The 124,249-nt window shown below is 41.5% G+C and overlaps 2 protein-coding genes and 1 pseudogene across 2 annotated transcripts; all 3 read right to left on the bottom strand.

Moving 5' to 3' along the window:
* Positions 1–30,931: 30,931 nt before the first annotated feature.
* Positions 30,932–31,212, bottom strand: LOC135273010 (mitoregulin). The gene has a single exon (XM_064371816.1). It carries the CDS (start codon positions 31,204–31,206, stop codon positions 31,036–31,038), a length of 171 nt encoding a protein of 56 aa, XP_064227886.1. The 5' UTR covers positions 31,207–31,212; the 3' UTR covers positions 30,932–31,035.
* Positions 31,213–33,968: 2,756 nt separating this feature from the next.
* Positions 33,969–111,252, bottom strand: LOC135273007 (uncharacterized). The gene is made up of 14 exons (XM_064371812.1): positions 111,168–111,252; positions 109,745–109,871; positions 105,467–105,648; positions 104,933–105,002; positions 104,760–104,837; positions 97,399–97,541; positions 92,848–92,996; positions 77,454–77,540; positions 77,020–77,118; positions 72,772–72,886; positions 72,404–72,490; positions 70,428–70,500; positions 66,282–66,414; positions 33,969–35,008 (listed from the first exon to the last, which is right to left on the bottom strand). The coding sequence occupies exons 1-14, from the start codon at positions 111,250–111,252 to the stop codon at positions 34,991–34,993; spliced, it is 1,446 nt and encodes a 481-aa protein (XP_064227882.1). The 3' UTR covers positions 33,969–34,990.
* LOC135273005 (acyl-protein thioesterase 1-like) lies at positions 50,662–53,479 on the bottom strand (annotated as a pseudogene).
* Positions 111,253–124,249: the final 12,997 nt, after the last annotated feature.

The following is a 124,249-nucleotide window of genomic DNA, read 5'->3' as shown; positions in this document are numbered from 1 at the left end:
GGCATTAGGGGAACATAGCCACACATGGCAGGGTCCTGGGAGCTGGTCCCTTCTCTATCTCCTACCCTAGGAGCACTAAGTGGAGCCCAGGCCACCTGGACCAGAGTATCCCTACGGGATCATCACAGCCTTCACACTGATCCTGTAAGCTCAAGGCCTGCAAGCCTCAGCTCTGAGGTCAGCAAATAAATTGAGCCTGAAATTCACATGTGACATCAAGACATGCTGCACTCAGTTGTTGGGCACAGCAACAAGTGGAGGTTGAGGCGAACTGTGATTTCCTCTTTACTCTGCAGGGGGGATGCAGAAACCTCTCAAGCATAAGTGGGGGTCAAATCACATGACATGGGCCCTGGATAGTTCACAGAAGGGATAATAAGAGTCAGGCCAGCCAGTCAAGTTCAGTTGCATCAGCAAGTTATTGAAACTGTTGGAGCCTCAATTTTCCCAACTGTAAAATGGGTAAAATAATTACTTTCTCACAGAATTAATATAAGGATGAAGCAATTTTTATATATTTGTGTGTTTGTATCTTGGTGTGTGTATGTGTATGCCTACTGTGTGACAGATAGGAAAAACTCTAAATAATAACTACCACTAGTAACACTATATGCAGGCAATACTCCATTTATCAAAATGTTAGTACATTCCAAAATTTAATTTTTCAATGAGTTTTGGGAACTTCAAAAATATTGTTATGCGACAAGCAATGAACGGTCAAACATGCCTGTGTAAGTCTCATTAGCCCACTCATACCTACAGCAAGACTAGTTTAAGAAGCTCACAATAGTTAAGAACCTAAGCATCATCTGAATATCATTTCTGTAGCCGAAGTCTAAGTTCCACCTTAAGATCCCCAAACATCATTTATGGTTCCCTTGATGCTGGTCTGAATAGGATTGGGGTGGGGACGTAACATTCATGGTGCTGTCCCAGGTGGTGAAAGATGACAGGAGGGTCCCCTGGCAGTGGGAGTGTGAATGGCGAGGGAGAGCTATGAGAAGAGAAATGGTTGAAATAAAAAAGTCCGACACCCCTGCCCAGCTCGACAGCCTGCAGAACCCCCAGATACTGTTTGAATAGCTGGGCTCCAGAAAAATTCAGCCATGCATATCACTGCAGGCATCCAAAGTATGAGACCAACAAGGACGAGCCATCAGCAATCAGAGGCTCATGTTTGCAAAAACAACAGCTAAAAGTGACGGCATGAAATATATAAAATCAGGTTGATTCACCTGAATTTTTCAATTCTCTATCTCAACTAGGAGTAAGTTTTCTTTGAAACTTAAGCAAACAGAAGAGGAAGATGCCTCAGAGACAATCAAGAATTTGAAGAACAAGGAAGAAATTACTTCGGGAAAGAAAGAAAAGCAGAAACTGTAGCCAGAAGGTCAGGATGAGCAATTTACAGATTTCACATGCCGGATAACTTTACGTTTCCTGGGATTAAAACGTTCTGGCTTACAGTGAGGCTAATTATAAGATAATTTTACTGACTGAATATTTTGATAAGCTTTGGAGTACAGTTTAATTGGTGGCTTCTCCACAGTTGAAAGATAAGCCCTTGCTGGAGTAGGGAGAGGAAATGGGGTGGGAAGGACAAGAAGAAAAAAACACTCAGGAAAAGTTGCTCATGACAGCTGTGCTGGTTACAGGGGCTGCAAGATGAATCTTTCACAAAGATGAATTTCAATGAAGCGTTTTTATGAGTCTTTTTCTGACTTCTGAATAAAATATGTTTTATTGTCATTCTTAAAAGGACAGCTTGTTAAGGAAGAAGGTGCGAATCAAGGAAACTCCAGTGGACAGGAATGGCTCAAACCAAACGACAGAGCAGCCAGGGCTCCCGGCAGGCCTCTGCATGAATAGGTCCTGCAAGGGCACAGGACAACTGGGGAAGGGGAAAAACCCCCATGCTACATGGGAACCACTTCCAGGATGGATTGGAACAGGGTATTTCACAGTCATTCTGGAAACATGGCTGAAATATCACATAGAATGCACTGGGTCCAATGAGGAAGGCCTGAACAGAGGCTGGAACAGTGTAGAAAAGTTCTTGTGGGTCTTCCCTTGAAACCTCAGGTTGCAACAGACCAATGAGGCAAATGAACTGTGTAAGAAGCTTCCATATGCCTGTTCTTCCTCATTCCTACAGAGAAAGCAGGGGAGGTAGGAGAATCTCTAGGCTTTTTGTGCCATAGCAAATGCCAGGTAAAGGCAACTGTGTGATCTCCTGAGAGATGAGATGCTTTTCCTCCTCTACCTTAGGAACCTCCATCATCTGGTCAGTCCTCTCTAAGGCCCCTTGCCTGCTCTCATGTATCTGCAACTCAAAAACTCTTTAAGCCTCACCACTGCCTGTGTGTGTGCACACACATGCACACACACATGAACATTCACATATGTATGCACACATGCAGGCACATACATGTATACTCATCCACATTCAGACATGCACATGCACACAGGCAGTCTTTTAGTGCTTGTGTGCATGTGTATTCACATGTGCATATATGTATGCATATGCACACACATGCACACACACGTGCACATTCACACATGTGTGCACACATGCAGGCACATACATGTATACTCGTCCACATTCAGACATGCACATGCACACATGCAGTCTTTTAGTGCTTGTGTGCATGTGTATTCACATGTGCATATATGTATGCATATGCACACACACATGCACACACATGTGTATCACCACATATGCACACATGCACACTCATACATATGTGCTCATCCATGCGCATGGATACACTTTGGCATTCAGAGAGGCTCATGGAGCCCCTCAGACAAAAGGAGGCCTCAGACAATTGACCCTTTGTTGCTTATCTCAGCAGGGACCCAGAAGAGAGAGGGGGTAGGCCCATGGGTAGGCCCCTGACCCTGGCCCAGCCAGGCTGAGGTCCTGGGACACGGAGGTCAGTGAAATTTTGTGCTGTCCTCCCTGGGGAACGTCCCCCCAGGGCATACTGTAAGTAACGCCAGAACACACTTAACAAACTCCATTCTGAGTACTTCGCTTTAGATTTACACAATTTGTTAGTATCAAAATTAAATCACATTTTAATGGCAAGGAAAGAGTAATTCAACATTTCAAAACTTTTCCTGCTGCTTCAGCCTGAAAATGCTCCTTTTTTGGAACAGCTGACTGAGGCAGCTGTTTTGCATCAAGTCAGAGGGGTTTCCATATGACCCAGGGAGCTCAGACAACAGGCAGACCTTCCTGCATTAAAGGGTAATCTGAGAATAATTTGCCATAAAACACCCAGAAGTACACCAGCTGTAGCCAGATATGCCCTATAAAGCACCACGTAGACTTCATGGATCTTATAAAGTAATAGTAATTTTTTAAAACACATTTTTAAAACACATTGTAATTATTTTTAACAAGAAAGGAATGGTTTATTCTACCTTAGAAGGCAGCAGAGAGATTACCTTACATGTTCATGATTGCTACTAAGCACCACTTCCCAAATGCCCACTTGACCAAGGGTCCCCATGTCCCTATGTCACTGGGAAGCTGAACTTTTGCAGGTACCCTGGGCCTCTTGTTGAAGATGTGCTCTCTCACACATGGCTGCCAGGAGCAGGTGAAGAGGAGAGACCAGGAAGCACCAGCCCCAGTCTCCCAGATCCAAGTCCAAGACCAGAACTTTCTAGGCCAGGTACAGCAGCACACCCCAGGGCCCCAGTCCCATGCTGGAGGGGCCATGACCTAGGAGCCAGGTCTTTTCACAGAGGCAGCCATCAACCCACCAGCACCCTGACACCAACCACCAGCACCCTGATCCCAATTCTTCAAGGAAAGCTGGAAATTTGAGTTTTTGTTATGAAAATTTCTACATTTTAAACTAATTTGAATGTTTTTCAAATATGACTCAAGCCAAGCAAAATATGTCAACAGGATTTGGCCAGAGGCCACCCGCCTGCAACCTGCCTTGTACCCTGCCTTGCACCCTGCCTGCTGCCAACCCTCTACGTGGGTCTGCAGATCTGAATCTATATGTAGGCGACAGATCTGAATCCATGCGTAGGTGACAAATCTGGAAACAGCCTGCCTACTTCTTCCAAGGCTTCCCTCCCTTTCCCAAACTTGTGGGAAGCTTTTTCTTTATTTTTCCTTTCTTCATGTCAAAGGCCTAGAGAATTGTACGTCACAAAATAAACACTACAAGAAATTGGTATTTGTTTCTCTTCTGTATAGTTTTACTGTTCCCATCCCCTTTTCACAGAAAATATGGAAAATGGAACATGAAGGGAAGAAGAGGCATGACAAGGGCAGAATACCATGCAAATAGGACCACAGTGCACATAGAATACCACTCAAACAGGGCCACAGACCACCACTCAAACAGGGCCACAGTCTATCACTCAAACAGGGTCACAGAATGCACAGAAACCACTCAAACAGGGCCATGGCACCCACAGAATACCATTCAAACAGGGCCACAGACTACTACTCAAACAGGGCCACAGAATGCACAGAAAACATTCAAACAGGGCCATAGCACCCACAGACTACCACTGAAACAGAGCCATGGCATATATAGAATACCACTCAAACAGTGGCAAGGCACATACAGAATACCACCCAAACAGTGGCAAGGCACACACAGAATAGCATTCAAACAGGGCCAAAGTACCCACAGAATGCCACTCAAACAGGACCATAGCATGCACAGAATACCAAAAAGGGCCACAGCACCCACAGAACATCATTCAAACAGGGTCATGGCATGCGCAGAATACCACTCAAACAGGGCCATAGCACCCACGGAACGCCACTCAAACAGGGCCATGGCACCCACAGAACACCACTCAAACAGGGCCACGGCACCCACAGAATACCACTCAAACAGGGCCATGGCACCCACAGAATACCATTCAAACAGGGCCACAGACTACTACTCAAACAGGGCCACAGCACCCACAGACTGCCACACAAACAGGGCCACAGAATGCACAGAAAACATTCAAACAGGGCCACAGCACCCACAGAATGCCACTCATACAGGGCCATGACACACACAGAATACCACTCAAACAGGGCCATAGCACCCACGGAACACCACTCAAACAGGGCCATGGCACCCACAGAACACTACTCAAACAGGGCCACGGCACCCACAGAATACCACTCAAACAGGGCCACAGCACCCACAGAATATCACACAAACAGGGCCACGGCATGAAGAGAATACCACCCAAACAGGGCCACAGCACACACAAAATACCACTCAAACAGGGTGCACAAAATGCCACTCAAACAGGGCCACAGAATCCACAGAATGCCACACAAACAGGGACACAGCACCCACAGAATATCACTCAAACAGGGACACAGCACCCACAGAATACCACTCAAACCGGACCATAGCAAGCACAGAATACAACTCAAACAGAGCCATGAGATGCTGGCAGCAAGGATGTGAGGACTGGAAGAAAGTGATCCACAGGACAGATTTCTGTAACCCCTTCCCAGGTCTCCTTCTAGCACTTCTCTCTCATGATAACAAGCAAGACTAGCACACCATCTCCCACAGCCCCTCCAGGACTGGTTGTTCCCAGGCATCACCCCACATCTTACTGATTCCATGGGCCTGACTCTCAAACCCCATCATACCCACTACAGCTCACTGAGTCTCCGCCACGGATATCTTCCCAGGACTTTCTTAGGCATTTGCTATTTCTGCTGATAAGCTAATGATGCTTAGAGATTCTGGTGGAAGTAACAGTAAACTTTGTGGCCAAACCCCGGACCTTTCCAGTCTGTTTCTTCATTGTGAAATGAAGATAAAGTTACCTACTCCATAAGCTTGTTCTAGGCAGATTAACTTCGACCTCAAAAATGAGGACCAGCAGTATCAGTCTCTCCTAGGAACTTGTGAGAAATGCAAATTCTCAGGCCCAAACCCAGACTTACTGAGTCACAAACTTGGGCATTTTAACTGGTCCTATAAGAGTCAAGTTTGAGAAGCACTGAATGAGATGCTGTACGGAAAGAACTGAGCAACCTGCCGTGGTACTGACAAAGCTTTTATTAGCTGCCAGATAATGATGACACAGCCAAAAAAAAGCATAAAATGCATTTTGCATTTTATGTCCTCTCGATCATTTCAATGTTCTGTACTCAACTTCAGGCATCATCATGATCACTACGAGTTCAGTCCCACTGGCAGGTCTGGAGGAGATGAGACCTCCTGGTGCTCATGGGAGACCAGCAGAGAGGTGTCTGCACTTTGCTGAGATGCACAGTACTGTTGACAAGCAAGGACGGAGCCAGCTTCCTCAAGGCCAAGGGCGAGCCGTGGTCCCTCACCAGGCTGCAGCACCCTCACCTTTCTGTGTTCCTTTCTGTCATCCCACCAAAAGAGGAACAACACAATAAGACAGGGAAGAGGAGAAAAAGCAGCAATGTATTTTCACTATGGAGTTTACTTTATGACGTTACCCTTCCTTGATCCCTTGATATTAAATTTAAAAAAAAAAAACTAAAGAAATTAAAGAAAAAGTCACACTTCAGTTAAAAAAAGAGATAAATATAATATGTAGGCTCTTTCCAGATTTGCTGGAAACCCAGTAATTCATATCTGAAATTTTCAAAAGCTGATATAAAAGACAAGTTGTTAAATCAGTGGAAATCAATATAGAACCAGCATTGAAACTTAAACAGTGGTTGTTTAACTAACCTAAGGAAACAGGTTGTTTTTAAGTCTTTAGGTCCCAAATGACTGAAAATTTGAGACGCATTACGCTGCTATTCCTCACTGCTCCCTACAAAGAGCCTGACCCAGGCACTACTTTTTGGAATAAAAGTTACAATCCTGCTTGAAAAGCACAGAGATTGCTTAAGGACTTGCTTTGTCTCCCATATAACCAGACGTGAAAAGCTGTGAGTCCTGAGTTGCTGTCTCTGCAGCAATGGCACCTTGGGTCCCTTTTGCTGGGTGTTTTCCAGGGATGGAGTTCCATAAGCCGGGGGCTTCGGTGGTTGCAGTACCCTCTGCTCTCAACCTCCCCTCCAGAGAGGGAACTCCAACCAGGGGACAGCACATAGTAAGTTCTCGAGCCAGAACCTGGCAATGGTTATGGGCTTCAGGAACATTGGCTGTCACCTTTGTCATATTAAGTGGACATCATCTGTCACAGCGAACTGGGATTATGGCAGGACAGGGCTGCTTACTCATGTGTGTGTGTGCCCCACACCCAAGGCTGCTAACCCAACTCTGGAACCACTGAATTCACTCCAGGCAGTTCCTCTCTGGTGTTTACAGCTTGTCAATGAATACATTTTTCTTAGGCTTTAGGTTTCAAACAAAGTAATTATGCACTTTGGTTCCTTTGCTTCTCTTGATAATGAAGGGTTGGCTAATGGATACTATGAATAAGCCATACACTGTGTTTTCCTGGAAAGCTGAACTGCCTTAAAAGAAATTACCATGACAATGGCTATGGATTCTGTGCATCTATTACGTCCCAGAATACCTCACACTCTGGAACATTCAGTGGTAAATAATCACTTAAGTGATTCTTATTACTTGGAAAATATCACTGTTGATTATCAAGTCAGAGGAGATTCATCCAGAAGAGGAGGAAGAGGACAAAGAGAAGGAAAGGAACAGTGAAAGGACCAAGGGGGATAAATGTGACACCCTCAGTCATGGTCAGTAACAATAACCTTAGACCATTTCCAAGGTGGATTTGGGGACATTACATACAGGAATATGCAAGGCCATTGATGGGCTGTCAGTCACAGCAGCTCAGAGACCTCACCTCAGCTTGTTGACCACTCTCATCCCCAGGCCCTGTCACAGTCGAGAGTCAAAACCCAGGAAAGGACATTGCTTTTCAATGTATGACCCACCAAGAGTTTTAAAAATACAAAAAAACACTTTTTCTCCTTCTTGGTTTTCAGCTACCTTCTCCTCGATCTAATTCTTACCCTCCAAAATTCACAAAAAAGTTAAAAAAAAAAAAAAAAAAAAAAAGGAACCCTCCACCCAAGCATATGAGACAGTACATGAAATACAACAGCAACTGCTAAAAAGAGTGCAGGAAATCTGTTGCAGGGAAAATAAATAATTTTTAAAAATTAAGCTGCTTATGTTGAGATAATTATAGACTCACATGCAGGTCTAAGAAATCATACAGAGAAATAATACAGAAAGATCCCAGGTACCCTTTATCCAGTATCTCACAATGGTAACAGCTCACAAACTTAGCACAATATCACAACCAGGATACTCCTCTGATACAGTCAAGTCACAGAACAACTCTATTCCCACAAGCATCCCTCATGGCACCCATATGTAGCCATACCTACTTTCCTCCCTCCCCAGCCCACTTCTTGGCCCCTGGTGGCCACTAATCTGTTCTCCATTTCTATAATTTTGCCATTTCAGGAATGTTATGTATAAATATAATCACACGAGATGTAACCTTTAGGGCTGGACTTTCTTAGAAAAAATCTCTAGAGATTCATCAAGGTTACAGCGTGTTATCAATAGCTCATTCCTTCTTATTGCTGAGTAGTGTTCTGTGGTATAGATGCATCACAGTTTGTTTAACTTTTCACCTGTTGAAAGATATCTGACTTACTTCCAGTTGAGTGATTAGTCATGAATAAAGTTGGTATTAACATTCATTTACAAGTATTTGTGAAAAAAATACATTTTCCTTTCTTTGAAAAAATGCCCAGGAGTACAATTGCTCAGTTACATGGCAGTTGCATGTTTAGTTTTATAAGAAACTGCTAACTTGTTTCCGAAAGTCTTGACAATCTCACCAGAAATGTATGAGTGATGCTGTTTTTCTACATCCTCACCAGCATTTGGTGTTATCACTTTATAAATCTGAGTTATTCTGATAGGTATGTAGTGATGTCTCATTGTGGGTTTAATTTACATTTCTCTAATAGATAGTGATGTTAAATATCTTTTCATGTGCTTATTAGCCATCTGTATGACTTTTTCAGTGAAATGTCTCTTTATCTCTTTTACCCATTTTATAACTGGATTGCTCAGTTTTTACTGTTGAGTTTTGGAGCTCTTCATATATTCTACGTACTAGTCCTTTGTCAGATATGTGATTTGTAAATATTTTCTCCCAGTTTGTACTTGTCATTTCATCTTTTTTTGTTTTTTTTTTTTTGTTTTTTTGTTTTTAATTTTGAAGATACATTTATTGAACAAAAGAATAAATACATGTGGCGGAAGAGGGCAAAAAAATTATGTAAACTGTATCTGGTTTCTGATTTAAGAAAGAAAAAAAAAAAAACCTAAAATCATTCCCAAAAAGAAGTTGCCTGCCATTTCTTTAAAATTAACTAAGAAAACTCTACCATCTAAGCTATAAATCAGCTTTGTAACAAGGTATTTCACAGAGGGAAAGAGTATTTTAATGAAGTCCAGCTTACTAGTTTGTTCTTTAAGGAATCAAGCCTTGGCTGTTATATCTAAGAATTATTTGTCTAGCCTTATGCCTCAAAGACTTTCTTCTTTTGTTTGCGACAGAGTCTTGCTCTGTCACACAGAGTGAAGTGCAGTGGCATGATCATGGCTCACTGAAGACTCAAACTCCTCCCAATTAGCTGGGACTACAGGTGCCTGCCATCTCATCTGGATGATTTTATTTATTTATTTAAGTAGACAGGAGGTCTCACTATGTTGCTCAGGCTGGTTTCTTTTTTCTTTTCTAAAAGTTTTATGGTTTTAAATTTTACATTTAAGTCTGTGACGCCTTTTGGGTCATTTTTATGAAAGGTGTAAGACTTGTATAAGGCTTGTTTTTTCATGTATGGTGTTCAATTACTCCAGCACTGTTTGTGGAAAAGGCTATTTTCCTCCATTGAATCACTCTTGCACCTTTGTAAAGAATCAATTGGGCAATTGGTTTGGGTCTATTTCTGGGATGCCTGATCTGCTCCATTAATCTATTTGTAGATCTTTCTGCCAGTACCACACAGTCCTGATTTCTGTAGCTATATAAAACATCTTGAAATTGGATAGACTGATTCTACCTACTTTATTCTTCTTTTTCAGAATTGTTTATCTATTCTTTTGCCCTCCATATAAATTTTAGAATAACCCTGGATATATTTACATAAAACCTTGCTGAGATTTTGAATTGCATTAAATCTGTATATCAATTTGGGGAGAATTGACATCTTTATCAGGTGGAGTCTTCCAATGTATAAACATGGTACATGTCTCCACTTTGTTTGAATCTTCTTTGGTTTTTATCATCATCATTACATAATTTTCAGCATGCAAAATCTATACATGTTTTGCTACAGTTAATCATATGTATTTTTTAGCAATCATATTTTTTATTTGTGTTCAGTGCTAATATTTGGAAATGCAATTAATTCTTGTGCGTTTATCTACAACCTTCTGAAACTTAATTATTAGTTGTAGGAGGTGTGTGGGGGGGTGCAGTTTCCTTGGGCTTCCTATGTAAGAAATCATGTAATTTGCAAATAGGGTCAGTTTTATGTCTTTTTTCTGATCTTTATGTGTTTTATTTTCTTTCCTTGCCTTATTGTCCTGGCTAGTACTCCCAGCACTTGTTGATTAAGAATGATGACAGCAGATATCCTTACCTTGTTCCCAATTGTAGGGGGAAAGTATTCAGTATTTCATCTTTAAATATAATGTTACCTGCAGGATTTTTGTAGATGTTCTTTATGAAGTTGAGGGAATTCCCTTCTATTCCTATTTATCTGAGAGTTTAAATTATGAATTGGTGCTGAATTTTGTCAAATATTGCTAAAAACCCCTTATCTTTTTTATAGCTGTATCTTATCTTCTTCTCTATCGAGTCTTTACCAATAAAAATTTATACAAAACAAACCAAAAAACCTGAGCCTTCTACCAGGAATACAGAATACAGGCTAAGATTAAGCTTTCTATGAAATATGATCACAGCTGGTTTTTTTTTTTCTTTTTAAGTGCAGTAGATTTGTTGTGGAAAAAGACATGTATTTTTAAGCAAAGAAAGAATGAGAGGGAGGGAGGAAGAAAGGAACTGCAGATACAATGTAGATGTGTACAATAAGTGTTGAGTCAATACCTGATATTAGGTAATTACATACATAATTATGTGGAGAGCAATCTGAAAGACTGAATACCAAATTGTTATATAGGAGAAGATGAGGTGGAAAAAGACTTTCACTCATTAATATTTTATTCTCTTCTCTAATGTTTGATATAAATGCTTTAAGATAAGCTGATATTAGTGAATAATTATTTTAAAAATCTACTAAAGAAAAAATATGGGGAAAATCTTATATTGCAAAATGCTATGAACCACACTTTGACTTTTTGTGTACCTGAACACAATTCTTCTCTTAAGATGCTGTCTTTATTAGCCTGAAACACAAGTGCTTTGTCAGGGACATGTTAAAATATGTTCCATCTCCATTCATATTCACACTGAATGAAAAGAACAAACACTCAAAAGGAGGGCTCAAGGAAGCAGTGAGAGAGCAAGGAAGCAATCTCTATAAATAATTCTCTCACTCCCACTCCAAACACATGCTCACAATAGCTCCATTTCATGGTTTGGTTCTTTAGGTCAGTTTAATCTAAAGGTGGTGACTTCAGATTTGAAGGGAGAGAACTGAATTTGTCTAACGTGATGGATGTGATAGAGGCAAAAACAGATACGTACAGACACACACACACTCAGCAAGGAAAATAAAGGACACCTTCCTCCTCCTCCCCCTGCCTCAGACCAGGCTCCTGGCAGGACACGACTAGACAAGAGTCCCACAGAAGTGTGGTCACTGTGACATAGAGAAGAAACAGCCACCGTACTGGAGTAAAAGTACCCTCAATAGTTTATAGATACTGCTATGGCCTGTCACTACCTGGCACTACATTGGTGATAGTACATCCTGAGCTTTCTAAATATTTCCAGGACAATTCTCCAAGGAGCTCTCTCTTCCTTGGAGGAGAAAGAACCAACTTCCCAGTGAGTAACCCAGTCAAGTGACACAGCTAAGGGAAGATCAGTGCGCCCCATGGCTATCAGAGGCAGGAGACCAGTGCTGACTGCCACCTAGACCCAATGAACTCACCACCTGAACTTACACTGTCATGCACTGGTACTCCAAACTGGGGTGGGGATGGGGTGTGAATTGTTCAGCAGATAGAACTCACGCCTGTAATCCCGGCACTTTGAGAGGCCAAGGCAGGCGGATCACCTGAGGTCAGGAGTTCAAGACCAGTCTAACCAACATGGAGAAACCCCATCTCTACTAAAAATACAAAATTAGCTGAGCATGGTGGAGCATGCCTGTAATCCCAGCTACTTGGGACGCTGAGGCAGGAGAATCACTTGAACCCGGGAGGCAGAGATTGCAGTGAGCCGAGATAGTGCCACTGCACTCCAGCCTGGGCAACAAGAGTGAAACTCCGTCTCAAAAAAAAAAAAAAAGACAAAAATAAAACTACAAAGGACAGAAAAGAAAGTCACTAAACAAGGAAATAGAACAAGTATCAAACATACAGGAAAATACTCAACCTCAACCAAAACCCCCAAAATGGACATTTAAATAGCAAGATCGTACAAGTGGGTGATTCCCCAGATCTCCCCAGAGAAACATCCTTAATTCCAACCCCCGCCCACCATTTAACAACCGTGTGATCTTGGGCAAATGACTCAATCTCTCTGTGCTTCCGTTTCCCGGGTCTAACTTGGGTATTACAATTGCTCCTTACTCACAGGCTTATTGAGAAGGCTGATGAGATGACATACGCAAAATGCTCAGCACATGGATAGCACAATGCTCACACTCTGTGTCTCTTAGTCATTGTTGATGTTTACAGGAACTCCATCTAGAAAAAACAGCCTGGTGATCGTCAACACCAGCAAGTGAGCGGAGTGCATTCACAGACTATTGGTGGCATTACAAATCAGCACAGCTCTTTTGAAAGACGATTTGACAACATGTATGAAGGAGTCAGGACAGTACTGACACCTTTAGGTTGTACCTAATGACATAATCTAAAAGAAGGCAAAATCCAAATATGCACACTAGAACCCAGTGTATAAAAGTAAAGATTGAAATAATGTAAATATCTACTAATAACAGGAAAACAGACTGCCTGTGGTAACTCATGCCTGTAATCCCAGCACTTGGAAAGGCTGAGGCGGGCAGATTGCTTGAGCCCAGGAGTTTTGAAACCAGCGTGGACAGCATGGTAAAACACTGTCTCTTCAAAAAACACAAAAATTAGCCAGGCGCAATTGCATGTGCCTGTAGTCGAAGCTACTTGGGAGGGTAAGGCAGGAGAATAACTTGAACCTGGGAGGTGGAGGTTACAGTGAGCTGAGATCATGCCACTGCACTCCAGCCTGGGTGACAGAGCAAGACCCTGTCTCAAATAATAATAATAATAGGAGAATAATAAAGTCAATAATAAGGCTTTTAACTCAATATTTTGTTGCTATTAAAAATTGCATATTATTACCATACTCCATGAGGTCAAGGAAAACATGTACTAATTAATGAAAAGATAGGGAATCTCAGAAGAGAAATGGAAGATAAGAAATAAGCAAAAATTTTAGAATGAAAAAGTAAATATCTGAAAATAAAAGTTCACTGAATAAACATAACAGCAAAATATAAATGAAAAAGGAAAAATTCAGTGAGCTTGAAAAGGCATCAACATAAATTACGCTAAAGAGAGAAAAAGAGACTTAAAAATGAACATCAAAGGAGATATAAATGAAGAGATATTCTGTATCAATGAATTAGAGGATTCAGTGTTGTTAAGGTGTCACTTTTTGAGACCCTAACACAATCCCAATCAAGTTCCCACCAAGTTACTTTTTAGATATTGGCAAACTGATTCTAAAATTTATACAAAACAGCAAAAAATAATACTGAAGTAGAACAAAGTTGAAGAATTCACTTTAGATTATTTCAAGACTATAGTAATCAAGTCAGCAAGACATTGGAGAAAAAATAGACACCTAAGTCAATGAAACAGCAGAGAGAACTCAGAAATATCCCCACATAAATATAATCAACTCAGTTGATTATAGTTATATATATACACAGACCTTATGTCTTAAATAAAATTCATTTAAAATTGGTCAAGAACCTAAATGTAAAATGCAAACCATAAAACAAAGGATAAAACTTATATGACCTTGAGTTTGTGGTGTATTTTTAGATATGGCACCAAAAGCACAATCCATGAAAGAAAAAATAAGTCAACAAATTAGACTTTATTGAAATTAAAAACTTCTGCCCTGTGACACTGTTAAGAGCATAAAAAGCCATAGATTGGAAGAAAATCTTTGCAAAACACATACCTAACAAAGGACTGATATCCAAAACATACAAAGAACTCTTAAAACTAACAATAAGAAAACAAGCAACTCAACTAAAAACAAAATGGGCAAAAGATCTGAACAGATACTCACCAAACAAACATATTCAGAGGGCAAAGGTGCATATGAAATGATGCTCAACATCATTTGTCATCAGGGAAGTGCAAATTAAAACAACCATGCAGTGCCACTACATACTTACTCAAATGGCTAAAATCGCAAACACTGACAATACCATAACTGGCAAGGATCCAGAATGACAAGCACTCTCTCATTAATTGGTGGTGAAAATACAAAATTACACAGCCGCTGCATAAGACAGTTTGTCAGCTAAATGTAGTCTTACCTTATAATCCATCAATAGTGCGCCTGTTTACACAAATGATTTTAAAAACTTATGTTCATGAAAGACCTGCATACAAATGTGTATAGCAGCTTTATTCATAATCACAGAAAAGTGGAAGCAGCCAAGATATCCTTCCATAGATGAGTGGATAAAAAAACTGTGGTACATCTCTACAGTGGAATATTATTCAGCAATAATAAGAATGAGCTATCCAGTCATGAAAAAGCAAAGATGAATCTTAAATGCATATTGCTAAGTGAAAGAAGCCAGTCTGAAAAGGCTATGCTGTATGATTCTATTTATATGACATCCTCGAAAAGGCAAAACTATAGAGATGGTGAACAGATCAAGGGTGGCCAAAGGTGTGGGGAGGGAGAAGGACTAAATAGGTAAAGCATAGGGTATGATTTGGGGGAGGTGAAGCTACTCTGTATGATACTTTAATGGGAGATATATGAAACTACACATTTGTCAAAACCCTTAGAGCTTTACAGCACAGAGGGTAAAATCTAATGTATGCAGTTAAAAAAAATCATTTAAACATTGAGGGGCTCCCAGAATGGAATGCAGACTGTGATAAAAGAACATAACTTTACGACAAATGTATGAAACAACCTCACTGAAGGGGGTAAGAAATAAAGATGCTGAACTAAGTAACTCTGGAGCTGAATGTCGTAAGACTAAGGGCAAAGTAAACTGTACATCAGCACTGTAATCTAGATGATAAACTTGTTTGTCATGGAATATGAGTGAAAAATTCTAAAACTGGCAAACATGAATGCTGGAACTGAATAATTAAGTAAATAGATGGTAGATGGTGGGAACCATGTTTCTCACTGTTGGAGGAGACTACAGACAAGCAAGGAGAAGGGCTAGAATGCCCTACTGTAAAGGGATCAGAGTTGAGATGTGTATGAACTCATGTTTAGCTTAATAGGAATACATATTCATAGATAAGTTATATTCACAGGTTGGTTTACACACATGTATTTCCTTGGTTTATCAACTGGAAAGGCCTAGAAGTAACAACATCCCAGACACGAAGGAAACACCTAGCACCCAAATCTTGGTTTCTCAAAACATTCTTTAATAAAAGGAACCAGGGAAATGATTAATCCTAGGGCTCAGGGCAGTCAAAACACAAGATGAGCCTGGGGCGTCCTGTATACAGCCACATGTATACATGCATATACTCATAAACACACATGCACATACACATGTGCACACACACATACACACAAACACAATGACAGAAGAATGTCAAAGATAACAGAGCCAATTGAAAGATCTTCCAAAAGCCAAAGCTGAAACAATTTGAGCAACAAAAGAAAGGAGTATTAGATTATAACCCAAAGTATAAATTAAATATCCATGAGTACATACTTATATAAAGAAGTGTTTGAATAAATAAGTAAATGAGGGAGAAAAGACAAATTTCCCATGCAAAAGAATTCCAAATAATTTCTGCAGATAGTCCACCCTCGAGGAGGTGGAACATAACTCCCCACATCTTAAGTGTGGGCTGATCATATGAAAAGAGGGAAAAAGAATGACTTTAGAGTAGATAACCTTGACAAATTTTTCTTTGGACACTTTAAGTCAGCAACTACTTGACCTGGGACAGGTGAAGAGATGGACAGGGCACCTGCTCGGCCCCAAAGCTTTCAGTGATGTCCCTCTTACTTTCAAAGGTGTCAAATTCTGAGTCACACCCAGAGAAGGGCTCTCCCTCCACCCAGGTGTGAGGCAACACTGAGCTCTGCTGCATTTAGGGGTCCAGCTTTTCTTTGGAGCCCAAACAAGCCTGTTCAGGGACTGCTTCTTCAAGACTTCAAGATCTACTGATCTCCTGGCACCTTCATTATTGAATAGAAACTAGCAGGAATAGATAAGAAGGAAGAGAGAAAGTATCTTGAATGGCTCCTCAAAAGAGATCTTACCCTTGTAAATCTCTCACTTATACCCTTCAACATCCAGGAAAGAATGATATCAAACTAAGGAAGAGCAGGGTCTCCTCTGCCACGTGACCATAGTACCAGGGGCTTTGGAAGCCCAGTTTCAGTGGATTGTGCTTGAGGTCAAAGTTTGGGTAGAACTTATGAGGTATGACAGCTGTTCTCACCATAGTTTTTCATACAGATGCCTCATGTTTGCTGGGACATGAGATCGAAAGGTGGGTCATACATGTTATTCATTGGAAGGTCCAAATCACACTCTGGGTATCCAATGATAGCAGAAGGGAGGACATTTTTCCCAACCACAGTCTCCCTCCGTACACCTTCTCCCACCCTCATCTCCTGAGCTTTTTTGATTAGAGTTTTCCCAGCAGCTGTCACTTCGCTGCCACATCCTGTCCTTCTGCGACGCAATTGGTGAATTTCCAAATCTGGGCCAACCCAATCATCCTATTTACCTACCTCGGTCTTCAGGTACAAATCATATCTTCACATTGTCTGGCACTGCCATAAATACAAATTAGAACAAGGTATGCTACTCAAGACCAGGGGTACAATGGTCTTCACAAGCCTCCTTCTTCTGGCCTCTATCCTCCTCACTCTATTGCTCTTGGTGGCTGTCGAGATTGAGCCTTTTCTTCCTAAGTGTCTAGCCCCACCGCCACTCCCTCTCCTCAGACCTTGATCCTGTCTCTGCAATCCTCAGAGAACAGAAGTCATCTGCTGGGACACCCTCAAATTTCTTGCACCTACTTGAAAATTCTTCTTTATCTCCTCCTCTCTTCAGACTTTCTGTCCCTCCTGTCTGTGAGGAAAAAATACTTGCTTTGGTTTCAGAGTCATTCTCCACCTATGTTTAATATCACACCCTATGTGAGCCCCGTGATGTTCCCTTCAGTTAACTTCCTCTCCCTAGCAGCATCAGTCTCTCCCTCTCACTTCCTCTTTCCCATCTGGGCTCAGATGTGCTCCTGTTGCTACAGTGCCAGGCGCAGGCTATGGTCCCACACAGACCTGGGTTCAGATCTCACGTCTGCCTCTTACCAACTAGGGGATGTTGGGAAATAACCACACCACACAGAAGTCTATGGAGTGTCAGGCCAGTGCAAGGGACTTTACATACAATGATACCAAGCTCGCAGAATCCCGTCAGCATCCTCAGGAGACAAGGATGTTGTGTTTAGTTCAAAGAAGAGGAAGCTGGGCCCTGGAGAGGTTAAGTAATTTGTACAAGTTCACATAGCTAAGCAGGGCAGAGGTGGAGCCAGGGGAAGCTGGCCTGTATCACACTGAAGCCCACATTCTATCCTCCACTGTCTCCTAGATGTTCAGCCTCTTCTCTATAGAATATCAGTATTATTGGCTACCTTGTAAAGCTCTTATGAGAATTAAAGAAAATGATATGCACAGAGTGATTAGCATAATGTCTGGCATTCAAATGGAATGATTTCCATAGGATTACCAACCATGCATTCCATCTTGAAATTTCTTCCTCCGGGCTTCTATGAAGCTATGATATCCTAGTTTTCCTCCTGCCTCGCTGATCCACCTCTTGCATTCCCCATAATCCTCTTGGGCTCATCTTTTAAGTGTAGGCTTTGTCCAGAGTCCCTCATAGCTCCCCATTCCTGCACAATGTCACCTACTTCCCCAGCTTCAGTCAGTGCCTCCCAGAGCCACCACCCTTCCTGATACCTCGGCAAACTCACGCCTCCTTCCCTAAACCTGTTCCTCCTCTGCAGTCTCCATGTTTAACCAAGGTGCTCATGAGCCATGATAAATCACATTGCTTCCTTCCTTAGAAACCTCCAGTAGCCCCCTATTGCCAACAGAATAAACTGCAGAATCTTTAGCAAAGCAACCAAATCTCTTCATTAGCTGATCCAAACCACCTTCCCAGCTGCTTCCAACTGCGCCAATCTATTGGACCGTTGCTATCGTGCCTCTCCTCCCCAAGGTCTCTTTTCCCAGCGTAACACCCACACATACTCCAGCAATTCCTAGCCTGGCATCATGTCAAAACCCTCGACTGGGGCCAGGTGTGGTGGCTCACGCCTATAATCCCAGCACTTTGGGAGGCCAAGGCAGGTGGATCACGAGGTCAGGAGATCGAGACCAGCCTGACCAACAAGGTGAAACCTGTCTCTACTAGAAACCCGTGGTGGCATGTGCCTGTAATCCCAGCTACTCGGGAGGCTGAGGCAGGAGAACCATTAGAACCTGGGAGGTGGAGGTTGCAGTGAACTGAGACAACACCACTGCATTCCAGCCTGGGTGACAGAGCAAGATTCTGTCTGGAAAAAAAAAAAAAAAAAAAAAAAACCCTTCGACTTGGAGATCATCTCCAGACTGGCTTCATTTGCCTGGGTGTCTCTTTTAAAATGAAGCCCAAAAGCAGACAGTACTTTAGGTGCTGAATAGAACTATGCCCTCCAGTGTTCTGAAAATTATACTTCTAAGAATGCAGCCTATCCTTTTTGTGCCTGCCCAACAGGCCAATTCTAGCTTCAGCATTGTAGCTGAGTCAGCCTTGGCTGATCACGAGCTTCTGTGTGCCCCCAGGGTGCTGACATCAGCACAGAATCATTTCAGGCATATGCTCTGCTTTTCCAATAGGACTGAAAACCCCTCAAGGGAAGGAATTTCTATGTTACATCCTATAAGGCTTACATGCCTTTAGTCCAGCTGGAGTGAATAAACCAGAGGATTTGTAAGGTCATATATAAAAGTGGGGTCATGTCACATTTAACCTCAATCTCCCCCATTGCTTGCCTTTTTATAATTCCACTTTAAAATGGAGCATAGGCAAAGAGTATACTTTTTTTTTTTTGAGACGGAGTCTTGCTCTGTCACCCAGGCTGGAGTGGTGTGATCTTGGCTCACTGCAACCTCCGCCTCCCAGGTTCAAGTGATTCTCTTGCCTCAGCCTCCCGAGTAGCTGGGACTACAGGAGCGTGCCACCACACCTGGCTAATTTTTGTGTATTTTTAGTAGAGATGGGGTTTCACCATGTTGGCCAGGCTGGTCTTGAACTCCTGACCTCAGGTGATCCACCCCCCCCCACTGACCTCGATGGAATCAGTACTTTAAAAAAAAAAAAAAGTGAAGAGCATGGATTGAAACAAAGCTTGGATGAGACGTCAAATGGAAGAAAGGGAACGCGCCGCAGTGAGCCAGCCCTTTGCGCCTTACACCATGAGCTACTTATTCAAGCATGAAAACTGGGACATCATTCTCACAACACTAATTAGGCAAGGAAATGAGATATGCAAATATTTTTTAAAAAGTTGATTCTCCAATACTCTTGCCAGATAAAAGTTAATGAAGAAAACACAACCCAACAGGCTGACTCTGGAGCTGATGCCCATCACCCTAATTATCTGACCTAAGATGTCCCTGAAAGAAAAATCAAGCATGAGATGCAGGCTGCCCCATGACCCTGGAGACAGATCAAATCCTTGGAATCTCTCATGGGCCAGGTTGGCCCAAAGGTCAGAGGAAGCACAGTTGCCCAAGCAAGAAGCACAGAAGTTTCCAGAAATTGAAGGTGCTGCACTTTGAGGCTCCAACATGTCCAGCACCCCTTCTCCAGTGCAGCCTCCAAATGAAGGGTCTTTCACAAGAAGGGTTCTGTGGTACCCTCAAGTCATTCCATCATCCTTGAGTCATTCCTCAAGTCATCCTAGTGGGACACAGATGGGCACAACACTACACTGCCCACATGCAGTGATGCCTGCCTCGCCAAGCTGCCTCCCCTCATGGAGCCTCTGTTTTCTCAGCTGTGAAACTGGAATCCTGGCAGCACATGGCAGCTCCCTTCTCTCCTCCTGGACCACATTAGAACAAAGATGCTCATGATGGGCTGGGTGCAGGGCTGAATTCAGTTCACAGACAGCTACTGAGGGCCTTCTGTGTACCTCGCACTGTGTGAAGTTCCTGCCCTCTCATAGCTAAGGGAGAAGTAGGCAGACTGTAAATACTTGGGGCTGGAATAAGCCAGGCACTAAGAAAAGCCCCAAAGGCAGGAGGCTTTCCCAGGGAAGCAACATCCATGCCCAAGTAACCGGTGAGCAAGAGAGGAAGACAGGGACAGTCAAGGGCAGAGGGGCCAGTCTGTGCTGAGCCCAGAGGTGACCAGGGTGGCCCGTTTGAGGAGCTGCAACTGGGTCTGTATTGCTGGAGTATAAGATTCATTAAAATTCCCCTTAACTCAGTTCCTCTACACTTTAGGCCAGGGCTGCTCTCTGAAGCTTTAATCCTATTACATGGCTGTCTTTAGAGAACAGGAGACCATCCCCAGTCCTGTGTATCATCTACCCAGAATAGCACTCCAGTCACACTGACAATGTCATCAGACCCAGGAGACTCAGCCATGAGCAATCTGCAAGGGTGAGCCAAGGAGCAAGTAAGCACTGCAGGAAATAAAAACAAAATAGTCACTGCCCAGACACATGCCTGCCTGAACTGAAAATATGCTGGGGTGGGCAAGTCCCAAAGATCTCCATATACATATTAGAAACAGAAAATACTTGTTTTTCTTTTCCTAAAGATTCAATTCAGGATTCCAGGACCTTTAATACATTTAAATGTTACCAGATGACCCATACCCAATCTCCACAGGGCTGTGATCTGGACTGACTTATTCTTCACCAAATAAGCCTTCTTTTTACCACTATATTTATTCATCTATCTCTCTATCCATCCACCCATCCATCTATCCATCCATCCATCTATTCATTCATCCATCCACCCATCCATTCATCCATCCATTCATTTATCCATACATCTATCCATGTATCCATCATTCATCCATCTACCTATCCATTCATCCACCCATCTATCCATCCATTCATCCATCTATCCATCCATGTATCCATTTATTCATCTATCTATCCATTTATTCATCCATCTACCTACCCATCCATTCATCTACCCACTTACCTATCCATTCACCCATCTATTCATCTACCCATCCATCCCTCCATCCATCAATTAATCTATTCATCCACTCATCCATCTATACATGCATTTTCCCATCCATTCATCTACTCACCCATCATCCATCCATCCATTCACTGAATGCTTACTAAGTACCAGGCCCTGTTCTATATCCAGAGGTAACCAAGAAGACACAGGTTCTATTCTCTTGAAGTTGACATTCCCACTGACCAGCTTTGGAGGTCAAGCACCCCAGGCAAGACTTTTTTACCCTTGAGTCTGATGAGTGGCAAATAAATACAGTTCCACAGAAGCCCTTGGGTATCCCACTCAGGGTCAACCTTGCAGGCAGAGAGTATGCCTGCTCCTCAGTTTACCACCTTCTGCTCCAGCCTCTCCAAACTCAGATCAAGCCGGACCCAGAGAGAATTCCCTATGATGTAGGCAAGATTCTCCCCACTCTAAACCATGTAATAATCTAGAAAAGCCACATATCTTCACAGAAGCAGGGGACTGTGCTTCTTACTGGGGACATGGCAGCACATACATTTTAAATATGAAAAACATCCCCTCCTTCTAAGATCCCTGTATTGACGTTTTCAAGGCACCTCATTTGGATTTTGTACAAATTGAGAAATAAACTAATGAGCATCAGATAGAGGCCAAATTAATAAAATACAAATTAATAAAGGAGAATATGAAATAGATTTCATAATAATATACAAAATAATCAAGAAGCTGGAAGATATTACTACTATAATGATTGATATGGTTTGACTGTGTTTCCACCCAAATCTCATCTTGAGTTATAATAATTTCCACATGATGTGGGAGGGACCCATTGGAAGGTAATTGAATCATGAGGGCAGTTACCCTCATATTTCTGTTCTTATGATAGTGAGTGAGTTCTTACAAGATCTGATGGTTTTATAAGGGGCTTTTATCCCTTTTGCTCATCACTTCTTCTTGCTGCTGCCATGTGAAGAAGGACACGTTTGCTTCCCCTTCCACCATGATTGTAAGTCTTCTGAGGCCTCCTCAGCCCTGCAGATCTGTGAGTCAACTAAACCTTTTCTTTACAAATTATCCAGTCTCGGATATGTCTTTATTAGCAACATGAGAACAGACTAATACAGTGATGAAGGCATATGTAACGATGGCAATTAGAAATTCCAGGAGAAACAAAAAACTTTAAAAAGTTACAATAACCAAAATATCAAGCAAACAAAAACATAATATGATTCTGGGTAATCTATAAAGTACAAGAAAAGTGATTCCATTTGACCTTGATGCTAGGAATATTGTTGTTCAAATTATAAAGATATTTTGACATTAGACTTCTAGAGAAGAAATATGATCCTCATATACTACATGGTTCTACAGTGAACCACACTTCATAGCCCTGGCCTTAATAACACACAAACTTATAACAATAACACAGAAAGTTATAACCCACAAATACTCCACTAACCATCATTTTGCTTCTTTTCTTAGAGCCTGCAAGGGTTTTGCGGTGACAAATTTAAATGGCCCAGTTCACTTTTTAAAATTTATCTAAGGAATTATAAATTTTTTTTGCTTACTAAATTTCATTATGGTAGGCAGAGGTATTCAAAATCGTTCCATTAAACTAAGCTAAAAAAAATTCCACTGGACACACTTAAAAAAATGTTCATTCTAAATGACCCTTTTCCTCATAAAAAGTCATCAATGAAAAGGCTGACCAACCCATTTTCCCTCTCATTCCTGCTCCCAGTACACAGTGCTCAGAACCACAGTGACACATAGCTGTGAGGTAAAGTCAACAGTAACACTAAAAATTAAGCCAGGCCTCAGGTCACAGTGGGGAAGGAGGCCTGGATTCTTGCCCAGCCACTAACCATTTAGCATCTACCAAATCCCAGTCTGAGTGAAGTGTTTACATTTTCAACGTGGACAACAAATTTTTTAAATCTTTGGTTTGGTTTGGTTAACCAAGGCAAATACAACCATGCACAAAGGGTTCCAGGAATGCCAGTGAGCAGGGCTTATCCCAAGAACATCTGTCTTTAGGACTATAAAGCCACTCCAGCACTGGGTAAGGGCCGGACCCCAATGCTGGAATACCAGACTGTGAGGCCCAGAGCGCTCTGGGCAAACTGTTACATCTTCCTATATATCAAGTTTCTCATCTGGAAATGGGAATCAGGACAGCACTCAACTCACAAGGTTGCTCTGGTGATGAAATGGACAATCGTGCGAGGTGCTCAGAAAACTGTCCCTGAACAGGAAGCACTCGATACAAGTGAGTTTTGACTACGGCTTGAGCTGTTATTGCCTTTCTCTATGGAAATCCACTACTGGATGAAACAAAGGAATGGGGCCATGAGATGTGGAGTGAGAGAAAAGGACAAAGACCTATGGAAGCACCTGTGCTACATGGACTATCAAGTTTCATGTGGAAAAGCTCCTAAGGACAGCAGGCCAGCCATCAGTCATCCATATCTGACCTCCCAAGTGGCACAGACCATGCTTTTTCCCAGAGGCAGCCAACAGGGCTTCCAGGGAGTGAAGCCCGTGAAGCTCCTCACAGCTGCAGCCTGGGCACTGCTCTACCTGCCGCAGGTAAGCCGGCTGCTACAGCCGAGGAAAGCAAGCCTCTCTCGCAAGCAGAACCCAGGCTGGGAGCGCTAGGAAGCAGTCTACACTTGTGGCAGCATCACACTGTCCCTCACAGTGCCACCACCATAACCCAACATTTGAGGAAGCTGGGGTTTCCTACAATGCCTGTGCAGCCTCTAATGACTTACTTAAAGGGAGTTCTGTCCTTGAAATGTCACAGCCACAAGCATCTAACATTCATGGGCCACATGAAATGGGGAGAGATGCCCAAGGACTTTCCTCTCCTGTAACAGAAAAAAACTCCTTACCCCACAGACAGCTTTCTGGCTGCCCATCTGTGAATGTGACCCAGATACTCTACTCATTGGGGAAGGGCTGGATTCAGCCCCTAGGTCTTTGTGCCAGAGACCCAGAGTTCTCATTTGGAAAAACTTCTATAAAGGACATACACTGAACTCTGACCATAAAAACCCCACAACTCTCTATGGCATGTTACTCTCAGTACCCGCTGCCGCGTGTCTCCTCCTGCCATTGTAACCACAGAGGCTCCTCATTAGCATTGCAGCATTGCAGTTACCTAGATGCACCGTTGGGGGCATACACCTGCTCCAGGTCATCTCTGTCACCTCTTGGCACGATCCACAGTGCTGAGAGGAAGGCGTTCAACATGTGTTCACAGAATTGAAGCAAATTCAAAATGGAAATTCTTTCAAATATCCATTTCAGATACACATGTCCTGTGCTATGTACTATCTCTGGTTGTACTTCTCTCTAGCTCTTTGGTCTTTGAGGAAAAGGGCAGTAGATGTATCTTTTAAGGAGAAATGTTTATGGATGGAGCTGGAGGCCATTATCCTCAGCAAACTAATGTAGAAACAGAAAATCAAATACCGCATGTTAATCACCTACAGTGGGAGCTAAATAATGAGAACTTATGGACACAAAGAAGAAAACAACAGACACTGGGGTCTACCTGCGGCGGGAGGGTGGGAGGAGGAGAGGAGCAGAAAAGATAACTACTGGGTGCTGGCTTCATACCTGGGTGATGAAACAACTGTGCAACAAACCACCATAACATGTGTCAACCTACGTAACAAACCTGCTCATGTACTCCCGAACCTAAAATAAAAGTTTACAAAAAGGACAAATGTTTAAATTTCAGTTGTTAAATATGTAAACAACTGCTATAGAAAACAAACGTTATTTAATCATTCTCTACCCACCCAAAATGCTGCAAACATGTGTTTTTAGAGACGTTTATAAGTCAAAGTCTATCCTGAAGAGTGGTCCAAGATAACTCTACATCCTATTCACAATCTTAGTCTTGAGCCCAACAATCACTCAGTTCATGCATCCTTCTTCTTATGTTGACACTTTTTAAAAATCAACACTGATGCCTGATGAGAACCTAAATAAACTGATGACAATAGCAAAAACCTCCCCACTTCTTACAGACAAAAGTAAATAAACACAAAGAAAATAGAATCTGCAGGTCATTATTGGTATTTGGTGACCTCTGGTGGTCAAGTCCAGGAAGTTTCCACACGAGGAAACACTCTATTTCACAGATGGCATCTCTGAGGATCATTCAGGCTAAAGCCCTCATCCCACAGGACTTCCGCAGCAAGGAAGCAGGTTCTGCTTCCGTCCTCCTGCATCTGTGTGTGTGAGAGGATGGAAAAAAACAAAAACAAAAACAAAAAAGGATAACATCAGCCTTTAGGAGGAGCAGAACAGGAGGAGCAATGCGACCCTGCTTCTCAACACACACACAAGACGCCTGGAAAGGCATAAAACTGCAGTGGATGAGCTGCACTTTCAACTCCCCAACACCATGCTCCATCTGAGCAGATGGCTGAGGCTGGCCACATCACAAAAGTGTCAACAGAATAAGCCAGTCAGTTTTGCCTTATTAATATCAGGGAAACATATTCTGTGAACAGCACACATTTTCAGGACATGTCCTAAATAGCCTCCCCTTACATCACCCTCTGTTATGCCACACTTTCCAAGGAGGCAGAGGTCTCACTGTGCTCACATCAGAGGGTTTTCATTCCCACTAATCCCATTCAACTCAGTCCCCACACTGAGCCCCTGTGCAAGACCTTACAGAGACTCTCCTTACTCTCCCCTTTGCTGCAGAAGGAAGCGCAGGCTCTGAGGATGGTGAATGCCTCTGGCCTTTCCTTGCACATTCCTGCATGGGGAGTTTCTGTGAAGTGTGGTGTCCATCAAGTAGGTGACTGGTTTTCTCTAGGCCATTCCATAACTCCCTGATATGGTTTGGCTGTGTTTCCACTCAAATCTTATCTTGAATTATAGTTACCATAATCCCCACGTGTCATGAGAGGAACCCGGTGGAGATAACTGAATCATGGGGGCGGTTTCCCCCATCTTGTTCCTGTGATAGTGAGTGAGTCCCATGAAGTCTGATTGTTTTTGCTCAGCACTTCTTGCTGCTGCCACATGAAGAAGGATGTGTTTGCTTCCCCTTCTGCCATGACCGTAAGTTTCCTAAGGCCTCCCCAGCCATACTGAACTTTGAGTCAATTAAACATCTTCTCTTTATAAATTAACCAATCTCACGTGTCTTTATTAGCAGTGTGAGAATAGACTAACACACTCCCATTAACTACTAAATTATACATAAGCTGATCACTCTTGTGTTCAGAATCTTTTTAGTGGGATGGGTGGGATAAATGATGAAGGATGGGTGAATGACAGATGGGTGGATGATGGATGAATGGAGAGATGATGAATGATGCATGGATGATGAATGATGGATGATGAATAGATGATGAATGGATGATGGATGAGGGGATGGATGGGTGATGGGTGAATGGGGGGATAGGTGGATGGACACAGAGAGACAGGTGGATGAACAGGTGGGTAGATGGGTGGGCAATAGATAGAAGGAAGGATAGAAGTCTAAAAAGATTTCCATGACATGTAGGTCTTGCACGGAGACTAAATTAAAAAAAAAAAAAACACAATCCCTACCCACTAAAGGTTGTGTTAGTAATGATACAACATGAGATCAATCGATGACAAGAATAGATGAACACAAAGTGATTCCAGAAGAAAAATCAGAGTAGGTGACCTCCAAGCAAAAAGAAAACAGACTAAAGCCTGGTCGTATTATGGCAGTAGCTACAAATATTGAGATTATTAATGTGAGGAGGCTGAGTAACCTTCTGCTCAGGTGGAAGTGTCATGGCACCTGATTTGTGGCCATTAGGACAGATGGAATGTCATTCTCTGACACCTGCTGATCTGCCCCAGCTCCAGCCAGTAACTGAAGCCCACAGGCAGAGTGGTGGAGAGGCAGATGACCAGGAGCTGGACACCCCGGTGAGGATTATCGATACTGGGACCTCTCTGGTGCTGTATCAGAGCTTGGGTGAAGGGGCAACCCCGAGCAAGACCCCATAGCAGTGGCAGCATGCAGTGTACTGTGCCCACTCAACACAGCACGGGCCCACAGAGCCACGCCACCACTCTGTGTGCGGTGAGAAGGGCCTGTGCTGGCCACTGACCAACCCCTGCTGGCTCTCAAGGCGACCTGGATGCCCTCAGCCTCCTCTTCATTGCTGAAATCGTCCATGAACCCTTGCAGTCAGAAAGTCACAAAAAGGTTACTCAAGGACACAGTATCCCATTTCGAACCCCCATCAACAGCAGGAGAGACTTTCCCATGCCTTGCTGGGACCCGTCACTCACACCCAACAATGCACCCTGTAGGAAAAGATTGCGTGTCTATCACTGGGTCTGAGAATCCCCTGAAGCCAGTTTCTTCCCTTTGCTCTCCCTGCAGCTCCTGGGGATGGGAAGAGCTACCCCAACTCACATGTGGCACCCTGTACAACTTGGAGATGGCCGTTCAGGCTCTCGGGACTGGCTGAGTGTGTCTGCTGCCCAGCACCCACATGCCTGAAAAGACAGCCCAGAATGCTGGTTGCACTCAGCGTGCAGCCCTGCAGCTCAGCCGCTGCCTGTGACTCTGCAGCCCCAGCCCTGAGCACACTCTCAGACCACCAGGGCCACACTGCCAAGTGTAGGTGAGCATGACCCCAGTGCCTGCTTACTGTACAGTACACGAGTGAGGAAACGTGAAGCACATATTATGGGGAGCAGTGTCTGGGACAGAGAGGAAGGAAGAAAGGAGACTCCTGGTTCTGGACAGAAGAGCCACATGGAGTTAGATCAAAGAGGCAGCAACATCCTCCTTCCCACCAACATGGAACTGGCAGGGCGGCTGGGATGTGGGAGCACAAGAACCAACACGTATTGAGGGCTTCCCTCTGCTAAGAGCTACACCAGGGCAGGGGCTTTGGACATGAATCCTGATTCAGACCTCATTCACTCTTTCAACTCCTATTTGCTATATGTCGACTGTGTGCCCAGCCCTGTGTGTGAAGCTGAACACACAGCAGTGGATGAGGCTGGCAGGGCCCTGGCTGCGTGGAGCTTTTAGGCTAGTGAAGGAGACAGAACCCACCTATTACACATGAGTTGTTACACACATGAGTTGTAATAAATGCTATAAGCAGGGAGTCCAGTGCCTTGGGAACAGGTGACAGAGGAACCACATACAGACTGAGGCCTTTCCGAAGAAAGGACAGTCATTCAAGCTCTGAAATGTACATGAAAAAGGGGGCCTCCCCAGCAGGATGGCAGCACGTGTGAGCCCCCTCCCACAGTGGCACAGGGGAGAGACGGAAATGAGGCCAGAGGGACAGAGGACAACGGAGAGAGGGGGTGCAGTGAGGGTCACGAGGGATCCTGGATACAGGAACAGAACTTGGGCCTTGATCCTGGGGGCCCAGAGGGTGACAAGGGGGCTGAGATAGTAGTGCTGGTGTTTCACAACCATATCCAGGTGTTCTGTGCAGGGGTCTTAAGGAACAGAGCCCACAGCAGCAGTGTCACCTGGGAACCCAGAAATGCAGATTCTCCACCCCATCCCAGAGCTGCGGAATCGCACATCATGGGGGTGGGACCTGGCTACTGTGCAGCACCCAATTTACAAGATGAGCTTGTCTTAGCTAAAATATTTACCTCTGTGCAAAATCAACCCCAGAGAACGGGCTAGACCTCATTTACATTTCTCACTCTCTCAGGTGCCCCAGCTTCCTCCTCCTTCTGAAAAGACTTGCCAGCCTCCCGGCACAGGCTGCAGGGGTCTCCCAAGCCCCCACTCCCAGCCCTCCCAAACACATTCACTCCCTTTTCCTCCTGTTCTTGCTAATCATTTAATTTGTCCTGGCATTTCTGACACAAATTAGATGATGGTCAATATGTCAAAGCTTTAGAGAAAATCCAAAAGTTCTGAGGAATGCCATGAAAATGAAAAAAAACACGAAAAATATGACATTTGGGCAAAGTTTAAAATGACCGGGCACGCTCAGCCTTGAGTGAATGTCACTGTGGGGAGCCGCGGTGACAGTTTTCTAATACACAAGGAATGCATATAGGAGAAAGGGATCCGTTTTTCCACTCATCAGCAAGAGCAGAAGGAGAAGGACCATCTTAGGTTTCAGCCGGGAAAACACATGTCATGTGTTTGAGCCATAGGAGAGGAAGAGCTGCCAAGAGGGCCGGTGAGATCATCCTCGCCAGAGATGCTGGAGATGAGATCACAGTGGCCCGGGTCGCTGTCCGGCAGGGTGCCTGGACCACGCAGAGTCTCAACCTTGCTGGGCTCTGTGCAGGGTCTTCCCACTGCCTGACAATCCCATCTCCTAGCAAGGTCTGAATGGGCAGGGCAGGTGCTGATTCCGGGTTACTATGGTTTGTTTCAGGCACCTGAGAATTCAAAGGATGCTATGCATCTCTGTGAAACATTGCATATTCCCTTGTTACCTGGAGGCCAAGATATCAGGTATTTTTTTCATGGGAAAGCCCATGTCTTCCCTTCCTTTAGCCAACTCCTGTCTTCCCAGTAACAGCAACGGCGGCAGCAGCAGCACCAATAACAGCAACAACCATCACACGAATAACAGCCACAAGCTATGGAGCATTGCTCTGGGCCAGCACTGCACACACATTCTTCACTCATGCCTCACCACCATCCTAAGATCCATTTCACAGATGAAGAAACTGGATCTTAGGATGGTGGTGAGGCATGAGTGAAGAATGTGTGTGCAGTGCTGGCCCAGAGCAATGCTCCATAGCTTGTGGCTGTTATTCGTGTGATGGTTGTTTAAAGACAAGAAAACTGAGGTCCTGAAAACTTATGATGCACAGCTCTTCTGAAAATGCTAAGACTGGATGCAAGGTTCCTGACTTCCAGGCCACTGCTCTTTCCAGTTTACAAGGCTGCCAAAAACCTAAGAATTCAGTTTGGAGTTTACAATCGCCAAAGCGAAGATGCGCTACCAAGGATGTTACTGAAAAGAACTAGGGGTGGCAAGATCATCTCCCTGGTTCCTTCTTTTTTCTTTTGTTCTTTCCAGTATTTTCCATACTGATGTTTAACGTCAGGGTGAGCGACATAACACGTTGGTGAGACATTCTCATTAAACACCCAGTGAACTAAACTAAGACACCAATGAACAAGTTATGAGGGAAGACAAAACTTCCACCTTCTGGTGTCTGTGAGAACAAGTCATCTTCTGCGACCTGACCAGAGTTGATACTAAGGTATTTGTCCGACCCCAAAGTCTCCCTTTGCAGTGTCACTATGTGTACTGCTCACCAACACTCCGGGAAGAGCCCGCCACGGCAGGCGGGGACTGCGTGGCAAGCCTGGCTCTGGCCGCCGCCGGCTCGGAGCTCCCGCGCGGACATGGCAAGGTGGCCAAGCGAGGGATCGAATGAGGCGGAAGGCGCGGAATCTCAGGCCAGGTCCAGCTTCTTCTGCGTCGCCGCCAGCTTGTCCTGCAGCCTCCGTTTCCTCCAGTCCAAGTAGCGCCTCCGCAGTCGGTTCGCTTGCCAGCCCAGGAGTATTCCAGAGGCGAAGGCTACTAGCACTGACAACTGCAGCGTCCTTTCGGACACATCCGCCATGGCAGCCACCGGCGTTCAGCGCGGTCTACGGCGCGGCGGCGGGGTCAAAAGGCGCCGCGCGTTCAAGGGCGGGGCGCGGAGCGAAAATGAGGCCAAGGTGGTGGGGCATTCCCAGCGCAGCCAGCGAGACGTTGGTTCTCCCGAAACTCGTTAATGGTCCCGTCTGTCTCGCCTTCAACTGAAGACTTTCTCAGACCATGGATGACCCCACCTTCCCCTCTCCTGAGCCCCCCAACATTTCTCGTTGATGCCTTACATCTTTAGCTAACACTGGGGGCGTGTCTTGCTGACCCAACTCTAAGCTCTTCACCGCTTTGTATTTTCTTTCAGCAATAGAATGCGAGCCATTTGTCTAACTTTAAATTTTCTGGTAACCTGTTTTTTTAAAAAATAAAAACAAAAGCATGAAATTGTTTTTAATAATATATTTACTTATCCCAATATATACAGGATGTTATTTCCACATGTAACTCTTTTTTAAATTATTAAGGAGAAGCTTTTTTTTTTTCATGCCAAGTCTTTGAAATCTGGTGTATATTTTACAGTTAACAGCAAGCACATCTCAATTTGAACAAATTTTCAATGGAGATACTTGTCAGTGTCTAGATTTCATAAAATGTACAGCTGAAAAAGTAGATTCATATACAAGCTGTTCTAAACACACAAATAATTTTCCAATAACCGAATGGAGTACCAGTTTTTAGATTAAATTTAAATTCATTAAAATTTTTTAAAAATTAAAAACTCAGTTCTTCAGACACACTAGCCATGCCTGGGACCAGTGGTTACCTTATTGGACAGCACAGGTCTAGGCACCATGCCATCCCGGAACTAACATAGGGTCAAAATTGTTGGGATAGGAAACAAACAAACACACTTCTAATGATGAAAGTAATTTTGACACCCCACCCCCCGACCATGACTTCCACCTCCTGGTGTTCAGGCCTTTGAGTAATCCCCTCCCCTTGAGGGTGAGTGGGACCTGTGACTTGCTTCTAACTAATATAATAAAGCAAAAGTGATGATGATGTCACTCCTGTGATTACTATGTATATTAATCTGTTCTCACATTGCTAATAAAGACAAACCCGAGACTGGGTAATTTACAAAGAAAGGAAGTTTAGTTGACTCACAGTTCCATGTAACTAGGGAGGCCTCACAATCATGGCAGAAATCAAAGGAGGAGCAAAGGCACATCTCACATGGTAGCAGGCAAGAGAGCCTGTGTAGGGAAACTCCCCTTTAATAGACCATCAGATCTCGTGAGACATATTCACTATCGCAAGAACAACATGGGAAAGACCCACATTCATGATTCAATTACCTCCCTCTGGGTCCCTTCCATGACGTGGGAATTTTGGGAGCTACAATTCAAGATTTGGGTGGGGACACAGCCAAACCATATCACTGTGTATATAAAATTTCTTAGCAAGTTAAAGACTCTCCTGTAGCTTGATGAAGTGGACATGCTGGAGAAGCTCACAGAACAAAGAACTGCAGTGGCCTCTAGGAAAGACCTCCAGCCAACAACCAGCAAAAATCTGAAACCCTTAGTCCCAAAACCACAAGGAAATGAACTCTGCCCACAATCTGAATGAGCTTGGAAGCATATTATTTCCCATTTGAGCCTCCAGATGAAAACACAGCCTTGCTCCTTGATTGCAGTCTTGTGAGATTATAACAGAGGACCCAACTTAATTGTGCTTGGATTCCTGACCCATGGAAAATATGAGATAATAAATGTGTATTGTTTTAAGTGGCTACGATTATGGTGATCTGTTGCACGGTAAAAGATATGGTAAAAAACTGACATTTTTCCCACTTTAACTCTCAATACAGACCACCTCTGGTCACCAAACAATACATTCAATACTCTGACACCAGAATTAGGATCAGGGAGACCTTTTTCCTATACACCAATCAATTCTGCAGCAGACAATAGCTGGGTGTCCTCTAATTCAATTAAATTTTGACACTTACTTACCTAGATATAGAATCAGGTCCCACAGGTTTAGGGCTCAGTCCCACAAGACTTCCTCCTACTTCCAGTGTCAATCACAAATAGGTTGTCACCCATACTTCTGAAGAACCGGTTACAAATCAGGAATTCCCACAAACCCCTCCTTAGCTTTGATTAATTTTCTAGAGAGGCTCACAGAACTCAGAGAAATGCTTTACTTACTTTTACCTACTTATTATAAAGGATATTGTAAGGTTTATTGCCAAGTTAAATGAGGAAACGGAGACCAGAGTAAGGAAATTAAAAGCCAATTTATTCAGCTCCTGGGCGAGGTTCTATGGTCCTGGAAAGAGGCCAAAGAAGTCGCGCTTCTCTTCTTGGGGCATGGGGTTTTATAGGGAGTGGAGGTAGTTGATCAGCTGCGGGGGAAACAAAGCAGAGGTATTCTCATTGGTTATGAAGGGACTGGGCACGGACAAGGCGAGCTGCCATTGGCAGCCAAGCTGGGCTACTGGCAAGTGGGCCGGTTGAGGACGTATGGGGCAAGCTGCCATAGGGCAGGTCTTTGGCGGGATTTTTCAAAATTTCGGTGGGGCCGAGTGCATAGTTTGCTGATGAGTACGGCACTGAGATTGGAATCCGGAAGTGGGTGTGGGGAGCCTGCGTGGAGAGGCCAGATGCTGAGTAATGCACTCAGAATGGTGACGTAGTTTTCAGGCGTGGAGAGGTGTGCCCATTTGGCTCCCAGCGAGGCAACCTGCCTTACAGATATTACAAAGGATATATAGTTAAACAGCCAGGCGGAAGAGATGGATAATGTAAGGCATATAGAAAAGGGCATGGAACTTTCATATGCAGTTCAGGACCACCACCCTCCAGGAACTTCCACATGTTTAGCTATCCAGAAGCTCATTCAAACCCAATCCTTTTGGGTTTTTAAGGAATCTTCATTACATAGGCATGGCTGATTACATCATTGGCCATTGGTGATCAAATTAACCTTCAGGCCCTTTCTCCTTCCTGGAAGCTGGGGAGTAGGGCTGAAAGTCTAATCATGCCCTGGTCTTTCCTGTTGGTAGTCCCCATCCTAGGGGCCTCCAGTTATCTCATTAGCATACAAAATGCATTCTTATCAATCACTCTGGAGATTCCAAGGATTTTAGGAGCTGTATGCCAGGAAACAGGAATGAAGACCAAATATATATAATCACAATGTCATGCACAGTAATATAAAATGAATAAAGCCCTGAAAGAAAGGTTAGCAAGTGGAGCCTGAACTCTTAGATTGGGGACCTGACTAAGGCTCTCTGCAGAGATCAGCAAATGGACTTTCACACTTGAGGTAAAAGGTATCTTAGGAGGGAGAGGATAAGGACAGTGTTGGGTCCAATGTGAATTCACATCTGCCACATTTAATGTTCATTTACTCAACAAATATTTATTGAATGCTCCAGTAGGCATTGGGAATGTACAGCACAAGGTCTGCCCTCAGCACAAAGTAAAAAGAGGTAGAAAAAAAAATTGTGACACAATGTGATGAGTTGGAATATGTGTGTAAGTATGTTGCTTGGACTTAAAAAAAATCCTCATCATTGTAGTTTGGGAAAATAAAACAAAACCCTCAGAGACATTCTTTCACTTAAAATCCATCCAATCTCTCAGTTAATCCTGTCAGTTCTATTTTTAAAACATAGCCAGAATGAAATCGCCTCTTACCACTCTGTTGCTACCAACAGGTCCAAGCTGCCATCACCTCTCCTCTGAGTTATTGTATTAGCCCTATCAGGTTTCCAGGTTTCTATATATGTCCATCACATTCTCTTCTCAACACAGCAGCCAAACCTTTGAAATCAGAAAATGTTTAATCATGTCACTTGTGAAAGTCGATCATACCATTTGGGTCATTCTTGTTATACCCAACTAAAACAGATTTGAGAGGGCAAAGGAAAAGCACTCAGGACATGAAACATTGCTCCAAGAATATAATTCTCTGAAAGCCTGGCTGCTGATGCTACCTGCTATAATTTGAAACCAGTCATATCCATAGCTACTAAAACAATCTCCTGAAACTCTAAGAATAGTTTGACCCATTGCTGTCACTTATCAATCAAAACTTGTTAGCTTGTCAAAACCTTACTAGTGCCAATGAACTTTCTGAGAACAAAACATAATGTTTCTCTTTTAAAAATAAAACCTCTAAGTGTCTTTGTTCTGCAGACATACTGAAAACCATCCAGTCTGCATGTATGTCCCAAGTTGCAATTCTTTCTTTCCAAATAAAATGTGTTAATTTCAGAGGGTTGTCTCTATGTTTTGACTTTGACACACTCTTCTGCTAGAGCTCTGCAGTGGCCAAAGCCCCTATGGTGGTCCTGAGTGCTTGGCATGACCAGTTCCCCTCCACCTCTGAGGCCCCCTTTGGCTTGCTCACTGTTTCTTGAGCTCACCACAGGCATGCATGGTTCTGCCCAAGAGCATTTGCATGTGTGGTCCCCCTACCTGGCATACTCTTCCCCAGATACTTTCATGGGTAACTTCCTCACCTCCTTTAAGTTTGTGCCAACTGTCACCTTCTCAATGAGGTCTACTCAACTATTTAAAAATCACAAACTCAAACAGCTCCCACTCAGGGATTGCCTACTCCTGATCCCCATGACCCTGTTTGTTCTCCAGAATTTGCTGCCCTCAACATGTATTACACTCACTGTTTGTAACCTGTTTCCCGTGCTAGAATGTAAGCTGCTCCAGGGCAGGGATTTTTGTCTCCATTGTGTACTGGTGAATCCCAAGTACCTAGAACAGGGACTGGCATGTAACAGATACTCAGTAAATATCTGGTGTTGATGACAGTGGAGAATGGTCAGGGAAGACTTCTGAGTGGATGGCTGAACTGCATCTTGAAATATAAGTCACATACTGAGAAGAAACTAAATTTATCTGTGTCTCACTTGACTCATTTATAAAATAAGGAGTTTAGTGTTACTCAACAGCTCTAAGACATTTTAAAGAGCCACTCTTGGCAGCCTCAAGTTGTGTACTTGTGCCACTGGTGTTAATGCAAATTTGAACCTCACTTGGAATTCTAGCCTCATCCCTTAGATGTCTTTGAACATAAGCCAGATCATGTATACCAGAGTCTTGAGTGTGGGAAAACCTTAGACACACAGAATAAAACCCTGAAAGATAGGTTAGCAAATGGAGCCTGAACAAAAAGAGATTAGAGACATGGCTTCGTTTAAGCAGAAGGAGCCTTTACCACTGGAGATAATACAGCTGCCAGGTAGAAGGCAGGGACATAAACTTTAAAATCCCTCTTAAAGAGCCACTGTGTCCCCAGCTTGCCACTTTGTGTTTTTCCCCTGAGTGAGTTGTTTCAATGGAGTATTTTAGTGGACTTCACAATGGTAAACCAGCTTTGAGGTAATGCTTAAATTTGGATTAACAGGCTGAATAGTCAAGCATAGTAAGTTAATTGATTGGAAGAGTGCCTTTTGAAAAATACATTAACTGCTACTGTTGAGATTGCTGTTTGAGGAGCTTGCCAAGGAAAAAGATTTTACCATTTATAGTGTAAGATCTTATTGGTTGTAAATAAGTTCATTTAAAGTGTGTAAAAGAAATCAGTTTCCTCTGTAACTCCCAGACCCTAAACAACAAAGCGATCACTGTATACCTTAAATTGAGCCCGCATAAACAGTGTAGCTTTGCCATGACTAAAATGGAGCACTCACCTCAATAAATCCTTGTTTTGGCCTTAAAGACTCTCGCTGGGCCTGTTGCACCAGAGACACAAGCAGACGGACCAGTGTCTTGGGAGTCTAATCACCAGGCCCTTTGTCTCCCATTCTCTTCCTGTGAGCTTTTGGGAATGGGAAATCCCTGTAGGGCTGGGTGATGTGCTCAAGTTCTTTGCCTGTCCCCATCAGTACCAGCAAACACACATCCCAAGAGAGTGAGATTTGGAGGAAGTAGGCAGAAATACCAAGTAGATGGGCTAAGTTGTGTGATTTCCAAATGTGGATCATTTTGTCCCAGTGCAGGGCAAGGACGCAAGGGGTTCCATGGGAGAAGGATGAGCCTCGAGCTTTGATCCTTCTTTTTCACAGGAACCATCAAAGCACTTCAAGTCTGCCTCTCTGTTTTGTAATTCTGAAGACACACGGTAGAGTAGCCTTATATAACCCTTTCAGGAAGAACAGGAAATCCTTCTGAGTAAGAAACCATCCATAATTAATTCCAAGGTAAGTTTTTATCTATAATTCACTAATTATTCCAACAAGTATTTCCTCAGTGCATACTGTGTGCCAGATATTCCACGCTGAGTCAATCTCAAGGATCTTAATTTCTAAGAGGGAGAATGACAATAATCAAATACTCACACAAATAAACACAGCGGTATAAACACTGATGAGTGCTCTGATAGAAAAGTACTGTGTGCCAGATCTGTGTGCACAGAGGAACCTGGGACTGGAAGGGTGAAAATAGTCAGAGGAGGCCTCCTACAGGTAAGACTTGAAGTGAGAAACAGGAGTAGAAATGAGAGAGAATGGATTTTTGTGGGCTGAGGGTATATATTTTGTGAACATTCTGGGGCTGCAAAAAGCTGAATCAGACTGTGGGGTGCAGTGGCTTACACAGGTAATCTCAGCACTTTAAGTGGCCGAAGTGGGAAAACCACTTGCCTACAGCAGTTTAAAACCAGGCTGGACAACATAGCAAGACTCTCTCTCTACAAAAAAATTTAAAATTAGCCAGATGTGGTGGTGCGTGTCTGTAGTCCCAGCTACGTGAGAGGCTGAGGTGGGAGGATTGCTTGAGCTTGGGAGGTTGAGGCTGTAGTGAGCCATGATCTCATCACTGCATTCCGGCCTGGGTGACAGAGTAAAACCCTGTCTCAAACAAAATTATATATTTTTAAAATGCTGAATCAGCAAGAGTTAGAAGGATAGGAGTGGAAGAAAGGTGGAACAAGTAGACAGAACTTTACAGGCCATGTGGAACAAGTAGACAGAACCTTACAGGCCATATCAACGGCTTTGGATTTTATTCACAGTGAAATCAGCAGCCTTTTTTTTTTCTTAAGCAGGGGAATTGCATAATCCCATTTGCATAGTAATAACTTTAATCTTATTTCAGCTGGAGAATGGATAAGAAGTCACTAAGGATGAAAGCAGGGAGGCCAGTTGGGACACTATTCCAGTAATTCACATAAGAGACAATAGTAGTGTAGCCTGTGGTAAACAATGTTGGGTAGATTCGGTGTTGCTCTGTGCATGAAACATGCGGTAGGAGAAGAAAAGACACACACACAATACCTTTAAGGGTAAACAACCTTTATCCCACATAAATGACAATGTGGATATAATAAGCAAATGATATAATAAGCAAATTGATATAATAACCAAATTGCACTGGGAAGGGGAGAAGGTAAAAGATATATATATATATATATATATATATATATATATATATATTTTTTTTTTTTTACACTCACCAGACTATGGAGGATTTGTCACCAGACTAGGAAGTAACAGCCTGGGCTCCAAAGTCGGCCACTTGTCCATGCAAAGATGAGGAGAGGTCTCATGAAACTTTGGCACGGTCTGGGACCCTAGCTCTTTTTGTAACAAGTTGTTTGGCATGAGGCCCAGTCATGAGGTCCCTTCATAACTGGGCACAAGGAACACAAAAAGGTCAACTTGTTTTTGCGACTGTCTATTGTTTTTCGATGACTAACATATAGGAATAGATTGAAATAGAGATTTATCTGAAACAGCGCTGGATGAATGCCTCAAGGGCTCACACAACCTGTTCTGGGACTTGGTGACCATTGTTTGTGTCCATGTTCAATTGAGTTCAGATTTAACATCTAACTTTTTCTCCACAGGTGTAGATGATAAAGCAACTCCGTCTTGGATGGTAACCTATTATATTGACTTCTGATTAACCCCTGTTCTGGGAATGCCTCTGAGATTTCTACTTTTTCTACCCTTCACTCTTGTCTCTCTCTGAGGGGTTGACTTCAATTGTTGCACATTCCTTCTCTGTGGTATATAATCCCTGGGCCTAGGGGATAAAGGCGCAAGGATCCACTATCCCTTCTCATGGCTGCCAAAGGCTATCACTTCTGTTTGTAAGCCCCTCTTAAATGTTTCTTTCTGAGAAGGCAGATTTGTCAGCCTCCTTCTTTCACCTCTCAGCTTCCTGGGCTTTGGGCATAAGTTTGCATAGACTTGCTCACCATGGAACATTTAGGGTTGACAGTGTTTTCTTTCAGCATTTTAAAGATGTTCCATTGCTTCTGGGTTATGCAGTTTTGGAAAAGAAGTCTGCTGTAATTCTTATCTGCGTATAATGCATCTTTTCCCCAATAGCTGTTTTTAAGACTTTATAAAGGTGTGTGAGCAATTGATCATAATATATTTTGGTATAGTTTTACAAAGTTTGTTCTGTTTCAGATTTGTTGAGTCCCCTGGTTCTGTGGGCTTATAGTTTTTACCAAATTTAGAAAACCTTTGGCCATCATTTCTTCAAATATTTTATGTCTCTCTTTTTTCTCTGACTTCAATTACATGCATCTTAGACTGATATCCCACAGGTCACTGAGGCATCATTCTCACTCTGTTCAGCAACTTTATTTCCTGTACTTTGCCTGTAAATTCTAGCCACCTCTGCCTCCCAGAGTACTAATCTCCATCTCCTCAACTCAGTGGGGCTCTGTTTGCTTTTGCCCTCCCTGGACTGATGCCTGGAAACTCTCTCCAGGAAGTAAACTGGGACAATCATAGGACTGAATTTATTTGTTTTCTTTCCTTTGGGGATCACAGTTCTGTGCTACCTGTTGCACCATATCTAAATGTTCGATGTATTTTGTGCATTCTTAAATAGTTATTTATGGTGGACAGGCAGTTCAGTTCCTATAGCTTATAATCTTTCATGGGTGGACAGAGTAATACATATTATATATTTTGGTATGTTTATTTGATTAATGTCTGGCTTTCTCCACTAGACTGTAAATTTCATGAGAGCAGGGACCATTTTTGTTTATGTCTAACATGTTTCCTCATAGTATGTGCTCAATAAATACTTGTAGAATAAGACAATTATTTTTAAATTAAAAAATTTACTTGGAATGAAGAATCACAAAAATCACGTTTTTAAAGAAAATTTATGGCTGAGCACAGTGGCTCATGCCTGTGATCCCAGTACTTTGGGAGGCCAAGGCAGGAGGATCACAAGGGCAGGAGGATCACAAGGTCAGGAGATCGAGATCATCCTGGCCAATTTGGTGAAAACTTGTCTCTACTAAGAATACAAAAAAATTAGCTGGGTGTGGTGGCACATGCCTGTAGTTCCTGCTACTTGGGAGGCTGAGGCAGGAGAATTGCTTGAACCCAGGAGACGGAGACTGCAGTGAGCCAAGATCATTCCACTGCACTACAGCCTGGATGACAATGTGAGACACTGTCTCGAAAAAAAAAATTAACAAATACCATCAATAATACAAATTCCAGATAAATGATATAATATTGTAATTATGTTGAAGGAAGAAGCCACTTCTTAATGTCAGAAATAAAAAAGCTAAATTTATCACTTTGTAAGCAAGTTGGAGCGGTAGTTGTAAAGCACACTCTTTCTCAGCAACGCAGAGTTGGTCTTGTAATACAGAGTTTAGGGATTGGAGGATTTTCAAAAACAGGAATGTTGGCTGAGCATGGCAGCTCAAGCCTGTAATTCCAGCACTTTGGGAGGCCAAGGTAGGCAGATCACTTGAGGCCAGGAGCTTGAAACCAGCCTGGTCAACATGGTGAAACCCTGTCTCTACAAAAAATACAAAAATTAGTGGGGCATGGTGGTGCATGCCTGTAACCCCAGCTACTTGGTAGGTTGAGGCATGAGAATCACTTGAACCTGGGAGGCAGAGGTTTCAGTGAGCTGAGATCCCACCACTGCACTCCAGCCTGGTGACAGAGCAAGACTCTGTTTCAAAAAAACCAAAACAAACAAACAAAAACCTGGAGTGTTTAGGGTGTTTTTTGTTGTTATTGTTTTTTAATGTTTAACTGTGAAAGTAAGTAACACCAATGATGGCTGGCTAACTTTCAGAAGCTTGTTTACTGAGCAGAGTGAAAACTGCTGCTAATTGGCTGATTTCAGGGAGTGTATTTACTGATATGAAGTTGTCATGCTTGATTAGAATGGGTTTAAAACTGGCTTTGGTCATTATTTGTTGTCACAGTCAGATAATAATAATTCCTTCCTAGTGTAAGGGTTCTTGCCGAGTTTAAAATGAAGAAACTGAGGCCAGCACAAGAAGATCCAATGCGAATTTATTCAGCTCCCGGGCAAGGTTCTGCGGTCCAACAGAAAGGGCTGGAGAAGTCGCACGGACTCCTCTCAGACATGGGGTTTTATAGGGAGTGGAGGTGTTTGATTGGTTGTGGGAGAGCAGGGCGTGGGCAGGACAAGCTTGCTATTGGCAGGTAGGCAGGGTTTGAATACTATTGGGTAGATTTACAAGCCTCGACTGCTATTGGGTGGATTTACAAGACTCGACTGCTATTGGGTAGCTAAGACTCGAATGCTATTGGGTAGATTTACAAGACTTCTTTTGCATTTTGGCGGGGTTCTTTAAGGGAGAGCTAGGTGCTGTGTGAGGTGGGTGGGCATGTCCGAGCTCCCGGAGCAGGCGGGGGTGTCCGAGTTCCCGGTGAGGCAACCGGCCTTACACCTAGGAGGATAGATTTTTTTTTTTCTCAATTCCCCTTTTTAAATTCTCCATTAGTCAGAGTTGCAGAAAATAATCTAGGAATTCTCCAGAGCTTTGCCACTGTCACTGATTCTTCTTAAAGATGTGTTTTCATTTTTAGTGGTCTGATTTTCTGTTAGGTATCAATCAACATATTTTCATCTTGTTTTGTCTTTAATCAATAAACATTCGTAATAGTAGGTAACAAACACTGAGCTATGAGAGAGGCAAGAATAACTAAGAATAACCTGGGACTAGTAGGCACTTAGAAACCATCACCCAATGTGTCTTCTCAGGCTTGAAGATGAGTCTCAGATTGTTGAGTCAACAACTTCCTAAGTCTACCTCAGGTAGACAGGTTGCCTTTTCTCTTAGTTTTTCCAGCACCATTTGTAGAAAAGACCATCCTTTCACCATTGGATGGGTTTTGGCACCCTTGTCAAAAGTAAGTTGACCATTATGTCTACCTTTACACCAATAGCATACTGCCCTGATTGCAGCAGCTTTGTAGTAAGTTGAAATTAGATGTTATGATTCCTTAACTTCAGTCTTCTTTTCCAAAATTGTTTTAGTTACTCTAGATCCTTTGCTTTTCTGTATAAGCTTTAGAATTATTTATTAAAACATCAATTTCTATTTTTTAAAGTCTGCTGATATTTTTATTACAATTGTATAAAATTTACAGATAAATTAGGGGAGAATTGATACCATAATGATACTGAGTGTTCTGTTCCATAAACAAAGGGTCTCCCTACATTTATTTATTTATTTCTTCTTATTTTTCTTGATAAATGTTCTGTGGTTTTCTTCATAAAAATTTTTTACTTAGATTTTCTCTAAATATGTAATGATTATTGTGCCACTGTAAATGGTAGTATTCTTTTAAATTATAATTTGTAATTTACAATTGCTTATTGCTAGCATATAGAAATACATTTGATTTCTACATATTGGTTTATATACTCTGATATTGCTAAACTTCTGATATTGTTTCTGTAGATTCTTTGGAATATTCTATGTAGACAATCATGTTGCCTGTGAATAAAGACAGTTGTTTCTTCTTTTCTAATCTGTAAATTGTTTTCCTCTCTCACCTTATTGTATTTGCTGGGCCTCCAGTACAATGTGGATTGAGTGAAAATCTTTCCCTTGTTCTCAGTCTTAGGGGGAAAACATTTCACTTTTTTCCTTTTTTGTCAGAATTAAATTTTATTTCACATTGAAAGAAACTGTGAAAAAGATTTACATTTTCCCATATTATAGCACAACATTTTAATGAAATATTTGTTGCCATAAATAAGATCTTGTTAGTCTGAAAAACTGAAACAACAGTTTGTGTTCTTCAAGGGAAAGCAAAATGACTTAGCAAATAATGGTTTAAAAGTTTTAAACCCAAGCATAAACATATGGCTTCATTATTAATATCCTTTATAGCCCATTATGAAATTATTTCCATTATCAATTAGTACCTATTTACAAGGATACATTCCTAAAATCATTTTGATCAGTTGGAAAATGGCAGAAAAATTAACACAGTTCAGAAATATCGATCATACATTTTTGCTGCATATTAAACTGTGAGGTAACTATACCATACAAATACAGTTCTAGCTACTCTTTATTATCTACAAATTTGTTTTCAAATAATTTTTACTAGTAATCTCAAAAATTTGGCTATTTAAAAGCAAATGACTAAAACTTTTATGTTTGCACAAAATCATAATTTTTAAGTCATTTATGCTGATTTTAACAAATGAAAAATTTTAAAAATACATTTAGAATGTCAATTCTAATATTTAAAAAATAAAGAAAAATTAAAAATTAAGTCATTCATTCAAAAAAGTGAAATTTTAAAGTAAGTTCATTAGCAAATAAAGTAATGCAAATTTTCTAATAGATTGCTCATTTTCTACAATAGTTAGATTCAAAAATACATACTAATTAAGTAAACATAAACTCTATGCCACAAGGAGAATCATCTTAGAGATTAGTTTTGAGATCAGTCTTAAATATTTCAGAACATACTAGAATATGACCTATTTATTCTTTCAGTTGATTAAAGAAAAGCAAAACCACAGAATTATTTTAGTTAAATGGATTAAAAATTACTAAATAGGTCTAAATTTGGACTTAAAGTACAGTTTTTTTGAAATAAGTAATGTAGAAAGTTTTGAGTAGCATTTAGTCTCTTTATAAAGTATAAATACACTTCAAATGCCATGTGTCTGTAATTCAGGATGTCAAATTACAGCATGCATTGATAGTACACGTCTATAGCAGGGAGATAGTATTTAGTCCATTATGGATAGTAAAGGAAGAAAGAATATTTCTTGAGAGAAAAAAGAATATTAAATAGGAACATCAGGGAAAAGAAAAGCCTGGTACTCAAAATAAAAGGGCCATGAATTGAAGAGAGCAATATTACTCTTTACTGACATTTAAAAGCATTATCTCTGTTATTAGGAATAAAGTAATACTGTCTCATTCTTATTACATATTATAATCATGTACATTTGTGCTGCATGTGTATATATATATTTACACGCACACTCAACATGTATATTTATATGTATTTATTTATACACACACTATATGTAATATAGTACATATAGTGTGTGATTGTGTGTGTGTGTATATATATATATATTCTGAAACTGCATGATGACATGGTGATATTTTAGCAATTTAAAAAAAATCTTTTTATTTTATTTTACTTGTGCAGATACATGTGCAGTGGTACATGTGCAGAATGTGCAGGTTTTTTTTTTACATAGGTATACATATGCTATGGTGGTTTGCTGCACCTATCAATCAGTCATCTAGGTTTTAAGCCCTGCATGCATTATGTGTTTGTCTTAATGCTCTCCCTCCCCTTGTCCCCCATCCCTGGCAGTCCCTGGCGTGTAATGTTCCCCTCCCTGTGTCTATGTGTTCTCATTGTTCGACTCCCACTTTTGAGTGAGAACAGGTGGTGTTTGGTTTTCTTTTCCTGTGTTAGTTTGCTGAGGATGATGGCTTCCAGCTTCATCCATGTCCCTGCAAAGGATATGAATTCATTCTTTTTTATGGCTGCATAGTATTACATGGTGTTTATGTACCACATTTTCTTTATCCAGTCTGTCATTGATGGGCATTTGGGTTGGTGCCATGTCTTTGCTATTGTAAATAGTGCTATAATAAATATACATATGCATGTGTCCTAATAGTAGAATGATTTATATTCCTTTGGGTATATTCCTAGTAATGGGATTGCTGGGTCAAATGGTATTTCTGGTTCTAGACCCTTGAGGAATCACCACAATATCTTCCACAATGGTTGAACTAATTTACATTTCCACCAACAGTGTGAAAGCATTCCTATTCCTCCATAGCCTCACCAGCATCTATTGTTTCTTGACTTTTTAATAATCACCATTCTGACTGGCATGAGATGCTATCTCATTGTAGTTTTGATTTGCATTTCTCTAATGATTAGTGATGATGAGGTTTTTTTTGTATGTTTATTGGCCACATAAATGCCTTTTTTTGAGAAGTGTTCATATCCTTTGCCCACTTTCTGTGGGGTTTTTTCTTGTAAATTTGTTTAAAAATCCTTGTAGATTCTGGATATTAGACCTTTTTCAGATGGGTAGATTGCAATTTTTTTCTCTCATTCTGTAGGTTGCCTGTTCATGCTGATGCTAGTTTCTTTTGCTGTGCAGAACTTTAGTTTAATTAGATCCCATTTGTCAATTTTGGCTTTTGTTACAATTGCTTTTGGTGTTTTCATCATGAAGTATTTGCCCATGCCTGTGTCCTGAATGGTACTAGGTTTTCTTCTAGGATTTTTATGATGTAGCGTTTTACATTTAAATCTTTAATCCATCTTGAGTTGGTTTTTGTATAAGGTGTAAGAAAGGGATCCAGTTTCAGTTTTCTGTATATGGCTAGCCAGTTTTCCCAGCACCATTTATTAAATAGGGAATCTCTTCCTCATTACTTGTTTTTGTCAGGTTTGTTAAGATCAGGTGGTTGTAGATGTGCTATTTCTGAGTTCTCTGCTCTGTTCCATTGGTCTATATGCCTGTTTGGTACCAGTATCATGCTGTTTTGGTTACTGTAGCCTTTGTAGTATAGTTTGAAGTCAGATAGCTTGATGCCTCCAGCTTTGTTCTTTTTGCTTAAGATTGTCTTGGCTATACAGGCTCTTTTTTGGTTCCACATGAAATTTAAAATAGTTTTTTTTTTTTTTTTTTTTTTTTTTTTTTTCTGTATGATGAAAGCCTGGCTGATGAAGAGACTTGGCTTCTGCCCTTGGGGTTGTCATCACTTCTAAGAGGAAAACCTCTTTGGAGGATAAGGGAGTCCCCTTCACATTGCTGTTCATTGTAAAAGTGGTTAGTTATGGTTTTCTTTTTCTTTTTTTTTTTTTTAGGAATGTCATAAATAACCAAACTCAAGGGCCTCCTTGAATTTGCTATGTATTGATTTTTTTTTTTTTTTTTTTTAAAGAGAAAGAGAGAGAGAATAGGAAGGAGGAAAAAGGAAGAGAAAGAGAGAGAGAGAATGGGGAGGAGGGAGAAGGAAAAGAAAGAGGGAGAGAGAATGGGAGTATTGCTTTCTTGCCCAGGCTAGAATGCAATTTAGTAATGGGTATTGAAAACCTCTTTTATACTGATAATTATACTTAATGATGTAGTCAGGAAGGAATAAGGGAAGAAGATAACAAACAAACAGCCAACCAATATTTAATTTAAACCTATGAAATGCTATGCGATTATTGAGGAGTGATTTACTTCCAACTATATAGTCACCCTTGGAATAGGTGTGAGGTGGTAATGTATGTTCTGTGTATTTGAAGTGGAGAGCTCTACAAATGTCCATTAAGTTTACTTGTTCCAGGTCCGAGTCCAAGTTCTGAACATCCCCGTCAATCTTCTATCTCGTTGATCTATAGAATCGTTGGCTCTTCCTGTTGCATTGATCCTTTTGCCATTACGTAATGTCATTCCTCGCCTCTTTTGATCTTTGTTGCTTTAAAGTCTACTTTATCAGAGGCGAGAATTGCATCTCCTGCTTTTTGTTTATTAGTTTATTTTTACTCTCTGTTTGATTGGTAAATCTTCGTCCTTCTCTCTGAGTCTTTGTGTATTGTTGCATGTAAGATGGGCCCGGATGCAGCATACCGATGGGTTTTGGCTTTTTATCCAATTAAAATATATATAAGTTTAATACCGGCGTTTGATGCTAGCTGGCTGTTTTGCCCATTAGTTGATGCAAATTTTTTATTGTGTTAAAGTTCTTTGCTTTTTGATATATTTTTGGAAAGGCTAATATTGGTTGTTCCTTTATATGTATAGTGCTTCTTTCAGAAGCTCTTATAAAGCAGGCCTGGTGGTGGTGAAGTCTCTAAGTACTTGTTTGTTCGCAAAAGATTTAGTTTTTCCTTCGCTCATAAAGCTTAGTTTGGCTGGATAGGAAATTCTGGGCTGAAAGTTCTTTTCTTTAAGGATGTTAAATATTGGTCCCCACTCTTTTCTGGCTTGTAGGGTTTCTGCTGAGAGATCTGCTGTAAGTCTGATAGATTTCCCTTTATGGGTAACCCGACCTTTCTCTCTGGCTGCCCTTAGTATTTTCTCCTTCATTTCAACCCTAATAAATCTGGCGATTATGTGCCTTGGGGTTGGTCTTCTTGAAGAATATCTTTGTGGTGTTCTCTGTATTACCTGGAGTTGAATATTACCCTGCCTTGCCAGGTTGGGAAAATTTTCCTGAATGATATCCTGAAGAGTATTTTCCAACTTGGATTCATTCTCTTCATCACATTCAGGTACACCTATCAAATGTAAATTAGGTCTTTTCACATAGTCCCATATTTCCTGGAGACTTTGCTCATTCCTTTTCATCCTTTTTTCTGCATTCTTGTCTTCTCGTTTCATTTCACTGAGCTGGTCCTCGACTTCTGATATCCTTCCTTCTGCTTGATCAATTCAACTGTTTAAACTTGTGCATGCTTCGTGAAGTTCTCGTGTTGTGTTTTTCAGCTCCATCAATTCACTTATATTCTTCTCTAAATTGTCCATTCTCGTTAACATTTCGTCAAACCTTTTTTCAAGGTTCTTAGTTTCTTTGCATTGGGTTAGAACAAGTTCTTTTAATTCACAGAAGTTTCTTATCACCCACGTTTTGAAACCTGCTGCTGTTATTGGAACACACGTGTAATCTATTAAGCCTTGTTCCGTTACTGATGAGGAATTGCAATCCCCTGTAGAGGGAGAGGCATTCTGATTTTGAGTATTCTGTACCTTTTTACGCTGGTTTCTTCCCTTCATTATATATTTGTCCGTCTGTCGTCTTTATAATTACCGACTTTCTAACTGGGTCTCTGACGTCCAACTTGTTGATTCCCTGCGCCGAAATCTGAGCAATCCACTGAGCCGGCCAAAACAGCGGAGTTAAGATTGATGGTGCTTTTCTGCCCGGAATCTCCGGACTCTGCACCAAGAACTGGCGTGCTAAGGCACCAGCAAAACCGCCACGCCGGCCACAAGAGTCGCCCTGGCGACCCGTGGAGCTCCTCCACTGGGAATCTCCTGGTCCGTGAGCAACTAATATGCGTCTGAAAGTGTGGCGTCCTCTCGTTCTTTGCGCTTTCACTGGGAGGTACGTGCCCGAGCTGCTAATCATCAGCCATCTTGGATCTCTCTCCAAGTATAGTTCTAAAATAGTTTTTTCTATTTCTGTGAAGCAAGTCAATGGTACCTTGATGGGGATAGCATTGAATCTATAAATTACTTTGGGCATTATGCCCATTTTCACGATATTGATTCTTCCTATCTATGAGAATGAAATGTTTTTCCATTTGTTTGTGTCTTCTTTTATTTTCTTGAAGAGTGGTTTGTATTTCTCCATGAAGAGGTCGTTCATGTTGCTTGTAAGCTGTATTCTTAGGTATTTTATTCCCTTTGCAGCAGTTGTGAATGGGAGTTCATTTATGATTTCGCTCTCTGCTTGTCTATTATTGGTGTATAGAAATGCTTGTGATCTTTACACATTGATTTTGTATCCTGAAACTTTGCTGAAGTTGCTTATCAGTTTAAAAAGTTTTTGGGCTGAGAAAATGGGGTTTACCATATATAGAATCATGCCATCTGCAAACAGCGACAATTTGTCTTCTTCTCTTCCTATTTGAATACCCTTTATTCCTTTCTCTTGCCTGACTGCCCTGGCCAGAACTTCCAATACTATGTTGAATAAGAGTGGTGAGAGACAGCATCTTTGTCTTGTGCCAGTTTTCAAAGGGAACACTTCCAGCTTTTGCCCATTCAGTATAATATTGGCTATGGGTTTGTCATACATAATTCTTAATATTCTGAGACATGTTCCATCAACCCTAATTTATTGAGTTTTTAACCTGAAGGGATGTTGAATTTTATCAAAGGCCTATTCTATATCTATTGAGATAATCACGTGGTTTTTGTCATTGGTTCTGTTTATGTGATGGGTTATGTTTATTGATTTGCATATGTTGACCCAGCCTTGCATCCCAGGGATGAAGCCAACTTGCTTGCAGTGGATAAGCTTTTTAATGTGCTGCTGGATTCAGTTTGCTAGTATTTTATTGAGGATTTTCGCATCAATATTCATCAGGGATACTGGCCTGAAGTTTTCTTTTTTGTTGTGTCTCTGCCAGGTTTTGGTATCAGGATGATGCTGGCCTCATAAAATGAGTTAGGGAATAGTCCCTCCTTTTCAATTGTTTGGGATAGTTTCAGAAGAAATGGTACCAGCTCCTCTTTGTACGTCCGGTAAAATTTGGCTGTGAATCCGCCTGGTCCTAGGCTTTTTTTGGTTGGTAGGCTATTAATTACTGCCTGAACTTCAGAACTTGTTATTGGTCTATTTAGCGATTCAACTTCTTCCTGGATTAGTCTAGGGAGGATGTATGTTTCCAGGAATTTATTAATTTCTTCTAGATTTTCTAGTTTTTTTGTGTAGAGGTGTCTATAGTATTCTCTGATAGTAGTTTGTATTTCTGTGGGATCAATGGTGATATCTCCTTATTATTTTTTATTATGTCTATTTGATTCTTCTCTCTTTTATTCTTGATTAGTGTAGCTAGCAGTCTATCTATTTTGTTAATTTTATCAAAAAACAGCTCCCGGATTCATTGTTTTCTTGAAGGGGTTTTCATGGTCACTATATGGTGACATTTTAGCAATTTTAGAATAAATCCATAGACTCACAGCATGCATAAATCATTTATATCTTAATGGCTCATGTAATCATTTTATTTTATTTTATCTTTTTTAGAGATAGGGTCTTGCTCTGTTGCCCAGGTTGAAAGGCGGTGTCAATCATAGCTCACTATAGCCCTGGACTCCTGGGCGCAAGTGATTCTTCTGCCTCAGCCTCTTGGGTAGTCAAGACTACAGGCGTGCACCATCACACCCTAATAAATTTTTAACTTTTTGTAAAGACAAGGTCATACTGTGTTGCCCAGGCTGGTCTTAAACTCCTGACCTCAAGTGATCCTCTCACCTCTCAAAGCACTGGAATTACAGGCTTTAGCCACCATGCCTGGCCTTAACTGCACATTTAAACCTGAACAAACGTTCATTAAGCATATTAGTAATTTTTTTTTTTTTTTTTTGAGATGGAGTCTCGCTCTGTCACCCAGGCTGGAGGGCAGTGGCGCAATCTCAGCTCACTGCAACCTCTGCCTTCCAGGTTCAAGCAATTCTCCTGCCTTAGCCTCCTGAGTAGTTGGGATTACAGGTGCGCACCACCACTCCCAGCTAATTTTTGTATTTTTTGGTAGAGATGGGTTTTCACCACGTTGGCCAGGAAGGTCTCGAACTCCTTACCTCAAGTGATCTGCCCGCCTTGGCCTCCCAAAGTACTGGGATTACAGGCTGTAAGCCACTACACCCAGCTGCATACTAATAATGTTCAAGTGATGTAATTAAAAAATTTGGTTGCAGTGTTTTATTATGCTGCACAATTACATTTGAGAAAAGGAGGCTAGCTTTTATTATTAATTATTAAAATTAGTGAAATAGCTTCATTTATTTTAATGCTGATATATTCTACCATATATTTGTGTATAGAAAATATAGAAACTTACAAGATCCTAATTGGTTAGTTCATGCCATTTGCATGTATTTGAAAAACATTTTAACATGCAAACATAAGCAGTTTCAAGACCTGGCTGGGGGAAAGGTTTATACTCTACTACAATGATGCTGGTGTATTTCTACAGAAGGCCTTTTTAGTGAAATCAGTCAACAGGAGGTAGGAGTTTATCAATGAATTGCTTGATAGCCATCATTTCCTGGTGACAAGCTGTGCATCATGCCTATGAAGGTTTTGAAGTTTACACTGGCTGGATTTACCAATGCTGTAAGATTTTCAACAGTAAGTAAATCAAACATGAGTGAAACTAAAGGGTCACAATCTCTACAGCAGTGGAGAATAGAAATATCTTTGTTTGTGCCACAATGGGACCCTGTAGAAATGGATCGCAAAGTGGAAGCCAGCAACTGAGTGCAGTGACATGGTGCCGGGTTCTGCTGTGTGGTAAGAGAAGTATATAAAGACAAGAGCTCCTCCTGGAGAAAATCCTCCTAAAACAGTTCTGTTAGAAGAAATGCTGTTCTTCACCTCTTGATTTATCAAAGCTTTTACATTTTTTACTGCCTGTTTAATTCCAGGTTCACCCTTCCATGAATCCAGCAAAAGCCGTAAAATATCAAACTAAGAGGCCACAGCCAGGCTCATATTTAATGTAGTAGGCATAACTGTTACATAACTGGAGCATGCAAGCAGATATGTTAATATGTGAACTTATACTTGTAAAGGTTTCTATCCATCCATGCTTTGTGTCTCCCAATCTATGAAGGCAAATCATCTTAATTTAAGACCCTCCCCACTGATGCCCATCCCTCTAATCTGGGACTGGGCAGCTGGAGGTCCAGAGGGTCCCATCGGCCACATTCTGTCCCCAAGTGCAGGGGGCCCTAAGAAAAGGAAGGCTGTGATGCCCACACCTTCCCCACACAGCACAGGCCCAGTCTACTGGACCATCCATAGCCTACCCCGGGCAGGGCAGAGCTTCAATTTTTCAATAGTAAGTATGATTTTAGGCCTGGGAATTTTACAGATGCAGTTTAACAAATACTGCATGTTCTCACTTGTAAGTGGGCGCTAAATGATGAGAACACATGGACACGTAGAAGAGAACAACACACACTGGGGCCTATTGGAGGGTGGAGGGTTGGAGTTGGGAGAGGATCAGGAAAAACAACTAATGGATACTAGGCTTAATACCTGGGTGATGAAATAATCTGTACAACAAATCCCCACGACATGCATTTACTTATGTAACAAGCCTGCACATCCTGCACATGTACCTTGGAACTTAAAAGTTTAAAAATAAATTAAAAACAAAATTTTTTAATGCAGATTAAGAAAGTTTTCTTTTATCCTTAGTTTTCTGAGAGTGTTTACCCTAAAAGGAGGTTACATTTGGTACATGCTTTTAGCATTTATTCAGATGATCATATGAATTTTCTCCTTTAGTCTATAGATATCATGAATTACACTGATTCAATTTCAAATGTTGAATCAAACTTAAATTCCTGGGATAAATTGCACTTTGTCATTATGCATTATGCTTTCTTTTATTGTTTCCTTTATTACTGTTATCTGTGGTCAATTTTATTGATTTCTGCTTTTTAAAAATTTATTTGAGACAGAGTCTTGCTCTGTTGCCCAGGCTGGAGTGATCTCGGCTCACTGCAACATCCTCCTCCTGGGTTCAAGCAATTCTCCTGCCTTAGCCTCCTGAGTAGCTGGGAATATAGGCGTGTACCAACATGCTCGGCTGATTTCTGCTTTTATCTTTGGTATTTTTTTCTTTCTACTTGCTTTAATTTGCTCTTTTTTCCCCCTAGTTTCCTAAGGTGGAAGCTTAGATTATTAATTCAAGTACTTTCTGTTTTATAATATATTTAATGCTACACATTTCCCCTAATGACTAATTTAACTACATACTGCAAATTTTGATATCCTGTGTTTTTATTTTCATTCAATTAGTAATATTTTCCATTTTTCCTCGTAGATTTCTTTTCAAACCACAGGTCATTTATAACTATGTGATTTAACTTTCAAATATTTGGAAATTTTCCAGATTTTTTTGCTTTATGCATTTGAAACTATGTTGTTAGAATCATGCTAACTTAGAAGTTACATCTTCCTGGTTGATTAATTCTATCATTACAAAATATCCCTCTAGTTCTGGTGGTTCTTATTTTACACTATATTATTTCTTATATTAATGAAGCTAAAATGTCTGTCTTTTGGTTTTCATTTATACAGGATATTTTTCCATCCTTTTACTTTCAACCTCCTTATATTTATGATGTTTCTCTTGTAAGCAACAAATAATTGTAGTTGTCTGCTAATCCAGTCTGAAAACATAATTGAGATGTTTTGCCTATTTTTACTGTTAACTATTGATATATTTGGCTTTAAATCTATCATCTTACTGTTTGTTTTTCATTCATTCCATCTCTTCTATCTTCCTTTTGCTTATTCTTTCATTTGAAATGAATATTTTTATTATTCTATTTACTCTATTAGCTTATTAATTATATGTTTATCTACTTTTAGTATTTTCTTTTTTTCAAGACAAGGTCTCACTTTGTCACCCAGGCTGGAGTGCAGTGGTGCAATCTCAGTTCACTGTAGCCTCGACCTCCCAGGTTCAAACAATCCTTCTGCCTCAACCTCCAAATAGCTGGGACTACAGGTGCACAGCACCATGCCCAGCTAGTTTTTTCATTTTTTGTAGAGATGGGATTTCACCATGTTCCCCAGGCTGGTCTCAAACTTTTGAGCTCAAGTGATCTGCCTACCTCAGCCTCCCAAAGTGCTAGGATTACAGGTATGAGTCACTGCTCCCAGCCAACTTTTACTATTTTTTTCTAAAGGCTATAACAATCACCTTTAACTTAAAGAATGGCATGTATAAATTCTTCGATCACCTTCCAGATAATGCAAGAACTTTGGAATACAAATATAAAAAAACTTAATCCCTCCCACCTTTTGTGCCTCCATTGTCCATTTAAATTATATAGGGGTGTGTGTGTGTATACACACACATATATGTATATACACAAAACTGTTTTTATATAAGTTTAATTCCACAAATCATTATCGATGTAACTTTATGCAGCCAATCTTCATCAAGATTTACCCTCAAATTTGCCTTTTCATGCCTCCTTCTATCTTTTCTTTGCTTCCAAGTAGAATCATTTTGCATCTGCCTAAAAATTCCATTCAGTATTTTCTTTGGTGCAAATATGTTGCTAAAAAAACTCTCAGCTATAATTTGTGTAAACATATCTTTATTTTGCTTTTACTTTTTAAGGATCATTTGCAAGGCACAGAATTCTAGAATGGCAGTTATTTTCTTTCAATATTCTTTTGGCTTCTCTAGTGCTTCTGCTGAGAAGTCAGCCAAAGTGTACTTTGGCTTCTTTCATAGTAATATGCCTTTTTGTTTTTCTTTTGGCTGCTATTAGGATTTTCTCCTTTACTTTGTCTGTCATTTTATGTGCTATACCTAGGTGAGTTTCTATTTGTATCGATCCATCTTGGGTTCATAGAGCCTCTCAAATCTGTGATTTGATGTGTTTTTATCAGGTTTGGAAAACTATTGGCTATTATATTTTTAAATATTGCTTTTGTCCCATTATTTTTCTCATCTACTTTTCAGGCCTCAATATGTTAGATACTTTTAGTGTTTTATACATACTTTTTGCTCATTTCAGACTTTTCTTTTTATCTCTTTATGTTTTAGTCTGGGCATTTCATTCTGGTCTATCTTCCTGTTCATTTATGCCTACTCCGTTGTGAAACCCATTCATTGACTTATTAAATTCATTTGTTTTATTTTAAAATTCTAGAATTTCCATATGTTTCATTTTTATGCTTTCTGGCCAGGGGTGGGTGGCAAGGACAGGGTGGCTCACAGGCTTGTGTGGGTTGGGCTTGGCCCTGTGCTGCCTCAGGATGTAAAGTGTAACAAGGGGGCCGGGATGGGCAGAGTGCACCTGTAGGTGCCTGCGTCCCCCAGCTCCCCCCGCAGCTGGCTCCACAGTGGTCCACGCCGGTTGCCAAGTTCGGGTTCCAGACCAAAGACTGCGTATTCTTCACTGCTTATTGTGGTCCAGACACTGCCAGGTTTACTGCACCCGCCAGAGCAGCCTTGGCCCTGTGGAGGAGCTGGGGACTGCCCCTCAGCCATACTTGCAGCTGTTCCTGGAGGAGCTACCCGGGGTTGTGGCAGCACTGCCAGATGGTATGAAACCAGATCCTAATCCTTATGATTTTCTAGGGGAATTGGTGATATCTGCAGCTATTGTTGGAGTTTTTGCTATTCTCTTTTTGTGGAGAAGTTTTAGATCGGTTAGGAGTCTTGTTTATATGAGAAGAGAGAAAAAACTTGCTGTAACACTTTCTGGACTAATTGAAGAAAAATGTAAACTACTTGAAAAATTTTGCCTTGTTCAAAGACAGTATGAAGGCTATGAAGTAGAGTCATCTTTAAAGGATGCCAGCTACGAGAAGGAGGCAATAGAAGCATAAAGTTTGGAGGAAGCTGTGAAAAGCTGACAGGTCTAATTCTAAACTTGAGGATAAAATACTCTGTCTAGTAAAAGAGTTAAAAGAAAAGAAATCTAAACATTCTGAACAAGATGAGTTGATGGCAGATATTTCAAAAAGGATACAGTCTCTAGAAGATGAGTCAAAATCCCTCAAATCACGAGTAGCTGAAGCCAAAATGAGTTTCAAGATATTTCAAATGAATGAAAAATGACTGAAGATAGCAACGAATAGCTTTGAATGAAAATTTGCATCTTCGGGAAAGCCAGAAACAGCTTTTGCAAGAAGCTGAAGTATGTAAAGAACAAGTGAGTGAATTTAATAAACAGAAAATAAACTTGAAGACTTCAAAGTACATGCAGAATAAATTATAAATGATAAAGAAAATTACATCAAGACTCTGAACACTTGCTAAAGATGAAAGATCGGGCTACTATGCTTGGAGAAAATATAATGGATGATAATAACTTGGAATTAGAAATGAACAATGAATCAGAAAATGGTGTTTACTTAAGTAATCCTCTAAAAGGAGTTTTGAAGAAACTCATTCATGCTGCCAAGTTAATTGCTTCTTTCAAAATCTTAAAAGGAGAAAGAAACCAAATTTAGATTCAGTTATCATAAATTGATAAAACAAAGGAAGAGCTTAGAGAACATATTACAAATCTTCAGACCGAACAAGCATCATTGCAGTCAGAAAACGCACATTTTGAAAATATGAATCAGAAGCTTCAACAGAAACTTAAAGCAATGACTGAATTATATCAAGAAAATGCAATGAAACTTTACAGGAAATTTTCAGTAGAGGAAAATTATCAGTTACAGAAAGAAGAGAAACTTTCTAAAGTAGACGAAAAGATCAGCCACGCCACTGAAGAGCTGGAGACATATAGAAAGTGAGCCAAAGATCTTGAAGAAGAATTGCCACTTTCATACAGCTTCAACACTGATCAACTCATGGTCAACCATGTTCCATTTGTATGCCTCCTCACCCCTCATCATTTGTTGCATAACATCTCTAAAAAGATATGTTCATCTCTAAAAAGTAAAAATTCTTCATAAAATGTAACACCACCACCATTATCACATCTAAAAAAGGTAATAATCCTTTAGAATTATCAAATATCCAGTTAGTTCAATTTTCTCTGTCACATAATTTGTGTTTTTTTTTTTTACAATTTTTTTTTTTGTTCAAACTAATATCCAAATTGAAATTGGTCAGTATGTCTTTTAAATCTCTTGAGGCTGGCTCATGCTTGTAATCCAAGCCCTTTGGGAGGTTGAGGCAGGAGAATTACTTGAGGCCAGGAATTCAAGACCAGCCTGGGCAACACAGTGAAACCCTAAGTGCATACATGTATGCTACACCTTGTTAAGCTGCTTTCCTCAAAGGCTGTACAGGCACCTGATACACGGGAGCAGTGAGTATGCCTGCTTCATCACAACTTCCTCAAGACTGACTGTTGTGATTTTTAAAACTTTTTGTGATACCTTATGTCCTTTGCAATTACTTTGAAGTTAACATTCCTCATTTGTTTGAGTTACTTGTATTTCCTCTCTCATTCACCTCCTCTGCTCATTTGTCAGATCTTAATGTTCTTGCATATTAAGACTATTCCTTGACACCTATTTCGCTTGAGTTCATGGAGGCAATAATAAACTCCACTGAAAGAAGGCTCAAAGGAAATGAGCTTGGAAAGTGGAGAAGAGGAACGGGCCTCAGAGTTGGGTTGGAAATGGTTACTGATATAAGTTTAGATTGGGAGATGAGGTGAGTTAGTGAGTTGTTCGGGTAGGATGCTGAGGTGTCCGGTGGGAGTGACGATTGGAGGAAGGGGCGCTTAGTTGATAGTCACGAATTTTGGGAGGTTTCACCGTTGGCTGAGGGTTGAATTGGGAGCAGGAGGGGTTTGAAGCCGGGTTTGGTGCTGGAATGCTAAGGGGTAAGGAAGCGTTACAACCTGGGAAGGTAAGTGGGTTGGGGCCAAGCTCCCAGGATTAGGTGGGGCACGGTGAGGAAGCCGTAATGCGCGCAGCTGCGTCCTCCTATCGTCCGCCCCAGGCCCCTCTACACAGCCTGACCCTACCTGTTGCTTCAGCTCCTGATTGCGGCGCCTCAGCGCCTGGAGGGAATCGCGCTGCCGCCTCGCTAGCATCTCCCTTGCCCCGACCGCGCCAGCATCTCCCTTGCCCCGACCGCGCCAGTTGCCAGGGAAACCAAGCGGCGGCGCCGGAAGGTGACGCCATCGCCGTGCGCCCGCCTCCCAGCCCCGCCCCGCCCGGGCAGGTCCAGGGAAGTGTCAAAATGGTTTCTTGTGGTGCTCATTCACGTCACCACGCAGGTCACGGCCGGGGGAGTCATTTTTCCTCGCCAATTCCTAAGGATAGGGGAACGTCCCCCGGCATCTGAAACTACATTCCCCACAATACATCAGTAATACCACCACCTTCTTGCTGGGGTACTGTTTTATGGCATTTGCTTTCTGATACCAATTTTGTAAGCTTATCTTAAGATACAATTCGAGCATCTTAAACTCTTACATTAACTGCAAGGATAGCTTTCCTATGGGATACATGGTTCTGTTGCATACTCTCAGTTCAAAAGGCAGCTTTTAATTATTTGCCATTTAGTCTACTGAAGTTTCATTGCATTCTAATATTGCACATTGTCCATTCTGAATTCTGTAAGGATAGTAATTCTGTCTGTTCTACAACAAATCTATGAGCAAATTATTAGTTCTCATTCCCAGTTTACATCAACTCTCAGGAAAGTTGTCATGTTTCCCCATGTGGGATTGCATCCCATGAATCTAATTCCCAAATTACTATACCAAAATAGGACTTGAATGAATGATAATGATTGGAGCTCACCTTCCAAATGATGGACCCCATTAATATAAATGAATGTTCTTCAGTACGACCACAGGCCAGGCTGAACCATCATTTATGTACTTTTTTCAAGTATAATATATACAAAATCTACAGACTTTAATTGTGCAGCTCTGAAAACCCTCCACCCCATAACAACACCCAGATTATGAAACAGAATATTATCTGCCCACTAATAGTCATCCTATGTTTCTAGTCTGCCTACCCCCACCCCCCAACACCCAAACTCCCAACCCTCTCACTTCCCCACCACATACCAAAGGTAGACAATATCCTAAGAGCACAAACTTATACTGCCTTTTTTTGTACTATATAATGAAATTATGTGGTGTGCGCTGGCTCCTCCTGTCCTTTAAACATCACATTTGTGAGATGCATCTATATTGCGTGGCTGTAGTCTGTTCACTCTAATGGCTATTTCACATATGATATATCCTAACATATTCATTGATTCTACTGTTGCTGGGTAAGTGGGCAGTTTCTAGCTTAGGGTTAGTAGAGTGCTGCTAAGAACATCCTGGTGCAAATCTGGCAAACATATGTATACCACTGCTGAGTCACAGGGCATGTTATATGTCAGTTTTAGTAGATATCGCCTGGTTTCCCAAAATGGTTGTACTAATTTATACCCTATCAGCAGTGTATGAGTTTTTGTTCCTTATATCCTTGGCAAGATTTGCTATTGTCTGTTTTGTTATAATTCATGTCTTATTTTAAATTAATTTCCCTATAATGGCTCATGACAATTAATGTTCACTTAAATAGCCAAACACAGGATTTCCATTAAAAATGTTTATAACAAATGACAAAATAAATGCTATAAAATATTTTTAAGTGGATTATTAAATCAGTGATTACAGGTGATAAGAGATGATCAAAACAAAGCAAGTTACTCTAAAAACAGCTATTATGAAATTCTCATTTTCAGTCTATAAATTAGAAAAAAATCATTCTGTATCTACTTATTTATAGGGATTTCCATATTTTAAATGGAAAAGTTACAACATCATGGATACAGTTTAATTGTATGTTGGCAAAAATAAACTAATAAACCCCCCTAAATATGTGTGAATAGGTGAAATATGAGGAAGGGTAAAAAAGAGTGTATTACTCATTCACCTCAGGTGTGAAAATGTTTGACTTTATAAATTTTTGCACCATACTGTTCCAGTTACAAGTATTCATTACTTGCAATTCCTGGATCAGCATCAACATCCCCTGGGAGCTTGTTAGAAATGCACATTCTCAGGCCCCACCACAGTCCTAGAGAATCAGAATCTGTATTTTAACGATACCCTAGTGTTTCATGTGCACATTCAGGTTTGAGAAGTGCCACTTAGGTATTCACTGTGCTATAAAGGATGTGATTACTTAGCTAATGATTTTTCACTAATGACTGTAATTTCAGGACAGTCACATTAATACTAGTCATTGCTCCTCCGTAGTTATACCTTGATGCCATTATAAAAACAAACATAACCTAAAACAAGAGAGGTCTACAGTAAGGTAGCCAAAAGAAACTAAAGCAAACCATGGCCAATGTTTCTCGTGAGAACAAGCTATTTCATAAAACTCATCATGATTTCTATCAGTGTGTTAAAATGAATAACAATTTTGTATTGCTTCCTCACAGGAGATACTGAAAAAGAATTTAACAGCTTCCAAGAGACTCATAATGTAGACAGAAGCAGTGGAACAAGATGACTCGGAATCAACAAAAAGATTATAGTAAAGAGAAGAGAGAACGTTTGCAGTTTCAGGCACTTTAAAGAAAATCCAGGCCAGGCCCAGTGGCTCACACCTGTAATCCCAGCACTTTGGGAAGCTGAGGGGGGGGTAGATCACCTGAGGTCAGGAGTTCAAGACCAGCCTGACCAACATGGTGAAACCTCATCTCTATTAAAAATACAGAGATAGCCAGGTACCAGGCATGGTGGAATGTGCGTGTAACTCAGCTACTCAAGAGGCTGAGGCAAGAGAATCACTTGAACCTGGGAGGCGGAGGTTGCAGTAAGCTGAGATTGCGCCACTGCACTCCAGCCTGGGCAACAGAGTGACACTCTGTCTAAAAAAAAAAAAAAGAAAGAAAGAAAGAAAAGAATCTACTTCAAATAAAAATGACAAATATATATGAGCACCTTAGTGCAAGGCAGTGTTTGGGCCTCTGGTACAAGATGTTTAACACGGCTCTCAAAGAGCTTCCAAGCTACAGTAATAGACTAGAAACATGAAAATCATATCAACCACTTACCACAGAAATGCTACCTGGTGTACAGAATTCCCTACCAAATGAACAGTTTATGATTAAATACACTGAGTTCTAAAGTAAGGTCATGCATTGAGTATGTCTACTAGACAGCTGAAAGAGTAAAGCTGGAATTGAAGAAAAGGATCAGATGGAGGGGGGTCGGCTTGGATGTGCTAGTTAAGCCAAGAGAATGGCTAGGGTAGTCACAGGAGAGGACAGAGCAGAGAACCAAGGACGAAAGTTTGAGGAACTTGAGAAAGGCAGCAATAGTAGCAGTTTGGAAACTTGATAAACTTTTGTATTACAGAAGCAAAGGAAGAATTTCAAGGGAGAAAGTGGCCTCATCATATACTCTTGAGGTAAAATGTGAGAATTCAGAGCTGTAGATATCAATGTTTCTGGAAGGTGCAGAGGGCAGATCACAACAGGCCAATGGGCAAAATATTTGGAAAGAATGTGACAGTGAACCACTTCTAACTGGCCAATGACAGCATCGACTAAAAGAAATTTTAAGTCAAATCTGTGCATTTGTTACCTAGGCATGGCGGCAGGCACCTGTAATCCCAGCTACTTGGGGAGGCTGAGGCACAAGAATCGCTTGAACCTAAGAGGCAGAGGTTGCAGTGAACTGACATTACACCACTGCACTCCAGCCTAGGGGACACAGTGAGACTCCGTCTCAAGAAAAAAAAAAAAAAAAAAAGAAAATGTGCATTTATAAATAGAAAGCAGGGCGAGACTGCAGATGCCAGAAAGAGATGATGTACTGGAGAACAAGGAAGGTCCTGAGGGAGATGCAGAATTCTGCAGAAGCCAAAGAGACAGCCTTGGAAGGGGCCTGAGTGTCTTCTCTCCTGGTAAAGGAAACCTAATGAGACAGAGCTTCAGAAACAGTTTTCAACCTCAGCTGAGCATCACAATCACCTGGAGAGCTTTAAAAATTCTAATACCCAGTCCATATTACAAATGAAATGAATCAAAATGTCTGAAGAGTGGCATGCAAGAATTAGTATTTTTAAAACTCTCCAGATGATTGTAATGGGCAGCCCTGTTGAAAACTACTGCTCTAGACAAAAGTATTAAGAAAGACCAAGGAATTCCCAGCTAATGGCCTTTAACTTCTCATATGGTTGATCTACTAGGAATGAAAGTTATCAAGTAAACTGGGAGTTTAAGGAACTCAGGTGCTAAAAAATGAGACACATTACAGTCACAGTAGAACCCATTTGTAGTGAGCCAAGTGAGAAAGGTGAAGTCTTTCTTTAAAGTTCAGTGGTGAAGGTAATGTACAAGCAGGGATGGAGTCTAATCTGACCAGGGAGCATCCAGGATGCCTTATGAGGTTAACTGGAAGAGTAACACAACTAATAGTCTCCAGAGTGGGCAGTTCTATAGGAGATGTAGAGGATGTCAGCTGTCCTAATGAGGTGGGTGTACCTCCTGAGACTAAACAGACCAAGTACAATGTAACATAGTTCAAGCCTGTTGATGACAAGGTCCAGAGAATGGCTGAAGCAATGTGGGATAGAGCAGGTGGTCTGGGAACCCCATCTGGGGGGAGAAAAGGAGGCAGGGTAGGGAAGTAAAAGTGGACCAAGACAGGTAGATGTCATGAGTAAATGACAGTGCCAAATGGAGGTGAGGGAATATGTAGTCAACAGTGTGTCATTTTCAAGTTATGACTGGCACTGACTCCTGGCTCCCAACTTTCCATTTCCAGTTGTGGCTAAAATAGAAGTACTGTCTCCACAGTATTTTTTTTTTGGCGGGGAGTGGGGGGTGGGAACTACCACGTTTAAGAGAGCAAAGGTAGAAAAGGTACAGAGGTAACGTTAAAGGTAACTGCCCACTACAGAACTGGGGAGTACAGTCACAGTGTAAAAAGGTAATAAGCAGAAAACTAGAAAATTAGGAGTGGCACAGAGTGGCTAGAGATCTCGTAATGATATAGACAGGAGTCAGAAGTAGCACATGCCCAGAAGCAGGTATACCTAGAGGAGAGACAGGAGAGGGGCATGACTGTGTCAGGGTAGTGCGCATAAGTAATGAGAAAGAATCAACATTGGAAGGACCAGATACACAAGGAACATCGCACAAGAATGGGGCCAAACAAGCAGAATTAGGCCAGTCACAACCCACATGCTTATTTGGGGGTAAGATGTCCCTCAAGGAACCTACCTTGTCTCAAAGAGTCTCAACTCTTGGAGCCTCAATGAGGGGCGGTCACTAGGAAGCTTCAGCAAACTGCAGCGCAGATAGGACTCAGCTCTAAGAACCAACATTTCAGTCCTTGACTACTACATTCACAGAATGAAAACAAAGTTGGAATAAGGCATAATAGCCCCAGTAAAATGGGGAGGTGCTTCATGTGGAAACAACTTTCCTATGTTAACATGGAGTTGAGACACAAAATTTTAATCTTTGTAGGAATGAGCAAGGGTGGTGTTCTAGAAACACTCCCTGCAAATCAAAAGAACCAGGCACTCACCCTTGATTTTTATATATAGGTAGGATTTATCACTAAGCTCTGTTCAGGAGGGTTTCTCCTTCACATGTGTATCCCATAATGACATATAAAAGAGAATTTTGCCAATAAAAACTTATACACTGACCAGGCACGGTGGCTCATGCCTGTAATCCCAGCACTTCAAGAGGCCGAGGGTATGGATCACCTAAGGTCAGGTGTTCAAGACCAGCCTGACCAACATGGAAAAACCCCGTTTTCGACTAAAAATACAAAAATTAGCTGGGCACGGTGGCACATGCCTGTAGTCCCAGCTACTTGGGATGCGGAGGCAGAAGAATCACTTGAACCCAGGAGGCAGAGGTTGCAGTGAACTGAGATTGAGCAACAGCACTCCAGCCTGGGCAACAGGAGCAAAACACTGTCTCAAAAACAAAACAAACAAACAACAACAACAACAAAAAAAACTTATACCCTGTACTTGGAATACACTGTTTTGTTTTGGGTTAAGACAAGGTCTCACTCCATCACCCAGGCTGGAGTGTAGTGGTGAGATCACGGCTCACTGCAACCTTGACCTCCTAGACTCAGGCGATCCTCCTACCTCAGCCTGTGGATTACAAATTAGCTGGGCCCACAGGTGTGCACCACCACAGCCAGCTACTTTGTAAGTTATTTGCAGAGACTAAGTCTCTCTATGTTGCCAAATCCTGGGCTCAAGTGATCTTCCCACATCAACCTCCCAAAGTGCTGGGATTACAGGCCTGAGCAGGGCCAGAGATTACACTGTTACTCTTGGAAGTTCAAAGGTCTTACAGACAGCACCCTTACCTCAGTTACGTTTACACATCCCTTTACTTTTCAACGAGTTCAGTTAAAGAACCCTTAATGATCCCATAGCTGAGTCTGCTTTGTGCCTGTACCAAAGAAGGGGCACAAGTTACATAATACATCTGCTCAAAAACACTAGTAAGTCAGTTTTGAAAACGCAGGTCTCTTGATGCAGTAAATTCCATGAAAACATACTTCCCCTTATTAAAAAAAAAAAAAAGCTTCAAAGATGTTTAATTTTTTTTTTCAAAAATAAAACTGATTCATAAAGTGCAAGAAGAAGTCATTTCTTTCCAGTAGTCTATATCCACTTTCATCAAACTGTTGGAAACAGAAAAGAGAAAAAAAATAGAAATATACGATCTGTAACTTCAAATTGTACTGTGGTATTAAACCATGAACCATAAGATCTGGTGTTAAAGACAAAACTGAGGCCTAGAGAGCGCTATGGACTGTCCACGGCACCACTGCTGGTCATGGCCAGGATGAGACTTGAGCCCAAAGCTTTCCTGCCTGTAATCATGATCACGCCTCTGTGTTGCCAGGAATGAAATCTGCACATCAGACAACCAGTAAAGGAACTGATGCAAATGTGGCCCCCAAGACCCTCCTGGGCCTGGCAGGGGCTGGCCTGTGATGATGTTCAGTAGAATGGAGAACAGGAACCTTTTCAAAATCACCATTCTGGCTCCTCTCCCTGAGACATCACCCCCACCCATTCCAGATCTGGTGATATTTAAAACCAAGGCCCTCCCAGAAGGCCCCCACCCCTGCCTGGTCTGGTCTGCACCACCCCACGCCTTGCCCCACACAACCCCACCTTGGACCTCAATGAGCCTGCAGGGCTGCTGGTGGCATGGACGTCCTTCATGCATCATCACCCCCTCCAATACCAGCAAGAGCACAGGGTTTCCTAGCAGCCTCCCTGGCCATTGACCACTATGTGTTTTTGATATGCAGCCAGCAGTCTCCTCAGAGGGCCCCTCAGTCAGGACAGTCTACAGGCTACTGCAGTCAGAGGGGATATTGTGCAGAGACTGCTATCATGGCTTCAGCTAAGCCTGCATCAGATGTTTAACCAGTCTTCCCTTTCATGCAATTCTAGGCTTGCCTGGCTTTCCTACTTTGGCCTCTCTCTGGAGTCCTGAGGATGGCTGAAATGGCTTCTATTGCAGACCTGAGGAACCAGTTTTCCTCGGCACTCTGATGCTGTCTGTGCTGGTATCTTCACCACAAGGCTCTCTGGGGTCTCACTCAGTATCAGACAGTTCAGCCAAGGGACCTGGGCCCCTCCTGACATGGGACTTCAGACCTGAACACCCACCCGGCCCCACTTAAAGAGCCACCACAAAACAAGCACAGGAACTGGGGTGCACGGGCGGGCGTGAGGTCAGGCCCGAGTGCACATGTTGATGGCCACAGCTGTGGCCCCTTGCAGGAAACACCACCGTAAGGGGAAGCCCGGGTCAGGGCAGGCCGTCTGTGAAGCGTGGCCGACCTCGAAGCGAGTAAAGAAAGATTTTCCTGCTATTCAGATGACTGCGGGCTGATGTCAGGCCTAAAGTCAGGTGAATGAAATTTATTCCTTCTTGATGGAAAAGCTGGACTCATGCCCCAGATATATATTCCTGGGGAGTCTTAATTTTTCTTCCAGCTTCACCAAGCTCAGTGGAGCTTACTTAAAGCAGGCTTTTCCTTCATGCAGAGACAGAGAAGGTCCAGAGAACAAAGTAGCCTGGGGCCCTGGGGAGGAGAAGGAGGCCATTCCAGAGCTTTGCTCTCCAGGTTCCTCTGTCCAAACCAATATATGGGAGAGTCAGGGCGGGGGAGGCAGAGATGGCTCCTGGAGGTCTGGCCTCATTGCCTCCAGACCGTGATGGAGAACATTACACCCTGTACAGACACAAGAGGATCAACACTCCTAGGTGAACTCAGCCAAGACATGCCGACCTTTGCCCACACAGGCCAGCCCTTAGCTGCTTCTCCAGCAGATGTATTTGCTCTGAACATCCCATTCTCCCTGGTCATCTCTCCTGCACAACGCCTGTGCTCCACCCTCATGATTAGCAGCACACATCTGGTATCCAGATGGGTGGGACCCCCTCTTAAGAAGGGCGTAGAAATATTCCCTGTGGATGGACACCTGGCACTCCTCGGCATCTAACCGGGAACCCTGGCCATATTATACCAATCATGGCTCAAGAAGCTCAGCTCCTGAAATTGTTACTCATTCCTGAGCCATGAGAGAATTAACAGTAGATAAATTCAAATCAGAGTCAGCTACCTTCATGACACCCGGAGCTTGGAAAGCCACAGCTAATCTCGAAGGGGTCAGTGCTGCCAGCATGACATTGAATCTTGCGCTTTTGTTCCTAATAGGAGAATGGTACTGGCCATCTGGAGCCACAGAACCAAACCTGTGGAAAAGAGAGGTGGGGTTTCACAAAAAAAAGACATAGCACCACTAGAAAAGAAGTCAGGTGGCTCCCATGTGCACACAGGGAAGTGATAGGATTTCCCCATCTTGGAACTTCCCCCTTGAGACAGAAAGCAGATAAGAACAGGGGGAGTCCCCTCCAAGAGATGCTGAGAAAGACTTGACTCATGGGAGGTAGTGGTTTCCTGAGACATTAAACCAGCACCAAAGCCTGACTGTGCAGACCGCACACTGACCCACTTTTTAAAAACTGAGATGTAATTCACATACCATAAATTTTTTCCCCTCAAAGTGTACAATTCAGTGGATTTTCTTATAGCCACAAAATTATACAACCATCACCATGATCCTATTCCAAATCATTTTATCACCCCAAAAAGAAACCCCACCCTACTAGCAGTCCCTCCTTATACTCCCCTCCCTCCAGCCCTTGGCAACCATTAACCTACTTTCTCTCTCTATGGTGCCTGTTCTGGGAAAAAATTCACATATCAGATGTGGTCTTGATGTCTGGCTTCTTTCACTTGGCATAATGTTTTCAGGGTTCGTCTGTATCATAGCATGTGTCAGTACTTCAATTCTTTTCATGGTTGAATAATATTCCATTGTATGGATATGCCATGTTTTCTTTCCTATTTCCTCAGTTGATGGATATTTGGATTATTTTCCCCTTTTTGCTATTGTGAATAATTATGCTATGGACATTTGTGTATAAGTTTTTGTGTGGATATGTATTTACAATTCTCTTGTACATAATGTTTTTACACATACCTAGGAATAGAATTGCTGGGTCATAAAATGATAACTTTACACTTCTGAGGAATGGCCAAACTGTTTTCCTAGTTGGTGCCACCATTTTGCAGCCCCACCAGCAATGTATAACTAACAGTCCTAGTTTCTCCATGCTCCCCAATACTTGTTATTGTCTGTCCCTTTAATAAAAGACATTGGCCGTGTGTGATGGCTCACATCTGTAATCCTAGCACTTTGGGAGGCCGAGGCAGGTGGATCACCTGAAGTCAGGAGTTCAAGACCAGCCTGGCCAACATGAAGAAACCCCGTCTCTACTAAAAATACAAAAATTAGCGAGGCATGGTGTTGCATGCCTATAATCCCAGCTACTCAGGAGGCCGAGGCAGAAGAATTGCTTGAATCTGGGATGCAGAGGTTGCAGTGAGCTGAGATCACACCACTGCACTCCAGCCTGGGAAACAGAGCAAGACTCCATCTCAAAAAAAAAAAAAAAAAAAGACATCTTAGTAGGTACAGAGTGGCATTTGTGGTGGTTTCAATTTGTATCTTCCTAATGGCAGTGATGTTGAGCATCTTTTCAAATGCTTAGCAGTCATTTGTAAATCTTTAGATAAATGTCTATTCAGATTTTTACTCATTTCAAAATTGAGTTATTTGCCTTTTTATTTCTTGAGCTGTAATAGTTCTTTCTATATTCTGGATACTACAGCCTTATGATATTAATATATATGATTTACAAATATTTTCTCCCACTTTGTAGGTTTTCACTTTATTCATAGTGTTCTTCGATGCAAAAAAGTTTTTTATAACTTTGATGGAAGTCCAATTTATTTTTAATTTGGTTAGTTGTGCTTTTGGTGCCATATGTAATAGATTGTTTAAACCAAGGTCACAAAAATTTATACCTGTGTTTTCTTCTAAGCTCTTACATTTAGGTCTGTGATCCATTTTTAGTTGATTTTTGTATATGGTATGAAGTAAAGGTCCAGATTCACGCTTTTGCACATGGCTATCTAGTTTGTCCCAGCACCATTTGTGAAAAAGACTATTCTTTCCCCATTGAATTGTCTTGGCTTTGCAGTGGAATATTAATTGACAGTAATTGTAAGGATTTATTTCTAGACTCTTCATTCTATTCCAATGTCCATACATCTATCCTTATGCAAATACCACACTGTCTTGATTACTTTGTAGTAAGTTTTCAAATCACAGGTGTGAGTCCCTCCTACTTTGATCTTCTTTATCAAGATTATTTTGGCTATTCTGAGTTTCTTTTTCCATATAAATGCTGGTGGTCCTGAGGGGAGCTGGGGGGCTTTAGCACCCACCAGGATAACTGTGAAGATGCTTTTATTGTTTCCATTTTATTTCCTATCAATTCACAGGAGGAAAATGTTAAACAGAATTTGGTTAACTAAATTGCTTAAACCAAGGTCAAAAAAATTTATACCTGTATTTTATTCTAAGCGTTGTGTAGTTTTAGCTCTTACATTTAGGTCTGTAATTCATTTTGAGTTGAATTTTGTAAATGGTATGAAGTAAAGGTCCAACTTCATGCTTTTGCACATGGCTATCTAGTTTGTCCAAGCACCATTTGTCAAAAAGACTATTCTTTCCTCATTTAACTTAAAAAAAATCATTTTTTTCTTTTTCTTTTTGCATTCTTTTTTTTTTTTTTTTTTTTTTTGAGATGGAGTTTTGCTCTTGTTACCCAGGCTAGAGTGCAATGGCGTGATCTCGGCTCACCACAACCTCCACCACCTGGGTTCAGGCAATTCTCCTGCCTCAGCCTCCTGAGTAGCTGGGATTACAGGCACGCGCCACCATGCCCAGCTAATTTTTTGTATTTTTAGTAGAGACGGGGTTTCACCATGTTGACCAGGATGGTCTCGATCTCTTGACCTCGTGATCCACCCACCTCGGCCTCCCAAAGTGCTGGGATTACAGGCGTGAGCCACCGCGCCCGGCTCCTTTTGTTTTTAATTGACATATAACAATTATACATGATGGAGTACAGTGTGATGTTTTGATACATGTATATATTGTATAATAATACAATCAGGGTAATTGGCATATTCATCATCTGAAACATTTATTTTTTTTTGAAATGAGGACATTCAAAACTTGTAACTATTTTGAAAAATACAACGCATCACCTGTCCAGTATCACACCAGAACTTACTTCTTCAATCCAACTATAATAGTATCCATTCACCAACCTCTCCCTATCCCCTCTTCCTTCCTACCTTCCCCAGCCTATGGTAACCACTATTCTATCCTCTACTTCTTTATCCTCCATTTTTTTTAACTTTTATTTTAAGTTCAGCAGTACAAGTACAGGTTTGTTACACAGGTAAACTTGTGTCATGGGGTTTGTTGTACCAATCATTTTAAGACTTTTTCCCATACAATTTTCTTAAGCTTTTGGCATCCACTACAATATTTATCTACTGGTAACAAAAAAGAGTAAAGCATTCAAGGAAAATCCATAGGGAGGCAGGAAGACAGCTGGTTGTGTGCACGCTGATTGCTGGCTTCGTCACCGATTTAACATGACTATGGCTCAGGATTTTTATTGGATGTGTGAAATGCTGCTGAGAAAATTAAAGGTACTTGGTGTTTCTTAGCTTCTGTAAAGAACATCATTAACCCCTAGAGCTCCACTTCCAGAACACACCTGGAAGCTGAAAGTGCCTTATCCCCTACCACTCACAAAGGAAGCAATAGCACCCATCTGTTTATAATTAGCAGAAAAAAAAGGAAAAAACCTAAATGCCCAACAATAAGAAAGTGATTATATAACTCGTAAAGCATTTATTTAACAGTCTATCATCGTGGTACTAAAGATAATAATGCATGTGTGTTCCTAGCGTTAGATAAAAACATTTGCTATATAATGTTAAATGGAAATTACGGATTATTTTACAAATAGAATCTAGAAGTGGATCTTGTTTAGTAAAAATCTGACATCTCTTTAGACATATGGGCATAGAGAAAAGTCTGGAAAGTTGTATATTAAAGTGTAACAGTCATTCTGTCTGGACAATAGCATGTTGACTAATTTTACATTTTTTTCTATCTGCAGATCTATCTTTTCCAATTAGTTGTCAACAACCCTGTAAGGGTGGTTATGGGAAAACAGCCCAAACATGCAGCCCATGAGACCCAAGAACCAAGCCAACTTTGGAGATCAGTGAGATCATCTGCACCATAGACCTGAGTTAAGGCGAAACTACTCACTTGTCCAGCAGGTTCTCCCCGGGTATCCGAACCTTGTGAAATATTAAAATCCCATTGTCCACACCATGCAGACCTGGAAAGAATAGAAAGGGGGAATCTATGCGGCATCAGAAGTATTTTCCCTACCACTTCCCACATCTGTCTCCACTAAAATACAAAGCCCTTTATTTCACTTTCAGAATTGTTGGTGCTTTTTCCTTTTGGGTGGGCATGGGGATGTTGTTTCCTTGATGAGCTATGCCTGTTTCTCCCACCAGCCTGGACCCTTCCTCTCTAGCAAGAATGAGGAGAATGGAGAATGGGCTTTCCTTCTGTGCAGCCTGCGTGCTTTGGGGATATGGAGGATGCACACCTACCTCCCAAGCAGTGACTGTGATTAAGAAAGGGAGAGTTCCAAGCAACTGAAAGAATGGTAAGCTGAAGACAGAAGCAGGGAAGCAGGCTTGCTCTCCCCAGGAATGGGGAACAAGTGCCCAAATCCCTCCTCCCTCCCAGTGTTCTCTCATCCGCACACAGAGCAAATTGGTGACAGCAAATGCCTACAAGACAAGGGAAAATAGCCACAAGGACAGCAGGAAGTGGGAGAAGCAATGCGGGGGGCGGAGGTGGTCCTGAAATCTGGCAGACACATTTCCTAAAGACGCCTGCCAGAGTCTGGGGTCTTCTCTTTGGGAAAACTTACAGAGATCGAATCTAAGGGAAAACAATCTGTCTTTAGCAAATGTCTTTATTTAGAACTTCACCCCTTGACAAGGACATACTTGCATTTAGCAGCTTACAAGGACACCAGAGACTTTCTGCTGTTGCCAGTGTTTTCAATGTCTAGCACAACTTCACAGAGCTCGTCCTACTGCTCTGCTCTCAGCAATGTTTGACATGCAAGGCACTTTCAAGGAGCCCAGCCCAGCCAGGGCCTCGGTCACCCCTGGAAGAGACATCTAAAACCCTCACAAACCCACCTACAGCCATGCCTGCAGCTGTGGCAGTGGGCAGTAAGCACTAAGGGCCAGGATGGGACTGTCCCTTTCACCAAAGGATGGGCCACTTCTTCCCTCTTCTCTTCCTGCTTTTCCTTCTCTTTTTTTTTCTTCTCTCTCAGACTCCCTTCCTTGGCTTGGCTTGACCTTGACTATGAGTAGTCGTTGGAGCATACAGGCATGTCCTGATCTCACCAAGCACTATGGGTAAAATCGTATCCATGTGTTGAAAACCTAACCCTTATACCTGTGTATGTGACCTTATTTGAAGATAGAGTCTTTACAGATGTGGTCAAATTAAAATGAGGTCATTGGGGTGGGCTCTAATCTAAATGACTTCTGTCTTTGGTAAGATGGGGCGATTTGGAGACAGATACGCACAGAGGGAGAACACCAGGTTAACATGAAGACAACCATTTACCAGCCAAAGACAGAGTCCTGGAACAAATCATTCCCTCACCATTCTTAGAAAGAACCAACCCTGCTGATACCTTCGTTTTGGATTTCCAGCCTCCAAAACTGTGAGACAATACACTTCTATTGTTTAAGCCCCCCAGTTAATGGTACGACAGCCCTAGCAAACTAAGGCACTGAATTAGTCATTAGGATTCATCAAGGGCCTCATAAGCACATATGTTTAAGCTCCTAAAATAGGTGGCCAGGGGTGCAAAGAAGAGAGCTGCAGCCACCCCTCTGAGAGCCCCCAAGTCTAAGGAGAGAGAAGATAGAACAGCGTTGTGGGCAAAACTGCCTCGTTACTGGGAAATTTGAGAAGCTGGGGGAAAACAGACTAATGCACATTCATAAAAGACAATCTGCAACATTCCTGAACAGTTCTACATAAAAGACTTCAGGAGGCTTCAAAATCCAGACATCTTCCCTGGGGAAGCTTTCTCCACGCTCACTGTCTCAGTGATATAAGGTAGGTCAGTCTCCTTGAGTAGGGTGGGAAGCAGGTAGGAAGGGTGAGCAAAGGAGAGGGGTCACCTGGAAACTCACCCTCCTTGTATGTCATATCAATAGCTGTCACTCCTGGGTACAATCTTCCATTTTCATCCCAGACAGGAACGATGAAACAGTGGGGCCCTAAGAAAGACACAGAGATCATTATTAACCTCTCCTTCCTATAGCTTTACTCATTTCCTGGAATGGTATAAAATTTCTGTGATCCTCAAACTCATTCAGTTCTACAACTGTGCACCACACATGAGAGCGTATAATGTCAGATAAATTTCTTCATGCATATTTAGGAGATAAAGTTAGTACTGAATTATTTACAAGACAAAAGCAACTTTGCGAAATGGGTTTTCACTGGTAAATAATACTAGTGAAGATAATTATTCTAGTTGTCTATGTTGGCGACAAACCTTGAGATCTTCCATCTATGATGAGCTGGGCAAAGACAGCTGCATAATTTCCATACATGGCGTTTCCGATATACATCTTCTCGGCATCTTCACATGGCGTGTCAATTACAAACTCCTACACAGAAACAGCAGAGCAACAGTGTTTCCTTTCCCATGGATCATTTCAACTCTCTGGCTCAAGGCAATGAAAACTGTGAAAACAGACCCACACCGTCCAGGGTGCCGTTTTCAGGGAATTTCACAGCAAAAGAGAAGACAACGGGAAGGTCACCTGGCTCCAGGTCGTGAAACCAATGCGGCTGGCTGTGCTATCACCTCAATTCACTTATTTCACCTCCACTGCAACTTTGAAAATGGCTGGAGATTAAAGTGATTTTTCAAGGAACAATCCAGTCCAGAAAATAAGTTGCCAATTTTCAATCTTTAAAAGGTGTTTGTTCTCTCCCTCCCAGCCTCTCTTCTTTATAATACCGGGCTGACGTGTGCTATTTGGCTGAGCCTACCTGGCTTTAATGTACAAAATCTTTCTTCAGTTATCTCTCTAGACTTCTTCATAGCAAAGTTTTGACCTTTAAATCATCTAACACCAAAACCTCAGAAAGCCCTGGTGGTCTATGCTCAGCTCTCCACACCCCTCACCCGACCTGCAAGATTTCTAAGAAAGGATGGAACATCCAATGATCTGGGCCCTTAGATGGCTTGTCCCAGGGTCCACATCTGTGAGTTGCATTTTGTCTACTGGTGTTCACTCCTTCTGGGCAAATCAGTTGGCTCCTCACTCTTTCCCAGGCTCCGAACCTTCCTGCCTCCATGACATGGGTCTTTGTTTAAATGAAAATCAAGTAATCAAAGGCCAAAACTGTATGCTTGGATACAGTAAGATTGATAGACAGCCATGACTTATTCCTACCATTGCTTAGAGTATCAGCCCAAACAATTTTTATTTTTATAATAAGAAATCCTTCGTTTACTCCTTTGAAAATGCCTCTCTCTTTTCCTGACCAATGTATATCATAATTAAAGTTTCCCAAAAGAGGTTCACATGTTCAAGCTCCTAAAACAGAAGAACTTGTAAATGAGTCTCTTTCTTAGGAGGGAAAAATTTTAGAATGTACCATGCAGTTTGTCTCTGAATATGTCCAAGAATTCCAGCTCAAAACAGTCTGAAACTAACACTGGTCATAAAGAAGCAGGAAGAAAATGCAAGGGTTTTGTTCTCAGGCTCGGCTCAAAACTCCATCTTCTTTTTCCTATGCTCTGGAAGCCGATACAAAGGTCACAGTGGAAATGCTCCCCCTCACTTCTTGGCTCTTCCCAATCTCCCTTGCCACCTGGGTTACCTTTAAGCCTCTTGCCAAAAAGGAAATGGCCCTGCTGCCAGCTCTGAATACAGGGCACCTGGGGCAATTTGGGATCCCAGAGGAAATGGTAGAGAGTGGAACTGCACATTTAATTGGAGTTGACAATATTGAAGATGTGACTGAACTAAATCAACAAGTTATTGATCATGCAAGATTATCTCAGATTTCAGACTATAAAGTATATAGACAACACTTTCCCGCTGGCCAAGAAATACAGTCTTGAAGCCTAAGAAAACATTCTCTGAAATATGTTTGCACAGGGAAACTTTTAACATGTGCAAGGGCCTTTCAGAAACATAAATGGACATGCTGAATCTTTTTAAGAGAAGTCTCTGGAGGCCATCCTTGTCTTATCAGGGCAGCCAGGGCTTCTCAAAGAGAGGCATTACTTGAGGCAGAGTGCAGTGAAAATTAACAGTAACAAAAATACAACCCATGTGGGTGGGGGCATGCTTACACCCAGGGTAAGAAAGGAAAGTGGCAGAGGAAACACTGGACTGGCAGAAAAGATGTGGTGGGATGGGGAAGGGAGCAAGAGGTCACCCGTCCCTATAAACATCTGCTGCACCCTGGGAAAGGAGATTTGTCATTTCTGGCAAAATGCTTGCTTTGGAAAGTTTGCATCAGCCAAAACCCTGGTGTTAAAGCTGCATCTAAATAATGCACACCATGTGTGTCAGTTTCTGTAATTATTTGTTGAAGCAAAATGGTCAGTGTTGTAGGCACTGAAAATGATGCCTTTGGCCAGAGAGTTCATAACCTCATTTATTTAGGCTATTTAGAGTAAAGTATAAAAATAAAACTGTCTCTGATGTCTAAACTATCCATACTACTCCCAATCTACCTCCCAAAAATAAATGTAAAACAACCAACCCACAGGAATGAAAAACCAAAATATGTAAGAGGTTTAAATGATCCCTGGGGAAGAGAACACTTATTTAATACACTCCGGCATTTTGAAAGGGAAATGAAGGGGAAAACACAGAGCCCAATGAAGGGAGAAATCCATTCCCTGCTACGTCAGTTCTCGGAGGCATGAGCTTATGATGGGATTGTTCTCTCTCCCAGCCCCACAGGAGACAGTGTTCACCAGAGGCCCCTCGTCATTATGATTGCAACTTTGCAGGTCCCCTGTCAGACAGTGGCAGCTGCTGAGGCACTCCAGGTAGCTAAGTCATTTATGCTGTTTGGGGAAAATGGGACCAGCGCAGGAAATTATTTTTGTGAAAAAAGCAATAATTGTAAAAAGAAACAAATAAATAAGAGCAGTGGGTGTTTTCCCCTGTCGATGACAGCAAGGTGACCTCAATACCATGGCTTTGGGAGAGTGAAAAAAATTGGCCAGCCAAAAGCCAAAGGATGTTAGGTCAGTCACCACTGGCAGAAAAGCCAGGCTGCCGAGGGCAGTCCCACCCGAACCTAGCTTACTCATTAACTGCATAGCCAGAGTCAGCTGCTTAACCTCTGTGAGCCTCCGTTTCCCCATCTGTAAAGTAGGGACAATAATATCTTTTTATAAGATTACAGAACATTTGAAATGATGTTACAAATGGACTGCTTAGCCTAGTGCCTGGCATATCCATGCTCAGTTAACAGGGTCAGTTTAATGTTGCACTTCTGGGACTGTTGCTGCAAGGAAACAATACTACACAGAAGGAGTTTCCTACAGAGCATGGTGCTTCGCGAGTGGTCAGTGCAGGGCAGTGCTTATTCTTGTTCTTACGATGATCTTGGACATCATGGCTTTTGGAGAGAACTAACATCAGAGCAGGAGGAAAAGAAGGGTATCCTCCAGTACACCCCGCCCCTGAATCCATCATTCCAGACACTGGCCACCTCCAACCAGCATTCGTGGGTCAGGAAACTCTGCTAACAAAAATCCACACACTCAAGGACAAACTGCAAAAACAAAGAACAGACAGAGCGGAGCAGCTGCATAGCCAGGCAGCACCTGCAGCCACGCTCAGGCACGTGCTTGCACACCCAGACTGACACAGCCTCATTTCTAGAAAGAACCTCAACATGTATTTATCCCTTTGTAATTCTTAGGAACACCCAATATTAAGCAAGAAACTATAAAGAAGAGTGAGATAAGTACACAGGTGCTTTCTTTTTCCATGGTTGGCGGTGGGGTGGGAGGTGGCTGTAGGAGTTAAAGAGATGGGCATGAGGGTTACAGAGCAGCGTCCCCACGGTACGTTGTGATCCACTATGGACAGAGATAGCAGCGTAGAGAGACTTAGTTAACATCTTTTTAATTATCAAGAAGGGAAGGGAAAGGAAGAAAAACAAAGAAAAGGAAAGGAAGAGAAAGAAAAGAATGAAAAGGAAAAACCTTAGCACTGACCACACGTAGTAAAGGTAGAACAGTCAGATTGTTTGGTGCCACTCTTGTTTCTGTTGTCATGTAAAATGTCAGTGCAGGTCAAGGTGAGGGACAGCACATGATCCCAGTACAGACGACTCAGCTCCTGCTAAGGCAGCCCCAGCACAGTCTGTGCCCTCCTGACACATGGCACAATGGAGAGAACCAGCAAAGGCTTCTCCTCCAGTCCTTTCCTGCTACTGTTAGGAAAGGCTAACCAAATGGCTTTAGTGTTCTTCTCTTGGAGTTATGACAAGGGATTACATTCACAAGTGCACATAAAGTGTTGGAGCAGTGCCCAGTGCCTCAAACGTACCATATAAATGTTGGCTGGTGTTGGGTTCATGATGGCTGAGCACATATCCACCTCTATTAAAACACATAGACATTTACTCTGAATCTCAGCTCTCTTGGCCAAAAAGCACACACAGAGAGTGTGAAGCTGGACACAGAAAGAAGGAGATCTGGTTCTGTTCAGGTTTTCTGCTGCCGTGGACGGCAGGAGAAGGACAGATTCCTCACCTGGGCAGAGAGGTCAAAGGTGGCTTCAGTCTGGATCCCTCTCACGTTGCTCCCATGGCCCCTCTTGGTCGTTGCAAACATCCCAGTGTATTTCTGCTCCTGTAGTTTACCAGATGTTAGAAGGGAATTAGCTGGTCTGACAGTTGCTCCAAATGCAGATCTCCCAGACCATTAAGAAAGATGGTGAGAGAGAGAGAGGTGGGTTGGAGAAAATTATTAAAACACAGTCTGATGATAGCGAATGTGAGTTTAACAACATGATAGGCTCAATGCAATACAAAAAAGATAGTCTTGGAATTTTCATTCTCAACAAGATTTTTGATGACAGAAATTGTTTTATTTTGTTTTTCTTCAAACACATACATATGCATATCTATCTACTACATATTTTTAAGGCTTTCCATAGAAGACCAATATGGAGGAAAACATCATACCTGGAGTGGCTGAAACCACTTAGTAACATGTTCAGGGCTGCCGAGATTCCTGATAGCACCACCAAATAGCCAATAAATTATTCCACACTGGAAACAAGGGCAATACAAACCATCATTAGCAACAGGCAACAATCTAAAGACAATTAAATCCATGGCCAAACTCCTCAGGAAGCAGCTATTCAGCTCCCTGTGCTTTACGTAAGCCCTGCAAGTGGCATGCTTCTTTGCCCTTCCTCTTCTCTGCCTGGTGAGCTCCAGTTTCTCTCTGCAGATGTGGCTCATGAGTCACTCTCCTGGAGAGGCCCTCCCAAGTCCACAGAAAGTCAGTCCTCTATCCTCAGGCCTCCCAGATCCCCCCATCAAATGAAAGCTCTGAAACACAGAACAATTCTGTTTTGTCCTCTCAGGATCTAGCTTGGGGCCTGAGGGAGAAGACATGTAACAAGTGCATGTGCAATGACCCTTGATGCTGACCCCTGTCTGCGGAGGTGAGTCCTGCTATGAGAAACAGCGTTTCCTTTCAGGAAGACAGAATGGAAGAGGCGATGCTGCAAAACGAGCAGGCACACAGCTTGGGAGGAGTGCCCTGGGTTCTAATACCAGGTCAGCTACCCACTGGCTGGAGGATCTTGGACAAAGACATAGTAGCCTCGGCTTCCTCATCTGAAAAATAAATGGTGAGAGTACTTGCTTACTGAGCTACACACACACAAGCTTGTTGACTCTCACAACAACCGTGGAGAGAAACTGTCATCATCACAATTTAATTCTGGAAACTGGGATTCATGGAGGGAAAGTGTCTTACCCAAGGCCACACCCTCAGAAAGTGGGCAGGACTGAGGCTGAAACCCAAGATGCCTAATGCCTAATAGTGCTTCATATGGTGGCCATGAGGATTCAGTGAGTCAACCACCAAGCCCTTTGCTTGGTCTTTTGTGGGTTTTTAGTTTGTTTTTTTTTAAGAGACAGGGTCTCACTTTTTCACCCAGGCTGGAAAGCAGTGGCACGATCACAGCTCACGTTGCATGGTTAAACTCCCAGGTTCAAGTGATCCTCCTGCCTCAGCCTCCTGAATAGCTGGGACTAGGGACTACAGGCACACACTACCTCACCTGGCTATCTTTTTTTTCATTTTTAGTAGAGATGAAGTCTTGCTATGTTGCCCAGTCTGGTCTCAAACTACTGAGCTCAAGAAATCCTCCCACCTCGGCCTCCTGAAGGGCTGGGATTACAGGCATGAGCCACCATGCCCAGTCTGCCTGGTCTTTTGTGAATCCTGGAAAAGTGTCCCTGACAAAAAGGAGGAGGAAGAGAAAGAGGATGAGGATGAGAAGGAGAAGGAAAAGAAACAGGAAGAGGCAGAGTGGCTTGAGCAGGGCCATTTGGAAGGAGCAGGGTGACTGACTGCAAAGACAGAAGAATTTGAATGTAGGGACATTTGCTGTGTCTGCAGGTCAGAGTTCCTTTCCTGTCCTAGCTATACAATCCTAATCTTCACCTGGGGAGCCCTCCTCCCCTACAATCTGTCCAAGTGGTTTGTGGGTGATGTTGACAGCACCCCCAGCTTTAGGATGAGTTGGGAGCCCAGGACTGGCCCGACAATGGCTCTCAGGATGGATTCGTGATCTGGGTGGGTCCATTTGAAGTGCAAGCCAGGACACAAGGCTGAGCTATTGTGAAAGAAAAGGCCTCTTTCGTGATGCTATGGAATCTGGAGGATGGAAGCCTGGAGCCATATAGCCATGAACTGGTGAATGACGCCAAAGTTTGAGGACCAGGTTGGGGGAAGGAGGCAGAGTAGAGAGATGAGAGAGACCAGGTCCTGCACACCCAGACCTGAAGCCTGCTGCACCCTAAACTCTTAAATTACAGCAGCCAATAACTGCCTTTTTTGCTTAGGCAAGGTTAGAGTGGACTTTTTTTTTCCTGGGGCCACTTCATCTAGATGAGCTCTCTGTTCATTCCCCATATGTATGAACGACCTGGTATTAACTTTGTGAAATGGTACTTGATCAATTCTAGCAGCTCGGACCAGCTAACATGCTCTGGCATCAGGACAGATGAATTTCACTAGTCACATCTGATATGTGAAGTGCTTTTCATTTGGAGAATCATAAATTATCCTGGGAAGATGATTCACACCCTGATGACTCAGCTCACTTCTCTACAGAATCATTGCGGGCACTGCAAATTGCATTACTAATTCCAACACGGGAAATGGAAGCAACCAAATGGTACATGTTTTTCCCTAAACCATTATTTGGGGAGTTAAGTCTTAAAAACTATTTTTCTAAAACTAAAACAAGTTAGGTTTTCTACCTCTAAATATCTTTGGCTGGTGTCTAATACACTCTTGACAATATATTCCTTTTCTAGGTTTTAAATCCTTTCCTTCTCTTCAGGAAGAGGAAAAAAAAAACCTAGAGTGTTTTATCTACATTTTGAAAGCCCCATGCATGAAATGTCTTGGCACCCTGGGCTGTGGAAGTGAACCTGTAAGTTTGCAGGAAACTACAGCAGTTGACAGAGGCAGCGTCTGCATGACCTCAATCCACACAGTCAGGTAAAGTGTGGGGTTCATTTCCCACAAAATCCATATCCTCTGAATGGCAGGTAATGCAACCAAGCCAGGCCAAATGCAGGTGGAGATCCTGGGGATTGGAAGTGGAGAGCTCCCTAGCCTGACACGCTTTCAGCAGGTGCCTCCTGGGAGAAGCATGGGCTCCAGCCCACAGGCCAGGAAGGAGACAGACAGGGAAGTGGGGAAGTAGAGGGATTTGGGGGAGATTCTGGAGGCAGAGCTGGTGGAATGGATTTGGGAGGAGAAGGAAAGAGAGGACTCTGGAGGACACCTGGGTCTGTAACCTGAGTTTTCAGGAGGATGAGGACCTATTGATTGCAGTGGAACTGCTTGGAGGAGGGGCTGGGAGGGGCCAGAAGGAGGGAATGGACTCCTTAAAACAGAAATACTGAGGCTGATGGAAGGTAGGCATCAACCCATCACATAGGAGTGTCACAAGTGTCCTCTCGGAGGACATTTGTGGCATGCCTGTCAGACTACCCAGCATCCTGTCCCCAGCAGGCCTCAGGGAACAGGACACAGAGAGGACCATTTGCTCTGAGAGAGACTGCAAAGATCAATGGTAAGAGAGAAAAAGTAGAGTTGGTGGGGAGACGCCTAATGAAAACTCCAACTTCAAACATGCACCCACCTTGTTTGAGAAAGCCCTCTCTCCTTTCTCACTTGTCAAGGGAAGAAAAAGGACAGCTATGACATGGAGCATTTGAGGTAATATGCCCAATGAGGGTCGGCAGCAGCCTCCAGAGGCCACAGTGCAAGCTAGCTGAGGGCTGGGAGGTGTAGCCAGGATAGTTCACAGGGGCTAAAGGACGGAACTATGGCAGGGCTTCTTAGCTTCTGAATAAAAAGTAAAAGGAGACATCCTGAAATGGAAGGGAAATCTGGTGGGTTAGAGCTGGGAAGGCAGGCTGGTTGCACCTCAACACACTAACGGAGCTACTACCTGGAAGACTGCGGGGCTGGGTCCCCAGCCACGTCCCAGGAGGTTACAGTCCCCACCACTTATGAAGCTCCTGCTACTAGCGAGGCTTGGCATGGGGATCCTTGTAGGCATTACTGATCTAAATCAACACACAGCCTATGAATGGGCATTAGCAATGCCATCTTTACAGAGTGTCCCCCTGCCATGATGGACCAGTGAGGTCTATCCCATGGGCAGGAAGCCAGCTGGCTTCCTGGCTGCAATAGGCCAGGCCATTCCTATACAACAGTCCAACAAGGGTCTCCTAAAGAGACTTCAAGTGTATTCAGGATCTCCTAATTCCAAGAGCAAATTTTCACAAATAGAAAACTGGAAGTGTTTTTTTAGACAGTGGGAACCCAGAAATGGACAGAATTTTTTTACCCACAAAATTCATATGTTGAGGCCCTAACCCTAATGTGATGGTATTTGGAGATGGAAACTTTGGGCAATGGTCAAGGTTAGATGAGTTCATGAGGGTAGGACTCCCATAATGGGATTAGTGCCTTTAAAGAAGAGGAAAAAAGACCAGTACCTCTCTCCACCAATGAGGACACAATGAGAAGGTGGCTGTCTGCAAGGCAGGAAAAGAGCCCTTACCAGAACCTGACCATGCTGGCACCCCGATCTTAGACTTTACGGCCTCCAGAAAGGTGGGAAAATAAATTTCTGCTGTTGGAGCCATCCAGCCCATGGTATTTTGTTATGGCAGTCCAAGAAGGTTAAGACAGATAGTAGGATGAATCAAATAAGGGAAAGGAGGAGAGCGAGATCCAAGATGGCCGGTTAGGAGCAGCTCAGGATTGCAGCTCCCAGTGAAAGCGCAGAGGGTGAGTGGACGCTGCATTTCCAGACAGATTTTTATTGCCCACAGACCAGGAGATTCCCAGGCGGAGGAGCCCCACGGGTCGCCAGCGCGGCTGTTTTGCCGGCGCCCCGGCACAGTGGTTCCCGGCGCAGAGTAAACGGGACTGGGTCCCCTTTTAGCCAGCAGTGAAGCTCTAGGAAGGCAGAGTCGCTCATTCATCTGATTAAAAAAAAGGGGACTGAAACAGGGAGCCAGGCCAGGAGATTCCCAGGCAAAAATGTGCCGCGAATCTCAGCACCGCTGTTTCAGCTGGCGCAGTTGGTCACCGCAAAGGAAATCACACAGATCCCGGTGCCATTTCAACAGGCAACTAGAACACCTGGGAGAGAGTCGACCGTTCAACTTAAAAAAAAAAAGGCTCTGAGGCAGGGAGCCAGGTGATCAGGCTTGGCTGGTCCCACCCCCATAAAAAAAAAAACTGCGATTGGAAACACTCTGGGCTAAGAGTTTCACAGCAAGCACAGCTGAACCCAGGACGGTCCAGCTCTGTAGGGGAGCGGCATCCGCCATTACCGACTCACTCCACCACTACGGAGGTAGTCCACCATTGCTGAGGCAGCCTGCCATTGCCGAGGCAACCTGCCATTACAGAGAGAGTACGCCAATACAGAGGTGGGCCACCATTGCCGAGGCAGTTCTAACTACACCCATATAAACAGGATGGCAGGGAAGTTCACACAGCAGCTGGGCGGAGCCCACAGCAGCTCAGCAAAACCTCGCAGGCAGACAGTGACTAGGCTACCTCCTTGCTGGGCAGGGCAGCCCTGAAAAAAAAAAAAAAAAAAAGGCAGAAGCACAAAGGAAACTCATAAATAAAGTCCCAACTCCCAGGGACAGAACACCTGGAAAAAAAAAGGGGTTTATGAATTCTGCTGCAGCAGACATAAACGTACCTGCCCAGCAGCTCTGAATGAACAACAGAGCTCACAGCTCAGTACTTGAGCTCCTATAAAGGACAGACTGTCTCCTCAAGCAGCTCCTTGACCCCCGTATATCCAAAGAGTCACCTCATAAAGGAGACCTCAGACTGACATTTGGCGGGTATCCTTCTGGGACAAAGATAGCAGAAGAAGAAACTGGTAGCAACCCTTAGAGTTCTGCAGCTGCTGCAGGTGATCCCTAGGCAAGCAGGGCCTGGAGTGGACCTCAGCAGTCCTACAACAGAGGGGCCAGACTGTTAGAAGGAAAACTAAGAAACAGAAATAACTTCATCATCAACAAAAGGGATGTCCACTCAGAGACGCAATCTGAAAGTCAGCAACTACAAAGACGACAGGTGGATAAATCCACAAAGATGGGAAGAAACCAGCGCAAAAAGGATGAAAACACCCAAAACCAGAACACCTCTCCTCCTACAAGGGATCACAGCTCCTCACCAGCAAGGGAACAAGTCTGGATGGAGAATGAGTGTGATGAAATGACAGAATCAGGCTTCAGAGGGTGGGTAATAAGAAACTTCTGTGAGCTAAAAGAACATGTTCTAACCCAATGCAAAGAAACTAAGAACCTTGAAAAAAGATCTGAAGAAATGCTAACGAGAATGGACAACTTAGAGAGGAATATAAGTGAATTGATGGAGCTGAAAAACACAACACGAGAACTTTGTGAAGCATGCACAAGTTTCAACAGCCGAATCAACCAAGTAGAAGAAAGGATATCAGAGGTCGAAGATCAACTCAATGAAATAAAACGAGAAGGCAAGATTAGAGAAAATAGGGTAAAAAGGAATGAACAAAGTCTCTAAGAAATATGGGACTACGTGAAAAGACCTAATCTGTGTTTGATAGGTGTACCTGAATGTGACGAAGAGAATGAATCCAAGCTAGAAAATTTCCCCAGGAAAACTTCCCCAACCTAGCAAGGCAGGCCAATATTCGAGTCCAGGAAATACAGAGAACACCACAAAGATATTCCTCAAGAAGAGCAACCCCAAGGCACATAATCGTCAGATTCACCAGGGTTGAAATGAAGGAGAAAATACTAAGGGCAGCCAGAGAGAAAGGTCGGGTTACCCACAAAGGGAAGCCCATCAGATTCACAGCAGATCTCTCAGCAGAAACCCTACAAACCAGAAGAGAGCAGGGGCCAATATTCAACATCCTTAAAGAAAAGAACTTTCAACCCAGAATTTCATATCCAGCCAAACTAAGCTTCATAAGTGAAGGAAAAATAAAATCCTTTGTGAACAAGCAAGTACTCAGACATTTCATCACCACCAGGCCTGCTTTACAAGAGCTCCTGAAAGAGGCACTACACATAGAAAGGAAAAGCCAGTACCAGCCATTCCAAAAACATACCAAATGGTAAAGAGCATCAACACAATGAAGAACCTGCATCAACTAATGGGCAAAACAGCTGGCTAGCATCAAAATGGCAGTATCAAATTCACACATAACAATATTAACCTTAAACGTAAATGGACTAAATGCCCCAATCAAAAGACACAGACTGGCAAATTGGATAAAAAGCCAAAACCCATTGGTGTGCTGTATCCAGGAAACCCAGATCACATGCAAGGATACACAAAGGCTCAAAATAAAGGGATGGAGGAAGATTTACTAAGCAAATGGAGAGCAAAACAAAAGCAGGAGTGGCAATTCTCATCTCTGATAAAATAGACTTTAAAGCAACAAAGATCAAAAGAGACAAAGAAGGACATTACATAATGGTAAAAGGACCAATGCAACAAGAAGAGCTAACGATCCTAAATATATATGCACCCAATACAGGAGCACCCAGATACATAAGGCAAGTTCTTAATGACTTACAAAGAGACTTAGACTGCCACACAATAATAGTGGGAGACTTTAACTCCCCATTGTCAATATTAGACAGATCAACGAGACAGAAAATTAACAAGGATATCCAGGACTTGAACTCAGACCTGGACCAAGCAAACCTAATAGACATTTACAGAACTCTCCACCCCAAATCCACAGAATATACATTCCTCTCAGCACCACATCACACCTACTTTAAAATTGACCACATAATTGGAAGTAAATCACTCCTCAGCAAATGCAAAAGAATGGAAATCATAACAAACAGTCTCTCAGACCACGGTGCAATCAAGTTAGAACTCAGAATTCAGAAACTAAACTCAGAACTGCACAGCTTCATGGAAACTGAACAACTGGCTCTTGAATGTTGACTGGATAAACAATGAAATGAAGGCAGAAATAAAGATGTTCTTCGAAACCAATGAGAATAAAGACACAACATACCAGAAACTCTGGGATACATTTAAAGCAGTCTCTAGAGGAAAATATATAGCAATAAGTGCCCACATGAGAAGAAAGGAGAGATCTAAAATTGACACCCTATCTTCAAAATTGAAAGAGCTAGAGGAGTAAGATCAAAAAAACTCAAAACCTAGCAGAAGACAAGAAATAACTAAGATCAGAGCAGAACTGAAGGAGATAGAGACACAAAAAACCCTTCAAAAAATCAATAAATCAGGAGCTGATTTTTCAAAAATATCAACAAAATAGACAGACCACTAGCCAGATTAATAAAAAAGAAAAGAGAGAATAACCAAATAGATGCAATAAAAAATGATAAAGGGGATATCACCACAGATTCCACAGAAATTCAAACCATCATCAGAGATTATTACAAGCAACTCTATGCACATAAACTAGAAAACCAGGAAGAAATGGATAAATTCCTGGACAGTGGCCTCCTCCCAAGCCTAAACCAGGAAGAAGTCGAAACCCTGAATAGATCAATAACAAGGTCTGAAGTTGAGGCAGCAATTAAGAGCCTACCACCCAAAAAAAGCCCAGGTCCAGATGGGTTCACAGCTGAATTCGACCAGACATACAAAGAGGAACTGGAACTATTCCTTCTGACACTATTCCAAATAATCCAATAAGAGGGAATCCTTCCCAAATCATTTTATGAGACGAACATCATCCTGATACCAAAACCCAGCAGAGACTCAATAAGAAAAGAAAACTTCAGGCCAATATCCATGATGAACATAGATGCAAAAATCTTCAATAAAATACTGGCAAGCTGATTGCAACAGCACATCAAAAAGCTTATCCACCATGATCAAGTAGGATTCATCCCGGGGATGCAAGGTTGGTTCAACATACACAAGTCTATAAATGTAATTCACCACATAAACACAACCAAAGACAAAAACCACATGATTATCTCAATTGATGCAGAGAAGGCCTTTGACAAAATTCAACAGCCCTTTATGCTAAAAACCCTCAATAAACTAGGTATTGATGGAACGTATCTCAAAATAATAAAAGCTATTTATGACAAACCAACAGCCAATATCATACTGAATGGGCAAAAACTGGAAGCATTCCCTTTGAAATCTGGCACTAGACAAGGATGCCTTCTCTCACCACTCCTATTCAATATAGTACTGGAAGTTCTAGCCAGAGCAATCAGGCAAGAAAAAGAAATAAAGGGTATTCAAATAGGAAAGGAGAAAGTCAAATTGTCTCTATTTGCAGACGACACCATTGTATATCTAGAAGACCCCATTGTCTCAGCACAAAATCTCCTGAAACTGATAAGCAACTTCAGCAAAGTCTCAGGATATAAAATCAATGTGCAAAAATCACAAGCATTCCTATACACCAATAACAGACTTAAAGAGAGCCAAATCAAGAATGAACTGACATTCACAATTGCTACAAAGAGAATAAAATATCTAGGAATACAACTAACAAGGAATGTAAAGGACCTCTTCAAGGAGAACTAGAAACCACTGCTCAACGAAATAAGAGTGGACACAAACAGATGGAGAAACATTCCATGTTCATGGTTAGGAAGAATCAATATCGTGAAAATGGCCATACTGCCCAACGTAATTTAGAGTTTCAATGCTATCCCCATCAAGCTACCAATGACCTTCTTCACAGAACTGGAAAAAACCACCTTAAACTTCATATGGAACCAAAAGAGAGCCCGCATAGCAAAGTCAATTCTAAGCCAAAAGAACAAAGTGGGAGGCATCACACTACCAGATTTCAAACTATACTACAAGGCTACAGTAATCAAAACAGCATGGTGCTGGTACCAAAACAGAGATATAGACCAATGGAATAGAACAGAGGCCTCAGAGGCAACACAACATATCTACAACCATCCGATCTTTGACAAACCTGACAAAAACAAGCAATGGGGAAAGGATTCCCCATTTAATAAGTGGTGTTGGGAAAACTGGCTAGCCATGTGCAGAAAGCAGAAACTGGACCCCTTCCAGACACCTTACACGAAAATTAACTCCAGATAGATTAAAGACTTAAACATAAGACCTAACACCATAAAAACCCTAGAAGAAAATCTGGGCAAAACCTTCAGGACATAGGCATAGGCAAGGACTTCATGACCAAAACACGAAAAGCATTGGCAACAAAAGCCAAAATAGACAAATGGGACCTAATCAAACTCCACAGCTTCTGCACGGCAAAAGAAACAGTCATTAGAGTGATTCGGCAACCAACAGAATGGGAAAACATTTTTGCAATCTACCCATCTGACAAAGGGCTGATATCCAGAATTTACAAAGAACTAAAACAGATTTACAAGAAAAAAGCAAACAAGCTCATTCAAAAGTGGGTGAAGGATATGAACAGACACTTTACAAAAGAAGACATACATGAGGCCAACAAACATATGAAAAATGCTCACCATCACTGGTCATTAGAGAAATGCAAATCAAAACCACATTGAGATACCATCTCACACCAGTTAGAATGGCGATCATTAAAAAATCTGGAGACAACAGATGCTGGAGAGGATGTGGAGAAATAGGAACACTTTTACACTGTTGGTGGGAGTGTAAATTAGTTCAACCATTGTGGAAGACAGTGTGGCGATTCCTCAAGGACCTAGAAATAGAAATTCCATTTGACCCAGCAATCCCGTTACTGGGTATATATCCAAAGGATTATAAATCATTCTACTCTAAGGACACATGCACACGAATGTTCATTGCAGCACAGTTTACAATAGCAAAGACCTTGAACCAACCCAAATGCCCATCGATGATAGACTGGACAGGGAAAATGTGGCATATATACACCATGGAATATTATACAGCCATAAAAAACGATGAGTTCGCGTCCTTTGTAGGGACATGGATGAACCTGGAAACCATCACTCTCAGCAAACTGACACAAGAACACAAAATCAAACACCGCATGTTCTCACTCATAGGCAGGTGTTGAACAATGAGAACACAAGGACACGGGGAGGGGAGCACTACACACTGGGGTCTGTTGGGGGGAAATAGGGGAGGGACAGCAGTGGGTGGGGAGTTGGGGAGAGATAGCACGGGGAGAAATGCCAAATATAGGTGAAGGGGAGGAGGGCAGCAAATCACATTGCCACCTGTGTACCTATGCAACAATCTTGCATGTTCTTCACATGTACCCCAAAACCTAAAATGCAATTAAAAAAAGAATCCATACAATTATGCACAAAGAAAAAAATAACAAATAAGGGAAAGGAGACAGTCATAGAGAAGCAGGAAAGGAAGCATGACTGGTTTCTTTCAGCCTTAGTTAGAGTCCTTCCAGATTGCATCCATGTTTTTGGCAGGAAACTTGGGCTGGCTCACAAGCTAGAGTGGGGATTCAAAGCACCAATAAAGACAATGTTTTTCCCTGGTACCTCGCTAGTGTGCTCACCCCTGTCGCTGTGAGCCACTCTTGGAGTCAGCCCCCAGCCCTGCTAGCACTTGACTATGTGAGTACAAATGAGTTTGTCCAAAGTACTTAGGGAAATGCAAAGCCACTGGATAAACAGACCGAGAGAGAGAGAGAAAAAAAATGGGCTTGAACATGCAGGGCATAGCTGATTTTGATAAATTGATGTTGACGCCTCTTCCTCAGATTGACAGCTAGCTCCTGTGAAAGACAGTGGCTCTTGAGCTGGCAGCAGCATCTGGGGAACCCCTGACTGACCCAGAGCTCACAGGATCTGTTTCCAGCACAGCACATGCCCTCCTGGCATCTCCTCCATCACCAGTAGAAAAGACAGCCACAGTCCTCCTGGGGGCTGCACAATCTATAGTTTCCTCTAATTGTCTAGGGTTCCAAGCTCCAAAAAAAAAAAAAAAAAAAAATCTCCTACAATTACCGATATGTGGGACAGCAGGGTTAATAATATTTTTTGATTGTTATTTTTATGTGTGGCAAAATATATATAGTACAAAGTTTGCCATTTTAGCCACTTTTAAGTATACAATTCAGTGGCATTAAGTACAGCCACAATGTTGTACAACCATCACAAATGTTTCCAAAACATTTTTATCATTGCAAACAAAAACTCTGTACCTATTAAGCAATAACTCCCATTCTCCCCTCCCTCCCACCTCTCGTTATCTCTAATCTACCTTCTGTCTTTATGAATTTTTCTATTCTAGATATTGTATATAAGCAGACTCATATATTTGTCCTTTTATGTCTGGCTTATTTCACACAACGATTTCAAGGTTCATCCACATTGTGGTATGTGTCTGAACTTCATTCTTTTTTATAGCTAAACAATATTCCATTGTGTGTATATACCACATTTTGTTTATCCACTCCTCTGTTGACGGAAATGTGGCTTGTTTCAGCTTTTAGCTATTGTGAATCATGCTGCAATGAACATTGGCACACAAGTATTTATTGCAGTCCCTACTTTCAATTCTTTGGAGTATGTATCCAGTTAGTGCAATGCTGGGCTACACAGTAATTTTTACGTCCTACTTTTTGAGAAACCACCATATTGTTTTGTTTTTATGTATATATTTAATACTCAAATATTGACACTTATGAGTACCAAGAATGTAAGGGTTATAGTTTTCAAGGAGTTTTCCCTCTAGTGGTAGTGACAGAAATAAAGTAATTCCATGAATAAATACATAGATTCAAAATGGGTACAGGTTACGGCAGAAAACCATAAAAAGCAAAGACAGGTGACAGCAAGTGGATGGGACTCAAGTTGCAGGCTTGAGAGGGGCATCCCTGTGGGAAGGACACTTTAGCTGGGACGTGAAGAATGAATAGGGGTCAGCCAGGTGAAGGAGGGGAAAGACCAAGCTAGGGCTGGTAGCAAGTGGTCCAAAGGTGGGTAAAAGGAGCCAGAAGAAGGGGACAGTGGAACAGACATGACCAGGGCCACACTTGCAAGGACCCATAGGCAACAACAATGATTAGAGGATGTTTCTAAAGCATAATGGGAAAAAAGAGGTTTTAAACAGGAGAGTGGAGTGACCACAGAAGTATTTCAAACAACTTTTTCTTTAAGTCCATGCCAATTTCCTTCTAGGATACTCAGAAGTTTTCAAAAAAATGTATTATGGAAAAAAAATCACACAAAATAGAAGCATATAATGAACTCAAAGATGGCCAGCGCATGGCCCATTTTTCTTCATCTCCCTCCCCCCAGCCACCCCCATGTACTTTCCCCTTCCTACACCCCAGGCTATACTGATGTTTATCCCTGACATCATATTAGGTCTTCCCTGAATATTTCCAATACATACGTAAAAGATACAGATTCTTTTTTAAAACATAGCCCTAAAATCATTATCCCACCTAAAAATATAATAATCACTCTCTAATATCATCAAACGTCCAATGTTCAGACTTCCCCAACTGACACACAATTTTTTTTTTAACAGATAGTTTGCTGTTTGAACCAAGATGTAAATAGGATACGCACATTGCAATTGGTTACAATGCTTCTTAAGTCTGCTTTAAGCCACAGGTTGCCCCTTCCCTCATTCATTCAGACATTCCCTTTTCAGCTCCTTGGACTAAGCTCAGTGCAAGACCCTGGAAACCAGAGAAGAGGGCTCCCTACCCAGAGAGCTGCCACCACCCGTGGAGCTATCCCTATGGTCACAATCCACAGAGGCCTGCTAAAGAGAAGGTAGGTGGCAGGGTGGGGTGGGGGTGCAGTATGGTAAAAGCACAAACTGGGATCATAGGAGTCTGGACCAGGATCCTCTGGTATTCCTGAGAGGGAATCTATCTGTTGCATCTCAGCTAACTGCTCTCTCTGAAAGCCACAGCCAACTCATCCAAGAGGGAAGAGATCATGCCTGGCTGAAATCACAGAAAGCCTAGTCTTCCTGGAAAAACCTGATGGTGGACACACCCCCACAAGATGGCACTCACAGATTCCTTTGTTTTTAATTCCTACCTACCCATAGACAATGTCTACACCAAACTGAAATCACCACCATATTGGACTCACTGCCAATTGACCTGGCTTCTTGTCTGATCATTTTGTCTTCATGTTCTAGTTGTAATTTTTCCTCTTTGGGGACATCAGGACTGGGTGTTTGGATATGAGAAATTATTTTGAGACCCAGTGGTGTCCAGGGAGGGAAAGGAGGCCCCCATGAATGACTCTCTGCTGGAAGGCCTGGGCAGCATGAGTGGCTGCAGGAGACACACCCACCTGAGCTATTTTGTTCACCATCCTTGGTAAGCAGGAACATGCAAGATAATTGTCTTCCCTCAAGACAATAAGAAGCTATTTTATAAAAATCTGCCAAAAATGGAGAAGTCTAAGAATTCCAAGTATGAGAGAGGATATGGATCTACAGAATCCGATTACATGCTGTTGGTAGGAATGTGAATTGATGCACTAACTTTGAAGAATAGATTAACACTACTCTTTAAGCATTCATTCATCCTGTAACTAGCAATTCCATTCCTAGTTGAATACCTAAGGAAAGATTTTACCCATGTTCAACATCAGACATACACAAGAGTATTCACAGCAGCAGTTTTCAAATTAGCAAAATCCTGGAAACAACATCAGAAAGTGGATGAACAAATGCTGTGGTATATCACACAAAGGAATATTACACAGTGGTCAAAACATTCTTCCATTGCTATGTCATTCCCCAAATGGCAAAACTATAAAGATGGAGAACAGATTAGCGGTTGCCAAAAGGCAGGGATAGAGTGGAGGCCAAATGAAACTGTAAAGGGGTAGCACCAGGAAGTTTCTTTCTAATGATGGAACAGTTCTATATCTTTTTTCTTTTCTTTTCTTTCTTTTTTTTTTTTTTTTTTCTGAGACAAAGTCTCACTCTTGTCCCCCAGGCTAGAATGCAATGGCATGATCTGGGCTCACTGCAAGCTCTGCCTCCTGAGTTCAAATGATTCTCCCGCCTCGGTCTTCCAAGTAATTGGGATTACAGGCATGTACCACCACGCCTGGCTAATTTTTGTATTTTCAGTAGAGACGGGGTTTCACCATGTTGGCCAGGCTGGTCTCAAACTCCTGACCTCAGGTGATCCACCCACTTCAGCCTCCCAAAGTACTGAGATTACAGGCATGAGCCACCGTACCCCTCCAGTTCTATATCTTGATTGTGGTAGTGGTTACATGAATCTACATATGGGGTCAAACTGCATAAAACTATACACACACACACACACACAAAATTAAGTGCATGTAAAAACTAGTGAAATCTGAATAGCATCTATGTCCTATTTAACAGTGCTGTACTAATATTGATTTCCTGCTTTACATCGCATTACTGCTATATAAGATGTCACCATGACTAAAGGGTTCTCATGACCTGATGTACTATTTTTGTAACTTTCTGTGAGCTTTATTATTTCAAAATAAAAAGGTTTTTTATTTTAAAATTTAGTGAATACAGGGACACACAACAATATGGATCAATCTTAGCAATAATATTCAAGTGAAGAAAGAAAATGACAAAGGATTATGATACTGTTTTTATAAAATTAAGACAAAGGAAAATAACTGATTGACACAAATGTAACAAAACTGTACAAAGAAGAAAAGCAAATTAAAAACAAAAACAGGATAGGATATAATGGTTAAAGAAGCAGCCAGGGACGGGTTTGAGGTATGCCATTTTACCAACACCTGTGCCACTATATAGACTGAGAGAGTTCACGCAGTTACAGTTTTCATTCCTTGGCATGCAAAGCGAGCATGAGTTGGTGCAGGGCAGGTGCCTGACGCCTCTCACCTTCACTCCTGTGGCCATGTCTGCCATGGAAAGGATGTCTCCTATGACGAGGCTTCGGCTGACAAAGTTCTTCGTTTTCTCTGCCTGAAAACATGACAGACTCAATATCAAGGTTTCCTTATGGTTTTCTGACTTGTTAAATTCACAGTCTTTATAATAAATGCATGTTACTTTTATAATGAAAAAATTCTGGTGCCTGTTACCCATGTGCGTATGTGTATGTACATGTGTGTGCGTATGTCTGTGTGCACGTGTCCATGTGTGCACGTGTCCATGTATCCACGTGTGTACGTGCATGTCTGTGTGTGTCTGTGTGTGTCTGTGTGTGTGTGTGTGTGTGTGTGTGTGTGCATGTGTACTGCTCCACCAGCAGCAGGATGATAACTAACCTTCCTTGGATGTCTTTCAATTTCCACATTGGCTAAAGCTCTCATCCCAAACACATTCTAGATTTTTCCCTCCCATAGATTTTCACAATGCTTCTCTCAAGCATTATTAATTTGATCAAACAGCAGGCTGTCAAGATTTATTACTCTTATCATGGCTCCAACCCAATACATCTTGTATTGATTTTTCCTAATATAGCTCAAGGCTTCAGCATAAACCACTGCATGACTCGTTATTACCAACAAATAATAAAAGACAACTAAAGCAGATATTTGCAGACTTTTTTAGAGGGCCCTTTGTTGCACAGATTCTCACAACAACCCTACATGGGAGGCTAACAGGACAGAAAAGACTGACGCCACATAACAGATAGAAAATCCCAGGCTCAGGGAGATCAAATGACTTGTCTCACCAGAGTCACCTGGTAAGTGAAGAGCAGTATCCCGTATCAGAATCTGGAGCTCCAGGATTTTCATCAGCACATCTTGCCACCAGCCCTCCCAGCTCCTCATTATTAAGCCAGAGGAAGGCATGGGACTCCGAGTGGCCCAGCCTTCCTCATTGGCCCGATTTTTCACCACCAGCCTTGTCCCTAAAGAGTACCTGACATCAACCTCTCTTGGGCCCCCAGTTCATCTTTCTGAGAGTCACTCTTTCTAGAATCATCACAACAAACCCTTCCTTGTCACCAGCTCTGTTTTAGCCAAACCAAAATCATCAGGAATAAGCACTGCCCCCCTAATTTCCAACTATTCATAGCTTTCTTCATATTTCATTCTCTTCATGTACACTGTCAATGCAGGTGTATGACTTTGCTATTAATGGTGTTCAACTGTGGTCATTTTTACTCACCATTTGAAATAATTGCAAGGACATTTACTGAAGAATCAACCTGAAATTTAGCCACCATAGAGCATTACAAATTATCTATGACAATTACTTCCCTTCCCTTTTCTCTGCAGGAGATAGTGACCTTTGCTATTACATCTGATGGGAAATGACAATAGGAGCTCGCCATTAATTCTCTGATGTTGATTTCAGCATTATTTGTACTAATCCATGTCAAGATGCCAAACCAAAGTTCCAGAACTGAGAATAGGCTTAATAAGAATGACTGCCTTGCTGGTATATATTTTTAACATTTTTTTCACACATAATTTCCCTATTTTCTTTCATTCTTATTTTATTTCTGATTACTTGTTCTTAATTAAAGAATGTCTAATATTGATAAGTTTCACCTCTCATTGGAATGGCAGCACTAACTGAATGCTCTGTAATGATAATGATCAATCAACAGTTATGTGCTTTTCTGCATTCATTTTTGCAGCAATTCTACTGTATCAATAGCTGTCTTCATTTACACTTAATATATTCAAAGCAAATTAAATCTCCATAGTAGCATGTAAGTTTGTAGTGATTTTAAATAATAATAATTCCATAAATGTATGGATACTATACCCAAGCTTACAGTTTATCTTAAATTAGAGCTATTCACATTTATACTTAATAAATTCGGCCTCAAACAGAGAAGACAGCTTTTCTTAAAATACTCCCCTTTCTTTGTAGAGCACTTGATGTAACAGACCATTGTGATGTAATCATTTGTTATAAATTCTGCAAAAATTATATGTTTTTACAGAGTAGTCTCTAACAGACATATATACTTCTCAACTAAAACCACCATGATTCGGAACAGGTTGGATGTGTAGTCTGAGCTGTCTTTCCTCATGTTAGCCCACACGACCTCCTTTGCAACCCATGGGCAGCCTGGATCATGTTGCCAGCTGAGGGTTCAGAGCGGTCTCAATGGAATATTTGCTTCTTCTATCTTCTGGCTTCAATTTTTAGTTGTGTATTCTCAGCCTTACTGAATTCATGTCCTTTGTTCTAATTAGCATCAAATTATTTTAGAAAGAGGAGGTCAGCGGACAATGCACAAATAAATGAATTTCAAAGATTCAGTCGTCCAGAGCTGGCTCTAAGCAAGACTTTTGCCTCCTGGGCTAACCAGCCCTGGCCTTCCCACCAAAAGACCCCAAGTCTGGCCACTTCTTAACATCTCTTCACCACACTCCTATGCCCTGGACTATAATAACAGTCTCTTGACTGGCCTCCTGTGTCCACCCTGCCCCAAACATCAGGCACTATGAGTTTTTTATTATTAGTTACTATTAAAGTAAAATTTACAGCCAGTGAAATGCACAGAGCTTAAGCACACGAGTTATGGTCAATTATCTACCTGTGTAACCATCACATCAATCAAGAACACAGGGCATTCCCTTCCCCCCAGCAGGCGTCCCTACGCCCCTCTGCAGCTAGTCCCCACCTCTACAGGCAACCACTGTTCTCTTCTCTTTCTTTGTATTTTAGAGATGGAGTCTTGCTTCATAGCTCAGGCTGGAGTGCAGTGGTGTGATCGTAGCTCACTGTAGCCTCAAACTCTTGGCCTCAAGGGATCCTCCTGCCTCAGCCTCTTGAGTAGCTGGGATGACAGGTGTGCAATCACAGCCAGCTAATTTTCTTTTTTTCTGGAGACAAGGGTCTCACTATGTTGCCCAGGTTGGTCTTAAACTCCTAGTCTCAAGCAATCCTCCTCCCTCAGCCTCTCAATTGCTGGGATTACAGGTGTGAGCCGCTATTACCCCCAGCCTAACACTTCTCTTTGTATTACCATCCACTGTTTTGGCCTGTTCTTGAAATTACACAAGCAGGAAACAGTATGTGCTCTTCGGGGTCTGCCTTCTTCCATGCAAATGAAGCATCTGTGTTAAACTAAGGATATCCATAGTTCACTGTTTGAATGGTTTCCATCTATGAATAATTTATGATTTGTCTAAATGAAACTCTTTAGTGAACATTTGGGTTGCTTCCAGTTTCAGGCTCTGATCAACAAAGTTGACATAAACATGTATGCACAAATATTTTTGGGGACATGTGTCTGTTTCTCTTTTGTAAATCCTTAGGAATGCAACTGTGGGGTTAAAGTGTAGGTTTAGTTTTGTAGGGAACAGCCAAATGGTTTTTGAAAATGATCGTACCATTTTACACTCCTCCCAACAGTGAATGAGAGTTTAGTTTCTCCACATTCTACCAGCATTGTCCGTCTTTTCCATTTTTAGCTATTCTGGAGGGAGTATAATGTTATCTCACTATAGCTTAAAGCTGTATTTCTCGGGTGACCAGAGATGCTGAGCACATTTTCATATGCTTAACAGCCGTTTGTTAGTGTTCAAGTCTTTTGCCCCATTTTTAAAATTGGACCGTTTGTCTTTTTATCATCAAGTTCTAGGGACTTTTTATATAGTATAGGTACAAATTCTTTATATCTGGACTAAGTTCTTATTAGATACAGATTTTTTTGTATAGGTACAAATTCTTTATATCTGGACATAAGTTCTTATTAGATACAGATTTTTTTGTATAGGTACAAATTCTTTATATCTGGACATAAGTTCTTATTAGATACAGATTTTTTTGTATAGGTACAAATTCTTTATATCTGGACATAAGTTCTTATTAGATACAGATTTTTTCCTACTTTGTACATTGCATTTTTATTCTCTTAATGATGTCTTTTGATGAACAGCAGTTTTTAATTTTAATGTAGACCAATTCATCAGTATACTTTCTTTAACGTGTTCAAATGATTTCTGAGTCTCCTCTAAGAATCCCTGACTATCCTAATAGGACATTCTCTTTATTATTCTACAAATGGAGTAATTTTCAAGTCTCTGTTCAGGTGTCTAATGAGCCTCAAATTAGTTTTGGTGTAGCATGAGGTAGGGATGAAAGTTAATCTATATGCTTATCTAGTTGTTCCAGCATCGTTTATTGCAAAGACATTGCTTTCCCCATTGAATTGCCTTGGCAGCTCAACTGGTCATATATGTGAATGTCTTTCAGAACTCACCATTCTATTCCATTGATCTCATTGTCTTTCCTTATGCCAATACCACATGATCTTAAGCAGCTTTACAATGTAAGCGCTGAAGTCATGTAGTGACTCTTCTAACTTTGCAGTTTTTTCGAATTGTTTTAACTCTTCCAGGTCCTTTGCATTTCCATATATGTTTTGAATCAACCTGTAAATTTGGATCAAGGTACTACAACATTTTTAAAATAAGCGTCACGTTGTGTTCCTTTTTCCCTCTTCTCCCCCCGCACCATAGCGAACACCTCCAATGACTCCAGTTACCACTGCAAGAAAATCTAACCCTCTCACCAAACCCTCTATGTCTGGCCCTTCTTTCTCCTTGCTGGTTCCTGGGGCCACATAGTAGGCCAGCTGCACAGATCCTGGGAGTATTCTGTAACAAAGGGTATATCCATGTACTTCTGTTCTCTTCAAGGGCCTCTGACTACTCCAGGAAAGTCCAGTGTAGGAATGATGAAAGGTGACATTCCCATGGCTCTGTTTAAGGATATTTTTCTCTTCATGACATTATTGCAAGACCTGACAGTGTAGGATTTTCCAAATTCTTACCTCAAATTTAATACCTCTTCCCTTGGCAGCACAGGCTTACTACCAAATCCTAGTTACCTTGAAATTTTTTCTAATTATTAGTGTAATTACAGAATTGATTGATAGTGGTGGAATGAACATATCTTATTGACATTACCAGCTTGATGTACAAGCTTACTTTTCTGCAGCATTCTACATTTATTTTAATGGAAATTAATGGTTGCTTATAATTTTTGGCCCATGAGCAAATATTGTTCCCATTATTCTACATTGTGAGAGATAAATATATCACAGGACTACTTAAACACTCGATGGTCAAACAGTACTACCACTGAGCATTCATTCAGCACTTCCTATGTGCCCAAACACTGTCTGGACAACTTAACATGTGTTACAACATTTGAGCCTCACATCAACCCTTTAAGGTAAGTATTGCTATCATTTACACTTTGCAGAGAAAGAAACTGAGATGCAGAGAATTCAGAAACTAGCCCAAGGCCACAGAGTTCCTCAGTGAAGGAGCCAGTCATGAACCCTGTTCTGACTCTAAAATCAGAAACCCATAACCATTGCACGATGGTGAGAAAACTGTACTATAACCATCCCATATGCTTTTTAAATAAACAATGTAAGTATAAATACATATATAATATATTTTAAAAGACCAGATTGGCATATGTAAGCCTGTTACCAGTTATTTTTGGACAACAGAATTTTGCAATTGTGTATGTTTACCTGTATTTTTAACCTTTCTGTAATGAACATATATTACTTTAGAAAATGAGAAATTTTTCAGCATTTTTCCCAGTGATGGTTTGTGCATCTTTGTATAGTGTCTGTCTATAACTGACTCATCTATCCAAGCCTCACAGCATCAGTAGAAGGTAGAAAAGCAGACTTGGAAAACTGATAAGAGCCAAGTTGGCCCCAGTGCCAGGAACCAAAGGAAAAAAACCTGCAGTGTTTCAGGCTCAGTGTAGCCCAGAAGTCACAGCCCCCACTGGGCATGGCCGCTGCTGCCAACATGAATCCTAACCCTGCACTCTCCACCTGCACAAAACTCCTGCCTGCCGGGTAGTCCCTTTGGGAGCTTCTGATGGTTGAATTCCACTCATGTGCCCAAAACAAGCTTTGTCTTGTGGCAAGAAGGCAGCCACTGGAAAGCACTGATGCTACCTGCATTCTATGTTTGGACAGCCCCCAAATAGGACACCTGCCTCACCCGTTGAAGCAGTGTGGCCTCTCCCCAGGTGCTGTCATCAGGACAGCCTCCCTCAACCCCACATACACACAGGAGGTCACTGCCTGCTGGGCTCTGTGCGGCCTCCGTGGTCAGTGTCAACACCAGCTCACCCAGGAAGGCTGCCCGTACTAATGGCCCCTCTTGGAGCCACTTCCCTGTGATGGATGCACTCTAGTCCCTGACCCACCAGACAGTTCACACTTGGAAGACAGAGATGGTCTCCTATTCATCTTGAGTTACAAGACTCAATTCTCCCATCCCTCTGTTCTTTCTCCATCACAACAGAAAGACTGCAGTGTGGAGTTTCACCACACACAGCTGTGGAATTGGGCTAACTGGCTTGAATCCTGCCTTTGCTTTGTTTACTACTGAACTTAAGACAAGTTACCTTTTCTCTCTACATTGCAGTCTCCTGACCTGTAAAACAAGCACTATATTTACTTTATGGATTTGCTATGATCATTTAATGGAGCAATGTATGTAAAATGCTTATGAGCTCTCTTCCACTTGTCCCCTACTTCTATAGCTACTCCTCTCCACTTTCCTTTCTGGTCCTTCCCACCAGGCTCCACTCTTGGGCCTCCCCTTCTCTGTCAACATTCATGCCATGGGAATCCATCCAGCCTTATGTTTCTAAATTCATCTCCATGCTGATGGCTTTCTGGTACCTTGCCCCTAAACATCTCAAACATGTTTAGATGATCACATCTAAAGACTAGCTCCAGATTTAACATCACATCTCTTCTAGGCTTCCCACCCCAGTATATGGTGACCCCATCCTTCTAGTTGAGTTGCTCAGACCAAACACCAGGGAATCGTGTTTTCTTTCCTCTCTCTCACTCCACTTCCATGTATCAGTGTCTGTCTACTGATGGTTTTTCAGTAGAATCCCCATTCCTGCCACTTCTCATCACTTTGACTGCAATCACTGTGGTCCCAGCTAGTACCACCTCTCTCCCTGGTGACTGCTCAGCTCCCTGTTTGCAGTCCTGCCTCTCCTATAACATATTCCTAAGCCAGCAGCCAGGAACCCAGTCAGACAGGTCCTGTTCCACTCAGTCCCTCCAAGGCTTTCCATTTTATCCAGTCTGAAGAAAATCAAATACCTCATAAGGCCCTTCATACCCCAGGGACTCACCATCTCCCTGGTTGTCACCACCTCTCTCCTCCTCACTCACACTACTCACACCACATGGCACCTGTGATTCCATTAACAAGCCCAGGACACACCCACCCTAGGCCCTTCATGACTGCTGTTTCCTCTGCCTGGATGCTGTTCACTGACCTCCATCTGTGTCGCTTCCCCACCTCTTAGGCATCTGCTCCAATGTCACCTCATCATGAGCCCCCCATCTGTCCCTCTGACTCTCCTGAACACCTTGACATCTTCACTTAAAACAATCAACATATACACAACATAAAATTTACTATTTTAACTATTTTTAGGTGTACAATTCTCTGGCACTGAATATATTCACAGTGTTATGCAACCATCAACACTATCCTTCTCCAGAACTTCTTAATCTTCTCAAACTGAAAATCTGCACCCATTAAACACTAACTCCCACTTCTCCCTTCCCTCAGACTCAGGAAAGCCACCATTCCACTTCCAATATCTATGAATTTGACTACTCTAAATACTTCATGTAAGTACCCTATTTGTCTTTCTGTGACTGGCTTGTTTCACTCAGCATAATGTCTTCCAGGTTCAACCATGTTATAGGATGTGTTAAAATTTCCTTCCTTTTTAAGGCTGAATAATATCCCATTGTATGTATTACATACATGTTTTGTATGTTTTGTTATGCCATTCATCTGCCAATAGACATCTGGGTTATTTCTACCTTTTGGTTATTGGGAATAATGCCACTATTTACATGGATGTACAAATAGCTGTCTGAGTTTTTGCTTTCACTTCTTTTGAGGTATATACCAAGAAGTGGAATTTCTGGTCTACATTGTAATTCTACATTTGATTCCTTAATGAAATGCCATACTGTCTTTCCCAGAGTCTTCATCATTTTACATTCCCACATCAGCACCAGCAATGCACATGGGTTCCAATTTCTCCACATCTTCTCCAACACTTGTTCTTTTCTGGGTATTTTTGACAATAGCCATACTAATGTGTGCGAAGTGGTATCTCATTGTGGTTTTATTTGCATTTCCCTAATGATTAGTGATGTTGTGCATCTTTTCATGTGTTTATTGCCATTTGTATATCTTTGAAGAAATATCTCTTCAACTCTTTGACCATTTTTTAATCTAGTTGTTTGGTTTTCTTCTTGTTGAGTTGTAGGAGTTCTTTGTGTATTCTGGATATCAATCCCTTAATAGATATAAAATGTGCAAATATTTTTTTCATTCCACATATTGCCTTTTCATTCTGTTGATAGTGTCCCTTGACACACAAAAGATTTTGATTTTGATGTAGTCCAGTTTATTTTTATACAAATGTTTACTAAAGTGTCTTTTAAAATTGTTTTCAATAATTAGATAATTTTTATTCTGAAAATCTATCTATGTTTTTCAAAAGCCTGTGTTTTTGGTGTCCTATCCAAGAAATCATTGCCAAATCCAACGTTATGAAGCCCTTTTTGTTTTATTTGAATTATTAGTTCTCACTCTTACATTTAGGTCTTTAATCCATTTTGAGTTAAATTTTGGATATGGTGTAAGGCAAGCTTCCAACGTCATTTTTGCTTGTAGATATCCAGTTGTTCCAGCATCTTTTGTTGAGAAAACTGCCCTTTCTTCACTGAATGGTCTTGGCACCCTTGCCAGGAATCATTGACCACATATGTGAGGTTTTATTTCTAGGGGATGTTTCTTCAATTCCATTGGTCTCTAAACTTGTCTTTATGCCAGTTCCACACTGTTTTGACTACAGTAGCTTTACAGTAAATTTTGAAATCGGAAGTGAGAGACCTCCAACTTTGTTCTTCTTTTCCAAGATTGCTTTGGCTATTCAGAGTCCTTTGAGATTCCATGTGAATTTTAGGATGAGTTTTTATATTTCTGCAAAAATCATCTTTGAGATTTGGATAGGAATTGCACTGAAACTGTAGATTGCTTTAGTAGTGTGGACATTTTAACAATATTAAGTCTTCCCATTCATGAACACAGATGCCTTTCAATGTATTTGTATATCCTTTTATTACCTTCAGCAATTTTGTACTTTTCCATGTACAAGTTTTTAACTCTTTGGTTAAGTCTGTTCCTGAGTATTTTATCTTTCTGATGCTATGATAAGTAGAAATTGTTTTCTCAATTTCATTTTGGATTCTTCATTATTAATGTATAGAAATGCAACTGATTTCTGCATGTTGATTTTTATCTTGTAATTTTGCTGAATTTATTAGTTCTAACAAACTTTTTGTGGAATCTTGGGGTTTTCTACATAAAAGATCCTGTCATTTGCTCACAGAGACTATTTTACTTCTTCTTTTCCAATTTATCACACGATTTTTATGCCCAGCATCCATCACCACCTGATATACTAGAAATGTACTTACTAGTTTATAGTCCGACTCCTCCCAGACTAAAAAGTAAGCTCCATCAAGACAGATAATTTCTGCCTGCTTTGTTCACTGCCCATTGAGCAATGCCTGGCTCACCACAGCTGCTCAATAAATAATTTAAAAAACAAATGAATCACTTTGGCTGGCACATGGAAGGGACTTAGCAAAAGGTAGCAGGAAATAATTATCATTTTTTTACATAGTATTTCACTGCATGAGTAATAATAAAGGCTTAAAATGAAGACTTTTTTTTAAATGCAGAATGGTTACAGTGTCAAAAAACAAATAGTACCACAATTCCAGCTGCACTGGAGTTCCAGGGCAGCTCCAGCTCACTCCCTGGCATGCCCCACTTTCAAGTAATTCCTGTGGCTATCGCAGATGACAACTGCATTCAGGTGCCAATCTACACAGAGGGATTTCTATAAACAGACCACTCTGTCCTGTCGTCTCCGCCCAAATCCTTCAAGATATCCCATGTGGCCAGGGCTGACCTGACGAAAGTGCTGGCCAAGTGGCCAGTGTCCAAGTCCAGGGAGCTGGAGCTGGGACAGGGATGCCTGCCAAAGACAGCACATAGGACTAAGAGCCAGGGGAGCCTGTCACAGCCCACTAGGAGAAGCCTGGGTTCCAGTACAAACAGAAGCCAGAGGGCCAAGGGGGAGCCAAGGCCAGGGTGGCAGAGCCAAGAGCTCAGACTCTGTCCGTTGGTCAGGAGCCAGTCCTGGGATGGGTGGTGGAGTACAGTGGTCACAGTATGCAGCACTCTCTGGGGCTGGCACTGGAAGTGGCAGACAACAGCGCAGGGCCTGGGTGGGTTGAAACTGGGACAGGACAGACAGCTTCAGCTTCTTGGCAGATTCCTGGCTCAGCTCCTTTTACACAACACATTCAGGGCTTAAATGTAATTGCTTCCTGGGAAAGGCTGTTTCTTTGCTCAGGGTCTGAGTAGAAAAGTAACCACCCTCCCTCCCATTCCCAAACACCTTTTAAGGTGAGCTGACCTTAGAACATTCTTCCATTTTAGATCTGATCACTTACCTGCTATTTCTCTAGATATAAAAACACCTCAAACTAAGATTACCAAAAATTCTGATAAAAATAATAATCATAATATATGTAATATAAATATAAAGCAACCAATATTCTACCAGTTCCCCTCTGATCTGCTGAGATTGAGCTTCCTGAGAAAATAGTGGATGATTTAAATCAGTGACTCTCAAACTTTATGGTCCCTGGACCTTTTTTGAGGATTCCAAAGAGGTTTTGTTTGTCCAGGTTATAGCTATCAATTTACCATATTAGTAATTAAAACTGGGAATTAAAAAAATTATATTAGTGTATATGGCATAATTTTTATGAAAAATAATAATTTCAAAAAAATCCATGAAAAGAATGGCATTGTTTCACATTATTCTAACATCTGGCTCAATAAAAGATAGCTGCACTTTCATATCTGCTTTTGTGTGATATGTTGCTTTGGTTGAGGTTTATGACAAATATCCAGTGTCTCACACGCACATAGTTGAACATATACTTTCCAGGTAGCACCTGAAAGGGTCTTGGGGACACAAAGTGGTCCTCGGACCTTACTTTGAGAACCACTGGTTTAGATAATGATGGTGCAACTATGTTCCTTGCTTGTGAGGATCATGGGGATAAAAACCAGAGCTCTGCATGAGAGAGAGAATGGTTGTAGGGTGGTGGGGGGAAGGAGTCACGGGTAGGTCCTTCATTATCCAGATATATGTCCCCAACCTGCACTACACTGAAAACAGCCCAGCTAGCTCCTTCCTGGGGAAAGGTAATGTTGAGATAGAGTTTCCCTATGAGCCAGTCCCAAACTCTGAATGGTAGGGACCAAATGCTTAATGGGAACAATTTTGGGGAAATAGGGTGCAGGGAAGGAGGCATAGTGCAGCAGTCCTCAACCCCAGACACAGTGAGTCACCTGGGAGATGTAAAGGCTGCCTTGATTGGCCTGAGCAAAAGCCTTCACAGCAGAAGTTTTGAAAGTTGTCTGGCTGATTCTATCGTGCAGTCAGGGACAAGCACCACCTGTTTGACGTGGGCTCAGGAAGCAGAGCACCTGGGTTTGAATCCCTGGTTCACTAGTATTTATATTTACAACTCACTAATTGTATAACTAACCTCAGGCCAATTACTCAGCTTCAGTTTACTTATCTGTAAAATGGGAATGCCATGAGGAATGTTGTGAATATTGAATGACATCATCCATTTAAAGTTCTTAGTGCTGGGACTGGCACAGAGCATGTACTCAGTCAACTTGAACTGTCACGGTCTGTTAAGGTGAAGATCAGTGCAGGCTGTCAGCTTGTCAGCTTCCAGGGATGAGTATCCCTGAGGAAGCTGTCCCCTATGCAGGACAAGACACTGACACAAAGTACATGTTAAGACCTGGGTCTTCTGTCTCTGCATCTGTAAATAGAGGTAATTGGTGACTCCCCCAACCCAGGATCCAATTCTGGAAACTTCAGGGGAACAAGAGACCTCTTGGCTGAGGTGCACGAAGGTGATGTCACTAGAAACAAGTGCAGGAGAAGTCGGCACTGAGAGCAATGATGGTGCTGACACTGTGTGTGTGTATCCGTGTGTGTGTGCATGCACACTGTGAAATCAGACTCATACTGTTTCTTCCCTTTAAAATTATTGAAACATCTCAAACCTATTACAGATGGCAGAGAAAAAACACAGTGTAGAAATATTTCAATGGCTTACTCTTGGCCTGCAGACTGTCCATAGAGACCTGGAGCGAATGAGACTCCCTCCTCATTTGTCCCCTAGAACATCATCATTACACATTACACACTGCGTTCTGCCTCGGAGCTCATCGGGTCATCCACAAAAGTGAAGAGCAACACAAAAGGGGGGCCCAGGAAAAAACACAGCCAGGCCTTGCATGCTCCCTGAGCAGGCAGGACAGCCATGACTCAATCGTTTTATTAAGAGGCAGGATGAATCATGTAACACTTCTTCTAGAATTACTGGATGTGGACAGCTCCTCCAGCTGTTTACAGGGTGGAATTTGAGAGCCTTCAAACACAGATGTGCCGCTGAGTCTCATGATATCTGCCCAGTGAGATGAGCTTGCCGCACTGACGGCCAGTTTCATTTCCTTCAGGTTTATTGGCTTTTGCGAATTCACACTGAGAGAGGTGCCAAACAGGCTGAGATAATTCACAGAAATGAACTGGAGGGATCGTCAAGGGCCAATCCTGTGCCTCCTGGAGGAATTATATCTAATCACCCAGGACAGAGAGTTGTCCAGGCTGCCTAAGGCCACTAAGCAAGCCAGGAAAATGGGAATATAATTGGATCCAGAGCTCAACACGCTTCATCAGGAGTGAGATTACAGAGGCTAATCCTTCAGACTCAGCAGGTCAGGATGCAATTAGCAAGCCTCATTAAGGGATCAGCTCTCACATCCGGGTCTTGAGTATTGACACTAAGTTAAGCCACAGACATGTTGGGCTGATTAAGGAAGCAAGAAACTGGCCACAGGCCAAGATTTCACCTTTAAACAGCCCCACACCGAATGTACTTGGAGGTGACTCTGATAGAGAGAGTGGTTGGCAGCAAAGAGGGTTGGGTGTGTGTGTGTGTGTGTGTGTGTGTGTGTGTGTGTGTGTGTGTGTGTGTGTGTGTGTTTGGTTGTGTTCACAGCTCTAAATGGATGTTCCATCAAGAGACAATTTCCTAGCTTGAAAATATCTGCCAACTGCTTGGTATGAAATGATTTTTTACACTTTGGAAGCACACTCCACTCTGCCGTGTGGGAGTTGTCCTGTGCCAAGTGAACATCCTTCCCTACGCTCCCCAGCTCAGCTGACACTGTAGTGCCCTCATCAGCATGGAGGTGGCTGCAGTACCCCAGTGCAGGTTGTGCCAAGGCTCTGCCTGGAATTCCTTCCTGAGAAGATTCCAGGCTTGGTCCTTGTCTCCTTAGACAACCTACCAAAGACTGGTGGGGCTGTCAGGGAGTGGGAAGGATCTCCTTTCAAGTGTGGATCCCAGGCCCCCACTAGCTCCAATCTACACTCCACAAAGAAAGGCATCCCTGCGGTCTTCTGAACTGGGAGGGCCCCATCCCTCAGTCCTCAGACTCTCCCTCCCAGAACATGCTGGGCAGGGAGTGAGGTAGTGGGCTGCTGCAGGAGAGGATCAGCTCTTCAGCCTGTGGCCAAGCTGCAGCTATCCCAGTTCAGGCTCCTCCCCTAGGGGGGTCTCACAGGAGAAGTGGTGTTAGGTTTTTTGTTTGTTTTTTCACTTTAAGACAGGGTCTCACTCCGGTTGCTCAGGCTGGAGTGCAGTGGTACGTTCATAGCTCACTGCAGCCTCAACCTCCTGGGTCTCAAGCCATCCTCCCATCTCAGCCTCAGAAATAGCCAGGAGTACAGGTGGGCACCGCCATGCCTAGCTAGTTTTTGTTTTGTTTAGTTGTTGTTTTTTGTTTATTTGTTTTTGAGACAGAGTCTCACTCTATTGCCCAGGCTGGAGTACAGTGGCACAATCTCAGCTCACTGCAACATCCGCCTCCTGGTTCAAGGGACTCTCATGCCTCAGCCTCCTAAGTAGTTGGGACTACAGGCATGCACCACCACACCTGGCTAATTTTTGTAATTTTTTTTCTTTAGTAGAAACGGTGTTTTGCCGTGTTGCCCAGGCTGGTCTCAAACTCCTGGCCTCAAGTGATCCACCTGCCTCAGCCTCTCAGAGTGCTAGGATTACAGGCGTGAGCCACTGTGCCTGGTCAGTTTTTGTATTTTTTGTGGAGACAGGGTTTCACCACATTGCCCAGGCTAGTTTTGAACTCCATCAGCCCATCTTGGCCTCCCAAAGTGCTGGGATTACAGATGTGAGCCACCAGGTCCTGCTGCGGTATATTTTTTCCCATGTCCAGTGTTAAGAAAGCCATGAAGCTGAATGAACTTGGCTAAAATATATCGCTCCTGATACTGACATACAAAGGAACTCACTAACATGTATTTTTTCTTTCTTTTCTTTTTTCATGAGGCCAAATTGACTAAAATAATAATTTAGAATGATAATTTTTAGACAAATGAGACATAAACTTCGGCTAAGTCTAAAGTGCCTTACAAGCCCCTGAAATGAGTTATTTCTATTTCCCAGCTATTTATCTTTATCCCTAAAATTATGTTGGTTTCGTGAACAAATATTTTATTACTTCTGCTGATACTCCTATTCCCTAGCCTGTGAGATTGGAAAAGTAAATGTGTGGGTCAAGGGAAGGGTTCATTAGGTTAGTGGGAGTGGGACAGAAAAAGGGCCTGAGGAAGACACTCTCCTCACTGAGAGGTGTCTGTCAGCTGCCCTCAGCATGAGATCAACAGGCTTAGCAAGTCACAAAAGTGAACAAAACAAAATCTCTAAGCAAATGAACACAGAAACAGAAAACCAAATACTTCATGTTCTTACTTATAAGTGGGAGCTAAACACTGAGTACACACAGACACAAGAAAATAATAGGCACAGGGGCCTACTTGAGGGACGAGGGAAGGAGAAGGGTGAGGGTCAAAAAACTACCTATCATGAGTTCTGTGCCCACTACCAGGGTGACGAAATACTCTGTATACCAAATCTCCACAATGTGCAATTTGCCCATGTAACAAACCTGCACACATCCCCTCTAAACCTAAAATGAAAGTTGTAAAGAAAAAAATCTCTGTCTCTCTCTCACACACACATATACAAACACATGAGGATACCAAAATAACAATGACACCAGATCCTGAAATGCACATTTTAACAGAGGTAGACCCATGGTAAACTTCACTCTCTGAACTGTCAAAGCTCTCATTTCATCCAAACTTAAATCTTACCTGTGAAGAACAGATATGAAATAAGACAGCCAATAGCTGGTGACTGAGAGGAAGCTGTGGATGCTTCAATCCCAGGCTCATCTAGAGAAGCTGTGTCCATTGTAACACTTGTTTGATACTGTGCACACTGTGTGTGTTACACAGACTGGGTGTTCAATACAGCCAGGCACAGGGAGGGAGAGAAGGAAGGATTTCCTGACAAAACAAAACTACCTTTTTTTTTTTTTGAGATGGAGTCTTGCTCTGTTGCCCAGGCTGGAGTGCAGTAGTGCAATCTCAGCTCACAGCAACCTCTGCCTTCTGGGTTCAAGTGATTCTCCTGCCTCAGCCTCCCAAGTAGCTGGACTACAGGTGCCCGCCACCACACCCATCTAATTTTTGTTTGTATTTTTAGTAGAGACAGGGTTTCACACATTGTCCAGGCTGGTCTCGAACTCCTAACCTTGTGATCCACCTGCCTTGGCCTCCCAAAGTGCTGGGATTACAGGCATGAACCCCCACACCCGGCCAAGACCATCTTAAAACAAGACTGCAGCACCTCCTGCTCTGCAGGGCATTGAAGATTGTCTGAGATGACTTAAAGCAGTATTTGGGAGATGGGGGAGAGGGAGTGACCTGTGTGTTACAAGAAGTGGACTGTGGTGGCCGTAAGAATTGCCACTCAGGGTTGCCTTTGAGAGTACCTGCCTCCAGCTACCACACCTTTGAATTAACAGAGTAATTGTTAAGTATGTTCACCACTAGGCTGCTCATCCCTTGGCTGCTCCCAGCTGATGATGGTTGAGCTTCGCAAGTTTCTAGAGTCAGGCCATGCCTGCCCAGGAGATGACCTGATCTGGGACCCTCACTTTCCTGCAGAGACTTTGTCATCGCTGCACTGTGGTCTGAGCCTTTCCTGGCTCAAACCTTTCCTCCCTCTCTCTTTTCAAGAAGGCCAGACCCAAGTGCCTTTGTTCTGAGGGTTCTCCCCACCAGTCTAGCTCCCGCCCACTTATCATTCACAGGTGTTTTCTCCCATTAAATTTCTTGACATCTAACCTCATCTTGGCCCCTACTTCTCAATGAACCTAAACTGACATGGAAGGAGAGGTTTCTCCTTAGCCATCTAAAATGTTTCATGCAAAGCACAGCCTGAGCCTGGAAGACTTCACTCAGGTTTGATTTCAGAGCTAGAGGATATGAAAAGGATGGCTTAACAATAGAAAACCTTCTTGGAGATACCCACCCCACAACAGAAAAACACCAGAGCAAAACACACCCATCTTCCTCTCCTTCAGTTTCAGTGGGACATTGCTCTTCCTCTCTACCCTATAATCCTCCAAAAGCAGGAGGGGATGCTCCAATTCCTCTCTACAAGGCTGAAAGGGGAGTTCATCTTCCACCTCTTGACTTGCAGAGCAGATAGAGTGTCTGAGTTCCCTACCTGGTGCACACCTTGGTGGGCGAAGTAGGGAGCTGATCTTCTATCTCCTGCCCAGCAAAAGCAGGTGGTGCCAGGGTAACATTAGTGGAGTCCAGTGGTGGCCATCTGTACCCAGCAACAACAAGGCCTAGCAAGGAGATGCGAGGTAAGTCTAGTCACACCCTGCTTCACACCAACACCCCATCAGCAGGATCCAATGGGAAGCTGAGACTCTACCCCTTCTTGGTATTGACAAGGAAAAAGGAGGTGATAGGACAAAGGGTCAGTTGGCACTTGATTCACTCCTCTCCTTCCCTGATGTCATTAGTGCCCAGAAGAGAACTGAGCTTCCATCCCAAACTGGTAACAAAAAGTGATGTGGGTCAGCCTTCAACTTCCCCCTTCCTGGTGGCAGCTCAGCCCAGTGGGGAGGGGATGATCTCACATCCTCATTTGAAGGCAACTGAGGCAGTGAGATTCAAAGCCCTACTTCAGTTGAGTAGGTGTCAGCAGGCCAAAGAGGGGAGCTGAACTTCTACTCCACACATTTTCAACAACTGTAAGTCAGCTCAACAGGAAGCTGAATATACATGGCTATCTGAACATCCCAATATAACTCAACAAGGGATTCCCTGCTAAAAAATATTCAATCAATCTCGAGCCACATAATAAAATGTCCAAAATGTCCAGGACACAATAAAAAATTGCACATCATACCAAGAACCAGCAGAACACATACAAAGACTTTACTAGGAACCAGCACAGCAAAAAGGAACATCACAACATGAATAATAAAGAAATCAACAGATACCAACACCAAGATTAATCAGACATTGGAATTATCTGATAAAGATTTTAAAGCAACCATCACAACAATGCTTCAATAAGCAATTATCATTTCTCTTGAAATAAATGGGGGAAAAAACAGAAAATTGTACCAAAGAAGTAAAAGTTAATAGAAAAGAAGCAAATGGAAATTGTAGAACTGAAAAATATGAAAACCACACCTTTGAATTAATGGAGTAATTGTTAAGTATGTTCACCACAAGGCTGCTCATCTCCTGGCATAACCAAATTGGCTTAAAATCTGGCTTAACCAAATTTTTTAAATCTCACTGGATGAAGTCAAGAATACAGCATAGATGATGGAATGGTGACAGAATCAGTGAATAGAATAGTGACAGAATAGAGTTAGTAAACCTGATGACAGATTGCTGTGGTCTAAATGTAAGTCCTTCAAAATTCATATGTTGAATCCTAATCACCAAGGTGATTATATTAGAAAGTAGGGACTCTCGGAGATGATTAGGTCATGAGTACTTCACCCTTATGAATGAGATTTACATCCTTACAAAAGAGGTCTCAGAAAGCTGCCTTGCTCCTCCCACTATGTTAGGACATGGCAAGAAGGCACCATTTATGAACTGGAAATCAAAACACTCACCAGACACTAAAGCTTCTGGTACCTTGATCTTGGACTTCCCAGCCTCCAGAACATGAACAACAAATTTGTTATTTAAAGGCAACATGATCTAAGATATTTTATTACAGACTAGAACACAAATCAATAGAATTTGTCCAATCTGAACAACAAAGAAAATATAGACTGAAAAATAAGGTAACTACTTCTCAGGAATATTTGAGACAATAGCAACAGAGCCAACATGCATATATTCAGTTTCAGAAGACAAAAAGAGAGAGATTGGAAAAGTAGTATAAGATATAATAGTTAAACACTTCCCCTTCTGGTAAAAGACATAATGAACCTACAGGTTCAGTAAGATAAGCAAATAATTAGCTAATCGCAAACAAGCCCAGGTCAAGAAACATCATAATTAAATTTCTGAAAACTAAAGCCAGGGAAAAACTCTTGAAAGCAGCTAGAGAGAAATGATGCATTACTTATAGGGAAAAACCAATTGGAATGACAACAGATTTCTCACTGGAAACTATAGAGGCCAGAAATAAGTAGCTCAACATTTTTCAGATACTGAGACAAAATAACTGTCAATGGCAAATTTTATATTAAGTGAAGATATCCTTCAGGAATGAAGAAAAGAAGAATAAAAACCTTCTCAGGCAAAAAAAATCTAAGAGAATGTTTGCCAGCAAGGTGACTTTTAAAGAATGGCTAAAGGTAGTTCTCTAAACAGACAGGAAATGATAGGAGAAGAAGGATAGAACTTTCAGAAAAGAAAGAACATAAGAATGAGTAAAAACATTGTAAACTAGATTACTTATTATGCGTTTTTAATAGACTGTTTTTAGAGCAATTTTAGGCTCACTGCAAAACTGAGTAGAAGGTACAGAGATTTCCCATATGTTCCCGCCCCAACTTGTGCATAGCCTCCCTTACTATCAAAATCCCCCACCAGAGTGGTATATTTATTACCGCTGATGAACATACATTACCCATCATTATCACCCAAGTTCATACTTTGCATTAGGGTTCACTCTTGGAATTGTACATTCTGTGGGTCTGGATAAATTTATAATGACATGTATCTACTACTGTAGTATCGTACAGAGTAGCTTCACTGCCCTAAAAATCCTCTGTGCCATGCCTCCCCCAACCCCTGGCAGCCACTGATCTTTTTACTGTCTCCATAGTTTTGCCTTGTCTAAGATGTCATACAGTTGAAATAACGCAGTATGTAGGCTTTTGGATTGTCTTTTTTCACTTAGTAAATACCTTTAAGTCTCCATGTTTTTTTCATGGCTTGATACCTCATTTCTTTTTAGCCCTAAATAATATTCCATTTCCTGGGGGTACTGCCATTTATTTATTTATCCATTCAACTACTGATTGACATCTTGGTTACTTCTAAGTTTGGGAAATTATGAATAGAATTGCTACAAATATCCATGTGCAGGTTTCTGTGTGCAAACAAGTTTTCCATTCCTTTGGGTAAATACCAAGGAAAATGATTACTGAACCATGTGGTAAGAAATCACCAAACTGTCTTCCAAAATAGCTATACCATTTTGCATTCTTACCAGCAATGAATAAGACTTCTTGTTGTCAGCATTTAGTGTTGTCAGTGTTTTGGATTTTGGCCATTCTAACAAACATGTAATGGCACCTCATCGTTGTTTTAATGTGTGTTGCCCTAATGACATATGATGTTAAGCATTTTTAATATGCTCATTTGCCTGTTATATATCCCCTTTGGTGAGGTGTCTGTTAAGGTCTTTGGCCCATTTTTTGATGAGGCCCATTTTTTGATAAAGTTGTTTTCTTATTGTTGAGTTTAAAATGTTATTCGTATATTTTGAATAACAGTCTTTTATTAGATGTATCTCACAATCCATGGCTTGTCTTTTTATCCTTTTGACATTGTTTTTCACAGAGCAGAGAATTTTCATTTTAATAAAATTTAATTTATCAATTATTTCTTTCATAGATCATGGCCTTGGTGTTGTATCTAAAAAGTCATTACCAAATACAAAGTCATATGGACTTTCTTCTAGATCTTCTAGGAGTTTTACGGTTTTACATTTTACATTTAGGCCTGTGATCCATTTTGAGTTACTTTTTGTGAAGGGTGTAAGGTTTATGTGTAGATTTATGTGGGGGTTTTTTGTATGCTGATGTCCTGTTGTTATAGCAGCATTGGTTGAAAAAGCTATCTTTTCTCCATTATATTGTTTTTGCTCCTTTTTCAAAGGTCAGTTGATTATATTTATGCGAGTCCATTTCTGGACTTTCTATTCTGTTTCATTTATCTATTTGTCTGTTCTTTCATCAACACTATACTGTCTTAATTACTGTAGAGTTGTAGTAAGTCATGAAACCAGTAGTGGCAGTCCTCCAACTTTGTGCTTCTTCTTCAGTTTTGTATTGGCTATTATAAGTCTTTTGCCTCTCCTACTAGGCTTTAAAATCAGTTTGTTGATATCCGTAAAATAACTTGCTCTGATTTTGATTGCGATGACATTTAATCTATAGATCAAGTTGTACAGAACTGACATCTTAACAATATTGACTTTCCTCTCCATGAACATAGAATATCCCACCATTTAATTAGTGATTTTTTTCATTCATGACTTTTTGAAATAATATTTAATGTCTAAAGCAAAAATTATAAAACCATCTGATGTGGTGCTCTGTGTAGGTTGAAGAAATACTTCAAACAATTTGGCCAGGGGCAGTGACTCATGCCTATAATCCAAGCACTGTAGGAGGCTGAGGTGGACACATTGCTTGAGCCCAAAAGTTTGAGACCAGCCTGGGCAATGTGGCAAAATCCTATCTCTACTAAAAGTACAAAAAAATCAGCTGGATGTGGTGGTGTGCATGTGTAGTCCCAGCTACTTGGGAGGCTGAGGTAGGAGGATTGCTTGAGCCCAGGAGGCAGAGGTTGCAGTGAGCCAAGATCACACGACTGCACTCCAGCCTGAGTGACAGAGTGAGACTCTGTCTCAAATTTTTAACAAAGGACTGAAAAATTATATTTTAAAATTGGAAGAGTAAAGGGACCTAAATGAAAGTTAGGTTTCTATACTTCACTCAAGTGGTAGGACAACACTAGTAAACTATGATAAGTTATGTATGTACTGTAATACCTCAAGCAACCACTAAGAAAATATAGAATGTGATATACTCTAAAACACAATAAATAAGTCAAGATGGTATCCTAAAATAATGTTCAAATAACCCACAGGAAGGTAAGAAAACAAAAAAAAAAATAGATAAATGAGAAACAGAAGAAACAAATAATAAAGTGGCAGATTTAAACATTGACATATCAATAATTACCCTAAATTTAAATGGCTTAAATACCACAATTAAAAGACAAAGATTGGCAGAATGAATTTTTTTAAAGTATAAAAATATGCTATCTGCAAGAAATCCATTTCAAATATAATGACATAGGCAAGTTGAAAGCTAAAAGATGAAAAAAGTTAAGCCATGTGAATGCTAATCAGAAAACATAGAAGTCAGTATATTTATATCGGATAGGGTAGATGTCAGAAAAAAGAACATCACTAAAGACAGCAAAAGACATTATAATTATAAAAGGACCAATCCACAAAGAAGACATAACAATCCTAAATGTGTACATACCAAACAACAAAGCCTCAAAATATATAAAACAAAATCTGATAAATCGTAAGATGTAGCAGTCTAGGACCAATCAGAAGATAGAAATCATGCAATAAGTTAAACAGATAAAGTTTAATACCAAGTATTACTATGATAAAATAATCATTTTAAGATATAGGGAAACTCCATATGGTAACCTCACACTGAGAGAGAGCACCTAAAAAAGGGAGAAAGTTGGAAGAGATACAGATCTCACTAGAAAAGATATGGTTCAGCCCACCAAACAGCAGAGAGGTTAACTGATTCGGCCAGGCCAGAGTTGTTCTGGAGTTTCTGGGATAACAGCAAACCATCCTTACAAATGCAGGTTGGGAAGCAAACCATCAGCAACTGGCGGTATGGGTGTATAGTAGGATGGCAGGCATCAGTGTGGACAGCGGGCCTTTAGAGCACATAGGCCACCTGGGAGCTTGCAAAGATGTAAGTTCAGATAAAGTTTAGCCTCAGCCTGATTCCATGGCGAGCTCTGGAAAATAAATGGCATCACAGAGTTGTCCCACTCTCTTAGTTAGTCATTTATTGCAAGGTACTCCCAAGGAGAAAGCATAACCTCAGGTATTTTCAGAGAAGTTAACTCCCATAATCAATGACAATTCAAAGGAGAAATGTTCATTTGGGGGTTGAAGTAAAGGGATCTTGGGTGTCAACAGCAATTGCTACAGCAGCTGACTAAAGAAGCTAGGGAAAAAATAACACATTAAATTAAAGAAAAAAGAATAAATTTTTCTTTAAAAAAAGTAATCAGAAAACAGAAAAACTAGTAACTAATAAATCCAAAAGCTGTATCTTTGAAAGCAACAACCACAAGAGGTTGTTGTTGAATATTGTTCTGGTGGTATTAGCCAGTACAATAAAACAAGGGAAAAAATTAGAGACATCAAAATTGGAAAGGAACAAGTAACACTATTACTATTTGCAGATGCACATAGCAGGTTGATTTATTGATGACACCTGTGCTTCATCTCTTCTTGACTCTTGCCCTTTGACACTCCAGTTCTCATTTAAGAGGCAGGGTCTATTTTCCTACTTCTTAAATCTGGGCTTAGCCAATGGAACATGCTTTGGCCATTAAAATATTGGTAGACCTGAGAAAAGCAAACACTTGAGTTAAGTGCTTATGCATTTTCCTATCTGTCTTGCCCCACGTGAATGCTAATGAAAAAAAGGTATCATATCCTGTGATGTTCATGGGAATATCCCTGAGTTAAGCTAAAAATATGCCTACACTACCCTGCTTGGGAGTAATATAAAGTAAGAGATATGTAAGAACAGCTCACTTGTCTTGGCCATAGTCATCCTACACCAACCTACCTCTAGGCAACCCTCAAATATGAGGGAATCCAACCAAGGTCAAAGGAACTGTCTATCCAATTCACGGCTGACTAAAATACATAAATGAGTTAGGACCAGAAGGTCCTCCCAGTCATGCACAGATGCACAAACAATAATAAACAGCTGTCATTTTGAGCTACTATATACTGCATTATAGCTAACAATAATATGATTGTACACCTGGAAGCCCCCAAGACAATCAACTAACAACTCCTACAAAAATAAGAGATTCAACAAAGGAAACACAATAAATCAATAGCTTTTATAAAGATACATTAAAAACCAGTTAGAAAATGCATGAAGGAAACTATCCCACTTGCAAAAGAAATGAAACAAAATAAAAATATAGGTTAGAATACATTTTTTAAATTTACAGAACTTAGATGAAAAAGCTTTCATCTATGTACATCTAAAGAACACAAGAGAAGACTTGGACAAATAGAAATGTGTGCCATGTTTTTTAATAGAAGACAATATCATAACAAAATCAATTCTACTTATGTTAATTCATACATTAAACATAATCCAAATAACAATGCCAACAAGTGATTTTAAAATTCATATATAAAAAGAAACAAAAATAGGAAAACTCTAAACCCAGGGAAGTATGATCTTTTCAGACAATAAGATGTGTGGCAAGATTGGCAAGCTGGATAAAAAGCCAAGACCCATCAGTATGTTGTCTTCAAGAGACCTGTGTCATGTACAAAGACACACAAGCTCAAAATTAATGGATGAAGAAAAATTTACCAAGCAAATGGAAAGCAGAAAAAAATCAGGGGTTGCAATCCTAGTTTCTGGAAAAAAAAAAAGACTTTCAACCAACAAAGATTAAAAAAAGACAAAGAAGGGCATTACATAATGGTAAAGGGTTCAATTCAACAATAAGAGCTAACTATCCCAAAATATATATGCATCCAATACAGGAGCACCCAGATTCATAAAGCAAGTTCTTAGAGACCTACAAAGAGACTTAGACTCCCACACAATAATACTAGGAGACTTTATGCCTTCACTGATAATATTAGACAAATCATCAAGACAGAAAATTAGCAAAGATATTTAGGGCCTAAACTCAGCTCTAGATCAAGTAGACCTGATAGATATCTACAGAACTCTCCACCCAAAAACAACAAAATACACATTCTTCTCAACACTACGTGACACTTACTCTAAAATTGATCACATATTTGGAAGAAAAACATTCCTCAGCAAATGCAAAGGAACTAAATTCATAACAGTCTCTCAGACTACAGAGCAATCAAATTAGAATTCAAGATTAAGAAATTCACTTAAAACTACAGGAAACTGAACAACCCCCTCCTGAATGAGTCTTGGGTAAATAATGAAATTAAGGCATAAATCAAGAAGTTCTTTGAAACTAATGAGAACAAAGAGAAGATGTACCAGAATCTCTGTGACACAGCTAAAGCATTGTTAAGAGGAAAATTTATAGCACTACATGCCCACATCAAAAAGCAGAAAGATCTGAAGTTAACACCTAACATCTCAACCAAAAGAACAAGAGAACCAAGAGCAATAAACTCCCAAAGCTAGCAGAATACAAGAAAAAACTAAGATCAGAGCTGAACTGAAGGAGGCAGAGACATGAAAAACCTTTCAAAAAATCAATGAATCCAGGAGCTAGTATTTTGAACAAATTAATAAAATAGATAGACCACTAGCTAGACTAATAAAGAAGTTAGAAGAATCAAATAAACTCAATCAGAAATGACAAAGGGGATATCACTACTGACAAAAACACAAGCAAACCATCAGAGAATGGTCATACTGCACCAAATAATGTATAGATTCAATGCTTTTCACATTAAACTCTCATTACCATTCTTTACAGAATTAGAAAAAAAAAACTATTTTGAAATTCATATGGAACCAAAAAAGAGCCCAGATAGCCAAGACAATCCTAAGCAAAAGGAACAATGCTGGAAGCATCACACTACCTGACTTCAAACTATACTACAAGGCTATAGTAACTAAAACAGCATGGTACTGGTACAAGAACAGTCACATAGACCAATGGAACTCAATAAAGAAGTCAGAAATAAGACTGCACACTTACAAGTATCTGATCTTTAACAAACCTGACAAAAACAAGCAATGGGGAAAGGACTCCTGATTTAATAAATGGTGCTGGGAGAGCTGGCTAGCTATAGGCAGAAAATTGAAACTAGACCCCTTCTTTACACCATATACAAAAATTAATTCAAGATGGATTAAAGATTTAAATATAAAACCCAAAATTATAAAAACCTTGGAAGAAAATCTAGGCAATACCATTCAGGACATAGGCATGAGCAAATATTTTATAATAAAGATGCCCAAAGTGACTGCAACAAAAGCAAAATTTGACAAATGGGATCTAATTAAACTGAGGAGCTTCTGGACAGCAAAAGATACTATTATCAGAGTGAACAACCTACAGAATGGGCAATCTATCTATCTGACAAAGGTCTAATATCCAGAGTCTACGAGGAACATAAGCAAATTTACAAAAAACAAAAACAAATAACCCCATTTAAAGGTAGGCAAAGGACATGCACAGACACTTCTCAAAATAAGACATACATGTGGCCAACAAACATGAAAAAAGTCTCAAAATCACTGATCATTAGAGAAATGCAAATCAAACCACAGTGGGATACTATCTCACATCAGTCAGAATGGTGATTATTAAAAAGTCAGAAAACAATAGATGCTGGCAAGGTTGCAGAGAACAAGGAACACTTTTACACTGTTGGTAAAAGTGTAAATTAGTTCAACCATTGTGGAAGACAGTGTGGCAATTCCTCAAGGACCTAAATGCAGAAATACCAATCAACCCTGCAGTTCCATTACTGGGTATACACCCAAAGGAATATAAATCATTCTGTTATAAAGATACATGCATGCCTATGTTCACTGCGGCACTATTTACATTAGCAAAGACATGGAATCAACCCAAATGCCTATCAATGATAGACTGGATAAAGAAAATGTAGTACATATACACCATGGAATACTATGCAGCCACAAAAAGGAATGAGATCATGTTCTTTGCAGGGACATGGATGGAGTTGGAAGCCATTATCCTTAGCAAACTAATGCAGGAATAGAAAAGAAAAACACTGCATATTCTCACTTATAGGTGGGAGCTGAATGATGAGAACATATGGACATATGGTGAAGAACAACACACATTGGAGCCTGTCAGTAGAGGGTTGTAGGGAGGGAAAGCATCAGGAAGAATAGCTAATGGATGCTGGGCTCAATACCTAGATGATGAGATGATCTGTACAGCAAACCACCATGGCCCACATCTATCTATGTAACAAACATGCACATCCTGCACATGTACCCCTGAACTTAAAAAAATTTGAAGAAAAATAAAAAGGGCAAATTTCTATTTAAAATTTTTTTTAAAAAAATGTGTGATAAGGCCTTAGTAACTCAAATCATGCAAAACAGGCAGATAGACCGATAGAATAAAATAGAATATTGAGAAACAGAAGTAAATATATATGGAAATTTCATATATGTAAGACGAACCTGGTATATTAAATCACAGGGAAAACAAACATTATTGAAACTTTTAGCTGGGTAGCCAACTGGAAAAGAAAATTAAGTCAGATCCCCATTGCACACAATGTACCAGAATAAATTCCAAATTGATCAAAAATTTACATGAAGAAAAATAAAACCACAAAGTATTAAAACATGAATAATTCATAATTTTAATTTTAAAAAATCTTTCTAAATATGACACAATATTTAGAAGCCATAAAGAAAAGACTGATAAATGTGACTAATAACAAAAATGTCTGCATGACAAAAAACACCATAAAGATAGTCAAAGGACAAATGACAAACTGAGACAAAATATTCGTTACTGGTGTCATTGCAAAGGGGCCAATCCTCCTAATTAAAGAGCTCCTACGGTTCATTACAAACAGACCAAGTGGATGATCTATTTGAACAGATGGTCCACACCACACAATAGGAAATACAAATGGCATTTAAGCATCTTTTCAAAATCCCTGCTCCCAGGTGTAACAAAAGAAGCACAAATTAAAATTACACTCATACCAGTTTTTGCCTGTCAAATGAACAAAGTCCAGACAGTCTGATAACACACTCTCAAGGTTGGTAAGGTTGTGGGGAACAGATGCCTTCATATGCTAGCCCAGGGGAGAGAGGGAGGGAAGAAGGAAGGCAGGGTATAAATTGGTACAATCTCTACATATGGCAATTAGACGATATCAATAAAAGGTAGAAATGAACCTACATTTTGGGGTTTTGTTGTTTGTTTTTGAGATGATGTCTCACTATGTTGCTCAGGCTGGACTCCAACTTGTAGGCTTAAGGAATACTCCTGCCTCAGCCCTCTGAGTAGCTAGAACTTCAAGTGCACACTGCCATCCTGGCTCTGAACCTACTTTTTGACTCAGCAATTCTACTTCCAGAAACATGGTCCTTTGAATGTCTTCACACGTTAGGAGTATGCATAAGTATGGAACAACACAAGCTATGGAGCATTATATGTATATATACATATATACATTCCATACACACTCTTAGATATGTTAAATTATAAATTCTGTAATCAAAAGGAAAAAATGTTAATCAAGAGAAACCTCAAAACGACAAAAATTAGATAGCACAGCCTGTGGGGTTCCATGAAGTAGATTACTGGGAAGATTCTGAAACACAAATTATTAGCTATTTCTTTACATTTCCATTTCAATAACTTTACTATAAAATAGTTGTTATTCATCTATTTTAAAATCCAAAATTCACATCTATTCTCACATTGTGAGGCTTCCTGCTCATAACAATAAACATCTCACAGGTGTCACATCCTAGTAACGATTTTGTGCAATCCATGCATAAAAGTAAAACATAATACATCTGTAGATGAAAGCCACTAATGCACAGATAATACATGCATCAGCCAAAAGAGCTGAAGAAACGATCAAAAGCTATAAAATAAACAGGCCTTGGGTAGGCGCAGTGGCTCACACCTTTAATCCTAGCACTTCGGGAGGGCGAGGCGGGCGGATCAACTGAGGTCAGGAGTTGGAGACAAGCCTGGCCAACATGAACAAACCCTGTCTCTACTAAAAATAGAAACAATTAGCCGGGTATGGTGTTGGGAGCCTGTAATTCAGCTACTCGGGAGACTGAGACAGGAGAATCGCTTGAACCCAGGAGGCGGAGGCTACAGTCTGCCGAGATCGTGCCACTGCACTCCAGCCTGGGCAACAGAGGGAGACTCTACCTCAGGAAAGAAAAAAAAAGGGGCCTTAAGTAAAGTGGGCTATTACTAAACAGCTCTCAACTATTAACACCCGAGTTCCTTATACCAAATAAATTTCTCAACAGAGACATGTTAGACATTTTAATTACAGGTCTATTCTCATTCCCACTCCCAAAATGCCCTACCAGGGATGAGAATAATGCTATGTGGGCAGAAATACTGATTAACAAGACACACATTGCTTGCATACGTGTGTATTTTGTAAAATTTCTTTAAAGACACGTTAGAAAGTAACAGTTTTTACCTTTTGGATACATGGGGTGGAGGTGGGAAAACTGAGTAGATGGGAAACAGTACGGTTTTTTAAATGTTTTCTGACTTTTGAACCAAGTTAAAATAACATCTATTCTAAATAAATATTTCAATTTTATTTTAAATTGTACAGTTAACAACCACTAGATGGAGCATGCTCCTCATTTGAACTGCTCCTGTAATAAATTCACAAAGAAATTAAAGCTGGATAAAAAAGTATTCTGGAAACTCCCTAGCTAAAAGCTTGAATATCAGTTTATCATAATAATAATATCTAAGTTGCTAACACTGTTTGAGCAAACAGGTGACAATCTGCCATGGAAAAATCAGGATTTTAGAAACATGTCCTTATGCTCCAATCCCCTAAGCAACAGTCATAGTTGTGTATTTTCTGTTTTCAAACATAAACCTAGCCACATTTAGCAATCTTGGTAGTTCTCCTCAAATACCATCTGTTTAACAATGGCATATAAAATCATAAACAATGATTTTTTGACTTGTGCTCAGCTATAATGTCTCTTTTCTGTCTTCTGAGGTGTCTAAGAAATGGAGATCAGGCAAATATTAGTGTTCCTAGACCTCAGGCTGCAGGCAGAGGCCCCAGGTTCATGGCATCAGTGCTGGGGGTGGGAGTCAGGCCTCACATGTGAGGGACATCTGGGGACAGCTGTTGGGGCAGTGATGAGGTCCAGAGAGAGCCCAGCTCTGCCCAGCAGCTCCACCGTTATCTGACTTTCCTATTGGTGTTCTGTGTAGGATTCAGGTTGTAAAACGGTCCCATGACTAAGAACAAGCCTGCAAACCTCTGAGCTAAAGCAGGCCACCAGCAAGAACCAAGGGAAAAGATACTAGTGGGGAGAGAGAGAGAGAGAGACCTCTCCAGGAAGCCCGGCAAGGTGGCAAAACAAATGCTGACCATACTGAGTGTTAACAAGCATGCTGAGCAACTAGACCTCTCATTCACTGGAGGCAGGAATGTAAAATGGAACAACCACTCTAGAAAAGTTTGATAGTTTGTTATGAAGTTAAACATAGACTTTTCATGTGCAATCGCGCTCCCAGGTAAACATCCTAGGAGAAATTCTTTGTTTACAAAAATTATTTTTAAAACCTGTACATGAATGTTTATAGCAGCTTTATTTGCAATCATCAAAAACTGGAAATAATCCAAATGTCACTGGCAAGTGGATAAACAAACTGTGGTACATCCATACAATGGAATACTACTCAACAAGTAAAAGGAATGAACCACTGACACACACAACTTGGATAGATCACAATAACCTGGATAGGGCATTGTGTTGAGTGAAAAAAAGCCAATCTCAAAACAGTTACATATTATGTAATGCCAATTTTATAAATTCTCAAAGTGACAAAAATTATGGTAATGGAGAATATATCAGTGGCTGCCAGGGGTTAGGGCTGTGGGAAGTCTGACTCTGAAGGGAAAACACAGGGAGTTTCTTTGTTATGTTGTGTGCCTTGATTATGGTGTTGGTCACACAGTACTACATAGGGGATAAACTCTCATAGAACTAGGGCGGGCATGGTGGCTCACACCTGTAATCCCAGCACTGAGAGGCCAAAGCAAGAGAATTGCTTGAGCCCAGGCGTTCCAGACCAGCCTGGCAACAAGAGGCCCCTTCTCTACAAAAAAATTTTAAAATTACCCAGGTATGGTGGTGCACGTCGGTAGTCCTAGCTACTTGGGAGGATGAGATTGGAGGGTCACTTACCCCCAGGATGTTGAGGCTGCAGTGAGCCAAGATCATGCCACTGCACGCCAGCCTGGGTGACAGAGTGAGACCCTATCTCAAAAAAAAAAAAAAAAATCATAGAACTATACACATACACACGTAAGAGGATACACAAATGACCAGCAAGCACACAAGAAAGTGCTCAACATCATCGGGTATCACAGAAATGCAAATTGAAGCCATAATTAAATAATAGTACATACCTATTCAAACAGCTAAATTTTTTAAAATCATGATAACACCAGATTTTGACAAAGACATGGAGCAATTATAATTGTCATACTTTGTCATAAAAATGTAAATTGGTAAAACCACTTTGGAAAAAGGTCTCATAGATTTCGTAAAAGTAAACAGATACCTATCCCAATACTGAACAATTACATTCCAAGGTATTTACCCAAGAGAAATAAAAATACATGCCCACACAAATTGTCATAGAAGAATATTCATATCAGCTTTATTCATAATAGCTCCAAACTGGAAATAGCTCTGGTGTCCGTCAATAGAATAGGTAAACTATGATCTATTCACAGGATGGAATGTACTGAGCAATAAAAAGGAAGATACTGCTGATACACAATAAATGACATATATTTACCTAGAAAACATTGTACTGAGCTCTTGTGGGTCACTTGCTCTGGAGGAAGCCAGTTGCCAAGATGTGAGGACACTTAAGCAGCCTTATAAATAGCCCACCTGGAGAGGAACTGAGATCTTCCAATAGCCCTGTCAATGAGTGTATTAGTCCATTCTACATTGCTATG

Source organism: Aotus nancymaae, unplaced genomic scaffold, assembly GCF_030222135.1.
Source record: "Aotus nancymaae isolate 86718 unplaced genomic scaffold, 86718_ANA_hifiasm-v0.15.2.pri h1tg000188l, whole genome shotgun sequence".
Taxonomy (NCBI): Eukaryota; Metazoa; Chordata; class Mammalia; order Primates; family Aotidae; genus Aotus; species Aotus nancymaae.
Note: the sequence above shows the minus strand (reverse complement) of the source record. Positions and strands in the feature narration are given on the sequence as shown.

Excerpts from the sequence above, each read along its gene's own strand:
- LOC135273010 (XM_064371816.1), bottom strand. The coding sequence starts at position 31,206 with ATGGCGGATGTGTCCGAAAGGACGCTGCAGTTGTCAGTGCTAGTAGCC.
- LOC135273007 (XM_064371812.1), bottom strand. The coding sequence starts at position 111,252 with ATGTTGCCTTTAAATAACAAATTTGTTGTTCATGTTCTGGAGGCTGGG. Across the intron at positions 104,838-104,932 it reads TTTCCAGAATTGGATCCTGG|GGGACAGCTTCCTCAGGGAT; the intron begins GTTGGGGGAGTC and ends TGTCCTGCATAG. Across the intron at positions 70,501-72,403 it reads TGATATGACATACAAGGAGG|GTCTGCATGGTGTGGACAAT; the intron begins GTGAGTTTCCAG and ends TATTCTTTCCAG.